General features: G+C 51.9%; 3 protein-coding genes and 2 non-coding genes across 9 annotated transcripts; 2 read left to right on the forward strand and 3 right to left on the reverse strand.

Moving 5' to 3' along the window:
* Positions 1-56,842: 56,842 nt before the first annotated feature.
* On the reverse strand, positions 56,843-56,914 carry TRNAG-UCC (transfer RNA glycine (anticodon UCC)). The gene has a single exon. It is a non-coding gene; the product is annotated as a tRNA-Gly (tRNA).
* Positions 56,915-57,229: 315 nt separating this feature from the next.
* On the forward strand, positions 57,230-94,931 carry DPP9 (dipeptidyl peptidase 9). Of its 5 annotated transcripts, XM_068981150.1 has the most exons (22): positions 57,230-57,337; positions 58,288-58,340; positions 60,944-61,031; positions 64,755-65,008; positions 70,289-70,401; positions 71,439-71,612; positions 71,755-71,923; positions 72,697-72,810; positions 75,093-75,221; positions 76,699-76,760; positions 78,540-78,640; positions 79,543-79,720; positions 79,956-80,118; positions 81,979-82,058; positions 84,590-84,742; positions 85,126-85,261; positions 87,300-87,445; positions 88,177-88,323; positions 89,057-89,209; positions 89,800-89,942; positions 91,152-91,263; positions 93,851-94,931. In XM_068981150.1, exons 3-22 carry the CDS (start codon positions 60,976-60,978, stop codon positions 93,941-93,943), a joined length of 2,676 nt encoding a protein of 891 aa, XP_068837251.1. In that variant the 5' UTR covers positions 57,230-57,337; positions 58,288-58,340; positions 60,944-60,975; the 3' UTR covers positions 93,944-94,931. The 5 variants fall into 5 exon arrangements, with proteins under 5 accessions (XP_068837251.1, XP_068837252.1, XP_068837253.1 ...); XM_068981151.1 differs by lacking the exons at positions 91,152-91,263; positions 93,851-94,931 and adding an exon at positions 89,329-89,463 and having other exon boundaries at positions 89,800-89,929; XM_068981152.1 differs by lacking the exons at positions 91,152-91,263; positions 93,851-94,931 and adding an exon at positions 89,332-89,463 and having other exon boundaries at positions 89,800-89,929.
* TRNAG-CCC (transfer RNA glycine (anticodon CCC)) lies at positions 59,121-59,193 on the reverse strand. The gene has a single exon. It is a non-coding gene; the product is annotated as a tRNA-Gly (tRNA).
* Positions 94,932-99,624: 4,693 nt separating the features above from the next.
* On the forward strand, positions 99,625-111,564 carry MYDGF (myeloid derived growth factor). The gene is made up of 6 exons (XM_068980485.1): positions 99,625-99,855; positions 101,216-101,266; positions 106,488-106,549; positions 108,068-108,149; positions 109,613-109,685; positions 110,995-111,564. Exons 1-6 carry the CDS (start codon positions 99,679-99,681, stop codon positions 111,072-111,074), a joined length of 525 nt encoding a protein of 174 aa, XP_068836586.1. The 5' UTR covers positions 99,625-99,678; the 3' UTR covers positions 111,075-111,564.
* Positions 111,565-114,333: 2,769 nt separating this feature from the next.
* Positions 114,334-115,952, reverse strand: TNFAIP8L1 (TNF alpha induced protein 8 like 1). Its single transcript, XM_068981172.1, has one exon. It carries the CDS (start codon positions 115,950-115,952, stop codon positions 115,392-115,394), a length of 561 nt encoding a protein of 186 aa, XP_068837273.1. The 3' UTR covers positions 114,334-115,391.
* Positions 115,953-141,042: the final 25,090 nt, after the last annotated feature.

Consider the following 141,042-nt stretch of genomic DNA (forward strand, 5'->3'; position numbering starts at 1 on the left):
GGGGGGCTACAAAGATGAAACTGGTGTGATTAACTGGGGTTCCCCCATAAAAGGTTGGTGTGTTTTTGTTTGTTTTTTTTTTTGTGCCATTCCACAGAATATGGAATCTTATTTCCCAGACAAGGGATTGAACCCATATCCCCTGCAGTAAAAGCGTGGGATCTTAACCACTGGACCACCAGGGAAGTCCCCAGACTAGTGGGGCTTTTCTTTTTTTAATCAAAGGAAGGATTCCCCTAAATAAGAATCAATGGGGAAGCTGCTCAAAATGCAGATTCCTTGAACTACCCCACCCCTGGCTTACTGAAACTGAGAGGATCCTGGGAAGGTGAGTTTCCTAGGGGAATCATCCTCATATTAAAATTGGAGAATTCAAGCAAGAAGTGATAGTGGGCAGGCTAGTTGTTGAGTATACCTGGTGGGAAATGATAGGTTATTACTCTCAGCAAGGAGGGGCAAGATCATGCAAGTCATGTGAGGATATTTGAATCTTATCCTGCAGGTGATGGGAGTCTTGAAAGAGTTAAAACAAGGGTGGGACATGGTCAGATATGTGATCTAGAAAGACCCCTCACTGTATGTGGGGAATAAAGTGGCTGTGTGTGTGTTTTGAGGGAAGAAGGAAGAGACTATGAGATGACCAGGTAGTGATGGAGGTAGGGGGCTGGAGAAGAGGACAGATATAATGAGAATGACTTTCCCTGGGGAATATGGGAGAGGGTGGGTCTCTGGGATGTGGAGAGCCTGCCACGTGATGGGGGCCTGGAGGGAGGGGCAAGTTTGGAGTTGGGTGGATTGGGCATTCAGCTTGACATTACTAATTTGGAGTGATGGAGAGACACTCAGGGATAGGTATTCTTAGGAATATAAAGGCAGAACCTCCTCTTTCACTTGGGTCCCTAAAGGGCAGTCTCTGTGTGCCTTTCATATCTGAAAGCTCTCCCATTCCCAGAGAAGAATTCTAAATATACCAGAAAGTCTCTCACAATTAGCCTTAACCCAGATATTGAACTCTCTCTCCCCTCCCCATTCATGAAGAGCCTCTGGCATTTAGATATCTCGTAATCCTATTTTCTCTGCTTGTTAATGGACCCACTGAGGCAGTACTCTTGGGAAAGAGAAAGATTTCATTCGTCTGGGGCTGAGGAGGGAGACGAGGTTGCCAGAGCTAATGAGGAATCAATGCCTTGTAATTGCTAATTAAACGAGCCTGGCTCTCTCCTGGGGCTATTAGTTGGCTGGCTGGCCCTTGAGTGTCCACAAATTTAATTATTCTTCCCAATAAACACCTGCTGCAACCATCACCCTCTGGTATTTCTTCAGGGGAGACCAGAGAGAAGTGGGGTCTTCATGTATGTTCCAAAACTATCAATTCATTTATTGATGGATGTATTGGTTTATTCCCAGATGCCTTTGTTGAGTTAACAGATGTGTTTATTGAGCACTTGCTGTGTACCAGGCCCTGGACTGGGTACCAGGGACACAGCACTGAACCAACAAGCACAGTCTCTGCCCTCATGGAGCTCACAGTGTCGTTGGGAGACAGTTCTGTAAATAGCTAGCACAAAAACAATTAGACCAAGTGTCAGTGGGAGCTTCCCCAGGTCTGCGAGAATGTATAATGTAGACTGGACATAGGGAATGGTCAGGCAACAAAGAAAGATTCCCTTGATGAAATGAGGCTTGGATGAAGAGGCAGAATGAGCCCTGGGGCACTCTGGGTGGCGGGGGAGGCACAGAGCAAAGGTGAAGGCTGTTCTGAGACTGAACTGAGTTCAATGTGACTTAACTGGGGGGTCAGAGAGAACTGGGGGTGAGCTTCAGTGATGCCACAACCCACCTACCAGACACAAGTTTGTACGTGTTGCTGTAATTGGTCTACGGAACTGATGGTAGGGTTGGGGAGGAAAAAATCACTCCTCAGAACCTTTATTGAGAAGTCTCTGTAAAACCCTAACCTAGGGAGGCCTTCAAATGCCATTCCCTCGTTGATCCCCCAGGAAGGTGTAATGAGAGGGTTAAGAGCCCTGAGCTCAGTCAGGTGTTTTGCATTTCCAGGCCTGTGGGTGCATCTGAGGGACATGGCCAACAGCATATATTGCCATATGTTCTTGGGGTGGATGCCCCCTATATTGTTCCCTCCCCTGCCCTTGTTCCATGGTATTAGTCAGCCCAACCCCTGAGTGGAAGTGATTCCTCCCTGAGTCGCCACCCCCAACACTTCCTTGTTCATCTTGGGAGGAGGTCGATGGGAGTCCACGCTATGAGGAAGCTGTGACTTGTTGTCATAGTACATCAGAACAACAAAATCACTAGTCTTCCACACAGCACTAGACCACAACCGCTCCAGTCTTCTTCGCCACCGTCTGCCCCATGTCTTTGATCCCCACCGAGTTATCTCCCCTCACCTGAGCTAAGCCATGACACCTGTTATCCACTGTCTCCTGGTGTCCATTTCTGGTCCTCCTGGAGAGAGGCAGGGTCTGATCCCCAAAGGCCCAACTCCCAGCCAACTATGTTGGAAACATGGAATTTGGAGTTGGGAAGCTGTGGGGTTGACTTGCAGCTTCACTCTTGGGCTTGTTACATCCTTTCCCCTCTTTGGGTCTCAGTTTCCTCAACTGTCACCTGAGTGTAACAAAAACTCATGTCCCAGGGCCAAAGAAGGCAAGATATAATGTACGTAAAATGCTTGGCACTATGCTTCTCACAGAAGTCTGGAAAGAGGACGCTAATGCCATGTTGGCAGGCGCCTGCCCCCCCCCCCCCACCGTACTACCGATTGGCCATCTCACCTGTTGTAAATTAGATTTTTGTGTGTGTGCACTTTTATCTCACCTCCTTGTCTGAAAAATAATTCGTTGAGAGATTCATTAAATGAAAAACAAGTCTCCAGAAATGTCAGACACTTCAGACCACCCTCTATACCACCCCCCGCCCCACGCCACCCGCCCCCCACCCCCACCCCGCCCCGCCTCCTTGTGAGTACAAGGGCTTCCCGGTACCAGGGAAGCTATCCAGCCTCCTGGTCCTGAAATGAAGTCGGCCCCGAAATCCCTAGGAGCTGTCCGGAGCTCTGGTGCTGAAGCAGGTTGTGGCTCGCTTCCTGGACCCCGAGCGGCGCTGTCCGGAGTCTCGGTGCTGAAATAAATAGCAATTTCCTTCCGTGGTCGTCGGAGAGCTGTTCCCCGCCTCGGTGCTGAAGAAACTTGATTTGCTTTCCTCTCCTCCCCAGGTCACTCCAATCCCCTCTGTTCTCCCTCTTGGGAACCAGTTTTTTCCCCTCCACTCCTTCCAGGCGCGCTTTCCGGCGCTAGGTAGGGGAGACACGGAGAGGTCTTAACTAGGACTTATACCTGCACCCCACCTCGTGGCATGTTTCCAGAACTTACCTCCCAGATAGCGCGGCTGGCCTCTGCTTTCCAGACCATCAAACTTCACAGTCTTCGTTGCCTATTAGGAAAATGCCCATGCCCTGACCTGCAAACCAGCCCCATTCACAGGAACCCGGGTCCCTCAGACCACCCCCTCCCCCCACGCAGCTTCGTCCAGCCCTGTGTGCCTCATCTGCTTTCAGTCCTGTAAGCAGTTGCAGGTGTCCAGTGGCTGCCTAGGCGGGGGACCTGCGCTTTTATGAGCTTCAGGGAAGGCGGGGCGCCGGGAACCTGGGGGAGGGGCTTTGCCAACCTGCCAATGGGACTCTGCCTCGAATGCAACTCCAAAGATTACCTCATAGGTTGTGGCCTCGGCTTCAGAATAAGAGTCTGGCATCTGCCCAAAACCTGGGTTAGAGGTTTTCAGGAGGGGGAAGGGGCACTCATTGTGTTCCCCAGGGTCTTCCCCCAGGGCCCAGCCCCCTCCTAGGTCTCTGAACTCTCTGTCAGCTCAGGAGCCCTGGTCTGTATCTGCTTCTCCCCATCCCCAGCTTGTGCTATTGCTGAATCAGGAGAGAGAAAACTAGTGCACAGTGCAGAACATTTAAGTCCAGTTCCAGATAAGGAAACTGCAGTCTGTGGGACTAGAGGGCTCCGAGGAGACTGGGGCTGAGCTGAGATTAAAGCCGAGATTTAAAAAAAAAAAAAAAAAAACTTGCTAGGATTCTTTAAATATATATATTTATTTATTTGGCTGCTCCTGGTCTTAGTGCAGCATGTGGAATCTTTAGTTGAGGCATGAAAACTCTTAGTTGCAAGCCTAGATCTTTTTATTCCTTGATTCAAAACCAAACTCATAACTTTAGTTTATTGTTTTGCTTTCCTGAGCAGGCTCTGAGCCAAAACACACACGAACTTGGCTTCAAACTCAGATTTTTCTCCTCCTTGCTGTGGGTATTCCGGTACAATCAAACCTCTTCATGCTTCAGTTTCCTCAGTTGTGAAATGACGATGATGGTAGTACCTTCTCAGAGCATTGAGATGAGGAATTAATGATATTCTTGTGGATTTCATGTTGGAAATAAATAATCAAGACTGGGCTAGGGTGAGGGAGCCAGTGGCCTCAGATGCAAAACTTAAGGGGCTACCAGAAAAAAAACCCTCAGTAATCCAGTGTTTTATGAAATAAAAATTAATGCAAAAAATCCACAATGAACAAAATACCTAACTCTAAGTAAAGACATAATCAGCATTACTGATTTCTCCTCTTGCCTCGGGCTCCAGTGCAGCTTGGCATGGCACTAGAAATCATGTCTGAACATGATATGTTTCTCAATAGTGTAGCTATGATCATTTTCCGAGACATTCCACTCACTTACTGACTCAACAGACTATTAGAGAATGAGGACACATACATGAATTCAGCAACCGACACTACCTTTACGGAGGAAGACATGAAGATGTAACTATGCTTAGAAGTACTACGTGTGACAACAGAGGGACTTGTGTCCTGGCTTGTGCTGTCCCTAGTGTGAACGTCCCCTGAAGGAGATTCCATTGTGTGGAATCTGAGCTCACAAGTGAGCTACCTGGAGATCCCCTGTAAGTTCAGGGGCATCAGATAAGGCACCTAGTGTTTGTCAACAAAGTGCCAAACCAAAGGTTAGCCCCATCCATGCTCTGGGGAAAAGTTCAGTCAAACCCATAGGGATGGGGCTCCCCTGGTGGCTCAGTGGTAAAGAATTCTGCCTGCCAATGCAGGAGACACAGGTTTGATCCCTGGTCTGGGAAGATCCCCCATGCTGCAGAGCAACTAAGCCCAGGCACAACAACTACTGAGCCTGTGCTCTAGACCCCGGGAGCTGCAACTACTGAGCCTGAGCAGCACAACTACTGAGCCTGAGCACCACAACTACTGAAGCCTGAATACCCTAGAGCCTATGCCCTGCAACCAGAGAAACCACTGCAGTGAGAAGCCCAAGCACCGCAAGTAGAGAGTAGCCCCTGCTCACCACAACTAGGAAAAGCCCACACAGCAACAGAAACCCAGCACAGCCAAAAATGAATCGTTAAAGCAAAAACCATAAGGATGGATGCAGAAGGGTATTCTGACACATAGTAGATTCTCAACAAGTTCACTGTCAGCTACATGACTTGTGGGAGTGCAGCTGAAACACTCTGCCTTAATTCTTCCATTCTGCCTCCCACGTGGAGGACAGCTCTGACTTCCCAGCTCCAAAGGAGGAGCGTGGAGCCTGTCGTGAAAGGAAGAGGAAGAAACAGGAATGAAGTCTGGGGGTGGCTACCTCATTTATTTGTTCTCCTCTTAAAATTTTTAATTTTTTAAAAAGAAATTCAAACCCACAGGAAAGTTGCAAGAATAGTGCAACGAACTCTCATCTGTACCTGGATTAATCCACCCATTGTTAACATTTGGCCATGTTTACTTTCTTGGCATCTGGTCCCATCACTTCATGACAAATAGATGGGGAAACAGTGGCTGACTTTATTTTTCTGGGCTCTAAAATCACTGCAGATGGTGATTTCAGCCATGAAATTAAAAGACACTTACTCCTTGGAAGGAAAGTTATGACCAACCTAGACAACATATGAAAAAGCCAACAAAAGTCCATCTAGTCAAAGCTATGGTTTTTCCAGTGGTCATGTATGGATGTGAGAGTTGGACTGTGAAGAAAGCTGAGCACCGAAGAATTGACGCTTTTGAACTGCAATGTTGGAAAAGACTCTTGAGAGTCCCTTGGACTGCAAGGAGATCCAACCAGTCCATCCTAAAGGAGATCAGTCCTGGTTGTTCATTGGGAGGACTGATGTTGAAGCTGAAACTCCAATACTTTGGCCACCTGATGCGAAGAGTTGACTCATTGGAAAAGACCCTGATGCTGGGAGAGATTGACGGCAGGAGGAGAAGGGGACGACAGAGGATGAGATGGTTGGATGGCATCACCGACTCAATGGACATGGGTTTGGGTGGACTCCGGGAGTTGGCGATGGACAGGGAGCCCTGGTGTGCTGCGATTCATGGGGTCGCAAAGAGTTGGACACGACTGAGCAACTGAACTGACTGACTGACTTTCTCGTTGTCTTTTTCTCTACAGATATCTTTGCCTCTGTTCCAGTCATGCAGGCTGCAGACACAACTGCTCCTTCATCCTAAATACTTGAGCACACATTCCCCAAGATCAAGTCTACTATGTAACTTAATGCAATGATCCCAACCAAAAAGTTAAAGCTGTTACAATACCACTGTCTAATCCAAAGTCCACATTCCAGTATCACCAGTCGTCTCAGTCCTGTGTGTTATTTTTTAAATTAATATAATTGCTTTACAATATGGTGTTAGTTTCTGCTGTACAACAATGTGAATCAGCCAGCCATGTGTATACATATATCCCTTTCCTCTTGAGCCTTCCTTCCACCTTCCCATCCCACTCCTCTAAGTCATTACAGAGCACAGAGCCGAGCTCCCTCTGCTATACAGCAGCTTCCTGCTAGCTAGCTATCGCCAGTCCTGTCTTAAATGGCATTTCTTCCCAAGCCAGGATCCAATTCAGAGTCATGCATTGCATTTCATTGTCCCATCTTCCATTTCTTTTGCAAAGGGGTGGTCTTTGTAATAAGAAGATGAGCCAGACTCCAGGCTCTTCCTTTCAGCCCTGACACTTGGCCCCACTGCTATCTTCTACAAAGGTGTGCCGTGTACACAGCGTCTGCCACACACACTCTCCCCCCCCCCCCATTTGGGTGCTTAGTCACTCACTCGTGTCCGACTCTTTGTGACCTTATGGACTGCAGCCTCTTAGGCTCCTCTGTCCATGGGAATCCTCCAGGCAAGAATACTGGAGTGGGTTTCCATGCCCTCCTCCAGGGGTTCTTTCCAAGCCAGGGATCTAACCCAGGTCTCCTGCATTGCAGGCAGATTCTTTACCAACTGAGCCACCAGGGAAGCAGGGGTTTGTTTAGAGGATTTCTTAAGTCCCCTCTCCTCCAAAATTCTGGAAAGACATGACCAGATCTACACCTCACCTCCGAAACCTACTTGATACATTCATCTACTCCAGAAAAAAATTTTTTTTTAATATCTGCTGTATACCAGCTACTTTCCTGGTGGCTTAGACAGGAAAGAATCTGCCTGCAATGCAGGAGACCCAGGTTTGATCCGAGTCGGGAAGATTCCCTGATGAAGGGAAGGGAATGGCAATCCACTCCAGTATTCTTGCCATGGACAGAGGAGCCTGGTGTGCTATAGTCCATGGGGTCACAAACAGTCAGACATGCCTGAGCAAGTAACATACACACAAGGGCTAGGCACTGGGAATGTAACAGCAAACCAAGCTAATATGATTTTTTTGCCCTCCGTTTAGTGCAGAAGATAATAAACAAGTGAAGAAATAAAGGAACAGGATAACCTCACACAGTGATGACTGCTATGAAAAAAAACAGACCAGGGGTTTGTGATAACGCAGCAGTGAGCAAACTTTTCTGTAAAGGGCCAGAAAGTAAATATTTTCAGCTTTGCAAGCCAGCCGGTCTCTCTCATGGCTACTCCCCTCTGCTCTTGTTGCTCAAAAGCAGCCTTGAAGAATATATAACTGGATGAGTGTGACTGTTTGCCAATAAAACTTTATTTGTAAAATAAAGTGGCAGCTGTGGAGAAATTTAAAGGATAAACATGGGACTGAAGGAGCAGTTGTTGTAAAAGCCCTGGGGGCAGGGGAACAGGTCCTGATGGATGTCTTGGAGGATGACCAAGGGTGGTATTAGGAGATATAATCAGAGAGAGGTGTCCAGGGATCTGGTCACTCAGGACAGGAGTAGATCACACAGAAAAGCCTCCCCGACCTTTCTTCCTCTCCCTTCTCAAGCTTTTACTTTGTGCAGGGTTCTGTGCCAAACATTCTACATGTCAAGTATTTCTAAGGCCTTGGGACAACCCCATAAGATATATACCATTGTTGTTCCCAATTTACAGGTGAAGAAACTGAGTCTTAGAGTGGTTAAGAAGCTAACGCAAGGCCACCCAGAAAACAAGTGAGCAAGTGACACACTGAAATTTGAATATAGTTCTGACTCTTGGTTCCAAAGCTCATGCTCCTCTCCACTGCCCCTCCACATTCCCTTCTTTTTTTAAGAAAAAAATTATTTGGCTGTGTTAGGTCTTAGTTACATGCGGGATCTTTAGTTGCAGCTTGTGGGATCTAGTTCCCTGACCAGGGATTAAACCTGGCCCCCCTGCTTTGGGAGCTCAGAGTCTTAGCCATTGGACAACCAGGGAAGTCCCTTCTCCTCCTATTTTTTTAAACATCTAAGGAAGCATTCTATTCAAGCCTTGCAAAATGCTCTTTTTTACTTACTAGCATGTGTGGAAGAACAAGACATAATCTTTGACAAAATGTCTAAGAGAGACAGTCCCAGGCTTTTACAGCTCCAAATGAACAAAGCTGTGATGGAGGAGACTTGGGCATTGTGGGAACTCAGAGGAGTCACCTACCCCCATTCAGGCCAAGGAAGGAGGAGTAAATCAAGGAGGGCTTCCTGGAGGTTGCCCCACTGTCTAAACCCTTAGGTTGAGGAGGAGCAAGCTAGGTGAAGTTGCAGGAAATGCATTCCTGATGGGGGAAACAGCATGTACAAAGGTCAGGGGAGAATATGGACTCTGCACGTTTGGAGTCAGGACCCCTGATTCCTCCTCTTCGCCCTCTGAGCCTGCCTTTCAGTCTGACAGGTCCATTCAAAGAGATGGGGCCACTTTTCCTTGCAAACACTGGCACCTCAGGAGGCTGCATTCCACCTTCCAGAATTCATCATAGCTGGCATTTAAAAATCACTTACTGTGCCCTTGCTCATCGGAGCGCTGCCCTTGTCAGCTCGCTGGGAATCTCAGCTTCCCGGAGCTGAGACCCCTTTGTTCCGCCTGAGCCTCCTGGGTCCCCAGGATCCTCCCCATTTGCATGTGCCCCAGGCAGGTGCAGGTGGGCAGAAATGGATGAATCTCTTTAGAAAACGTTCCCCGGGAGACTCCAGTTAGGAACAGTAGTAGCTCATTATCTCTGGGGATAATAAGCCAGCAGTGAGAATTAATTAATAGCTCATCATGGCAGAAATAAAGGTTTAGGAGTAAGGGTTAAGGGTCTGGGATGATTCTTCCTCCCTGTCCCCTGCCTTACACACACACACACTCACGCACACACACAGGCACAGAGAGGCACACGCACACACAGCCCCTTCCTCAGCCGTTACTATAGAGACCTCCTTCCTGCCACCCTCATGAGCATTTACAAACCAAGACTGCACAGATGGTGGCCTCAGCGGGCCCGCTGTTCTCTCTTCTAAGGACAGGCTCTGGAGCCCTGAGGATTAAGGAAACAGGGCTACTCTGGACAACATCTGCCTGGGGCCCCGAAACCTGACCCTGAAGCCCAGGCAGGGGGAGATTAATGGAAGCCTTTATCCAGAAGGGACAGTGTGCACAAACAGGACCACACACAGGTCGCCCTCCCCACCTGAGGCCACCAGGGAATCCCTCATGAAGGTCTCAGTCCACCCCATCCCCTTGAGGGAGAATCACCCCAAAGGTCAGGCAGTTTAAACATCAGACCCTGTGACGAAGGCGAGCAGCTTGCCATGTGTGTCCTGGAAACTACTGCAGTAATTTTACCTAGGGTTTCCTGAGCATCTATTGTGTGTCAAACACCGCACACTTTATATGTAATAAATGCATGGTGTGTGTGTGCGCGCGTGCTTAGTCACTCAATCGTGTCCAGCTCTTTGTGACCCCATGGACTGTAACCTGCCAGGCTCCTCTGTCCATGGGATTTCCTAGGAGAGAATACTGGACTGGGTTGCCATTTCCTTCTCCAGGGAATCTTAACAACCCAGCAATCTCCTGCATTGACAGGCAGATTCTTTACAACTGAGCCACCTGGGAAGTCCAATCACAATGATACTAGTGCTCATTTATCTGTCATTAACTATATGCTTAGAGCTTTATAAGGGCAAGGATCTTGCCCACTTGCTATTCTTTTTCTTTTAAAAATATTTATTTATTTGCACTGGGTTTTAGTTGCAGCACGTGGGATCTCTGTCGTGGCGTGCAGACTCTCTAGTTGTGGCACATGGGCTCCAGGGTGTGTGGGCTCTGCTGCTCCGCTGCACGTGGGATCCTAGCTCTCTGGCCAGAGGCTGAACTTGCATCCTCTGCATTGCAAGGCAGATTCTTAACCACTGGACCAGCCGATCTTGCCCATTTTTACCTCAGTGTGTATTTCCCAGTGCTCAGAATCGATAGCCATTAAGTGAATGAATGAATGATTGCATTTACTCCTCTCAGCCACCCTGCTGCATAATTACTGAATCCCCTTTTTTCACAAGTGGAAACGGAGGCTCAGAGAAGTGGAGAGATCCTTCCAAGGACACCGAGGAAGTAGGGAGCAAAGGAGGGACTTGAAGGGAGGTCTTCCTATTGCAGAGACCCCTTATGACTCATTTTGAGGAGGCTCAGAGAGGGAAAGGAACTTTCTCCAGCTCACACAGGATGTCAGGGACACCAGCCAGGACTAGAATCCAGCTTTCCCAGCCCTCTCTCAGGTGCTCTTTGCCTTGGGTCTCCCGTAGTTCCTTGTAGTCCTAGCACTAAGTACAATGGCTGGAAAACATTGGGCCACAAGAGATATTTGTGAAGGATGCTGTGGGCCTTCCAGAACTTTCCAGAACCCTTCTCAGGTGGTTATCGCCTCTGATCTCACACCCTTGCCTTCCAGGTGGCCAGAACTTGGAGTTTTGTCCCTGTCTGAAAGATGAGAGGAGAGGGAAGCACAGAACCTCCAGATGGCTAGCTCATGGTCACACTCGAGGGTGAGGCTGGGGCTGGATGTCTCCACCGTAGGTCATCCTGCCACTCCTTTGAATGGCTCCTCTCTTGGTATCCTCCTGTTTTCAAAACCAGTTTTCTACTTACTGAGCACCTACTAGTTGTGGGATCTTTCTGCTTCATCTCATCCTCATGTTAACCTTCCAAGCTCTCTGCTCTTAGCTTCTTTTCCCAAAGACAGAGGCAGGCATAGAGGTCGAGACACTTGCCCGAGCACACGGGGCAGGGAAGAAGGGAGGGCTGCCGTTTGAATCGAGTCCACAGGCACGGCCGCATTCTGGGTTTGGTGTTTGTGTCCTGAGTGGGACCAGCCCCCAGTCTCTGAAGGGGGGTTCTTGGGCTGCTGAGTCAAGCAGTATAGCCCAGTCAATAAAGACCTGGTTTCCGCTTCAGCCCTGAGTCCTGGAAGGACCCTGAATTAATGCTGTCGTCTCCCGTCTCAGCTTTTGGACATGTTTCAGAAACTGTATGGAAAAAATTTCCCATACAGCCCTCCCCACAACTGTCCTTGCTCTGACTGCCTGACCTAGTGTCCTACTGGCCGTGGAGGAGGGGACAGGAACAGAATTCCTGACTGCCGCAGTGGTGGAGGGGAGTGCACCAAAGCGAGGCAAAGAAGAGATAAGCATGTTTCAGGAGGCCCCTCCATGCAGGAAAAGACAGGGGTTCATCAGTCAGAGGGTGCAAAGGCCTGGAGCGGAAACCAGCCCTGGAGAAACTGAGAAGAGGCCAGATACAGCCCTCCCGTCCACTGAGATCCTGGGTCATTCCCTGTGGTCCATGATAGCATAGGTCTGTGGAGCCTCTGGTCTCTGTTACGAGGCTGAGGATTCAAACCCGCAGCAGAGCCCAGTACACAGCAGGGGCTCAACTAATGCTTATTGATGAAAGAATGAACAAAGCAAAGAACTGGAAGGAACTTAAGAGACTGGCTAGTCGAAGAATGGAAAACTCAAGTGCCTACAGGAGTGTTTCACGTTAAAAACCTCCAATTTGGGCTCTTTTAAAAAGAATTATTCAAAGAAATGAACTTCAGTGGCAGCCAACTCGCCATGAGGTCCCTTATCCAATCCCTTCATTTTATCTATGGAAGAAACTGAGTTCAGAGCCATTGAATGACATTTGGAAGGTCTCACAGACCATAACTGAAAGCTGGGACCATGATGAATAGCTTCCTTTTACTGAATGCTTACTATGTGCCTCCCATACATTCTCTCAATGATACTTAAAATCCCCATGAATAGATATTGGGATTTTCCAACTTGCTTTTTTACTGATGGGGAATCAGAGGCTCAGAGTGGTTAAGGGAGAGTCACACAACGCTAAATGGAAGAGATGGGATTCGAACCTGTCCGCCCAGAGCTGAGTCTGTATACACTCCCTTCAAGGGCGTATTTTCCATATTTTTCATACAGAAGGAAACCGAACTCAGCGGAGGGTGGGTGGGAGGTGGGGGTTCGTGTGTGATTCAGTACCGCCAACCGCTATCGAACAGTTCCGTGAGACCACGAATTTTAGGATTCAAACCCATTGATCTGAAACCCAGAATATACCTAAGCAAAAGGCTAGGGCTCCCCACCCCCACCGCTAGCGAGCTGACCCTCCTCCATTACAGTAGGTGTACACAGTAGGCGCTTAATGAGCGCTTTGATGACAATTATGGAGGCAAAGGCGAGGTTACTGAAGTAAGAAGGTCCTGCTTCTCTGCTCTGCATGCTCAACCTCTCGGGGCCTGCCCAGCCCCCAGCCCCAGCCCCCGCGCACTCGGGAGCTCTCCCACAGCAATTACGGTAATTAGCTCCTAGCGGCTGGCGGGGGAGGGAGGACGGAGGGAGGCGGACTTTGGCCCAAACTGACCTGCTTCCCGGCGGACGCTCAGATTGGTCTGCGCCAGGCACGTGGCACCCGCCACGGACTTGTTGCTGGGCATCCCAGCGTTGCCAAGGCAACGCCTGCCGCGTGTCCTCTCTGCCAAGAGCCGGGGAGAAGTGGCTGTGCTGAGGGTCTCGAGACTCACAGGAGGCGAGGAGGGGGGATCCGAAGAGCGAGGCGAGCTGCCTCTCTCCCCCAGCTCTCTCCAGGCCCAGTCCTACCCGCATCTCCCCGCAGCCCAGTCGCCCTTAGGCTCCTGGGAACGCGTCGTCTATAAAGAAGGACCCAGCAGATTCAAGGTCGCGCAGGTGGAACCAGGGGACTCGCAGAACACTTGCTGCGGACTCCCCCGTGCGCAGACAGGGTACATAGGCAGAATGGAGGGGCACAGATCCTGCATTAACAAGCACACAGTTGCTGAAAGCCCTCCAGCCTCATATCCTGTATTCAGAGGCGTGACACCAGACAAGGCAGAGATGAGACGTCTTTGTGCCCCCAATCATTATTCTCATCACAGGAGCCCATGCACCTGACGACCCCCACCTGGAGGGCCTCAGCTAAGCACATCACCTGCATCTCATCCTCATTACCTGCCTATATTAATCCCATTTTACAGATGAAGAAACTGAGGCTCCGAATGGGGCAAACATCTAGCCAGAAGGCAGGGACTCCACTCTTCAAGGGTGTGCCTATTAAAGCCCATATAATTCTTCCATTTATAAAGTTAAGCTAATGATAACAGTAAAAGTAGTAATAATGATAGTATATTAGCCATTGTTGTGTAACAAATTACCCCAAAACTTAGTGGCTGAGAACAACAATATGTACCATCTCACAATGTCCGTGGGTCAGAAATTTGCATGTGACTTGGCTGGGTCTCTGCCTTAGAGGCTTTCCTGCTGAATTCAAGGTGTTGGGCAGGGCTGTGGTCTCATCTGAGATTTGACTGGGGAAGGATCCACTTCTAATTCATGTGGTTCTGGGCAAGACTCAGTTCCTAGAGGACTGTTGACTGGAGGTGGCTGTCAGTTCTTTGCCATTTGGGTCTCTGCATCACAGTAGATTGCTTCATTAAAGCACATTAGCCCAGGAGACAACAAACAGTCCGTTAGCAAGATGGGAAGTTAATCTTTTATAGTATAACCTAATCACGGAGATGACATCCCATTACTTCAAGTGTGTGTATGCTTATTGTGGTAAAATATATGCAACACAAAATTTGCCTTTTTAACCAGTTTAAGTGTACACTTCAGTGGCATGTCAGTTCAGTTCAGTTGCTCAGTCGTGTCCAACTCTTTGTGACCCCATGAATGGCAGCACGCCAGGCCTCCCTGTCCATCACCAACTCCCGGAGACTCATGTCCATCGAATCAGTGATGCCATCCAGCCATCTCATCCTCTGTCATCCCCTTCTCCTCCTGCCCCCAATCCCTCCCAGCATCAAAGTCTTTTCCAATGAGTCAACTCTTTGCATGAGGTGGCCAAAGTACTGGAGTTTCAGCTTTAGCATCCTTCCTTCCAAAGAAATCCCAGGGCTGATCTCCTTCAGAATGGATTGGTTGGATCTCCTTGGAGTCCAAGGGACTCTCAAGAGTCTTCTCCAACACCACAGTTCAAAAGCATCAATTCTTCAGCACTCAGCCTTCTTCACAGTCCAACTCTCACATCCATACATGACTACTGGGAAAACCATAGCCTTGACTAGACGGACCTTAGTCAGCAAGGTAATGTCTCTGCTTTTGATACATTCAAAATGTGGTACAGCCACCACCACTATTTCCAGAACTTTCTTATCACCCCCAAACAGAAGCAAAAGCTCCCCATTCACCTTTCTCCTCAGTCCCTGTAACCTCTAATCTACTTCCTGTCGCTATGAATTTAACTACTATAGGAACCTCATGTGTAATAAATGGAATCCTGGACTATTCTTTATTGCCTGGCTTATTTTACTTAGCATAATATTTTCAAGGTTCATCCCTGTTGTAGTGTGTGTTAGAATTCCTTCCTTTGAAAAAGCTGAATAATATTCCATTTTAAGGGGTGGTTCACATTTTGTCTATCCATTCATCTCTCAATGCACACTTGGGTTGCTTCCACCTTTTGACTGTTGTAAATAATGCTGCTAGGAACATGTGAAAATATGTCTTTGAGACTCTGCTTTCAGTTCTTTTGGATATATACCCAGAAGCAGGACTGCTGAATCATCTGGTAATTCTATTTTTAGCATTTTTGAAGAACCTACATACTGTGCATACAGTTTTCCACAGAGGCTTTACCATTTTATATTTCCACCAACAGTGCACAAGGGGCCCCACTTCTCTACATCCTTGCCAACTCTTGCTATTTTCTCTCTTTTTTGGGTGGAGATTAATTTTATTTTTTATTTGTACTTTACTTTTTGGCTGTACCACGTGGCAGAGGGATCTTAATTCCCCAACCAGGTGTCAAACCCGTGTCCCCTGCAGTGGAAGTGAAGAGTCTTAACCACTGAAGAGCCAGGGAAAGCTCTGCTTGCTATTTACCTTTCTTTCTTTCTTTCTTTCTTTTAATGCTAATGAGTGTGGCAGTTGGGTGTATTTTGCATCAAGGTCTTTCCAGGTGAGTTTGAAAGGCTTGAAGGACAAAGAGTGATTAAGGACAGGGGCACTCAATCAATCAATGTGTTGGTCATAAGATAGGCATTACAGGTTCACCCCAAAGCTTTGGGGTCATGTGGAAGGATACCAAGATGATTATGGGATAAAAGGCGGAGAGGAAAGCTGTTGGAAGGGTTTGTTGGAGTGGTACAATATTGTGATTTATTTAGAAACATATTTTTTGGCTGTGCCACTGGCATGTGGGCTCTTATTTCCTTGACTAAGGATCAGATCTGCTCTCCTTGGACTGGGTTAGCACCGAGTCCTAACCCCTGGACAGCCAGAGAAGTCCTGATATTCTGACTTATCATAAGATAGATACAGATATCTACTGGTCCATATAGTCAAAGCTATGGTTTTTTGAACTGTGGTCTTGGAGAAGACTCTTGAGAGTCCCTTGGACAGCAAGGAGATCCAACTAGTCCATCCTAAAGGAAATTAACCCTGAATATTCATTGGAAGGACTGATGCTGAAGCTGAAGCTCCAATACTTTGGCTACCTGATTCGATGAGCCGATTCATTGGAAAAGACCCTGATGCTGGGAAAGATTGAGGGCAGGAGGAGAAGGGGATGACAGAGGATGAGATGGTTGGATGGCGTCACCAACTCAATGGACATGAGTTTGAGCAAGCTCCGGGAGATGGTGAAGGACCAGGATTCCTGACATGCTGCAGTCCATGGGGTCACAAAGAGTTGGAGACGACTGAGTGACTGAACAACAATAACAGGTACAGACATAGACATTTGGTACAGACATTTGGTCTTTCCCCCTGTTCCTGGCACAGAGCTGCTAAAACCCTTGGAATTTCCTAAATGGTAAGAGCAGTTAAAGGTGAAATGGGTGTTATCCCAATAGCCAACAATTTTTATCAGTTTTGCCTACATAATGAAACCTCCATAAAAATCTCTATGGGTCTGGAGAACTTGCAGGTCGATGACCCCATGGAGATGCTGGGCGGGCGGCACCCCCCAGAGAGGGTGCAGAAGACCCTCCCCTCCTCCACACCTTGACCTGTGCATCTCCTCCATCCGACTGTTTCATTTTTTCATAATACCTGTGTCATCTACTAAGTAAACTAAGCAAAACAATTCCCTGAGTTCTGTGAGCCACTCTAGCAAATTACCTAACCTGAGGAAGGCATTGAGGGAGCCTTATTTATAAGCTGGTTAGTCAGAGGCCCAGGCGATGATGGCCAGAACTTGGCGATTAGCATCTGAAGGCAGGGGGCAGTCTTTTGGGATTGGGCCCTCAACCTACGGGATCTGATGCTATCTCAGGGTTTGTGTCAGAATTAAGTTGAGTTCAGGGCACCCAACTGGTCTCTGAGAACCATTTTGTGTGTGATAAAACCTGCACATTTTGGTATCAGAATTGAAGTATTAAGAGCAGTCCTAGAGAGGAAACAGGAGTTCTTCCTTCGAGGTGGAGTTTCAATGGAGGAGCTCTGGTTTCCAGCAACAGAAGCCACACCAGTGAGCCCCACAGAAGAAACAGGTTGTTCACGGGGTTGGCTGAATATAGGACCCAGAGCAGTTTTGGGGATCTGGGGAGCAGGAGTTAGTGGATGTCCCCTTGAGGGAGCTTCGGTCACCATGGTTGACTGAATAATGCTGCAAAGGCATTATTCATCCTGACCTTCTCCCACTCAGGGGGAAAATTCTGAGAAATTTCTGCTAATTGGCTCAGATTCATGAAACTGTCCCCTGCTTGAGTGGGATGTGTGGATTGACAGCCTATCCAAGACCCAGCATCTAGGGAAGGAAGTGTTCCCCAGCAGTAAATCTGGGTGCTGTGAAAAAATGAAAGTGTTAGTTGCTCAGTCATGTCCAATTCTTTGCAACTCCATGAATTGTAGCCCTCTAGGCCCCGCTGTCCATGGAATTCTCCAGGCAAGAATACTGGAGTGGGTTGCATTCCCTTCTCTAGCGGATCTTCCCAACCCAGGGATCAAACCCAGGTCTCTCTCTTTGGAGGCAGATTCTTTACCATCTGAACCACCAGGGAAGCCCTAAAAATCCCACCAGTTCACTATAAACAGTGCCCCAGGAACCCAGGTACTGGGACAAAGAGGAACGAGCTGACACTCACGCCCAGAAGAAAAGTGTCTGTGGTCAGAATCACCGAAGTCACATAGTCTTATAAGGTTGATTATGTTCTTCCCCTGCTCTAAGCTCTTCCATTGCCCCCTATTGCCCTCAGGATAAATTCCATGCCTCAGTTTGCTCATCTGCAAAACAGAGCTATTGTTCTTTTTAATAGAATCAGCCTCCTCAAGATATAGTGAGAATAAAATGAGTTACCATAGGGAGTGGGCGTAAACAGTGTCAGGCATTTAGTCACCACTTAAGGGATGAAAGTGACCATGGTGATAATTAAAGGCTTCCCTTGTGGCTCAGTGCTAAAGAATCCGCCTGCCAGTTCAGGAGACCCGGGTTCGATCCCGGCATCAGGAAGATCCCCTGAAGAATGGAATGGCTACCCACTCCAGTATTCTTGCCTGGAGAATCCCATGGACAGAGGAGCCTGGCAGGCTACAGTCCATGGGGTCCCAAAGAGTTGGATACGACTAAGTGACTAAGCATGTACACATGTGATGTTAATTATCTTCATGATGGCTATGCTAAAGTCTCTTGTGAGCCTTCACATCCCCCTGCTCAGACACCCCCAGAGATCCTGATATGCTTTCCTTCTGCTCAAAAAACTCCCCTTATGCCTCAGAAACTATTTCTGCCTCTGTGAGATGGACACAGTGTCGCGAACCCCCCACCCCCCACCAACAAGTTTGTTGTTGTGGTTCAGCCACTGAGTTGGACAGGTTGTGGTGCATATATTTTTAAACCCACGTGTCAAATGCTTAACCAGTGCTGGGGACATGGGAAGGGCCCAGAAAATTTTATTTTTTAAGAAAACAGTTATTTATTTATCTGACTGCACAGAATCTTAGTTGCAGCCTGCAGAATCTTTTTTTTTTTTTTCCCCAGTTGCGGCATACAGGATCTTTAGTTGAGACATGTGGGATCTAGTTCCCTGACCAGGGATCAAACTTGGGCCTCCTGCATGGGGGGTTCAGAGTCTTAACTACTGGACCACCAGGTAAGTTCTAAAATTTTTAGACAGTATTACATACCTTTTGTGAAACTTTTAATTTTGTTGTAATTGTAGGTTCATATGCAGTTCTAGAAACACAGCAGGGTCTGGAGTATCCTCTACCCAATGACTACATCTTGCAAAACTATAGATGTCTATCCAGAAAATTGACACTGAACACTTCTGACACTGTGGGGGGCCCTCCTGTTCATCTTTTAAATCTACCCCCAACTTCCTTCTACTCCATCCTGTTTTTTGGCTCAGCATGTGGAATCTTAGTTCCCCAACCAGGAATCAAACCTGTGTGCCCTGCATCAGAGGTGTGGGATCTTAACCACTGCACTAGCGTGGGATCCCCCTTAGTTCACCCTCTCAGCCCCTGGCAAGCACTAATACGTCTCCTATTTCTCCAGTTTTGTCATTTCAAGAAGGCCCGTTAGAGGAACGCATACGATGTGTGAGCTTTGGGGACTGGCTTTCTTTACGCAACATGATTTTTCGAAGATTTATTCAAGTTGTTGCGTGTTATCAGTCATTTGTTTCTTGTAACTACTGAGTAGTTCCTCCTATTAGGTTTTCACTTTTTCTTTTCAAAAGAACATCAAAGGTTGTAAGACTGGTGCCATGACCTCTTGGGCACCCATTGCTCCACCTCACATTTTGGTGTTCACATTGTAATAGATGCATCTTACATTGTCACCAAGCTCCAGGGGGTTTGGCACCTCTAAGAAAAAGGCCATCCTCTTACATAATCATACAACAAATTCATGCAATTTAACAGCGAGTCAATGTTATTATCCAATATATGTAATCCATATTCAAATTTCTCCAACAGTCAGCGTTATGTTTGTTAGAGCCCTTTCCTTTTCCAATCTGGGGTGTATTGAGAATCACACATTGCATTTGGTGTTCCTGTCTCAACCAGCTGTCATTGTCTCCCATGACATTTGAAGAGAGCAGAAAATTATTTTTGTTGTTGTTGTTTTTTTTAAGGTGGTACCGTGTGGCATGTAGGAGCTTAGTTCCACAACCAGGGTTTGAACATGTGCCCTCTGCATTGGGAACACCAAGTCTTAACCACTGGACCACAAGGGAAGTCCAAAAGTTGTTTCATAGATGGAATTTGTCTGATGGAGTCTCTAATTCACTTCATTCATCCAGCACACACTTATTGAGCATCTCCCATGCCAGCTGGGCTTCCCAGGTGGCACTAGTGATGAAGGACCCACCCACCAATGCAGGGGACCTAAGAGACACAGGTGTCATCCCTGGGCCAGGAAGATCCTCTGGAGGATGGCATGGCAACCCACTCCAGTATTCTTGCCTGGAGAATTCCATAGACAGAGGAGCCTGGCAGGCTACAGTCCAGAGGGTGGCAAAAAATCAGACAGGACTGAAGCGACTGAGCACGCAGACACGCAATGATTGAAGCAATCCATGATTAAGACACCAAGCCTTACATATCTACTCAACCAAGGGTTGAACGATGCTGAGGAATATAGCCAACTGCTAAGCATGCAAGGGCCTCTGGTTCCACAACAGTGAGATTTCCCAAGCTGTGGTCAGACTCTCTGCTTTTTGCCCAGCCCATCTGGTCCCCAGATCTCTACCCCTGGCTCATCCGCACTGTGCCTCTACGGGTCTGGATGCACCTGCCTGCCCAGCCTCTATCGCCAGCCGTGGCTGAGAAGAGGAGCTCAGATTTCTGCTAAGAGCAGCTGCTAGGAGGCCCCGGGCAGGTGAGGGACTTGGCAATGAGGCCTTGCTGATGAGGAAGGAGTCAAATAATCCCTGCGTCACTCTTGTCCCTTGCAGTATCCCTGGTCACCTGTGAGAGCCAGCTCAGGGGTCCGAGAACCAGGGAGAGCATGTGTGGGTGGGTGGGCATATAGAAACAGTCAGTGGCAGTCAGCTGGACTGGGGGGTTTGCCCCCCTCCAGAGGACATTTGGCAATGTCTGGAGACATTAAAAATTTTTTATGCTTTCATTTATTGATTAATTTTGGCTATACTGGATCTTTGTTGCTGTGTGTATGCTTTCTCTAGTTGCGGCAAGCAGGGGCAGCTCTCTAATTGTGATGTGTGGAAGTATCGCTGTGGGTTCTCTTGTTGCGGAGCACAGACTCGAGGGCACTCAGGCTTCAGCAGTTGTGCCATGTGGGTCCTAGAGCACAGGGTTAGCCATTGCGACGCTTGGGCTTAGTTGCTTTGCAGCACGTGGGATCTTTCCTACCCCTGGGATCGAACCCATGTCTCCTGCACTGGCAGGTGGGTTCTTTACCACTAAGCCACCAGGGAAGCCCTAGAGATATTTTTGATGGAGGTGTTGCTGGTGTGTAATAGGTAGAGGCCTGGGATGTCCCTAAACATCCTGCAATGCACAGGACCATCCCTAAAAACAAGACTCATCTGGCCCCAAATGTCAATAGTACTGAGTGGGAAGAACCCTGATCTGTGAAGATGGAAAGGGGTTCATTTCATCTCACCTTTTCAGAAATAGTCTTCCTTGTTGTCTTCTTCTTATCACATGAGTGCAAGTTGCCTGCAGATAATTTAAAGATTAGAGAAAAACAACAAAGAACATAAAAGTCACCCACAAATACCCCATGCAGAGGGAATTGCCGCTAGCAATTTTTTAATATCCTCAGCCCTAATATATCTGTGTTCTCATTCATATATGTACAAAAATTAAATCATTCAGCACACTATTTCATGTAATAGATGGGAAAATCTTTTTGCATCTTAAAAAAAAATTTTTTTTTGACAGCTCCCCTTAGCATGCGGGCATCTTAGTTCCTTGACCAGGGATGGAACCTGCACCCTCTGTAGTGGAAGGCAGAGTCTTAACCGCTGGATTGCCAGGGTAGTCCTGATCTTTTGCTTACTGAAATTCTCTCCTACATCCTATTTTCTGATATGGCCACGTTGCCACTTAAGTAGGAGCCTCATCATTGGACATCCCATTTGGTCACAGTTTACAGATAATGCACCTTTGTGACAAAGCTCTTTGGGACTAACTCTTTATACTGTTTCATATCTATTTCCTTAAGATAAGCAGTTGGAGGCTGAATTGCCATATTAACAAACATGCTCATTTTAAAGTATTTTTTAAATGACAACTTATCTGCTACCTATAACTGCAAGTAGTTGATAATTACGTTGTTCACGACAATGCAATTTGTAAAAAAAAAAAAAAAAGGATATAAGGATATGAAGCAGGAAAGTAAATCATCTCTTAGTACCATCTCTCTAGCCAGTTTGGAACACACCTTACCAAAGCTTTTTCTACATGGACACAAACCTGTGATCACCAATTTCACGTCTATAAAATGTGAGCTTGCTCTGTTCCTAACTATAAAACTCCAGAAAAATGATAAAGATGAACCTATTTGCAGGGCAAGAATAGAGACACAGACATAGAGAATGGATACATTGACAGAGTTGGGGAAGGGGAGGATGGGACGAATTGAGAGTAGCGTCAATGCGTACACACTACCATGTGTAACATAGCTGGCTTGCGGAAAGCTGCTATGTACCACGGGGAGCTCAGCTCAGTGCTCTGTGATGAGCTGGTGGGGTGGGACGAGGGCGTGGTAGAGAGGGGATATATGTGTACTCATAGCTGATTCACTTCGTTGTCCAGCAGAAACGAACACGACACTGTAAAGGAGCTGTACCCCAGTAAAAAATCCTAAAATGAGTAAGACCATTTCCATCCCCTCTTTTGATCTCCTAATCACTTCAAAAGCATAGACCCATCTGATTCTCATTTTTCTCAAGTGCTGTGACCTGAGGGTGGAAAATGTCCCCATCCATTCATCCATTTATCCACCACATATTTACTGAGCATCTGCCGTGTGCTGGACATTATTCTAGATGAGCAGTGGACAAGACAGACAAAGATCCGTGCCTTCATAGAGGTTACAACTCAGACAGGGAGACAGACACTAAACGAGGAAGCATTCTAACACAGAGCATTGGAAAAAAGTATAGAATATTGTGGGTAAATAAGAGGGGACCAGGGCCAGCTTCTCTGATTGTGTGAGCTGACACAGAAGGGTGCATTGCCACAAATAAGAGACCTGGGACGAAAGAGTGTTCCTGGTGGTGGACACAGCATGTGCAAAGGCCCTGAGGTTCGAGGGAAAATGAACCATTTGGGGCACTGCAACCAGGCTGGTGAGGAGCAGAGAATGGGGGAGGGGATCCCATGTTGCTGGAAGGGTCCTGATTGTGATGCTGGCAGAGATTAACTGGGTGTGGGGAGGTGGAATTTTGGATGGGAGCAGTGGAAGTGTTGGGGGACTCCCAAGACCCTGTCAGGGTGGATGAAAACCAGGTTTACAGGGGATGGATCACGGGTGGACGTCTGTGAGGGTTCAAATTGCAGACCTTTATAACAGCCTCCTTTCTCTCTCCTAGAACTTTGAATATTTATCTATGTCAGTTAAATCCAAAGCCTGTAAAACTTAAGAAAAAAAATTTTTTTGGCTGTACCACATGGCATGAGGGATCTTAGTTCCCCAACCAGGGATTGAATCTGGGCCGCCTGCACTGGAAGCATGGAATCTTAGCCGCTGGACCTCCAGGGAAGTCCCCACAGCCAGTAAAACTTATAGCAAGGTAGCAAATGTCTTCTTTAGACAGAGAGAAAAAGGGGTGGAGGGAGGGAGAGAAACTGGCACGTGCAGGCTGTGTCCTCCTGAAACCATGGTGACCAGAATAATGACTTGGGGGTCTGCTGATGATATTAATAAAAAATCCTGTGAGCTTGTGCGGATTTTTCCGGCATGGGTATTGTAAGGGCAAGACAACATGTTTGCTTGTGTGTGTGTGTCTGTGCATGCGTGTGTGCAAGCATGCATGGATGGGGCTCTGCGTGTGTGAGTGACTGTTGTGCATGTGGATTGCAGGTGTGTGTGTTGTGCATGGGTGTGACTGCATGAGCATGCGCTTTCACGTAGGTGTGTAGAGTCCTATGTGTGTTCGAGTGCCCCTTCCCATGCATGTGTGTAATCAACTGTGTGCACATGTACATCTGTGAAGGCATCTGAGTCAGCTTGTACATATGTGTGTGTGCAACGCTGTGTGAGTGACTCATGCCCACGGATTCAGGTGTGTGTATGTATAGCATGTGTGTGCAACATCAGAAGTGTGTCTGCGCATGTTTAGATGTGAGTGCCAGAGGGGAGCTTAAAGTGATAATTGGAAAAAAAAGACCCACATCCTACCTAACAACTGGTCCCGATGCCAAGTTTCTGATTTTGAGTATGTACTAGAGTTATGTAAGATGTTACTACTTGGTAGAGGGAAAAGAAGGGGTGCAAGAGAATGTCTGTGCTATTTTTACAACTTCCTGTAAAGGCTATAATGATTTAGAAAACAAACTTTTTTAAAAAAAATCTGAAGATAAGAAACATGAATTTCACATATTTTCTTGTCTCCTCAAAACAAGCAGTAGAGAAATGGAAAAAACCTAAGCTGTCAAGCAAAGATTTCTTTTAAGTGAGGTTTTATCTGAGAACATGGTTGATGTCCCCAATGTCCCCAAGTCTCCTGGGTGGGGGATGGAGATACAGGCATGTATGCTGGTGAGGTTGGAGGAGGTGGGGAGGCTCAGGCTGGCCCCAGGCAGGTGCAGTCAGTGTTAGCAGGCTTGAGGCTGTCTAGTGACCAGGGAGGGGACTGGGAACATGCCGAGTGAAGAGCAGCATTGGTGAAAAGGCGGGACTTCACAGGTGAACACTAGGAAATTTAATCAAGGCGGAGAGGACAAGTCAGCAGTGTCAAATTGCTTGGGTTGGCAGGAGAGGGAGGGGCAGAGCAGCTAATCCCTGGGTTTCAGGTTGTCTGACCACCTGCCTTAGTGGAGGTCCTCCCTAGACCCCAGGGTCCCGAGTTGAGTGGCTGTTGGGGTACAGAAGGAGGCAGAGACATGGAGATAACATGGAGATACAGAGAGAGAATGTGAAAGAGAGGAAGAGAGACAGAGGCCAGGCAGGGCAGAGAAATAGAGAGAGAGAGGCAGAGACACACAGAGAGAGACGAGAAAGAGAGAAAGACAAACAGACACATAGAGATAGAGAGAAAGAGAGAGGCAGAGAGAAAGCAAGCTTTTGTTGTCTCTGTTGAGCCTTTGTTTCCTTGCCTAAAAGGACAGATCAATTAATTGGTCCATCAGTGGCATTCTCGCAACAGGCCAGTAATTTATCAGTTATCTATTGCTGTAAAACAAACCACCCCAAAACTTATAGGCTCAAACAACAACAGTTTATTATTTCTCAATTATTCTGTCGTCTGGCTGGGTGGTTCTTGCCTGGGATCATTCATGCAACTGGACTCAAAGGCAACAAGTTGGGCTGAAGTTTTGAAATGGTCTCATCCACATGTCTGGGGCATCATGAAGGTTCTGGAAGCCTGGAGTCTCTCTCCTTCTACTTCTGGGTCTGGAAGCGTAGAAACTACATTTCCCAGAATCCTATGCAGCTAAACTTTGGAGGCAATTAGATTCTGTTAAGGGAATATAGTGATGCAGAGGCTGTGTTTCTGTTTTATTTACTTATTTATTTTTGGCTGTGCTGGGTCTTCATTGCTGCGTGAACTTTTCTCTAGTTTCAGAGAGTAGAGGCTCCTCTCTGGGTGCAGTGGTCAGGCTTCTCCTTGCAGTGGCTTCTCTCTGTTGTGGAACATGGGCACTAGGGCACTCAGGCTTTAGTAGCTGCAGCACATGGGTTCAGCAGTTGTGGCTCCCAGGCTCTAGTGTACACAGGCTCGGTAGTTGCGGTGTATGGGCTTAGCTGCTCTGAGGTATGTGAGATCTTCCTGGATGAGGGATCGAACCTGTGTCTTCTGCACTGGCAGATGGATTATTTACTACTGAGCCACCAGGGAAACCTGAGGCTGTGTTTCTGCCACACCTGTGCTGTATTTCTTGGAAAGCAGGGTGGTGATATGATGTGAACAGAGGCATGAAAGTCCAGGTACCATTTTTTTTGGTGGGCACTGAAAGGCAGGACATGGGGGAATCAATTTTTGTTGCTGTTTTTCATAGACATTTATTGACCAATAACAACCTGTTTGAGATGGATTTTCTGTGACTTGAAACCCAAAGAATCCCAACTGTTGCGGTCAGGAAGGTGAAGTCTTCACGGATGGATGTTTTATACACAAGGAAGCAGAGGAGTTAGTTTAAGGAAAATGATTTCCATGAGGTCAGGTTCCCAGCTCAATCAGAGCAAAGAGCAAACATCCAGGAGCCACATGGGATAGCAGAGACAGAAAAGCCCTCAGAAAACTGGAACCACAGCAAGGAAAACAGAATCCAGCAGGGGCAGAAAGGCTTGCCCAGGATCACAGAGTGATGCCAGATGAAGCTCTTTTCCTGTTTGTGGCTGGGGGGAAGGAAAGATGTGGGAGGGAATGGGAGGAAATTTCTCTGTGTGCAAAATTGTACACAGGAATAGCAAATGTGTCATCAGCAAGATAACTGAGAAATAGAGCCTTAAAATGTCACTGGTCTGGGAAGGGCCAGCTCTGAGAAAAGATGGAGAGATGTACAGACAGACATCAGGGGAGATGGTGGCATGGATGATGACTGTTTTTTAAGCTCTCGATTTAGTCTCTGAATTCCTGGATGAAGAGCACACAGTAGCTGATATTGCCAGGATCCCTGGGTGCAAAAATGGCCTCTATTGTCCTAGGTATGGCCATACCAACAGCTATGGCATGACATATTGTATCAGGTAATGAAAAGTCTCTGCTTGTTTCTGTGATGGAAACAGTGAGATTTCAGAAAAACCAAGGATGTATCAGTTAGGGAAGGCTAAGGTTTTGCTGCTATAACAAACATCCCCCAAATCTCAGTGGCTCAAAACCTCAAGATGTACTTCTTGCTTGTGGCAGCCCCTCTATTGGGATTTGGCTGAGGGCTGTATATGGGCTTCTTCAGGACACAGGTTGATGGAGTCACCATCATCTCAATCTTTACCGACCACTAGTTGAAGGAAATAGACAATGTGATGCGTTGTGCTCTGGCTACTAAAGTTTCCACCCAAAAAGAGCAACCCCCTGTGGCAGTGCTAGTGGTAAAGAATCTGCCTACCAATGCAGGAAACATAAGAGACATGGGTTCAACCCCACAGTGATCCCCTAGAGAAAGGTGTGGTAACCCACTTCAGTATTCTTGCCTATAGAATTCCTTGGACAGAGGAGTCTACAGTCCATAGGGTCCCAAAGAGTCAGATAGGACTGAAGCAACTTAGCACACACACAAAGAAAGGGCACATGTCACTTCAGTTCAGTTCAGTCACTCAGTCATGTCTGACTCTTTGCAACCCCCTGAACTGCAGCACACCAGGCCTCCCTGTCCATCCCCAACTCCCGGAGTCCACCCAAACCCATGTCCATTGAGCCGGTGATGCCATCCAACCATCTCATCCTCTGTCATCCCCTTCTCCTCCTCCCCTCAATCTTTCCCAGCATCAGGGTCTTTTCCAGTGAGTCAGCTCTTCGCATCAGGTGGCCAAAGTATTGGAGTTTCAGCTTCAACATCAGTCCTTCCAATGAACACCCAGGACTGATCTCCTCTAGGATGGACTAGTTGGATCTCCTTGCAGTCCAAGGGACTCTCAAGAGTCTTATCCAACACCACATGTCACTTAAGCTCACATTTAACTGCCTCAAGGCAATCTTATGGCCCGCAGCTGACTTCATGGGGGAACAGGGAAGTGCAATTCTGCCTGGGAGAAGACTGGAAAGGTTAGGGAAACAGCATTTTTGTCTGACTTGGGAGATGGGAAGGGGAAATGTTTTCTAGAAATGAGACACTCATACCAGTTTTTTTTTTTTAATTTATTTGGCCAGGTCTTAATTGCAACACATCGGATCGTTAGTTATGGCACACAGACTCTTAGTTGTAGCATATGGGATCTAGTTCCCTGACCAGAGATCGAACCTGGGCCCCCTGCTGTGTGAGTGCACAGTCTTAGCCATTTGACCACCAGTAAAACCCCACTCATACCAGTTTATTTACTTTTTAAGACTAACTATTTCTAAGGCCCTTGGATATTGCCTCTATTCTAAGCATTTGATATGACTTTACTAATTTAATTCTCATGCCAACTCCTTTTGACAGATAAGGAAACTGAGCCCAGAAAGGTTGGTTAGGTATCCTAACAACCCAAGAACTATCCTAAGAACCCAGATTCTGAAGTACCAGAGGTAGGGATTTGAAACCAAGCAGTGTGACTCTAAAGCTGGTGCATTTAAGCACTACACTATAATGCCTCAAATCCAGAGAAGACTTCAGGGGTGAAAAAAAAAAAAAGAGGCCAAGAGATGTCAGTGGCTGTTGGGCCCCATGGGAGCCCCTAAGGACTCTCAAGGTGACAACCAGCCCAAGGACAAAGGTAACACACTTGAGAATGTTAGGGTAAGCTTTGGGGACACTGAAACATTTCTAAGCAGAGCAGGCACAGGAAAGCTGTGAAAAGATGTCTGCACTCACTTAAGATATGGAAGACATTTGTACAGAAGCCGTGGACAAAGAGAGCTTTGAACACGGGTCTGTGTTTCGACCCAGGGTCTTTGGACCACACAGACTCAAACTCTGGCTTGTCTGCCTCTTAGCTGTGTGACTTTAGGTCAGGAACTTATCCTTTCTGTGCCTCAGCTCTCTCATGCTTGGGCAGCCCTTTGGAGAGACCCACGTGGTGAAGAACTGAGGCATCCTATCCACAGTCATGCAAGGGCATCATTCTCCAATTCCCACCAACCATTTGTTTAGTCCTGATAACAATCTGATTGGAACCTCATAAGAGACTCTCAGCAAGCATCATCCCATGAGTCTGTCCTGGACTTCTGATCCTCAGAAACAATAAAATCATAAATATTGTTTGAAGCTTTAATGTTTGGGGGGAATTTGTTACCTTGGACAACAAGGAGATCAAACCAGTCAATCCTAAAGGAAATCAACCCTGAATACTCATTCAGCTGAAGCTGAAGCTCCAATACTTTGACCACCTGATGTGAAGAGCCAACTCATTGGAAAATGCTCTGATGCTGGGAAAGATTGAGGACAGGAGGAGAAGGGCGCGAAAGAGGATGAAATGGTTGGATGGCATCATTGACTCAATGAACATGGGTTGGAGCAAACTCTGGGAGATGATGGACAGGGAAGCCTGGCATGCTACAGTCCATAGGGCTACAAAGAGTTGGATATGACTGAGCAACTGAACAACAACCACCACCACAGAGAACTAATATACTGGGGAGAGGAATGGGTTCCATGTGAGCTGAACGGCAGGATTAGCAGACGGTTTGGGAGCCAGGTCTAGCTGGTGCAGAGGAGCTGGGAACCAGGTAGGTGGAACCAGGAAAAGCCAAGGAGAGCAGTCTCCCAATAGGGAGCCACACCTGCCTATGCCATCCACAATGTTCCACCTTGAGACTGCTCTGGTGGTCCAGTGGCTAAGACTCTGTGCTCCCAATGCAGGGGACCTGGGTTCTATCTCTGGTCAGGGAATTAGATCCCACATGCCGCAACTAAGAGTCTACATGTTGCAACTAAAGATCCTGCATGCCACAACTAACAGACCCCACGTGCTGCAATGAAGATCAAAGATCCCATGGCTTAGGCTGCAACTAAGATTCAGTGCAGCCAATTTTAAAAGAAATTTTTTATTTTTTATAGGGGTATAGCCAATTTCAAGGTAGAACTTTTTTTTTTTTTCCAATTTGGCTGCACCAGGCCATTACAAAGAATGAAATAACGCCATTTGCGGCAGCATGGCTGGACCTAGAGATTGTCATACTGAGTGAAGTAAGTCAGACAGAGAAGGAGAAATATCATATCCCTTATACGTGGCAACTCACTCCAGTATTCTTGCCTGGAGAATCCCCATAGACAGAGGAGCCTGGATGGCTACAGTCCATAGGGTCGCACAGAGTCGGACACAATTGAAGGGACTTAGCATAAGCACATAGCCGTTAACAAACAATGTTGTGGCGGTTTCAGGTAAAAAGTCAAGGGACGCAGCCATACATATACATGTATCCATTCTTCCCCAAACTCCCCTCCCACCCAGGCTGCCATGCAACATTGAGCAGAGTTTCACGTGCCATATGGTAGGTCCTTGCCGGTTATCATTTTAAACATAGCAGTGTGTACATGTCCCTTCCAAACTCCCTAGCTGCCCCTTATCCCATCTTCAGTAGTTTCAGCATGCAGGCTCAATAGTTGTGTCACCCGGGCTTGGCTGCTCCACAGCACATGCGATCTTCCCGGACCAGGGATCAAACCTGTGTCCCCTCCATTGGCAGGTGGGTTCCTCACCACTGGCCCACCAGGGAAGCCCTCTGAAGTTTTCCTGGCTCCCTGTGACACACCTGCCTCCCCCTCCCATGTCCCCAGGCAGCTCTGGGAAATGTCAGCCTGAGCTAGTCACTCCCTGCGTAAAAGCTTCCCATGAGGACAGAAAATGGTACCACCTCTCGGGAGAACCACTTGACAGCTTTTAAAAATGTTAAACATATACCTCCCTTAGGAGCCGTTGCAATCCTTGATATTTACCCCAGAGAAAGAGAAACATATGGCTGTATGAAGATATGTCCATACGTGTTTATAGCAGCTTTATCTGTCATTGCCAATCGAAAGAAAGCTGTTTAAAAGTGACAGCTTCCCATGAGGGCAATCGGATGACATCTACCAAAATTACAAATAAGCCTGCCCTCAGACGCTATAATCGCACTGCTGAGAATTTACGCTCCAGATGGGGCCACACACGTGCCAAATGACACACGTAGAAGACTGTTTCTCACAGCACAGTGTGTGTGTGTGTGTAACAAAAGAGTGTAAACCACATAAACGCCCATCAACCAGAGGCTGGTTAAGTCAGTTATGAGAAATCCATGCCATGAGATATTATACAGTGAGTGAAAGCAACAAGAAAGCTCTTCATGTACTGAGAGAGAAGCTCTTTATGTACTGAGAAATACCTTCAGGATGTTTGTCATTATTAAATGAATAAAGCACAGTGCCTAACGGTTTGTTACCAGTTGATCATGTGTGTATGCGCTTGTGGGTGGAATGTTTCCATTCGGAGTCTTTCCAGTGGCTGTTTGCTCTGCTTAAAAGGCTCTCCCCTTGGGGACTTCCCTGGCGGTCCGATGGTCAAGAATCTGCCTTCCAATGCAGTGGATGTGGGTTCAATCCCTGGTCGGGGAACCAAGCCCACACGCCACAACATCTGAGCCTTCGAGGCACATAGAAAGAAACTAGCTTACCACTGAGGATCCCGCATGCCAAAACGAAGACCTGCCCCAACCAAATACATAAATAAATATTTTTTTAAAAGATGCTCTTCGCTTGATAAACTAGAGGGATGGGAGGGAACCTCAAGAGGGAGGGGATATATGTATACTTACAGCTATTCACATCGTTGTACAGCAAAAACTAACATAACATTGTAAAGCAAGTATCCTCCAATTAAAAAAAAAAAATTCTCTTCCCAGGATTTCCCTGGTGAGCCAGTGGTTAAGTCTCTGTGCTCCCAATGCAGGGGGCATGTGTTCAATCCCTGGTTGGGGGACTAAGATCCCACATGCTGTGTGGCAAAAAAAAAAAAAAAAAGCTCTTACTATAGACTCTACATGTCTCATTCCCTCACTGCTTTAAGCCTCTGCTCAAATGTTGACCTCTCAGCCAGGCCTTCTTTGGGGACTTATCTAAGATTTTTCACACAACTCCCATCTTATATCTTATTTTTCTCCATAGCATTTAACACCATGCAGCCATGAAATTAAAAGACTCTTACTCCTTGGAAGAAAAGTTATGACCAACCTAGATAGTATATTCAAAAGCAGAGACATTACTTTGCCGACTAAGGTCCATCTAGTCAAGGCTATCGTTTTTCCTGTGGTCATGTATGGATGTGAGAGTTGGACTGTGAAGAAGGCTGAGCGCTGAAGAATTGATGCTTTTGAACTGTGGTGTTGGGGAAGACTCTTGAGAGTCCCTTGGACTCCAAGGAGATCCAACCAGTCCATTCTGAAGGAGATCAGCCCTGGGATTTCTTTGGAAGGAAGGATGCTGAACCTGAAGCTCCAGTACTTTGGCCACCTCATGCAAAGAGTTGACTCATTGGAAAAGACTTTGATGCTGGGAGGGATTGGGGGCAGGAGGAGAAGGGGATGACAGAGGATGGGATGGCTGGATGGCATCACTGACTTGATGGACATGAGTCTCTGGGAGATGGTGATGGACAGGGAGGCCTGGCGTGCTGCGATTCATGGGGTCGCAAAGAGTCGGACACGACTGAGCGACTGAACTGAACTCAACTGAATATGACATATTTATGTACTGATACTGTTTCTTAACTATCTCCCCACAACAGTGTGAACTCCACCAGGGCAGTGATTTTTTTTTTTTTTTTTACTTGCTTTGTGCATGCTGTGTCCCTGTTCCTATAATAGTGCCTGGTAAGCGACTTCACTTTCACTTTTCACTTTCATGCATTGGAGAAGGAAATGGCAACCCACTCCAGTGTTCTTGCCTGGAGAATCCCAGGGACGGGGGAGCCTGGTGGGCTGCCATCTATGGGGTTGTGCAGAGTCAGACATGACTGAAGCAACTTAGCAGCAGCAGCAGCAGCAGCAGCTGGTTAAATGACTGAGTGGATCTCTCTCTGAGGTCTGAAGCTGCCCGCAGGTATTCTAGATGGCCACCACAAAAAAATGGATATTTAAGCCTCCAAAATCTTAGTGGCTGCCTTTGAAACATTTCCTTTATAGCAGTCCATTTCCTGCTGTAATAGTCAGCTATTGCTCTGTAACAAATTCCTCTAAAGTGTAGCCATTTAAAACAATGAACATGTGTTATCTCACAGCTTCTGCAGGCCAGGAATCCAGACCTGCCTAGCTGACTGGTTCAGGCTCAGTGTCCCTCATGATATTCTAGTCCAATTCTTGGCCAGGGCTGTACGATCTGAAGGTTTGACTGGGACTAGAGGACCTGCGTCTCAGATTGCTCATACATTTGTTGGCAAAGGCTGGATGGTATTAAGATTTTGTTTCCTTTTATTTTACTTCGAAATAATTTTAGACTTACAAAATATTGTGAAAATAGTACACAGAAAACCTCTTTACCCTCGACACATCTTCTAGTCTAACACTGTTGATAACTGCAGGAAATTGCCACTTATACAACGTAGTGAACTGATTTAAGATCTTATTCAAGTTTCCCTAATTGTCCCATTGAATCCTATTTAACTGAACTATAGATCTTGAGATTCACCCAGCCCGGCATTCTGCATGATGTACTCTGCCTATAAGTTAAATAAGCAAGGTGACAATATGCAGCTTTGATGAATCACAACTGGAATCAAGATTACTGAAAGAAATATCAGCAACCTCAGATATGCAGAGGATACCACTCTAATGGCAGAAAGTGAAAAGGAACTAAAGAGCCTCTTGATGAGGATGGAAGAGAAGAGTGAAAAAGCTGGCTTAAAACTCAACATTCAAAAACTAAGATCATGGCATCCAGTCCCATCACTTCATGGCAAATAGAGGGGGGAAAAGTGGAAGCAGTGACAGATTTTGTTTTCTTGGGCTCCAAAATCACGGTGGACTATGACTGCTGCCATGAAATTAAAAGATGTTTGCTCCTTGGAAGAAAAGTTATGACAAACCTAGATAGCATATTAAAAGGAAAGACATCACTTTGCTGACAAAGGTCTGTATAGTCAAAGCAATGGTTTTTCCAGTAGTCATGTACGGATGTGAAAGCTGGACCATAAAGAAGGCAAGCACCGAATAATTGATGCTTTTAAATTGTGGTGTTGGAGAAGACTCTTGAGAGTCCCTTGGACTGCAAGGAGATCAAACCAGTCAATCCTAAGGGAAATCAGCCCTGAATATTCATTGGAAGGACTGGTGCTGAAGCTCCAATACTTTGGCCACCTGATGCAAAGACCCAACTCGTTGGAAAAGACTCTGATGCTGGGAAAGGTTGAGGGCAGAAGGAGAAGACAGCGGCAGAGGATGAGATGGTTAGATAGCATTACCGACTTAATGGACACGAGTTTGAGCAAACTCCAGGAGATAGTGACGGACAGGGAAGCTGGGCATGCGGCAGTCCATGGGGTCACAAAAGAGTCGGACATGACTGAACGATTGAACAACAACAGATTTCACTCAGATTTCACTGATTTTTCCTCTTAATGGGATTAATGTTATTGGATGATTAATCCTATTATTGTAAACATTAACTTAATCTTCTCAAATATTAATAGGATTCTGGTTCAGGCTCCCTGATGGCATTTCATCTCCTCCTGTCTTGTCTTTCACAACCTTGATACTTTTGAAGAGCATGGGTCAAATAGTTTTGTATAACGTCCCCCAGTCTGGGTTTGCCTGAATTTGCTCATAGCTAGATTGAAGTTGGGCATTTGGGGGAAAGGATGCCACAGAAGCAATGTGCTCTCAGGGCATCTTCTGGAGAGGCATGTAATGCCAAGTTGTGTCACCACTGATGATGTTCACCTTAATCACTTGATTACAGTGGTGCCAACCAGGACTCTCCACTGGAAAGTTACCATTTTTCCCTTGTAATTCATAAGTATCCTGGGGAAGATACAACAAGATGATGCACATAACCCGATGATCTGAGCATATGGATGGATGTGGAGGGTCAAACCAACAGGACGTCCCCTAGTTTCCAACTCTGGCACCGTTGATGCCCCCTCCACATGCCCTCAGCCCACCTCAAATGTCACCTGTTCTTAGTTCAGGAATGTGGTAAGCTGGGGGTGTTCTCTGGTTAGGCACTGAACTTGGTCAGCATGTCAGGGAGCTACTACCCCAGGAGGGACCCTGGACTGATCGATTAAGGAAGAGGCAGCTCCAAGGTGCACCCTATGGGAACACCTGCCATGCCCCCTGCCTGCTCTGTCTCTCTTCCCTCCCCGCTTCTGGGGCTTCCTCTGCTCCCGCATGAGCTATCAGTCTTCAGACATTTAAAAAAAAAAAATATTTTAACTTATTTATTTGGCTGCACTGGGTCTTAGTTTTGCCGCATGGGATCTTGAGTTGTAGCATGTGGGATCTATTAGTAGTTCCCAGACCTGGGATCTGAACCCAGGGTTCCTGCATTGGGAGCGTGGAGTCTTAGCCACTGGACTACCAGGGAATTCCCTGTCAGTCCCCAGATCTTGTCTCTGGAGCTGCAAAGAACTGGTGTTCAAGGCATTCTTATGCACTCCAGCTTGGATACAAAGGGTTTTTTTTTTTTTTTCTCTCTAAAACAGCTTTAGAAGAGCTTGTGTCGACTCTTTGCAGCTCTGTGGACTGCAGCTCACCAGCTCCTCTGTCCATGGAATTTTCCAGGCAAGAATGCTGAAGTGGGTTGCCATTTCCTCCTCCAGGAGATCTTCCTGACCCAGGATCAAACCCATGTCTCTTGTGTCTCCTGCACTGGCAGGTGGATTCTTTACCTCTGAACCACCTGGGAAGCCCATAAAACAGCTTTATTAAGATATAATTCACATGCCGTACAATTCACCCCTTTAAATATACAATTCATACTGGGTTTCTTTTTCTTCCATTTTTAATATATTCACAGAGTTGTGCAGCCACAATCTAATTCAGGACACTTTCCCTCCCCTGGAAGGAAACCCTGTCCTCATCAGCAGACCCTCCCCATCACCCCTCCACCAGCTCCTGGCAACCACTAATCCACTTCCGGTCCCCATGGATCTGCCTGTTCTGGATGTTTCATATAAATGGACTCAGACACTATGTGGCCTTTTGTGTCTGGCTTCTTTCATCACAGGCATCAAGTTTTCAAGGTTCATCCACGTGTCACATGAATCAGTGCTTTGTTCTGTTTTGTGCTGCGCTGTGTGCTTAGCCGCTTAGGGTGTCTGACTTTGCGACCCCATGGACTGTAGCCCGCCACACTCCTCTGTCCATGGGGATTCTCTGGGCAAGAATACTGGAGTGGGTTGGCCATACCCTCCTCCAGGGGATCGTCCCAACCCAGGGATCAACCCAGGTTTCTCGCATTGTGGGCAGATTCTTTACTGCCGGAGCCACCAGGGAAGCCATGCTTCTTTTTAAGGCTGAATAATATTCTATTGTCTGGGTGGACCACATTTTGTGTGTCCATGCATCCATCGAGGGACATGTGGATTGCTTGCACTTTCTGGCTGTTATGAATAATGCTGCTACCAACCCTGGTGGGTACATTTCTCTGTGTTGTAATTTGTCTTGGGTGGACTCCCTGGATCACATGGCACCTTGTTGAGGAGGGGCTGCTCCAAGCCGGAGGCTGAGCAAATGTAACCACTGTCTCTGATTGTTTGTTACAGACTTTTTGGTTTGTTTCTTCCACTGGAAGGTCAGCATCGCCAGGACAATGGTTTCCCTCTGGTTTTTTTTTTTTTTTTTTTTCTTCTGCCGCATTTCCCCCAGGGTCTAGCTCAGTGCCTGGCATGTAGCAGGTGCTGGGTAAATAAGTTAAAGATCAAAATGAGGTCCATCCAGGGCTCATTGCAGGGTCTGAGAGCTTGTGAACACAGGGTACCTGTAACTACTGGTTTTACTGCCAAAATACCTTAGGGGCGGGGCGGAGGGGAGCTCCTGGGCTGGTTTTACCACTTCTGTGCCCACCGGAGTCTGTGTTTAGTCTCCCCTCACCCCCCACCACTCCTGCCTCCCTTCCTGGGAGGATCTCCCACGCTTTCTCTATGGTGCAGCCCCACCCCCCCATCTCCCTCTGACAGATGTCACTTGTCGGTTCATGGGCCTGGATCACTTTCTCTTGATGTTTGGTTGTTTGCTTCTTTCTCCTCTCTTTCTGTCTGTTTTTTGTCTTTTTCTTGTATTTCTCTCCACCGCTCCCCCTACTCTGGCCCGTCCCTCTTCCTTTTTTCTCCCGGTCCCCTGGGGCTCTCCCCCTTGGAGACTCTGTGTCTTTCCATCTTTGTCTGCCTTTATCTTTCCACGCCCTCCCTCCCCGCCAGACTTGCGGTCTGTCTTCAGCTTCTTTGTCTCTTCCCCTCCGCCTCCCTCTATCTCCCCATCTCTGAACTTTTGTGTCTCTGGCTCTCCTGCTCTCTTTCTCTCTGCCTCTGTCTCTGCCTTTCTGCCCTGTGTGACCCTGAGCGCATCTTTGTCCTCCGTGACTGTCTCTCTCTGGGGCTGTCCTTACCCTCCTCTCTGTTCCCATCCCCCGTTAAGTGCACACAGGAGGGAACAGCAGCCCCGTGGGCCCGGGGACACCCCCTCCTTGGTTGCCAGGGTGCTGGGGCCCGGGAGGGGCTGTGGGCTCATTACCCTAATGGTGTCTGCGGTGGGCACCCAGCCGGCCCAGGAAATGGGCCACTTAAGCCTATTGGAGCTGATAGCAGCCTGCGGCCACTTCTCCCCTGCTGCTTTCAGGCAGAGAGCTGAGAGACGGGAGAGAGGGAGCAAGCGGGGACTGGGAGCAAGGGGGGGAGCGGTGGAGAGAGGGAGGGGGCGGGAGAGAGAGGGGAAGGAAGTGGGGGGGGAGGGAGGGAGGGAGGGAGGAAAATGCCTCTTCATCTCAGGCCTTGTAGGTCCTGGAAAACTGCTCTGGCTGGACCCTGGACCCCAGGAGCAGGGCCATCCCTTGTACACACAACTTGCACACCCCAGAGAGCGCCACCCATAGATTTCCACTCAGGGACATCGCACGCCCCCCCCCCCAGACCCCCACCCCTTATGATTGGAGATGTCATCAGCACACCCACGCACCAGGACAGGCACAGACCCTCACCGATGGTCACGGTCGTACAGCTCACACGTGCACTCACGCTCACGCAGGGCACTGAGACATGCGGGGAACTGAAAAGCAGGGGCACTCACGAGGAGACCTCTCACACGCAGCAAGACACACACTTGTGGGCTGCAGGAGCGTGGACAAGACCCGGTGACCACATCCCACATACGTGGTCCACAAATCCCCCGTCACACACCCTCACACTGTGGTCAGGCACAATCCATGCTACACAGGCCCACAGATTCACAAACCTGCGGACACCCGCAGAAGCGGCAGCTCCAGAGAAAAACGACAGGTGCAACCACAGCCAGCCACGTCTCACCCCAGCCTCTGCTCACAGCCACGTGTCACCACAGAAGAGCAAGCCTCGCTTAGCCAGGTCCAACCATTTTTTCCAGACAAGCCCAAGATCTGGATTTTTATGTGAAAGCATTTAAAAAGAGGATAGATTGTGTGCCATCCTGGGACTCCCATGGGGCTCCAGGGGTTAAGAGTCTGTGCCTCCGCTGCAGGGGCTGTGGGTCTGATCCCTGGTCAGGGAAGTTCCACTTGAGGTGTGGTCAAAGGAGACAAAAAGAGTGTGTGCTCCCAGCACACACTGATGGTCTAACCATCAGACCAGCAGAATTGACGGTCTAACTGTAGCCTCTTATTTCAAAGGCCCCCAGCCACTCCATGGGTAGCTGGGCAACCCTAGGCCTTTCTAGGCCTCCACCTTCCATCCCTGAGTCAGGAAGATCCCCTGGAGAAGGAAATGGCAACGCACTCCAGTATTCTTGCCTGGAGAATTCTGTGGACGGAGGAGCCGGAGGGTTACCGTCCACGGGGATGCGGAGTCGGACATGACTCAGTGACTAACACACACACCCTCTCCTAGAAAACTCCGTCAGAAAGAACCTCCTTGCCCAGGCCTGATGCGAGGACTGTGGCATGATGCCAACTCAGCCATGGGACAGAGGGAGGGCCTCCTGCCCTCTGCATATCCCCGTGCCTGCCTGCCTCTGCTCCTCTCCTGGGTCCTACCCCTTCTGTGTCTTTCTGTCACATGCACACACACACACACATTCACACAAGTGGCCTGGAGTCCCAGCCAGGAGGAGGCAGAGAGGCCACTGGACTGAGCTGGGTTCTCACAGGGTCTTTGATTTTGAAGAATCTGCAGAGAAGTGTGTGTGTGTGTGTGTGTGTGCGCGCGCGCGCGTGCACGCACGCACGTGCATGAAGATGACAGGTGTGCCTGCATTTGCATGTGCACCTTTGCCTGCGTGCAGGCATGAGCTCACAGGTGTGTGGTTCCACGTGTCCTAGGCAGATGTTTGAAGTGGGTGGTAGGGTGAGGCCATTCTGAGACCCGCCCCTGCCTAAACTGGACCTCATCTTCTTAAAGAGAGGGTCTTTCATCCCTCTTCCTTGGGCGGGGCCCCCATCCCAGGAGCTGCATCCCACCCCCGCTCCCATCTCTGAGTGCCACTGGTTCGCTTGGAGCCATTTTAGACAACCAAGCCACCACTGCCACCACCACCACCGATGACGCAGAAAATATGGCACTCAGATCACCCCCAAAGGACACTTGTTGACAATCTGAGTGAAATCAGAAGACAGGAATTGCCTGGTTCAGCCTCAGCAGGGAGAACGCATGGTGGGGACACATTTTTCACCGTTCTGTGCACGTCCAGGAATGACCGTGAAAGTCAAACGCATTTGCTTTGGAGTTACAAAAAAATGTTAGCAATGAGGTGATTTTGCATATACCAAACCTGAAAATGGATCTTCCATAGGGCTCAGACAGTAAAGAATCTGCCTGCAATGTAGGGGATCTGGGTTTGATCCCTAGGTCGGGAAGATCCCCTGGAGAAGGGAATGGCTATCCACTCCAGTATTCTTGCCTGGAGAATTCCATGGACAGAGGGGCCTAGAGCGCTACAGCCCATGAGGTCACAAAGAGTCAAACATGACTGAATGACTAACACTTTCATTTTCAAGCCTGGAAATAATAAGGATTGACTCTATAAAGAATGTGTATCCAGGGAATTCCCTGGCAGTGGTCCAGTGGCTGGGACTCTGTGCTTCTAATGCAGAGGGCACAGGTTCCATCCTTGTCCCTGGTCAGGGAACTGAGATCCTGCTTGCTGCTTATTGTGGCACAGAAAAAAAGCCCCCAAAGAACATGTATTTAAATTGCATTATTCCTGTCTATATTCCCCAGCTAAATTATCACCTGGGCAGGTGTCTTGATTGCTCTTGTTCACAGCTGTCACCTAGCTCTAAACAGAGAGACTGGCACACAGTAGGGGCTCAATAAATACTTCCTGGTGGACAAAGAAAGAGCCAATGGATGCATTTCTTTTTTGGCCACATAGCATGTGGGATCCTGGTTCCTCAACTGGGGATTGAACCCTCGCCTCCAGTATTTGAAGCATGAAGTCTTAACCACTGGACTGCCAGGCAAGTCCCTGATGGGTACAGTTTTAAACAGCTGTCCTGTGGTATAATTGACATAGAATGAGCTGCATTTAAAGTGTACAATTTAAGGGCTTCCCTAGTGGCTCAGTGGTAAAGAATCCACTTGGCAATGTAGGAGACATGGGTTTGAGCCCTAGTCAGGGAAGATCCCACATGTCTTGGAGCAACTAAGCTGGTGAGCCACAACTATTGAGTCTGTGCTCTAGAGTCTGGGAGCCACAAGTACTGAGCCCATGCACCCTAGAGCCCATGCTCTGAAACGAGAGAATCTACTGCATGAGAAGCCCAGGCTCTGCAATGAAAAGTAGCCCCTGCCGTCCACACCGAGAGAGAGCCCCGAAAGCCAGGAAGACCCAGCACAGCCAAAAATAAATAAATAAATAAATAAAGTTATATGTAAAAAAAGATTACTATTTAACCAAAAAACAAACAATGAGGTGATTTTTTTTAAGTGTACAGCTTGCTAGGTATTGACATCCATGAAGCCATCACCACCATCAAAATAGTGAACACATCTATCACCCCCCAAAATTTCTCCCTGCCCTTTGTCATCACTCCCTCCTACCCTCCCCTGCCAATTCCCAGGCAACCACTGACCTGTCCGTCACTAAAATGAGTTTGCACTTTCTGGAGTCGTCTGTAAACAGACTCCAACCATCTGTACCCTTTCTGTCTGGTTCATTTCACTATGGAAAACTGTATGAGATTCACCCATGTTTTGTGTGGCTGTATCGTTTGTTCTTTTTCCTTAGTGCATAGTATTCCATTGTGTGGACATACTGCAATCCATCCATTTACCTGGGATGACATCTCCGTCATTCCTAGGCTTTTTGTGATACAGTACAATACAGTTCTGACACTAACCACCTGGAGTTGAGGCAGACCCCATAAGTTAAGGGCACAGTTGCCAACAAGACTGTCCTCACTTCAGATTCATTCACCAACCAAGAAGCTCTACCAAGCTTCAGTGCTCAGTTTTAATTGGAGTTTCATTACATAGGTATGAATGATCGAATCATTGACTGTGAGACTAAGCTTAATCTTCAGCCACCCTCCTGTCCCATCCCTTAAGGCCAGTCAGTGTTTCCTGCATGACCAGTCCGCATCCTGAGTCGTCTCACTAGCGTAAACTCAGATGTGGTCAAACCCCACCGTCAGTAATCGACGCTTCTTTTGTTCATGGAAAATCCAAGGATCTAGAGGTTATCTTTCAGGAACCTGGGACAAAGACCAGATACATTTTTTTTTTTAACAATACAATAGTTGGTTATGAATAAAGCTTCTATGAACATTTGTGTACAAGTCTTTTTTGTTGCTCAGTTGCTAAATTGTGTCTGACTCTTTGCAACCCCATGGACTGCAGCACACCAGGCTTCCCTGTCCTTCACTGTCTCCCAGAGTTGTCTCAAACTCATGCTCACTGAGTCAGTTATGCTAACCATCTCATCCTCTGTTGCCCGCTTCTCTTCCTGTCTTCAATCTTTCCCAGCATCAGGGTCTTTTCCAGTGAGTTGGCTCTTCAAATTAGGTGGCTAAAGGATTGAGAACTTCATGAACACAAGTCTTTATATGAACATAAATTCCCTTTTCTCTTCGCTAAATATTATTACATAGGAGTGAAAAAACAGCCATGGCATTTTTTAAAGTTTTTGTTTTTTTAATGTGGACGATGTTTTTTTAACAATCTTTGCTGAACTTGTTACAATATTATTTCTGTTTTATAAGTTGTGGGCTCTTTGGTTTATTTTTTCTGGCTTTGAGACATGTGAGATCTTAGCTCCCTAACCAGGGATCGAACCCATAGCCTCTGCATTAAAAGGAAAGGTCTTAACTACTGGACCACCGGGGAAGTCCCTGGGTCATGGCATTTTAAAAGCATTTGATTCGGGGAACTTTCAAAACACACGCAAAAAGAAGAGTACAGAATAGTGAGTTCCCATTCCCTGTCCCTGTCTCAAATTTGTGGCTATTTGTTGTTGTTTAATTGCTAAGTTGTATCCAACTCTTTTGCAACACCATGGACTGTAGCCCACTAGGCTCCTCCGTCCAAAGGGTTTTCCATGCAAGAATACTGGAGTGGGTTGCCATTTTCTACTCTAGGGGATCTTCTACCCAAGAATCGAACCCAAATCTTCTGCACTGGCAGGTGGATTCCTTACCCCTGAGCCACCTGGGAAGCCTCTGTGGCTATTCCCAGGCATTACATCTCATTTACAAATACCCTAATGGTCTATAAAAGATAAGGACTCTTTAAAAAAAATGTAATCCCAGTATTATTACCACTCTTTTAAAAGCTGGCAATAGTCTTTAATAAACTTAAGAGTGTGGAGTAGGAGCCTGTTAGAGCTCATAACATTTTTGTACAGTTGGTTTGTTCAAATAGCCCACATATGGTGCTGGAATATGGTGAGTTGTTTTTTTTTTTTTTTCATCTAAAGGGATGCTCACCAAAAAGTTACCAGTGTGGTGGTGGGGGTGGGGGGTGAAGTTACCAGTGGGAAGTGCATTTAGGAGTCCCTGCTATTTTCTTCTGGGTATAGCTGGTAATAATGATCGTTAAAATTTATTTTTAAAATGTGCTTGCCTCAGTGTCTGTCAGCTGTAGACTTTAAGCTTTTATTAGTATTTGAGTGTTTGCTGTGTTCTCAGCACCAAGCCCTTTAGTACATGGTTTATCTTATTTTATCTGGACAACCACCCCCTGCAGCAGGCATGGTTATCCCATTTTGCAGATGAGGAAACTGAGGCTCAGAGAGGTGAAATGACTTGTCCTTGGGGACACCCAGCTAGAGACAGGGGCCAGGCTGGGAGTCCAGGTATGCCCAGCTATATTTCCAAGTCAAATCTGGGACCATCCTGATGGTCCAGTGGCTAAGATTCTCCATTCCCAATGCAAGGGGCCCAGTTCAATCCCTTGTCAGGGAACGAGATCCTACATGCTACAACTAAGAGCTTGCAGCTAAAAATCGCACACGACACAACTTAAAAAAAAAGGTCCTGTGCTGCAATTCCACAACCAAGACCTGGCAAGGCCGAATAATTAAATAGTTAAAAAGTTTAAATAAATAAACAAATAAAATCTGTATTTCCTGAAGATTTTATTAGTACAACAAATATCTATGACTTTAGGGGGAAACAGGGTGTATACGTCTCCTGTGGCTGCTGTAACAAATGATCCCAAACTCGGTGGCTTACAACAACAGAAATGTCTCCTCTCACAGCTCTGGAGACCCAAGTCCTACATCAAGGTGCCAGAAGTGTTGGCTCTTTCCCGAGGGCATGGGGGAGAAATTGTCCCATGCATTTCTCCTAACTTCTGGAGGTTTCCCCAAATCCTCAGTGTTCCTCGGTATATAGATGCTCCTGTCAAATCTCTGCCTACAACTTAGCATCAGCTTCTCCGCTGTGTCTCCCTGGGGGTCCCCTCCTTTTAGAAGGACACCAGTCACCAACTCTTTGTGACCCCATGGGCTGTAGCCTGCCTTCAGGCTCCACTGTCCTTGGAATTCTCCAGAGAAGAATACTGGAGTGGGTTGCCATTTCCTCCTCCAGGGGATCTTCCTGACCCAGAGATCAGACCCAGGGATCAAACCTGGGTCTCCTGTATTGCAGGCAGATTTTTTACCATCTGAGCCACCAGGCCCTTAGATTCAGGGCCCATCCCAAATCCAGCATGACCTCGTCTCAACTAATTACATCTAATTTCCAAAAACTTAGGAGTAATTTTTGGAAATTACACCTAATTTCCAAAAAATGCTCACACTTGGAGGTTCGAGGTGGCTACGGATTTTTTTTTTTTTTTTTGGCGGGGGGGAACACATCGAACCCACTACATAGGGTTAACTTCTAAAAATATTTATTTATTTGGCTGCACTGGGTCTTACTTGCGGTACACACGATCTTCAATCTTTGTTGCAGCATGCTTGATTTCTAATTGTGGCAGGTGGGATCTAGTTCCCTGACCAGGGATTGCATCCGGGCCCCCAGTGTTGGGAATGATGAAATCTTAGCCCTGTTAGCATTTTAGACTCAAAAAGGCAGAAAGGAGGACCTTTCACCTATTCTCCATAGCCTGATGCCCCTAGAGCCCTGGACCTGACTCCTCTGGCCAAGATGGGGCCGAGTTTCTGGGCTGGGGCCAGTGCAAGCAGGGAAATGGGGCATGTGGACAGATGGCCCCAGATCAGTGGCAACACAGTCAGGAAAGGAGCCTGGTTTCACAGCTCCAGGCTTCTAGGCTCCTCCTGCACTGTGGGTTTCTGACACTTCCAACCTCCCCAAACTCAGGACGGGGATATAGAAGTAACTGAACAAGGCAAGGACATTGAGGTTCTAGGGCCCCTACTCCCATCTTCTCCCTGGTGCCAAACAGCTCTCTTTGTGGAAAGGAATACCTTTTGTGGTATTTCTTCTACTTTGGATGGAGACATCACCTGCTCATGTGAGGCAGACAAATCTTGCGTGCTCAGTGTACTGAGACCACATCTGTGTGTAGACATTGTAACCACCATGCAGCTGGTTGTGCGGAACACTCTGGGGCTCCCCCAGAGGGCTCCTGGGAAATCTTTCAAATGGGAAGTGTGGTCCTGCCCTCTCTCACCTACAACCTTTCCACGTCACACCACCGTGAGGATCAAACTCGTTATCATCACCATGATGACCGCGCTCAGTGTTCATCAGGCACTTGATCTGCCTCAGAGAGCTTGTCTGCACGGACTGCCTTTCCCTCCTGTTACCCTTTGGACACGGGGCTTCCCTGGTAGCTCAGCTGGTAAAAAATCCACCTGCAACGCAGGAGACCCCAGTCCGATTCCTGCATTGGGAAGATCCCCTGGAGAAGGGGTAGGCTACCCACTCCAGTAATCTCAGGCTTCCCTGGTGGCTCAGATGGTAAAGAATCCGCCTGCAACACAGACAGTTTCGATCCCTGGAGGAGGGCATGGCAATCTACTCCAGTATTCTTGCCTGGAGAATCCCCATGGACAGAGGAGCCTGGTGGGCTATAGCTCACGGGTTTTCAAAGAGTTGGACACAACTTAGGGGCTAAACAGCAATGCTTATTATACCCATTTCATAGATGGGGAAGATACTGCATGGAGTGTTGGAGTCATTGGGCTAAATTTGAAGCCAGGTCGTCTGGCTCCAGCCCCACCTCCAGATAGTCATGGAGGCTGCTTCTTGTGACACAGCTGTGTGATTGAATGTCACCTCCTGTGATCCCTAGCACCCAGCAGTCTGGGTTGAGAATTCAGGACAGGGCGCCAGAGATGGGGAAAGACAGAGTCATGGTAGGAATAAAAAGGCAGTGAGAGAGACTTCCTGGTGGTCCAGTGGTTAAGACTGCTTGCTTCAACTGCAGGGGCATGGGTTCCATCCCTAGTGAGGGAACTGAGCTCTTATATGCCCCATGATGTGGTCAAAGCGGGGAGGTGGGGACAGAGACAATGAGAAAGAATCAAGGAAAGAGAGAGAAACGAAGAGGGATTTGACAGAAAGTGATGGATGGAGACAGACTTGTCCCAAGTCCCTAGTACATGCTTTGAAAACGTGAGTGGCTGGGGAATGCCCGTAAGATCATCAGGCACTGATGCTGATCAGGGAAAGGGGAGAAGCAGCAAGGCCCCAAATATAGGCACCTGGCACAGAGCAGGGGTGAGAGGGCGCTGCGGTGTGCCAGTGTGTGTGCGCACGCACCTGAGCAGTTTGGCCTTATTACCGTCGAGCATCCTCTCTCCTCTCTCCCAGTCTCTCTCCCCCATCCTGGGTCTCCCAGCTTTCCCCCTGTCTCTCTGTCTCTTGTCTTGGAGTCTCTGCGTCTCCCTGGCAGCCAGTGATGGGCGTATGTTGGCACAGAAGGCACCTCCTTGGGGTGGGGTCCCCATGGCCGCGGCTGATGCCTCACACACTCATTCGCATCAGAGTTCCTCCGCCCCCGCCACTGAATCCCCAGGAGGACTCACCCACAGCTGACAGTCACAGGGTGGTAAATGGCAGCCCCCATCCCATCTCACCCACCAAGTGTGGATTGCAGACCCACAAGTGGCCTGCTCTGACACGGAGAAGGGGAAATGGATGGGAGCCCGTCTCCCTCAAAACCCCCATAACCTGGCCGAGGAAGGATCATGGGGCCAGGCTGAGGACTCCCATCTTTAGGATCCCAGGCAGGGAGGCTGGTGGTGGTAGTGGGGTTTCAGGAGGAGGAGGAAGAGGAAGCAAGGGGCTCTGGAAACAGAGGGGACTCAGAGTGGGGGAGGCACAGAGAGAGGGGGGAAGTCAGAGAGGAGCTCAGAGAATGGGAGGGGGCTCTGAAAGAGAGGATCACAGAGAGTGGGGAGGAGACAGCACCCAGGATTGAAGACTCCCCAGAGAGGGCCTGCAGCAATCCTGCAGAGCCTCCAGGAGGCCTGGCCTGCTTCCCCTGGGAGAGTCCTTCCCACCCCACCTCCCAGCCTGAAGGACTCCAGAGCCCACCAACTAATGACCAAGGGGCTGACCGTTGTTGACTAAAGAAAGCCAGTGGCCTGTTCAGAGGTATGTGTGTGTGTGTGTGTGTGTGTGTGTGTGTGTGTGTGTGTGCCCTTCCCAAGGCTGTCCTGTGGACCTTTCCCCAAGGGGCCCTGTTGCCCTTCCAGGTCCCCAGGGCATCCCTGTCATTCTAATGTCTGAGGGAATGGGCCTGGCCAAGGACAGAACTCGGCTCCTTCTGTGCTTTTCGGGGGTCCTTCAACTGCCCCCACTGCACCGGTCCCTGTGGGCCTGGGAGTCCCAGCCCAGGTGCCTCCACCCTGGATCACGTGATCCCCTACTCCCCTTCCCTCCCCCTTCCTCCTTGGCCCACTGGGCCCCCTGCCGTCTTCAACTGGCTTTTGTGGAGCTGAATTCATTGGGACTCTGCACAGCCCTTCGAGGTGGGGCCCGGCTGCCGCTCTCCCGCCTCTCTCCCTGGCTAATTGGGGGGCTTCATTGTCAAGAGGAGCCCCCCCCTAAGCCACCGCTCGCTCCCGCTGCTGTCTGCTTACTCCCGCAGACAATGCTGGAAGCCTGTTGTCCTTAGGGGCGGGCTGCTGTAATTTGGTCTAATTCAGCCCTGGAGACAGTGATTACAGCTAATAAATAGACCCCAACCCTCCTTTGTCTCATGTGTCCCTCCATCCTGATTCCACCCTTTCCCCCAGCTGCTCTGTTCCTCTCCCTTCCCACAGCCAGGAGAGGGCAGGAAAACAGACAGGGCCTCCAAGCCTCAGTTTTGCCATCTCAGTTCAGTTCTGTTCAGTCGCTCCGTCGCGTCTGACTCTTTGCGACCCCATGGACTGCAGCACACCAGGCCTCCCTGTCCATCACCAACTCCCAGAGTTTACTCAAACTCATGTTCATTGTGTCGGTGATGCCATCCAACCATCTCATCCTCTGTTGTCTCCTCCTGCCTTCAATCTTTCCCAGCATCAGGGTCTTTTCCAACCAGTCAGTTCTTTGTATCAGGTGGCCAAAGTATCACAGTTTCAGCTTTAGCATCAGTCCTTCCAATGAATATTCAGGACTCATTTCCTTTAGGATGGACTAGCTGGATCTCCTTTCAACCATTTAGGAAATGGTTATAGCATGGGTCCCCAGGAGCTGGTGCCCATCCATCTCCCCTGCACCTTGGGTTGGGTGTGGGCAGCAGCAGCTTGCTCAGATCAGCACCCCGCCATGTCCTAGACACACCAATGGGCCCCATTCTTTAGTGGAATCTCTCTTACTCCATCCCCTACAAATCTGGGTACTCCTCCTCTCACATAAATTAACCCTGACATGAAACCACTCCTGATGATGGCTTGAAGCACAGAGAGGGTCAGACACCTATTTGATGTCACACAGCAATTAAGGGGCAAGGTTGAGGGAATTCCCTGGAGGTCCTATGTCCAGTGATCAGGACTCCGAGTTCCCATGGTAGGAGGTGTGGGTTTTATCCTTGGTCGGAAACTAAGATCCCACAGGCTGCATGGTGCTGCCAAAAAAAGAGGTGGGGGATGTGGGCAAGGTTGAGATTTGAACCAAGGATTTAGGGATTCAACGCCCATGTCCCTAATCACTGTGCTGCAGTAACTTAGAGGATGAATTTGCCTTAGGGAATGGACTTTGTTTTAGGGGGTTGTCTTTGTTTTTAAATATTTATTTACTTGACTGCACAGGTTCTTAGTTTCAGCGTGTGGGATCTTTAGTTGTGGCATGTGAGATCCAGCTCCCTAAGCAGGGATCAAACCCGGGCCCCCTGGATTGGGACCAAGGAGTCTTAGACACTGGACCACCAGGGGTCCTGGGGATGAACTTTGAATGTAGTAGACTCATGGGCAAGTTGGCTAAAGGAAAGAGATTTCTAGAAGGAACTCACGAAACATTCATTCATTCATTCACACAGTTAATGTCGTTCCTGAATACCACAGGCTGTGTACCATGGACAGAGCCATGGCTCAGATAGGTAGGCAAGGCTTGGGGAGAAGCAGAAACAAGATGTCTGAGGGACAATCTGGAGACCGAGGTGTTTCCCTGCCTGAGCGGAGACAGGTCAGGGCACAAATGGGGAGGGGACTGAGCTGAGCAACAGGAGAAAGGACTCCACTGACTCTCCAGGAGCCAGGGGTCTGCGGTAGGAAAACCCTTCCTGCACTTCTTTGCTGTGAACTCACAGCTTCCCAGGTGGCACTAGTGGTAAAGAACCTGGCTGCCAACACAAGAGATGCAAGAGACTCGGGTTTCATCCCTGAGTTGGGAAGATCCCTTAAAAAATGAAATAGCACCCCACTCCAGTATTCTTGCCTGGAGAATCCCATGGACTGAACAGTCTCACACACACACACACACACACACACACACACACACGACCCTCCATGAGGGAGCACTGTTTCTATCATCTCCACTTCATAGATGAGAAAGTTGAGGCTCATAGAGGGAAAACCACCTGCCCAGTGGCACACAGTGAGGCTGAGTTCACCAGGCTGCCCAAGAGAGAGTGAGAGAGGAGTGTAGTCCTGGGCAAACTCCAGTAGGATATTTCTCTGTGTGTGTGTGTGTGTGTGTGTGTGTGTGTGTGTGAGGGTTGGGGAGACAGATCTGGGGAATGAGAAAATCTTTCTCACATCCCTCTATACCCTGCCCCCACCACATCCCATCTCCTCCGACATTTAGCCTTCAGAGAATGACAGTTTGATTGTGCAGAGCTAAGAATAACCTCAACTGTAAAGTGCCCTGGAGATGCAGGGAGGTGAGAGGCAGAGCCTGTAGGAATGAGGCAGGGAAAAGGGCAGTTCTCATCCACACATGCCCCCTACCCCTGTGCCAAAGCTCTCCGTTCTGTAGCTTCTGCCAGCAGCCCAAGGCTTCTGGTTCTCCCATCAACCATCCCTGCTTCCCCACGGCAGAAATAACAAGCTCACTGTGCCATCGTCTCTTGATGGAGAAGGTCCTTTCTATATTTATAGGCACTAGGTTAGCCATGGAGAGGTTTAGAATCGTGCGTTCTACAGTCAGAATGCCAGGTTAGAATCAGTGCTCCCCAGCTGGCTGACAGATGAATTCATCTCTTTGGGCCTCAGTTTCCCCATCTATACGATGGGATTAATGATCACACCTCTCAGTGTCACAAGGATGAAGTAGGTTAGAAGTGCACCCAGCGCCTACGCGGTCTTCCATTAATGTTCTCTGCAGTTGTAGTAATGGTGGTGGGTGGAATGGAATTCAAGGACCTCCCTCTCTGTGTATAGCATCCAAGTCACTGCTCTGTGATGACCTAGAGGGGAGGGATGGGGGTGGGTGGGAGGAAAGCTCATGAGGGAGGGGATGTATGTATACACATAGCTGACACACTGTTGTACATCAGATACAAACACAACATTGTAAAGCAATTATACTCCAGTTAAAAAAAAATCTAAAAACAAACAAAGAATTTATGGGACCCTCCCCTGCAGTGCTAGGGATTGTGTTCAGATGGTGGGGATCGGGGGAGGAATCCACATGGGCTGCAGGCAAGAAGGCATCATTTCACAAATCGATGAAAATTATAAAGATAAGGTGGGCAGGGGAGTTCCCAGCTACTGCAGACCTCCCCAGGTAATCAGTCAAAGAATTGATTCATTCAAACATGACTGTTGTGGTTCCAACACCTAGGGAATAAATAGTTTAAAAATATTTCTCCATAGCAAAAAACAAGTGAGCGAGGCTGTTTATGAAATTAATCTCTCTGTGTGTCTGTCTCCCCAGTACACTGCTTCTTGTGTAACTTGAGTCACCAAGCCTAGTTTCCCCATCTGTAAAATGGACTAACCAGAGTTACGATAAAGAAATTATGGAAACACGTAGTTCAGGGACTTCCCTGGGGGCTTGGTGGTAAAGAATCTACCTGCCCAGGCAGGAGATGTGGGTTTGATCCCTGGTCTGGGAGGATCTCACATGCCTCGGAGCAACTAAGCAGGTGTGCTACAGCTACTGAGCTTGTGCTCTAGAGCCTGCTGACGCCTGCGCGCCCTAGAGCCCGTGATCCACAAGAGAAGCCAGCGCAATGAGAAGCCCTCAGCCCCAACTAGAGCAGAGTCCCCGCGCTCTCTGACTAGAGGAAAGCCCCTGTAGCAGTGAAGACCCAGCACAGCCAAAAATAAATAAATACATAAAATTATTTAACAACAACAACAACGAAAATCTAGTTCAGGACCTGGCACCTTAGCTATCATTATTTAACTACTAGTTAACCAATTCATTAGCTAGAAGTTCACTCTCATAATTTTTGTAAACTAATTTCTAATAAAAAATGTGATTGATCCCTGGTCTGGAAACTAAGATCTCACCTGCCAAGTGGTGCAGCCAAAAAAAAGAAAGAAAGAAAGAAAGAAAGATTTTTGCAGTAGAGCCACGATTCTTGTATCCCACAAGTTTTTCTGTATGTTTGGAATGGTTTCCAAAATAGAGATACAACTTGTACACAAGCTGAGGAGTAGAAAGTCAGTCTTGCCCAAACCCCCAGCCAGCCTCCAGGAACCTCTCACCCACAGGTCATAGGCAGTCACCCTTGCTGCCCATTTCACAGGCTCCTTCCAGGGCTATTTTGTGGGCACACCCCACAGTGTTCATATACATTTGTGTCCTTTCTGGGTTGTGATTATTTTGATAAATGCTGGCATAGGCCATATCGTTCCCCAGACTGCCCCAGTTCAGAACATAAAGGGTCTTCTCATTTATCACACAGCTGGGGGTGGACAGCTTATACTGGATCTTAACTGTCACACGTCGGATCATCAAGCTTTGTTGTGGCATATGGAATCTAGTTCCCTGACCAAGGATCGAACCCAGGGCCCCTGCATTGGGAGCACAAAGTCTTAGTCACGGAGCCGCTTGGGAATCCTGGTTTCTGTTCTTTCGCCCAGAAAGCTCTTGGTCTACTATGTCTTAATATGCTCATGAATGACCCTGGTAGGGCCCAGGCCGAATGTTCTAGTGGCTGATTCCTGTTCAGTGAGCTTCTATTTTCTCTTTAGTCGTCTCTATTACCTTGAACTTCATCTAGGTAGTATGCAGTCTAGTTTTGTGCCATGAACTTTGGAGCCAGACCACCTGTCTTTGAATCTCTAGTCTATCATCAAGTCATTGTTGTCTAGTTACTAAGTCGTGTCCGACTCTTGAGGCACCATGGACTCCAGCCCACAAGGCTCCTCTGTCCATGGAACTTCCCAGGCAAGAACACTGGAGTCGATTGCCATTTTCTCCTCCAGGGAATATTCCCCAACCCAGGGACTGAAACCATGTCTTCTGCATTGACAGGCGGATTCTTTACCACCGGGCCACCTGGGAAACAACGGAGTCTATCATCTACTACTTATAAGCTGTGTGACCTTGGGCAAGTTACTTAACCTCTCTGTGTCTCCTTGAGCATGTTACTAAACTCTCCACGCCTGGGTCTCTTCACCCATTAAAAAGGGGGCGGCTGGGGTGGGGGTTTATTTATTTACTTGGCTGCGCCAGATCTTAGTTGTGGCACGTGGGATCTAGTTCTCTGACCAGGGACGGAACCTGGGTCCCCTGCATTGGGAATTTGGAGTCTTAGCCACTGGACCACTTGGAAAATCCCCTAAAAGAGTGTAAAATGTAACATTTTCTTAGAAAGGTTCTCAGCTCACATTTGCTGGAGGTACAAAGGGATCGGTCGCAGGCAGCCTTTACAAGAGATGTTTCCCAGACTGGAAACATTGAATCCTTACCCACTTCCCTTCTTTCTTTCCTCTTTGCTCTTCTTCCCTCTAGCCTTCCTGAAGGCCCCTGGAGGGCTGAGCACTTTGGTAGAATAGACTCTGCCTGCTCAGGTTGCCTGCTTGGGTACAAGGACACTTCTGCAAGTACTGGGGGTGGATGTTAGGGGAGGGAAATCTGGGCCTCAGTGAGGAGCTGGAAGGAAGGATGGGATGTGTGGCAGGAAGGGGATAATGGTGGGGTGGTATGGATAATGCAAGGTGCCTGTGGTCTGGGCTCCTGCTGACACCTAGTGGAAAGATGAAATTATCGTCTTTTACATTCGAGGCACTTGAGTTTTTAGCCTCCTCAAGGACATCTGCTGGACACAGACTCAGAGAAGGGGAGCGACTTTCTGGGCATCACACAGCAGACTAGCTGCCTTGAGTCAGTTTGAAGGACACAAGAAATGATTTTTTAATGAATTCCTTCAGTGAGCTTTTTCAAATTAATGTTTTATTTTTATTAAAAAAATTATTTATATTTTGGCTGGGCTGGGTCTTCATTGCTGTGCTCAGGCTTTCTCTAGTTGCAGCGAGTGCGGGCTGCTCTCTAGTTGGGGTGGGTGGGCTTCTCGTTGAGTGGCTTCTCTTGTTGCAGAGCACAGACAGGTTCTAGGCATGCAGCCTTCAGTAGCCGTGCATGTGGGCTTAGTTGTCCTGTGACACGTGGAATCTTTCTGGACCAGGGATGGAACCTGTATCCCCTACATTGGCAGGCAGGTTCTTTTTCTTTTTTAATAATTTAAAAAATTTATATATTTTTGGCTGTGCTGGGTCTTTGCTGCTGTACGGGCTTTTCTCTAGTTGCAGCGAGCAGAGGCTACTCTTCATTGCACTGCGCAGGCTTCTTATTGCAGTGGCCTCCCCTCGTTGTGGAGCACAGGCTCAAGGGCACCGAATTTCAGTAGTTGCAGTTCCCGGGATCTAGAGCACAGGCTCAATAGTTGTGGCCAATGAGCTGAGTTGCTCTGCGGCACGTGGGATCCTCCTGGATCAAGGATCCAACTAGAGTCTCCTACATTGGTGGGTGGACTCTTCACTACTGAGCCACTAGGGAAGCCCCGGCAGGCGGAATCTCAACCACTAGACATTCAGGGAAGTACAATAAATAATTTTAAAGAAGGTTTTCTTTTTGTTGTTTTTTGTTTTTGTTTTGTTTGCAGATAAGTGACCTCTCAGACCTTGATGCAGGAAAGAACAGGCTTTGCAAGGTTTTGTCTTCCACCAGGAAGCCCACCTGTGGTACTCCATCCCCATAACCAGGTATTTTCACGCCATCCCTTGGTATTTTCTCTCCTCTGAGTAGCTATTCATTTGTTCATAATTTCAACACATGTTTCCTGAGCCCATAGTGACATGTAGGGGACAAAATAGATTTAAACAAATAAACAAACAAGTAACAACAACAAAACCCCTGAACTGGTAAAGCTTACAGTCCAGTGGGGAAGACAGAGGAGAAAGAATCAAACAGATCTACATATGGGGTTGTTTCAGAGACCGATAAGTCATTGAAGGAACAGTGATGTGATAGGAACTGAATTTATGGCAGGCAAAGTTAGGGGAGAAGATTAAGGTTAGCTGGGCTCAAGGAAGGCCCCTCTTTAGAAGTAGCATTAAAACCAAGACTTGGAGGAGAAGAAGGACTGAGCCCAGGAAATAAGTTGGAGAATGTGGCAGGCACAGCTTGTGCAAAGCTGTATGGTCCTTGGGGCAGGACCATACCTAGTATGGTGGAGGGACAGCGAGCAGGCCCATGTGACTGGAGCAGCGTGAGGGGGAAGGAGAGAAGGAGAGGAGGGCAGGGAGAGGATGGGGCAGGTCATGAAGGACCTTATGGGCCGTGAGAGGATGTGGACTTTTATTCCAAGGGAAATGGGAGTCCTGGAGGGCTGTGGGCAGAGGAGGGGTGGGGCCTGAGTCAGGTGCTCACAGGTGCAGTGGCTGCTGCAAGAAACCACATACTGTGGGGGTTGAGAGGATGCAGGTGACCACACTGGTCCACGTGGGACATGAGGGGGAGGATGAGAGAGATGGTCACATAATAAGTAGTCAGCAAATACTTGTTGAATAAATGAATAGATGGAATACTATGCAGCTGTCAACAAGGATGCTGCAGAAGAATTTTTAATGGCAGGGGGAGGTGTAGTTGGCAGAATAATGCCTCTCACAATGTCCACATCCTAATGCTCAGAACCTAATGCCCCGATGCTCCCTTCCATGGCACAAGGGGCTTTGCAGGTGAGATTAATTTCAGGGTCTTGAGCTGGAGCAATTATTTTGCATTATCTGAGTGGGCCTACTATAATCAAATGGATCCTTGTAAGGAGAAGAGGGGACTTCCCTGGGGGTCCAGTGGCTAAGACTCCATACTCCCAAAGCAGGGGGCCCAGGTTCAATCTCTGGTCAGGGAACTAGACCTCGCTTGTTGTGACTAAGAGTTCACATGCCACAACACAGATCAAAGATCTGGTGGGCTGCAATTAAGACCTAGTGCAGCAAAAGGAAAACTGTGTGCTTCTCAATGTGATTTAAAAAAAATTATGTATTTTGCTGTCCCGTGTCTTAGTTGCAGCATGTTGGAACTTTTATGTGTTGCAGCATGTGAGATCTAGGGCCCCAACCGGGATCAAATTGGGGCCCCCTGCACAGGGAGCTTGGAGAGTTAGCCACTGGACCACCAGTGAAGTCCCTCAGTATGTTTTAAGTAATTTTTAATAGCAAATCCCCCCCCTCGAGCCTATGTTGAAAGTGTTATCGATATGTTTGCTTCCATTAAACACAGAAACATAAAATTATAAGTTCTAAATGTTGTGAATTTTAATATACCTACTTTTAAGTTTCAGTATTTTCAATGATGTTCTGGGGGGAAATAGGACTTTAAAATATGTAAAACCAGACATAGAAGGGCACACATTTTTGTTTTTGCCTCACATTGCAATACAGCTTGGTACTACTACTACTACTAAGTTGCTTCAGACTTGTCCGACTCTGTGCGACCCCATAGACGGCAGTCCACCAGACTCCCCCGACCGTGGGATTCTCCAGGCAAGAACACTGGAGTGGGTTGCCATTTCCTTCTCCAATGCATGAAATTGTGAAAAGTGAAAGTGAAGTCGCTCAGTCGTGTCCAACTCTTAGTGACCCCATGGACTGCAGCCCACCAGGCTTCTCCATCCATGGGATTTCCCAGGCAAGAGTACTGGAGTGGGGTGCCATTGCCTTCTCCGACAGCTTGGTAAGACACTGCCAAAATCTGTCTTGATTTAATATTTTGATATTTTGTCCTCTGTGAGGTTGCTTTTTGCCATTAATTTGATATTAATATCTTAGGATAATGTATTACAATATTATTTATCTTGATTGTTGAGTTTTTTAGAGCCACCTTAATTTTTGCACCTAAGGTCTGTGCCTCACTTTCCTTCTTCTAATCCTGGCCCTGCAAGGGGCAAAAAAAAAAAGGAGATTTTACAGTAATCTGAATCTAAATCCTTATGATTACCTCCCTTCCTTCCACTATCTCTCTTAAAAAAAGAAATGCTCTAAAATGAGTTAACTCCAGTTAAGATGAAAACTCATTTAAATTATCTTCAATTAACTTCTTTCTATGTCCTGATTTTTTTTCCCCCTTCCAAATTCGATGCACCCAGCAGTGAGATCTTTTACGGAAAATTACTGTAGAAAGTGGTTTGGGCTGAAACAGCATGGTTAATATTTGTAGACAGGAAAGGGTTTTGAATAAGGAATCTATGAGACGAACTAATGAAACGTTGACTTTAGGATGGGTTTGGGAGAAATTTCTGTCTTGGATTGTTTTAATAGCGTGTTTGTGCTTGTTGAGAGGAGGTTATTTTCCTCCTTCTAGCTTCCAGGGCATCAGGCAGTGATGGACATTTAGGAAGAGTGAAATCAACGTGAGGGGACCGAACCAAACAACAGTCATTTCAGGAGCTACAATGTAACAACTTCGGTAACATTGTCTATAATAAACTCAAGAAGTGTGACTCTTGTCTGTTTCCCTAGTGTAGCGGTTATCACTGTCACCTCCCACAAGAAAGATCCCTGGTTCAAAACCCACATGGAAACACTTAGGTATCTTTACTGCTGCTGCTGCTAAGTCGCTTCGGTCGTGTCCGACTCTGTGCGACCCCATAGACCGCAGCCCACTAGGCTCCTCTGTCCCTGGGATTCTCCAGGCAAGAATACTGGAGTGGGTTGTCATTTCCTTCTCCAATGCATGAAAGTGAAAAGTGAAAGTGAAGTCGCTCAGTCGTGCCCGACTCTTAGCGACTTTAAAATTTACTACAATAAAAATTCAGATTAGGCGCTTTTAAATATTCTCCTTGTTTTTTTTAAAGCTATTCGGGAATCGCAGAAGTTATTGCAAAGTAATAGAAATACTAGCTTGATGTTTAGGAAATTTTAAATAGACAGTAAAAGAAGCTGTTAAAAAAATACAAAACTAACCACTGCGTTGGCCGGGAATCGAACCCGGGTCAACTGCTTGGAAGGCAGCTATGCTAACCACTATACCACCAACGCCTGAACGAGCGAAGGTTTCTCACAATGCCCTTAGTAAAAGTGTTAGCAGTTTGGTTGGGTGATACCAAGTTACCAGGGGTGTCTCTTCCCAGTGTCCCTTCCTCGCAGGGGAAGACGCCACCCGTGGCACGTCTCACCCCACTTACTGCGGGGGGCCCTGCTGACACGTCTCCCCCTAGCGCCCCGGGCTTCTTGGTACCGGCCGGGCCGCGACCAATCCCAGGCCGCCGCCTGGGCCGCTCGACTTCCGGGTCAAAGGGGCCTGGGCTGCCGGGTACCCCGTGTCCGCCGGCGCCGCTGTGCCCCGCGCCCGCCACTTCCGGGGCCGCAGTCCCGGGCATGGAGCCGCGAGTTTGAGGTGCCGCCGGCTCCGGGACGCCCTGCCCAGCCCGGCCGCCGCCCTCGCGCCGGCCCCCAGTCCCGGTGAGCAGCACCCCCACGCCCCGTCCAGCCTCGGCCGCAACCCTGACCCCGCCACTGACCCGCCCCGCTTCAGTCCCGACTCTGGACCCTACGTGGAACGGCCTCCCCGGGGCCCTCCGTCCCCGCCTCCGCTCTCCCCGGCCCGGCCGTTGACCGTGCGCGCGGCTCCTCCAGTCCCCGCCTCCGTTTCCCCTTCGCCCCGCTTCTCTCCTCACTCCTCGCCCGCCAGTTCCCTCCGCTTGCCCTGCCAGCTCTCAGTCTCTCCTCTGCCCGGCCTGACCCGACGTCCTCTCCCGTCCCTTTGCTGCCCGGGCCACCAGGCTCTGACCCCTTTCCCGGGGTGGCCGCACTCAATAATGCCTTCTCTTTCCCGTCGGCTCTGGAGGTCCCCACCTTGTCCTCTCTTTATGCAGACACATACTACCTATATGAGAGCAGAGGCCACCGCCCCGCCCTGCGTCCGGCCCCCACCCCTTCACCCCACATCCCCACTGGGTCCAGCCCGCTTCCCTCAGCCTCCTTCCCAGCCCTGTCCAGCCATCCACCCTCTTCCAACAGAGTCTTGACACTTCCCCATCTGTGCGGCAGGAGTGGCCCCTGTTCCCTTTGAGCGCATCCCTGCCCCGGACTGTGAGGAGGTCACTTGCCTGAGCGGCAAGCATAAACCTTTACAGGAGCTGGGACTAAAAGCCTAGGAAGGGTGCAGTGTGGTCACCAGTCCCTGTAGTCCCTTGCTGGATCCTGGTCTAATTGGCGCCTGGTGGCAGGACTTTCCTGCGGGGTGTGGTCCAGGGCGTGCACACAGCGCTGCGGGGCTGTGAGGCATCAAGATCTACTGGGTACAGTGAATCAGGCCCAACCACTGGGGACTCGCCAGGGGCAGGAGCATGAGGGGGTTAGTCAGTCCATCTGTTAAATCGCCACGTTAACGACATATTTACTCTGTCAAGGTCTGTGAACCACATCTGCAGCTGAAATGGAGGCTCTCTGGACCCTTTAGAAGGTCAGTGGGGTGGGGTGGCTGGACTGCTGGGTATGGGTGAGTGGGATTTATTTGTCTGTTCCAGGATATAAAATCTGGGAGGAAGTGGTTTTCTGCAGCCCTGGAGGACAAGTTAGGCTGGCCCCAGGCTAGTGGCTTCAGCTTTGCTCTGGTTGGAGACTTTTCTTTCTATCCAGGAGGAGAAAAAAAGTATTTGGTGGATGTGTGGCTACACACGCAGACACACACACCATGCCCACCCTCCACCCCCGACTCCCCATCTAATAGGGGGCCTGGCACTGGGTTCTGGGATGATGTGGATTCTTGCTCTGAAAGGGGCTTGAGTCCAGTTCTCCTCTTGGAGATTTTAAGTAACTTGTTACTTTGTTATTAAGTACTTGTTATTTAAGTAACTATTGATTTTAAATAACTTGTTCAGATGACAGTATTAGCTGCCCTGTGGTTTCTATGTGTGTGATTTTAACCCCTGTAATCTCATTCAATCCTCACAGTAGTATTAGGCGTTGGTCCTGTTTCACAACTGGGGAAATTGAGGCACAGGGATGTTAGGCGACTCCTTCAAGGTCACAGTAGTGGAATTAGGGTTTGACCCCAAATCTCTCTGACACCAGAGCCCGCAGTTTTTGTCCCTGATCTGTGGTGAAATCAGTACTGCTTTCTAGTGACATTTTGCTTCACTTCCAGGTGATTCTCTATCCTGGGACCAGGCGCTGCTTTCTTTTTCTCTTTCAAATATTTACTTGGTTGTGCCAGATCTTCACTGTGGCATGCAGGATCTAGTTCCCTGACCAGGGATCGAACCCAGGGTCCCTGTGTTGGGAGCACAGAGTCTTAGCCACTGGACCACCAGGGAAGTTCCACTGCTTTATTTTTCTTTAACCATCGGGGCACCTGTCTTGTCAAGAAGGTGGTGGAATGCCGCCCACACCAATGGTCCCTTTGACTTTAGACAGCATTCAAGTGAGGACAAGGACGTGTTCATTCAGCCTGAGATGTCTGTTGAGTGCATCATGTCTGTCAGGACCACAATAGGAAGAGACAAGTGAAGGTCTGCCTCCATGGAGCTGACATCCTGTTGGGAGCGGTCATCTACCCAGAGAGGGGTTCTCAGCCTCAGCTCTAGTGGCATTAGGGGCCAGGTTATTCTTTGCGTTGGGAGGGGGTTTATCCTGCTCATTGTGGGGGCTTAGCAGCATCCTTGGTCTCCACCCACCAGATGCCAGCCGCCTGCCTTCCAGTCCTGACAACCAAAACTGTCCCCTGGGGACACTGGGCCTCGTTGAGACCCGTCTGAGTACCAGGATCACCTGACCTGCAGAGGCCCTGGGAGGCTGCACACATATAAGCACACAAACAGAGAAGGGGTGACTCACAGGCCCTGGGGGCCACCCTGGTATACCACCTAAACCACAGGTGATTTACTTTGATGTCTAGTGTGAGTCTAAGAATGTTACTCAGTTTTTGCCCCCCAGACAGTAAACACAGAGTTTCTCCCCCTTGGCACTTAGGACACTGAGACCAGATCATTCTTGGAGAGAGTGGGGGTGGGCTCTCATGGACACCATAGGGTGATAAGTAGCATCCCAGACCCCACCGACTGGGTGTCAGTACCCCCCCGCACACACCATCAGAACAACCAAAAATGTCAACAGGCATCACCAAAGATGCCCTGGACAAGGGTGGAGGGCAAAAATTACTCCCACTGAGAACCACTGTCTTAGAATGAGTGTCTGCAGAAATGCCCAGGCATTGAGATGGGGCTGACAGGGTAGCACTCTGGACCGAGTGCCAGGAACGACCCCTGAAGAGCTGATACTGGGACCCGAAGGACAAGAGGGAGCAGGTCTTACAAAAAGCAGGGCAGAGGTGTTCTAGGCAGAGGGACTGGGGAGTGCAAAATCCCGGAGGTGGGCTTGCCTGAATGTTTAGGGAGGTTGAGGCCAGTGTGGCTGGAGATGGTGGTCAAGATCTGGGAGGAATGGGGTTGGAACAGCCATCGGGGAGCAACCACAGTGGGGAATGTGGGTTTCTTTGATTCCCCAAAAGTGCAGTGGGTGGTATCTCCCTAGTCATGTGAAACTCGTGTCTTCTCAGGACTCTGAGCTGGGGAGAACTGCCCGCTTCCTGGCAAATACCTGGATAGGCCTTCAGATTTCTAACATCAGTCCTGTGAGAGGGACTTCCCTGGTGGTGCAGTGATAAGGACTCCCCCTGTATATGCAGGAGATACAAAGACACAGGTTTGATCCCTGGGTCGGGAAGATCCCCTGGAGAAGGAAATGGCTGCCCACTCCAGTATTCTTACCTGAAGAATCCCATGGACAGAGGAGCCTGGTGGGCTACAGTCCATGGGGTGGCAAAGTGTCAGACATGACTGAGCATGAGAAGGCCCTTGGCGCTGAGTGTTCTTTGCAGACCGGAGGTTTTTTGTTTTTTTTTTTTGGTCACCCCACATGGCATGTGGGATCTTGGTTCCCTGACCGGGTATCAAACTCGAGCCCACTGCACAGCCAGGAAAGCCCTGAGAGGGCTGCATTTGAAGGGGAGGAGGCCTCGCCCCTCCACACTGCCAGAGCTGCAGCCCTGTGGCCTCCCCCTCGCAGGCTCACCCACCCTGAGGCCAGCCAAGTGGTTAATGCGGAAGGTTAAGAAGCTGCGGCTGGACACCGTGAACGCAGGACATTGGAGAAGGTAAGGGGCGCTTGGGGATCCCTGGTCAGTGGGGATATCGCAGAGGTTCCCGAATTTCTAATGGAATCTTAGGTCTGGAGGGTCTAAGGCAAACCTTGGCGGCCCCCAGGTTTCTGGTTTTCCCCAAGGTGTGCTTCTGGCTCTTGCGTGAGGGCGGCAGTGTGGGCTGGCAGGGTTATTCAGCCTCGGCATTTGAAAAGTATATTTTTATTTATCTGGCCATGCCGGGTCTTAGTTGTGGCCTTCAAAGTCTTAGCTGTGGCATGAGGGATATAGTTCCCTGACCAGGGATTGACCCCGGGCCCCCTGCACTGAGAATGTGGAAGTTCCAGCCTTGGTATTTTTGCCACTGGGGTAGGTCCTTCAGTGCCTGCCCTGGCATGGCAGGAGTGGAGCATCCACCCTCACCCCAAGTCATGACAACCCCAAGTGTCCCTAGACATCACCCAGTGTCCCCTGGGGAGGAGACTGAGAGCCACTGGCCAGATGGTCAGGATGTGGGCTTGGGGCTCTGCCCTTTTTTGTGGGGAAGGTTGGGTGGGCCACTTGACCTCAGAGCCTGCTTTGCAGTCACGTTTAGAGGAGAGCCCAGAACTCACTTCCCAAGGTTTCAGTGAGGATCAAATACAGTTAAGGCCTCACAAGGCCCAGTCACTCGTCCATTCCACATGTGGGGCTTGGCACGAGAGGAAGGGACCATGAAAATTCCTCAGCTGAGCCGATCTCTGTCAGTATCAGTTTTCTGATCCGCAGGCTCACCTGCTTTCAGTGAATGCAAGGATCAGGGCAGGGGTGGGCAGGAAGGGAACGGAAGACAGGGCTGGCATTAAGTGCATGATTTGTTACCCAGAGGTGGCCCTGAGTTTGTGTGGTGCCTGCGCATTCGGGCGCCAGTCCACAGTGGGGCTGGAGTCTCCTCTCCCCTCCGCACCAGGTCTGGGGCGGGCGTGGGCTGGGCTGCCCATGGACTCGCAGAAGCTGAAGGCCTGGGAGGTGCTAGGGGTGGCCCTCATAGAGTGGAGGATGGCTTGCTGTTCCAGGCAGCCCCCAACAGGAGGGGTGTTATGTGGTCCCTGAGGCCACTCCCAGGCGTTTCTGGAGTATGGTGGCCCTGGGCCCCACCTCCCTTCGTCTGACGCCTCCTGCCTTCTTGTCTTCCGCCTGCTTCCCTCATCACCTGGGACTCTGGCTGATACCCCAGGGGCAGGTGGTTTCAGCTTGAGAAGCGCCGGCTCAGTCATATCTCAGAAGTCGAGTGGGCCTTAACAGCGTCCCTGCTGGCAGGCCCCGACCTAGGTGCTGGTGGTGGTGTGGGCTGTGGGCCGTCCTATCGATTGGCAGAAAGAAGGCGTGGGTAGGTCTGGCCTAGGTGGCTTGGAATCCACTTTCATTTCCCCAGCTGTGTAAACTCTTGACTCAAGAAGCCGAGCCCCAGCTGGCGCTGAATGAGGCAGGGCCGGCACAGGCTTGCTTCCCGAGGGCTGTATTCTGTTCACCTGTTCCCCTCTCCGAGCCTCTCTTTCTGCCCCGGGGAGGAGAGAGGTGAGCCGAGGGCCAGGGCCCGGCAGCAAGTGCTGGCCTGCGTGCGAGCTTGGGCTGCCGAGCCACGTCTAGAAGGTCCTCCCGATGTTTCATTTCGTTTCTCATCTCCTGGATCGTGTTTTTGCTTCCTGGGCTCTCTGCGCTGATCGGAGGCAAGATCATTTTTATTTTCCTTTGCCGTGGATATAAGCCGTGAGATTCTATGAGGGTTTTTGCCAGGCTTGCTTTCTGCCTCTGGGGTCCCCCATGGAAGCACCCAAGGCCAGTTTGTTTTTCTGCCGTGATTGCAGCTGGAATTGTGGTGGCAGCGTGGGGCTGGGGGTGGAGGGGTTTGGCAGTTAGAGGACCTGCCCTGCCTTGGTTTTCTGAGCTTGTTGCCAGCAGTGCCGGGGCTGTGTGGGCTCTGTAGTGCCCAGCTGGTCCTGGCCCGGCCCCTTCCCAGCACCGCCCATGGCCCCTGCTGCCCTCGAGGTGAACAGCAGCTCTGTGGCAGGCCAGGACAGGCCATGGGCGCCCCTCGGCAAGGGTGCTGTCCCGCCAGGGTTTGCTTTATTTGACCTTTGGGCCCCCAAAGGCTCTGATGGCCTGTGGTCCATGTCTTCAGAGCTAGCGTGGGGGCAGCTGAAGTGTCAGTTTGTTGCCCCTCCCCCAGCTCAGCTGGGTCAGAAAGGACCAAGCAGGGGCCCAGTTGGAAAGAGGAGTCTGAAGATCAGCCTGCAGTGGGTGCTCAGCAGCCGTGGCTGCCTCCCAATGTCTCTTTCTTCTGTCGCCTCTCACAGCAAGCAGGGATCTCGTACTAGCAAGGGGCAAAGCCTTCTGGAAGTCTTAAGGCCCCCAGGTGAAGGTGGAGCCCTAGCTCTGTCCACGACTTCTTGAAAGCCAATTCCTCCTACAAGGGAATATGTACATGTGTCCACAGAGGCACTAATCCCAGAGGATGAGGTATCCCGGAGTCTAAGCAAGACCTTTGGCTATTTGGTGCCCTCACAGGAAATCCAGGCTGGCCTGCCCATGTTGGCTGGCCTCACCAGATGACCCTGGCTTTTCTAGAACCAGGTCACTGAGGCTGTGTTTAGATTTCCATAAAATAAATATTTGCCTGGCCAGTCTAGTTCAGTCAAGAAGCCGCAAGTGCAGGGGGTGGGGAGGGTATTACACAGCAGCAACCTTCCCTGGAGTGGGTCGAGAGAGTGGAGTGGCCTCTCAGGAAGGGGGTACCTGTCCATCCTCTCACCTGAGGCTCTCTGATGACCAGCAGATGTCTGCCTGGCTCTCTGAGCCCCTCTGGTGAGACAGGACAGCTTCCCCTGCTGGCTGGCGAGCTGACAGCATGAGCCACAAGATTTGCCCACCTGCACCTTAGGCTCAGTTATTGGGGAGTGAGAGAGTGTCTCCCAGTGGAGATCATCACTCTGTGGCTCTCCAAGGAACACTTCCTGTGCAGCAGGGGCCGTGTGAGTTTCCAGGAACACTGCCGTGGCCAGGACAGACAAGATCGGTGGGTGGGGTGGGCGGGGGTGGCCGAGCAGGAACAGGCAGGGGATCCGTAAACAGTCACCATGACAAAACACTCTGAGGGTGGAGCAGCCAGGGGGCAAGTGAAAGATGGATGGACAGTTTTGGTCCAGATGGCCATCCACAGCCCTGACAGACATGCTGAGATCTGATTAGAAGCTAGTCCAGTGTGGAGTAGGGCAGAGGTGTTTCAGGCAGAAGGCCAGCACAGACAAAGGCTGTGGAGTGGGAAGGAGCCTGGCTTGTTTGCAAAGCTGAGAGAAGGCCTAGATTGATGAAGGCGGGTGAGGTTTGAAGGCCTGGCAGAGGTCAGAGGACAAAAGCCAGCAAAGGCCATGTGAGTGCTCGGTTTTATCCCAGGTGAGTGCGGGAAACCAAGGAAGGGTTTTAAGTCGCAGGATCAGATTTGCAACATGTGCGAGGTTGAGCTGGGAGACAGTGGCAGTGTTTCAGCCAGGAGGTGCTGGTGGTGGGGGTCTGTGGGTTTGTGGCTGGAAAAAAGTGGAAGAATTTGAGGCGTCCTCAGGGGGCGGGGCAGGCTGCCCAGGGTGGGGCCTGGCCAGGGGAGTCGGTGGTAGGGGCAGCTTGTGAGCGGAACTTGGATGCCACCCTGCTTCTCACCATCTTCCTGCCTGTCCTTCCCTCCCTACCTCCCCCCCCTCGTAGCTTCTCGCTGAATTCCCAGGGGGCGGAGAGGATGGCCACCGGGGCGCTGACGTCTGAGCGGGGCGACGCGGCGGAGACGGAGGACCCGGCGTCCCGCTTCCAGGTGCAGAAGCACTCGTGGGAGGGGCTCCGCAGCATCATCCACGGTAGCCGCAAGAACTCGGGCCTCGTGGTCAACAAGGCGCCGCACGACTTCCAGTTCGTGCAGAAGACTGACGAGTCAGGCCCCCACTCCCACCGCCTCTACTACCTGGGTGAGGCCCCGGGCTCCCCGCCCCCACGCCTTGTTGCCAGGCCAGCTGTTGCGCCGTCCCCTCATCCCCAGAGGTCAGCCAGTCCAGTGAGTCAGAGGGTCCAGACAGAGGGCTGGGCGTGGGGCAAGCTGTCTGCAAACGGTGTGGTCCCACGTGACAGCTGTGAACAGTGATAGCCTGGGGCAGGGTCCCCCACGGCCTCAGCCTTGTGGTGGCCAGCACAGAGGGCAGTCCTGCCCCATCCGTGCAGCAGCTCCAGGTTTGGGCCTGGTAGGTGGGCCCACAGCCCTGAGATTGTTTCCAGCGCCTGTAAGCTAGGCCCGCCCCCTGAGTCACTTCCCAGCGGCCTGGGCTGGGCCAGGGTGGCTGCTGAGCAACATGACTCCCCACAGTGGGAGTGGAAGGTCACTCCTGTGGGGGCCTGCCGGCTCGTGGTGTGTTGAAAACCCGGAGGCTCACACAGAGGTGGCTCGATTGCATCACCGTGGGCGGGTGGTTGGGGGTTTGCTCTCCCAGCCCTGGATACCCGGATGACCATGTCAGTTGCTGCTCACTTCCGCCTCCTGGGGTGTGCCTTGATGCAGGGCTTCCTATGTCATCGGCAGTTACGTCTGCACTTGTGTTCCCTGCTGGCCTTCGGGGCATGGCCTTGACCTGTCGCCTTGACCGCCGCCCTGGCCTGGCTCCTAGGAGGTGGATGACAGATAACCTGTTGAGCAAATGAATATTGCCCAGGGTCTTCCAGGCCAAGAAGGAACGGCACCAGTCCTGTTCCTTTGGACATAGCCTGACCTGTGATTATTGATCTGAGGCAGGTTTTTAATCCCAGGTCTGGATCTTTGGGGCCGGGTCACCCTCCACATACCGTCAGCCTGACCCCAGTCAGCCCTCGGTCAGTATCGGAATGAGTGATGGAGCGAACGTATAATTGAAGGTCGTCCCCCGCCCCATGCTGCCCCGACGCCAAGACCCTGACCAGCGCTGCCCCCACGCCAAGGCCTGTGACGGTGACTGCGGGGGCTGCCCTGCTGGATGCTCTCCCTCCCTGCAGAGGCCCGCGTGGAGACCAGATGGCAGTTTGGCAGGCGGAGTCAGAGAGAGGAATGGTCTAGAAGGGTCGGTGAGCGGCGGCCGGCTGTTTTTAGAAATCGAGTTGTGCTGGTGTACGGCCACACCCGTGGGTGTACGGACCATCTCGGGCGGCTTTCGAGAGTATCTGGGACAGAGGTTATGTGGGCTGCACAGCCAAAAATACTTACTGTCTCTGGCCCCTATGGAAAAAAGTTTGCCAGCTCTAGCCTAAGAGAGATTAGGGCGGGCTTCAGGTTTCATTTATCCCTGGGAGAGGAAAAAGAGAGGACTGAATGTGGCCCAGACTCTGTGACCGTGGCAAGCTACAGCCTCCCTTTTTCTTCTCCCTGTGGTTCCATGGTCCCCAGTCCCTCCCCTGTCCTGCATGCAGTCTCACTTGGGTCCCTAGCTTGCTCAAGTTCAAGTTGCCCTCCCAGGTCAAGGTACTTGTATGAGTGTCCCAGGACAGCTGCTGACACTAGTGACCACTGACTTGGTGGTTTAAAATGACAGAAGCGTATTTTGTCTCAGTGCTGGATGCCAGAAGTCTGAAATCAGTTTCTCAGCCGAGAGCCGGGCGTCTGCAGGGCTGGTCATCTTCCTGAGGCTCAAGGGGTAGGGGTTCTTCGCCGCTTCCTGCTCTTGGCAGCCATCGGCATCCTCGGCTTGTGGCTGCATTGCTGCAGTTTTTGCCTCCCTGGTCACATCTCCTCGCCTGTGTGTCTGAAATCTCCTCACCTCCCTCTTATCAGGCTCATTAGGGCCCCCCTGCATAATCCAGCCTAATCTCCCCAGCTCGAGATCTTTACCATAATCCCAATGGTAAAGGCCCTCTTGCCAGGCAGGTACCATGCTCACCAGCTCCTGGAGTTAGGATCTGGGCATCTTTGGGAGCCACCATTAAGCTAACCAGAGCTGGCGAAAGGGCGGAAACGCTCTGAGTTACTCTGAGCCTCATAGGAGAGACGTGGTGTCAGGGACCTCCTCCAGCTCGCCCCGTGCCTCCCACACTGAGAAGCCTGAACCACGTGGGGTCCAGGCATCCACTGCATGTGCTTCTTTCTGCGGCTCCACCCTCACTTCCCACCTGCCTTCTGCGGCCACACTCCCAGGGGCACACGTCTGGTTCCGGCCACCAGCAGAAACGGACCACCTTTCTCTGAATATGATTGGTTCAGTGTAGGTCAGATGTCCGCTCCTCTGATCGGCCTCAGCCTGTGCACGGGTCTGGGTCTGGGGTTTGCAGAAGGTTCTGAGAGCCCATCCCAGGGGTGTGGGCCAGCTCCAGACAAGGGCGGTAGAGCCACTGAAACCCTGAAACGTGCCTAGAACAGCCCAGAGCCATCCTGCTTCTCTTGGGCTAGATCACCCTTGAGCTGACCCAGTCTGTATCACTCAGCACCCTGGGGTGCCCTTGACCTCACGTCACGTCCAGGTTCCTGGATCAGGTCTCCCCCGAGTCCCCATGTATTTATAGCTCAGTGCTGGGGGAGCGCTGGTAGTAAGACAACGTTGATGGATTGAACAGAAAGGGCCTCCCAGGTTGATGCCCAGCCTGTGCTGGTCCTCTGAGCAAGTGGCCTGTCCCCCTGCTCCTCCGGGATCCCTTCCTCCCTGATGGGCCCCATCACCACCCTTTGGGAAGTCTCTCTTGGAGCCCAGTGCATGTGGGACAGGGCAGAGAAGGGAATGTGCCCACTGCTGTCCTGGAAGACGGGCTCCGGTTCTAGGGCTCCACTGCTCCTAGTGGGTCGGCTCTTCCCTGCTGCAGATGGGTGTCACGTGTCCAGCGGAGGAGGGCACAGGGCCCCAGGTGGCACTGGGAGTCCCTTCAGGCATAAAAGATCTCTTGTGTTCTGTGTCCAGGTCCTGGGCTCCCTGACATGCTGGGGGGCTTTGGGATGGGGTGTTGAGATGGTGGAGCTGGTAAGAGAAGTGACAGCAGAAGTCAGTGGCCGTGCTCAGCCATCCCAGACCCTCACTCCCTCACTGTGCACACCGATCCCCACCAACACCAGGGCCTGGGCAGCTGCTTCAGGGGATGTGCCAGAGCGCATGTCCCTTTTCATGTCAGTGCTTATTAGACAGTGGGGAGGGGAGGCATCTCTGGTGTTCTTCGGTAGGGCTGCACCACCAACTTCCTGTCTGGAAGTCTCAGGCTCCCAGAGAGCCTATGGACCGGGGCTGTTCAGAGCCCATGGTGCTTGGTTGAGAATGGCCACCTGCCCCCTCCCAGCTATCCACACTGGCCCCTTGTTTGTTGTTTAATTGAGAAGTAATTCACGTCCCATCAAATCCCTTCTCTTAAAGGCAGACAGCACGGTAGTTTGGGGTATAGTCAGTCACAGGATTGCGCAACCATCCTCACTGTCCAGAAAATTCCATCACCCAAGGCAATCCTCATCCCCGTGAGTGGTCACTCCCCATCCCTGCCCCCAGCCCCAGCAACCACTGACTCGCTTCCTGTCTCTGGACTTGCCTGTTCTGGACATTTTACAAGAAAGGAGTCACCCACCACATGATTCCCGTCCCCACTTGTCTTGTGAACTTGGGAAGGAAGATGTCCCCATGGGTGGCCTGGGTGGGTGGTATAGAGTCTGTGTCTCTAGCTGAGAGTGAGTCTAGCTGCAGCAGCTTAGAGCAGCGGTTCCCAACCTTTTTGGCACCAGGGAGCAGTTTCACGGAAGAAAGTTTTTCCACCAACTGGAGGTGGGATGGTTTCAGAAGATTCTCATGAGGAGCTTGTGACCTGGGTTCTTCTCGTGTGCATTTCACAGTAGGATTTGCTCCTGAGAGACTAATGCTGCTCATCTGACAGGGGGCAGGGCCCAGGTGGTAACACAAGCAATGGAAGTGGCTGTAAATACAGATGAAGCTTTGCTCACGAGTGCTCCCCTCCTGATGTGAGGCCTGGTTCCAGACGGGGTTAGGGACGCCTGGCTTAAAAGTCCTCAGATGTTGAATTGTGAACACTTCTCACTTGTACGTCCAAGTTAGCTTTGCATTTTCACTTCTTTACCAACTATACTTCATGAGCAAACTGTCACGAGTCGAAAATACAAGTCGCTTGCTGTATTGAGAAGCTATCTGTAAGAGTTACTGTGGTGGGATGGGTATTACTTATGAAGCTCTGTTTAGCTCTAGAGGCACCAAACTTGGGGCCCCAGCCTCCAGTCTTAGAAGTGAGGGTGCGTATGAGGACAGGAGACCAGTTCCAAACCCAGTCTCCCTCCTGGAGGAGTTTGGGATTGAAAGGCATCAGAGAGAGGCGCCCGCTCTCTGTGATCCACTGTCAGTCATGGTCCCTTCCTGGGCCACAGCCTGCTTCCAGGGAGCCCTGCCTCAGTGCCCCAGCTTGGCACCTGGAGAGCGGGGACCCCCAGGCTCCCCGGGAGAAGCATCCTGCTCCCACAGCCATCATGCCATTGTCCATCAAGGCAGAGCCACTCCAAGTTGGAAGGTGTGTCCTTGCCCTATTTGCCGCTGTCTGTGCCGAGCACTCTGTATTCCTTCCCTCACTCACCCACACAGAGTTCTCCCCAGGCAGCCACTCTGCTCTACAGATCAGCGGCTCTCAGTCAGGCACTCCTGCCCCAGGAGACCATGCTCAGTCGTGTCTGGGGACATCCTGTGGGTGTCACACTGATGGGGCTCTTGTCATCCAGTGGTAGGGCCAGAGAGGCTGCTTCACACCCTCCATTGCCCAGGATGGCCCCGCAGAAGCGGACCAACCTGGTGTCAGCCCTGCAGAGGGGGAGGGGCTGGACTGGAATACACTTCTCCCTGTCATTCTGGAGCTTTGCCCTTCCTTTGATCCGAGACTAATTCCTGGCCTTTGCAAGAGCCTATCATAGTAGAGCAGGATACATGACCGGAGCCCAACCTGTGGGGAGTCGGGAATCACTGACCCCCCATTTTTTGTCCTCTTGGGTGCTTTTTGTTCAGTAACTGAGGCTGACATGTTTGGCTCTGACATTTCAGGTGGAAGAGCCTGCTGCTCCTGCTGGCCAGTGTAAATTCTGTCTATGGATTCTCTGGGGAGGGACATGTGGCCAAGGGGCTGGAGAAGCAGGAGAAGCCAGCCGGGCCCAGTCCCAGGAGCCGTGGGGAGTCTAGGTCCTAGGTCCGTCCCACCTGAGGCTCTCTTCTAGCCCTGAGCTAGGCTAGAGTTGGCAAGGGCGCCCTCTGCTTTTTTCTCTTCCCTACAAGGGATGCCTTATGGCAGCCGAGAGAACTCCCTCCTCTACTCCGAGATCCCCAGGAAGGTCCGCAAGGAGGCGCTGCTGCTCCTGTCGTGGAAGCAGATGCTGGATCACTTCCAGGTAAGCCCCGTGGCTGAGGCGGGCAGGAGCACTTGGCCTCGGAGGGGTCCCAGCCTTTTCCCCTGGGAGGAAGGAGTGCCCGGCCCTGGACCCCTGCCTTACGCCTGCCCTCCCCTTCCCGTGGGGCACCCGAACTGCAGCCCAGGCTCATGATGACAGCGCCTGCTGGAAGCACCTCTCCCTTTAAAAGCCTCATCTAAAGGGTGCGAGTAACTTGGGCTTGAGGCCCTTTTATAAAGACTTTTAACTAATGACCCATGTCGTCCAAGTCATCTTGCTTCCAAAGAGGATGTGGCTGGTGAGTGGGAGAGAGCCTTTTGTACTGGTTTACATTGACTGCTTTTGGATCATAAACATATGACAGTACTCCAGGGAGAGGACCCATGCAGCCCTCTCCTCTTTGCTTGTCGCCTGTCCTGGACAGAAGTTGCCAAGCCCACCAACTCATTTGCATGGTTTTCCTTGCAGCAGGGGTGGGGATGGGGGGTGCTCATTTTGCTTTGGATTCTGCTCTTTAAAAACACATTTCTGGGATCTCTCTTCTGCAGTCCAGTGGTTAGGACTCCACGCTTCCACTGCAGGGGGCAAAGGGTCAGTGTCTAGTCAGGGAACTAAAATCCTGCAGGCCTTGCGGCGCGGCCAGAGAAAAAGAAATTTAAAAAATAAAAAATGTGTTTCTTCCTTTTAATGTTTCTCTTAATTCCTACGTGATGTTCAGAATTCTCCAGGGTGCAGCTGCATGGTGTCCCCCATAATGCACCTGCTTACCTGCCCGCTGCCTCCCCACCCCAGGTCAGGCATCTGGGTGGTCCTGAATCTGCCCGTTCCCTCCCCCACACAGAGACTGGGGACGTGTGGTGGTGGGTGGAGTGAGCTCAAATGTTCTCGCAGGAAGGGGCTGTGATCGAATACAGAGGGCGGGGTTCTGTAGGGTGTTACTGGTTGGGGGCCCGGCCCCATCTGTCTGGGAGAGAGTTGGTGGGGAAAGGGGGCCAGGGCCTCAGCTGCTGACACTGATGTCCCCCTTGTATCCCCAGGCCACACCGCACCACGGGGTCTACTCCCGGGAGGAGGAGCTGCTGCGGGAGCGGAAACGCCTGGGCGTCTTCGGCATCACCTCCTATGACTTCCACAGTGAGAGCGGCCTCTTCCTTTTCCAGGCCAGCAACAGTCTCTTCCACTGTCGGGATGGCGGCAAGAATGGCTTCATGGTGAGCTGCACTCACTGGTGGGGAGGGTGTTGGGGGGGATGGCGGCAAGAATGGCTTCGTGGTGAGCCGCACTTGCTGGTGGGGAGGGTGGGGGTATGGCTGGGGCCTCCCACCCTGCTGAGCCAGGCCTCTCTGTCTGCAGATGTCCCCCATGAAGCCCCTGGAAATCAAGACCCAGTGTTCGGGGCCACGAATGGACCCTAAGATCTGTCCCGCCGACCCTGCCTTCTTCTCCTTTATCAACAACAGTGACTTGTGGGTGGCCAACATTGAGACGGGCGAGGAGCGGAGGCTGACCTTCTGCCACAAGGGTGAGGCCAGGCGGCGGGTGGGGTGGGGGTGGACGCGGGGACGATGGGAACACCACCACCACTACCTACCAATCCCCTCCCTGTGTCCCTGTGTGGAGGGTAGGGCGGATGGGAACCCGCTCCCCCTTGTGGTCAGTCCCCACAGCCACCACTCCAGCTTCTGCTGGAGACCCCTGCCCCACCATGCACCCTCACCAGACCACTAGCAGCTGCTCAGAGCCTGGTCTCCTGGCCACCACAAACCCCCAGCCCACCCCCACAGTAGCCCCACAAAGTCCAGCTACCTGGCTTTCCTCTGTGTGAATCACCCAGGCCATGGGGGCCTGGCCTGCCCGCTAGATGCTGCCCATCTCAGCCTTCCTACCCCTGCCTTCCTGTCCACCTCCACGCTTCCAGCCCAGAGCTCACCAGACCCGGGCTTGCTTCAGGTCCCTGCCTGCCCAGTGTGATGGCACCCCTGTGTAGACACCTGTGGAAATCCGAGGACTATGGCCAATCCCTGCCTACCATCCTGCCCCAGGTCCTGGTGCCCTCTTGATAAGCCTGAGGTTCTCAGCTGGGGCGACTGGGACACTGGCCATGTGCTGAGACATTGTTAGCTGTCACAACGGGGCAAGGGTGTACCTGGCATGGAGTGGGTGGGGTGGCGATACTGCTCTACACCCCATGGCGCCCAGTACAGCCCCTAGGATGGCCCCCAACGTTAGCAGTACCAGGAGAGCCCCTCCTCTGAACCAGACCCCTCGTCTCCCATCTGGCTCTGTCCTCTCCAGGCTTGTCTAGTGTCCTCGACGACCCCAGGTCTGCGGGTGTGGCCACCTTTGTCATCCAGGAGGAATTTGACCGCTTCACTGGCTACTGGTGGTGCCCCACAGCTTCTTGGGAGGGTAAGTGCCTCTCTGGTTTAAAAACACTTGTGCAGGGGACTTCCCTGGTGATGCAGGGGTTGAGACTCTGCGCTTCCACTGCAGGGGATACGGGTTTGATCCCTGGCTGGGAAACTAAGATCCCTCATGCTGCAAGGTGCTGCAAAAAAATAAACACACTTCTGCAAATGCTCTTCTGTTAACAGAAGCACAGTATACATGCTCATCTACCCTTCACACTTTTCATTTAAGATCAGCCTCAGCCAGCTTGCTGGCGACACTCAGGCTGCTGTTACAGAATACCACAGCCAGGGCAGCTTATAAACAACAGATGTTTATTTTTCACTGTTGCTGGGACTGGGAGTCCACGACCAAGGCAGATATGTTGTCTGGTGAGGAACTTTCCCTAGCTTCCGGGTACCATCTTATCTCCCTGAAGGGGCAGGGAATTTTCTGGGGTCTCCTTTTTGTAAGGGCACTAATCCCCTTCATGAGGGCTCCACCCTCACGACCGGATCGTGTCCCAAAAGCCCCACCTTCCACTACATCACACTGAGTAGTGGGAAGTTAGGATCTACCATTTGAATTCTGGGAGGGTGCACACATTCAGTCCGTTGCAATCAGAACACAGAGAATCAGTCCTCTACCTGTGGATGTCTTGGGTGCCACAGCTAGAGAGTAGCCCCACTAGCTGAAACTTGAGAAAGCCCACTTGCAGCAGTGAAGACCTATCACAGCTATAAATTAATTTAAAATAAAAAGAGGAAAGAAAAGAAAATCCTGCCTTAGAGAAATTCCCAGCTGGAAGAGAGATGAGTTGAAGCTACATGCACCTAGAAGTTTGGTGGGTTTTGCCAACAAGTTAGGAAGAAGCCAGAGCAGTGGGCCCTTTTGTATCTGTTTTTCTTAGCTGTGCCTAAGGCCAGGATGTGTCACCTTTTCCCTGTTCAGCAGAGCACACTCTGTCTTCTGAGCGAGGGAGCAGTCATTTCTGGGGCCAGTGAGTAGCATCAGACCTTCCACAGCATAAGCAGAACTGACCCAGGCCTCCGCTGCTCAGAGTCCCTCTGACCTGAGCGCCAGTGGGCATGGGGCCACAAAACCCAGGATCCTGGGGGCCAGGCATTGGTGTCCACCACCCCAGCCATGCACCACCCCATCCTGGCCATCCACTGCCACCTTTACGTCAGCTCACCTTTTCCTTAAGTTGATTTGCAAAGAAAACTTCATGGTCCAACCGTGAATACAAGCTTGGCCTGAAAATTGTGCAGTGGGGAGAAACCAGTGCCGTACACTCTAGCCAGCACCCAGGCAGAGGTTGGATTGTCAGGGTTGGGAAGGCTGCTGGCACTCCCGAGACCTGGCGGGGATCTGCATGTTTCTGGGGAGGACACTGTTCACACTCCTCCATCTGGGCAGTGTCTTTCACCGCCGCAACACCTGGTGTGCCTGAGGCCCATCAGGGAGAAGGGCTCCAGGTCAGAAGTCGGGGTCGGGTCAGGTCACTCTGCTTATGCCTCTGCCTGGCAGAAGCAGGTGACTGTCCCACCCTTCGATTTCATGGTCTATAAAATGAGATCTTCTCCCCTTGTCCCTGTGGGCATGGAGGTGGGTTTCTTCTCTGTTGGGGGCTGTGGTCTCCTGAGTTTTCATGACAACTACCGATGTCTCCAGACATGGGATAGGTCCCTTGGGGATACAGAATGACCCCTGCTGTCATCCGCTGGCCTTGATGATGTCAGGGTTCTCACTCTGCTATTCTCAGCAGCTCAGAACCCCTCAGAAAGGGTCCGCCGCATGCAGGACCCCAGGGGCATCACTCCGCTTGCTGTAACCAGTACCCTACAGAGCACATGTGGACATCTGCAGGCCAAATGGGCTTAGCCACATTTGATGGATGTTGTTGGTCCACCCTAGCAAGTTAGATGAGGGTATAAGATGCAGAGGGGACCCTTCTCAGCAACTGAGAAAGGAATGGCTATGGGCTCCATCCCTTGACCTTGGCACTGGCAGCCCCCATGCCACTTCCAGCTCCTGGCTACTCGCTTCCTTCTCGTGACAGTGTTCACGGCACCCTTTCTTGCCCCAGCCCCGAATGCTGGTCTGCTCGGGTGAATGTGACCAAGTCCCACAGATGGGGCAGCTTGGACGTCACAGCTTGAAGACTGGACGTCCTAGGTGGAAGCATTGGCAGCTTTGGGTGTTCTGGCCCCACCGTGGTGGAGCAGAGTCCTGTGTGGGCAGGAGTCGGGGACAGCGGAGGGATGCCTGGCACCCTCAGCAGGGGCCCGGCTCCCTCCCAGGGTCAGAAGGCTGCAAGACGCTGCGGATCCTGTACGAGGAAGTGGACGAGTCCGAGGTGGAGATCATCCACGTGCCCTCCCCTGCGCTGGAGGAAAGGAAGACGGACTCCTACCGGTACCCCCGGACAGGTGAGGGCCTGGGATAGGTCAGGGCCCAGGACAGGTCAGGGCAGCTTGGAGATGTCTGAAGCCTCGTGGAACCCAGTGAGGCACCAACCAGGATGGGCCCACAGGACCCAGGCAGGGATAGACCCAGAGAAGCAGGCTGGGTTCGGGAACAACAGCCGGGCCAGAGCCACCATCAGTGGTGACTGGCGTCCTGCCTTGGGGCCCAGGAGACAACAGGAGCCCTGGGGAGGTAGTAGAGGGTGTGGCCCCTCTCAGGGCGCATCGGACACTCACTGCCTTGTGAGAGTACAGTTTGCCCCGTGTCTCAAGAGAAGCCAGAAATCCAGACTCACCCACAAAATCTACCAATTTATATTTTTTAACGTGGACCATTTTTAAAGTTTTCATTGAATTTTTTTTTTTATTGCATTGCTTCTGTTTTATATTTCAGTTTTGGGCCAAGAGGCTTGTGGGATGTTAGCCCCCTGACCAGGGATCAGTCCTGCACCCCCTGCATTGGAAGCTCCGAGTCTCAACCACTGAACCACCAAGTCCCAGAAATCTACCAATTCTTAAACATGTCTCAAATTATTTAAAAATACTTTTAGCAGGACTTGCCTGGCATCCGGTGGTTAAGACTTTGCCTTCCAATGCAGGAGATGCAGGTTCGATCCCTGGTTGGAGAGCCAAGATCCTACTTGCCATGCTAGGCACAGTCACACAAGTTTAAAAAAGGAAAACAAACTTGGTGAGCCACACAGAATACTCATGCGGGCCAGGTTTAGCATCTTTGGGGCCCCCGTGGAAGCCTCCGAGAGACTTGTTCCTGCTGACTGTGGGCTGTGCTAGGCAGAGCCTTCCTGGGGAAACTCCTAGGTCCTGGTGTGAATGGGGAGGTCAGTCTTTTCCTTCCATTGCTGGAAAGGTGAGGAAGCGGAGCTCCAAAATATCACCTGCCGGAGCGCTAGAGCCATGGGCCAAAGCTGAGACGTGTCATAGGAACTGAATGCCGCCCTGGAGAGCCTGTCTCGGCTGCCCCAGCCCATAGGCTGCCTGCCTCCTGACTGCTGAGCACCAGCTGTCGCCAGATAAGGGCCCTGTTTGTGCGTCATGGGGGCTTTTATTAGGGGCATGTGCCGTACTTGCACCCAGCTTTCAAGGTCTCCCGAGGTAGGGAGACATCTTCCTCCTGTTTCATGTCCCCCCATGACCCCTGACCAGCCCAGGCCTGATCTCTGTTCTTACACACGAAAGATGTAGCCACATCACCTTTGGGACCATGGTCCAGGCTCACAGTCAGTCCTGCCTGGGGGGGCCAGAGAGGGTGACACACCCACAGAAGGACCTCTGGACAGTGGGTGTCTTCCTCCCCTCCCCCCATGTCAGCTGGGTCACAGCCTTGGAACATCCCCCCTGCACCCCCTCAGCCAGCGCCCCAGCACCTGCTGTCAGCTCTCTTGGTCCACCTGCCAGGTCCACCTTGCTTTCATTTCTGCAGGCAGCAAGAACCCCAAGATCGCCTTGAAACTGGCTGAGTTCCAGACTGACAGTCAGGGCAAGGTAAGTGTGGCACCTGGAAGAAGCCTCCAGATGAGGAGGGGAGGCCGGGGTCTGTGCTGGGAGATCAGGTGGCCCCTCAACCCCCACTCCAGGGCAGGTGCTTCTCTGGCCAACTGAACCCAAAGAGGCTCCATCCGGAGCCCTGGCTTCCAGGCCGCACCCTTCCCCCCATCACCCTGAACCGGGACTCAGACAGGGAGTGGCCCCGAGGTGCGGAGAGGGGACCCCTGTGAGTGAGCTTCGAGTGGAGGCCCTGCAGGGGTTGGGCTGCCCAGAAGGGTGGGGGTGCAGTCACCTGGGGGACCTGACCTTCGACCAAGGGTATCCCTGCCCCCACCTCTGGGCAGTTCATCTGTCACTTCAGCAGACGCATCAGTGTTCCAGATCCTTCTCTCTGTCACCTAATCAGCCTCACAGATGGGGGTCCTCATCACCCAGGGAGTCACTCCTCAGGATCCATAGCCAGGATGGCAGAGGAGGCTGTGGGGAGAAGGGTGGGGGCGATGCCCAACTCCATGTGAGGATGTCGGGGGGGATGCCCCTCATGTCAGAGATCAAAGCAGGCTGGTGAGCCTGGAAGCCCCTTCGTATTTTGCCAGAACGGCTTCTTGTGTAACATTTCAGAAAAGTGCCTGAGATAAACTACACTTATTTTCACGATCTAGGGGTTGGTTTTGGTTTGAGCACGAGTAGGCCCTTGGAGAAGGCAATGGCAACCCACTCCAGTACTCTTGCCTGGAGAATCCCGTGGACGGAGGAGCCTGGTGGGCTGCAGTCCATGGGGTCACTAAGAGTCGGACATGACTGAGTGACTTCACTTTCACTTTTCACTTTCATGCATTGGAGAAGGAAATGGCAACCCACTCCAATGTTCTTGCCTGGAGAATCCCAGGGACAGGGAAGCCTGGTGGGGTGCCGTCTATGGGGTCGCACAGAGTTGGACACGACTGAAGCGACTTAGCAGCAGCAGCAGCAGCAGCAGCAGCAGGCCCAACCAAACCCCTTCTCCACTCCTGACCAGAATGTTCTGGTGGATCCTCCAGGGACCTGCGCTAAGTGGCTTTGCTGAGCCCCACCAGCTGTTGTAAATGCTTCCAGGCCCCCTCAGATGAGCAGGGTCCTGAGATGGCTGGGGAGGTTTTTCCCACTAACCCACAGCTGGGGCATGCAGAGGTTGGGGGCAGGCCTGGGTGTGGGATGTGCTGGGCCCTGCTGGCCTCTGTCCCATCCACCCTCCCCAGGAGATGCCCCGCTAGCCCCGTGTCACCTCCAGGAAGCCGCAGGGGCGAGAGGCTTGTCTTGCCCAAGGCCACCTGGCTCTTCAGCAACAGCCATGCCAGAACCCTTGGTTTCCAGTCAGCAGGCTGTCATAGCAAAGACCACTGGGAAACCTTAGTCCCCAAAGCCTGTCATCTCCTGTTCTGGAGGCTGAAGGTCTGAAACCAAAGTGTCGACAGGGCAGTTTCCTCCCTGGTTATCCGAGGCCTGGGGATGCCACCTTCTCCCTGCGTCATGTCACAAGACAGGACGCGCGGCGCCTATGTCCACATCTCGCCCTATTATAAGAATGCTCATCCTGTGGGTTGGGGTGCCCACACCCCAGTATGACCTCATCTTAACTGATTACATCTGCAACTGTCCCGTTTCCAAGTTAGGCCCCCTCCTTGGGTCCCAGGAGTTAGGGCTCCAGTGTGTGGCTCTGGGGAGATACAGCGCCTCACAGCAGTGGCAGCACATGGCCAGGCCGGATGGTAACCCACGTCTGTCTGTCCCCTTTAGGTCGTGTCCACGCAGGAGAAGGAGCTGGTGCAGCCATTCAGCTTGCTCTTCCCGAAGGTCGAGTACCTTGCCAGGGCCGGCTGGACCCAGGATGGCAAGTAGTGAGTGTCATCCCTCAGAGTCCAAGACACCCCTCACAGTCACTTCTGCCCTGGGTTGGGGCAGACACACTACACCAGAGCCCCAGAGCATAGCCGGGGGCCAGACCTGGCTGGCTGCCCATCACCATGCAGCTCACAAGAATGACTTTTCCTTTTTCCAGTGATGCAGGGGCCGGGGATCCAAAGAGGAGTATTTCATCACATGGAAATGATAGGAAATCCATATTTCAGTGTCCAGAGATAAAGCTTTATTGGCACATGGCCACACCTCTGTGGCCACTCACCCAACATGGGCAGGGTTGAGTATTTGAGAAAGGAACAGTGGCCCATGATGAAGGCATCTGATCTGTCTTTCTGTTGAGAGTCAACTTTTCCATCTCTGACCCCAACAGATCTCTGTCCACAATACACTGAAGTTGGGACTTCCCTGGCGGTCCAGTGGTTAGGACTCACACTTTCACTGCAAGAGGGCAAGGGTTCAGTCCCTGGTCTGGGAACTAAGATCCTGCATGCTGTGCATTGTGACAAAAAAAAGAAACAGCAAAAAGATTTAAGCTAACTGTCCACTTAGAGCAAGATATGAAACAAAGGACAAATAAGGGCTGAGGATTTGGCAGAAGTCGCCCAAGATCACCAGTGACGCAAGGTGTTTGCAGAATAGCCGGATCGTGCAGTTTTGTCAGCACCTCAGCACCCACCCCAATCCCCTCCCCACCACCCTCATCTCCCTCCTGGGCATGCCTGCCAGCCAGGGAAGCTTTATGTACTGCACAGTCACTTGCTCGAGTGTCACTGAAGCTGACAGAGGAGGAGCCATTCCGACCGTGCACACGGATGGGCAGGGGGTGCCAGGCCCCGGCTGGCCTGCACCAGGCCCTGAGTTTCTCCATCTCACCCTCCAGTGCCTGGGCCATGTTCCTGGACCGGCCCCAGCAGCGCCTCCAGCTGGTCCTCCTGCCCCCAGCCCTGTTCATCCCTACCACCGACAATGAGGAGCAGCGGGTGGCCTTCGCCAGGGCTGTGCCCAGGGATGTCCAGCCGTACGTGGTGTATGAGGAGGTCACCGATGTGTGGATCAATGTAAGAGCTGGGGTGTGTGGGCCCTGTCCTCCCGCACCTGGTTTCCCATGTCCCCGCCCCCAGGTCCCCAGCTCCTCAATGTGGAGAAACCAGCTCAGGAGGGAGGGTTGGCAGGGACTGCCCTCTGGCCAGACTGTCCGAGCCTCCCCTTTCTCAAAGAGAGATAGCCCGAGTTCCCCCCACCTGCTCCTGCCACAACCCCCACTTATGACACCTCCTCTCTCTGCCCGGACAGGTTCACGACATCTTCTACCCCTTCCCCCAAGCAGAGGGAGCAGACGAGCTCTGCTTCATCCGCGCCAATGAGTGCAAGACTGGCTTCTGCCACCTGTACAAAGTCACCGCTGTCCTGCGGCCCCGCGGCTACGACTGGACCCAGCCCTTCAGCCCTGGGGAAGGTGAGCAAGTCGGACTAATACTCACCGCTCTTGCCTGTAGTTCAAGCCGGTGGTTCAGTGCATGGCTTGTTCACGAGCCCCACCCCACAGGGAGTGGGTGTTTGTGATTAAGAGACTGGCCTTTCCCAACGCCGTTCCTGGTCTGGAAGGGCTATCACAGCCATGACTGCTTTCTTTTGGCAGCAGGGTTCATCCAGCACCGACATGCCAAGGCCCTTTGTGTACCAAGGCTGTGCCATCTGACCCTTTATAGGAGAAGCTGCCCTGCCCTGCCCGCAGAGAGGGTCACTGTAGAAAGAGACAAGTGTGGACAGCTCTGCTCTAGAGGGTAGGCAGGCAGACATCCAGAGATGGTGAAAGACACCAGGAGGCCCGGAGCACATCAGTGGATAACGTGACACAGGGCAGGGACCTGTGGCAGAGGTGGCCACACAGTGCTCGAGGCAGAGGGCACAGCCGGTGCAAAGGCCTGGGGGCAGGACTGGGCCTGGTGTGGGGGAGGGACAGTGAGGAGGCCCGTGTGGCTGGAGCAGAGTAGTGGGGGGTAAGGGAGGGAAGGTGTGGTGTGGTCGGTGGGACCTTCTAGGCCGTGAGGAGCACGGGCTTGAACCTAGAAGGTTTAGGAGCTCAGAGTGAGTTGGAGCAAGGCAAGGGGACCAGCAGGCTGTGCCATCACCCAGGCCCGCTGGGGGTCTCGTGGGGGCGGCTTGGTAACGAGTGGCACAGAGGGTATAGAGCCGGAGCAGTGCATTGTTAGGGCCGCCAGCCCCAGAGGAGGCTCGTGCGACTCGGCTCCCCATGTGGGCCCAACGGTGTGGGCATCGGGGAAGGTTTGGGGGCAGGCAGTGGCGCACCCACCTTGCAGTGAGTGAGGGATGGAGGAGTGTTTGTCCCTCCCCAGTCCTCTGGTGATGGTCGCTTAGCCCAGGTCTCTGTTCTGTGCGCCCTGTGGATCTTTGTGGGGATATCTGCCCCTCCATAGGGAGACGCTGACAGTGTGCTTCAGACCCAAGAGAAGAGAAAAGATCTGTAGCCACTGCTCATAAACTGTTTTTAATATAAAATTTCAAACACATGGCAAGAAACATTACATATTGTTATTTACCTGATAAGAACTCTAAAGCGAGGACTTCCCTGGTGGTCTAGTGGTTGAGAATCCACCTGCCAGTGCAGGGGACACAGGTTCGATCCCTGGGTCAGGAGGATTCCACATGCTGGGGAGCAGCTAAGCTTGTGTGCCCTGGAGCCCAAACTTCTTAACAAAAGAGGCCACCACAATGAGAAGCCTGCTCACTGCAACTAGAGAGAGCCCACGTGTAGCAACAAACACCAAGCTCGACCAAAAATAAGTAAATAAATATATAAAAAGAGAGAGACCTACCCACCCCCCAAAACACAAAAAAACCTACTGTAACTCCACTGAGCCTTTGGTCAGTCCCAGAGTTTAGTCAAGATCTGGTTCCCAACCTGTCCTAACCAGTCACAAGTCCAAGACCTGGAAGGAGGTGGTTTGGCCAACAGGGTTCTAAAAGTGGGTGCCTTTTGTTTTTGGCTTTACCAGTCTGCATGTGGAATCTTATTAATAGTTCCCTGACAAGGAATGAGATCTACATCGCCTGCAGTGGAAGCTTGGAGGCAGGAGAAGCTCAGAGTCGTAACCACTGGGCCTCCAGGGAAGTCCCCCAAATGGGATGTTTTTGATAAAAATGCAGATCTCAGGCCTGCATCCCATGCCGGGGGCCCAGCCGGTCCACCTGCCTGTCCCCCAGCTGCCTGGGCTTTGCCGCAAGTCCATTTTGTGCCTTGAGTCTGCGTCACAGCTTCCCCGGGCCCCCTTCACCTCTTTTCCTATCCTTCCAGATGAATTTAAATGCCCCATCAAGGAGGAGATCGCACTGACCAGCGGCGAGTGGGAGGTTTTGGCGAGGCACGGCTCCAAGGTACCCGAGTCTCCACACACGCCTGTACACATACCCGTGCACAGACATGCACACATGGCCCTGACCCCTCCAGACCCTGAGAGCCTGTGGCTGCTCCTCCACCCCCACACCCCCGACCTGGCCACCCGCTCCTGCTCTGCAGCTGAGGGCCGTGGGGGCTGCACTTCCCACCAGCAGGAGATCCTGGGTCTGGAAGCAGGGTTGTCTGTGTTTCCTTTGTTGGGTCCTGGTGGGTGGGGGCTGGCCCATTTGCCCTGCCACCAGGAGCGTCCACTTGGCCTCCTTCCGCTGCATGAAGCTACCTGTGGACACTGGTGGGGCCCACCGTGGAACTGCCCTGCATCCATCACTGGGGGCCAGGTCTGCAGAATTCTCATTTTACAGAGAGACCCCTTAATCAGATTGTCCTGGAGCCTTCCCTCCCTCCCAGCTTTTATAAAGGTGTCCTGGTCCAAAGACTCAGACAGACCTAAACTGTCCCAAGTGCCCAAGAGGAGATGTAGGCCAACCTTTTTAAAGCCCAGAGCTGGGTGGCCCGTGTGCTGCCAAGAGAAGGGGCCTGGGCACCCCTGGGCAGGGGGCAGAGAGGGCATCAATTCCAGTGTCAACCTGCACCTCATCTGACCTGACAGCCCCGATTCTAGGCAAGACCACCCGGGGCACACTCAGGTTAGCACACAAACGTGCACTGTTTATATGGTAGGAAACAGCAGTGTGAAAACACTTGATCAGGAGATAAGTGACCTCCTTGGGCCCGGGTAACATAGGCACGGTACCCATGACAGTGGACCACACCTGTGCCTACTGGGTGGCCCTGCTGTGCTTGAGTCTTGCTGGAGGCACCTCTGGGCTCATGGCCTCGCTTGGCCCAGCCAGCCAGGCACTAAGCCTGGGTTTCCTTGCTGCGACATGGGGCCCTCAAACAGCTCCAACCCTCCCATCTCCACAGCAGTATCTCCCTCAGTGCTGTGGACACTCTGGCCAACTGTGGGCACTGTGGGTGTGGAGCAGCCTCCCTAGCCCCCACCCTAGCTGTGATGACCACAGATGTGTCCAGAGGCTGTCAGATGGCCGGGGGGCGCAGAGCAGCCCCAGGTGAGAACCCTGCTTGAAAGTACTTTGAAGGCCTTTAGCAGCTGGCAGACACACAGGACAGTATTAAAATCTTTCTCTGGGGACTTGCTGGTAGTCCAGTGGTTAGGACTCAGTGCTGTCTGCCAGGGCCTGGGTTCAGTCCCTGGTAGGGGAACTAAGATCTCCCATGCCGTGCTCACGGCTGGAAAAAAAAAACACCTTTCTCCATGGTCAAAGTTTAACCCTCTGCACATCTTATTTTTTTACCTAGAAATTTTCTTTAAAATAAAAAAAGCAACATTTTAAGAAAGAGAAAAGGAAAGAATGCCCTGTGCCGTCCCTGCCCACAGCCACATGCTCCACCCCTGTGCACCGGGTCTGGGTGGGTCCCTCACCTGCAGACTCTGCTTCCCGCCCACACAGCTTCTCACAGTCTTGGTAACAAAACCAGCACACAACTTAACTATGGTGGTTTGGGATTTTCCAATGACATCCTCCATTTTCAGAAAACCTGCATTTATTTTCCAGGGAGCACACAACAACCAACATATCAGCATTTGTTGTAAAAATAGAATTTCTCTATATGGTCCCCTTCCATCCTCACCCAGGCCCCCGTGACCTGCCTCCGTCCTCAGAAGTGACCACAGCGGGGAATCCCTGTAGGTCTTTCCTGTTTGCACAGGAACATGAGTATTTTAGAGGGTTTGTAGTGTTGCATGACTTCTTGTGGTCCCAGAGAGGTGTGCCGTAAGGGTTGAGCCAGCCTGTCTTTAGGACATTCCAGCTATCATCAGCTCTCTCATCTGAAGAGCACTTGGGGCATCGCTGTGCCTTCATTTGGAATTTGCTCCTCCAGTGCCCTCCTTGGGAGCAGTCCCCAGGGGCATAAAGGCCTGTTCAGAGCATCTGTGCTGCATGGTCAGCCTAGCAAGGCAGTGCCTCTTCCATCCCCAGAATGAGGTTCTTTCCCCCTCCTCCTGAGGTCACTGCCTGAGAACCACGCCCAGGTCTGACGGGCTTTTCCTCCAGGAAACAGCGGAGCAGGGAGTTACCGCTTCTTAACCCTGAGCACTTGGGTCAGAGGGTGGGCTATCCCTACTGGGGACCAGGACTGGGGGCTGCTGGGCCCAGGACAGGCCCTCCCTCAGCCTCGGTATCCCCCCACACTGTGCCTTCAGTCCCCCTCCAGCAGCTCTGGGCCCGCTTGGAAAGAGCTGTCCAGACTGGGAGCTCTGATTCCAAGTCGGACCAGAGAACATGTGGTTAGTGCAGCTCTAGTGGAGTGGGCTTCTTCCCTGCAGGATCCAGGACAGACTCCCAGACAGCTCTCCAGCCGGCGAGCTGAAGCCAGCTCTGGGAGAACAGTCCTCCCTGTTCATAGAACATTGAGCCCTCCCTGGGGGCGGGGAGGGAGGCCCCGGGGGCCACGTCACCAGGAGCCTCCATGCCGCCTGCAGATCTGGGTCAACGAGGAGACGAAGCTGGTGTACTTCCAAGGCACGAAGGACACACCCCTGGAGCACCACCTTTATGTGGTCAGCTACGAGGTGGCCGGCGAGATCGTGCGCCTCACCACGCCTGGCTTCTCCCACAGCTGCTCCATGAGCCAGGTGGGCCCCTCCCCAACGTGCCCTCCCTTGGAACATTCCAGAATATCAGGCAGCAATCTGGAACATGACCACAGGGCCATCCTCGACCCAGACAAGTAGGCAGTGTAGTCTGCCAGCTATAGGACCAGCAAGATGGGCAGGTCTGGGTCTGAACCCACCCCCAGGTCCCACAGTCAGCACCCAGGACCCCCCTGGTCAGGGGACAGGCTCCTCTAACCGTTCAGGGTAGGGGTGGTGGTAACAGCAGGGTCACACGAGCAAACACACCACACGGGGTGTAGACGGCAGGCAGCGGATACAGGTGGAGGTGATGGGGGAAGGTGCCAGCACAGCGGGGGTGATGGGAGGCACCCCGCGGTCTCAGCGCCCCATCCCTCCTGCAGAACTTCGACATGTTCGTCAGCCACTATAGCAGCGTGGGTACACCACCCTGTGTGCACGTCTACAAGCTCAGCGGCCCCGACGACGACCCTCTGCACAAGCAGCCCCGGTTCTGGGCCAGCATGATGGAGGCAGCCAGTGAGTAACCCCAGACCCCTGGGACCTTGACCGCGTGCATTGCCGCCCGAGCCCTGGTGAATAACGCGGGTGAGTGCAAGGCAGCAAGTGGCCCAGAGCCCCGAGAATCAGTCGAGTGTAACCGCAGCCCCACACTCTCCTGTGGGGCCCCTGAGACAGCCTCAAGTTTCTGTGCTGCTGTCCCAGAGAGAGCACATGCAAAGGGCCGGAGCCAGCTGTGCCAGGCGGAGGGGACCCTACACAGGGCCAAGTGCACCTGTGCAGAGCAAATGGCCCCTGCCTGGGGTCAGTTGCTAGGGGCCTCAGAGTGGGAGGCAGCTGGTTAATTAACCCAGGAGCCTCCAGGGCGGCAAGGCCTCCACCCGGGTGACCCCGGTTTCCAATTCCAGCTGCGGAAGCGAAGGCCAGTCAGTTCAGGTCATCTCTGAAATGTTTCATTACCTACTGAATGGCCCCGTGGCAGCCCACGAGTTGTAAACTGAACACTCTGCAGAGCACCCCGCCGTGGGGATCACTCACTAAAAAGGCCTCCCTCCCCTGAGCACAGGGCTGCCCCTTGTAGATTTCTAGGACACCACAGGACATAAGATCCCTGGGGGTTGTGGGTGTTGACAGACTTTCCTGTGGCTCAGACAGTAAAGAATCTGCCTGCAATGCAGGAGACCCAGTTTCAATCCTTGGGTCGGGAAGATCCCCTGGAGGAAATGGCAATACATTACAGTATTCTTGCCTGGAGAATTCCGTGGACAGAGGAGCCTGGCAGGCCATAGCCCATGGGGTCACAAAGAGTCAGATATGACCAAGCGACTAATACTTTCAACACTTTGAATGAGCTGGAAAGCAGTTTGTTACCATCACTGCCCCCAGAACAAGAGTAAATAAGCAGCCTTCTCCATCTGACAGCCCAGTCCTGGAACTTGGCCCTGGTTCACAGATGAGGAAACTGAGGGAAGAGAGGGGCCTGACAAGGTGCCACCCAGCACTGAACAGGGGCCGTGAAGGGGGCTCAGGTGTCCTGATGCCCCGCCCCGGATGTGCACGCAGGCACATGGGGGCGCCGTTTTCCCCCAAAGCCTAATCTGGCTGTGTTTGTGGGTCACTTCTGTGAGAAGTGGACAAGCTGGCCCTCTGGCCATACCTGGCCATGCTCAGTCACTTCGGCTTCATCTGTGGCCTCTCTGGGCAGCCGCAGCAGAGTCAAATGCACACAGCCCTCCACGGCCACAGGTTCCCAGCCACAGAGCATGCCAAAAGGCAAAACCTGACTTGTGCACGGCAACCGTTTACGTAGCACTTACACTGTGTTTACAGCTAGTTAACATAGCGTTTGTGTTGTATCAGGTATAATAAGTAACTCAGGTGACTGAAAGCACACGGGAGGATGTGTGCATGCCATCTTATATGAGGGACTTGAGGATCTGCGGCTTTTGGTATCTGGGGGCTGCCCTGGATCCAGTCCCCTGAGGATACAGAGGGACAAATGTGGTGACAGCCCAGCACACAGAATGTCTCTTTTGCATGTAAAACCAAAAATATTACCTGGCCTTTTACAGTAAACACTTGTGGACCCCTGGCCTATATCACTGTTGACTCATTTGCCTTTTAAATTGACACCCTGTTTACTCAAAGAAACTTAAAAGAGTTCTCTTCACCACTGGACTGAAAAGCCAGTGTTGCTTTGCAAAAGCAAAGGTAAGCATAAAAATCAGAGAGAAGACCCCTCCCCCCGATCATAAAACCGACCTTAATCAGATCCCAGAGCTGCTGTCATCTCCAGGGGAGAGGAGCTAGTGTTGGGGGCTCTGGAGAGGGTCCCAGTCCAGACCATGGCCTGGCCCAAGCAGGCACCCAGGGTGCAGGTCACTTCCAGCCTGCAGACTCTGGTTATAACTGCCAGGAAGCACAGAAGACAGGGCGCTTCTGGTCCACCCTCTGGGTTTGAGGGAGTGTGGGTTCAGCCAGACGTGGGCCCCGCTCAGATTTGAGCCTGCCTTGGCTCACCCTGACCCTCGGAGCCACAGCCACTCTGTCTCCACAGGCTGCCCCCCGGATTACGTGCCTCCAGAAATCTTCCATTTCCACACGCGGTCAGACGTGCGGCTCTACGGAATGATCTACAAGCCCCACTCCGTGCAGCCAGGGAGGAAGCACCCCACTGTCCTCTTTGTGTATGGAGGCCCACAGGTGGGCACGCCCCTCCCCCATACCCCCCACCCACCCAGGGCTCACGGGGCCCCTCCTAGCGCTGCTGCCCATCCCCACTGACCTCACTGCACAGCCTCCTCCCCCCTTCACCTGGTGATACTCCCTGTCCCTCTGGGAAGCCCCCCTAAACCCTGTCTGTGTGTCTGGGCCACCCATCCAGCAGTGACCCACTCTTACCCCTCGTCACCAGCTTGGAGCCCTGGGCCCAGCCCTCTGAGAAGGGGACAGACCAGGCAGGCAGGTTGGCAAGCAGGTGCATCTAAGACAGTGGTTCTCAGCTGGGGTGGCTGTCCCCCAGAAGACACTTGGTGACATCTGGGGACATTTGTAGTCATCACAGCTGGGGTGGGGGTGCTCCTGGCATCTAGTGGATAGAGGCCAGAGGTGCTGTCAACACCCTGCAGCCAGCAGGGCACCACTCAGAAGATGATGAGGCCCCAAACATGAATTGTGCCAAAGGACCAGCATAAGCCACATTACTTGGGGGACACACCGCCCGGCACCACCAGCCTGCCACCCTCCCCATCAGCTTCTGTGTCTGTTTCTAGATACAATAGAGGGGTAGAAAAGAAGGAAACTGTAGCTGAAGAAATAAGGGAGTAACCCCAGGGAGGACCTGGGGCAGGGGCCTTCTCCCGGGCCACCCACAGTCTTCATGATAGAGTGCAGGCCTCATCTTCAGACTCACACCTGCTTTGCCTTCCCCACAGGTGCAGCTGGTCAACAACTCCTTCAAAGGAATCAAGTACTTGCGGCTCAACACCCTGGCGTCCCTGGGCTACGCTGTGGTCGTGATTGACGGCAGGGGCTCCTGTCAGCGAGGGCTTCGATTTGAAGGGGCTCTTAAAAACCAGATGGTAATGTCTCTTCCCATTCCCTTCTTGTGTGGTGGAGGTGAGGGGACCTGGGGTTTGGGGCCGGCCCTGAAGCACCTTCCTCAAGGACAGTCCTGGCCAGGGTGTCAGTTCTGAGTGGGGTGGCCTGTGGAACTAGAGGAATGTCCACTCTGCTGAGAGAGGTATACAGATGCCCTGCCTGGTGCCTAAGACCCAGGTGCAGCCAGGCATGTCAGTATAGGCCCAATCAGCAGGCAGCCCCGAGGGCTAGGCCAGATAGGCACTGGCGGCTGTGGAAGTGGTGGTGGTGGTGGTGAGGATGGTGGGGCTGATGCTGGTGATGAGGCATTTGATGGTGATAATGGTGGTGATGAGGATGGAGGTGGTGGTGCTGGTGGTGGTGGTGATAACACCAGCTCTTTGAGTCTTGGCACACACCAGGCCTCTGAATACAGGACACCTCACATTTCATTTCATCCTCACACCCACTGTAAAACCTGTACTCTTCATGTTAACCTCCTTATTTTGGGCATGGGGAAACTGAGGCGCAGAGAGAGGATGAGACTTTATCAGAGCCAGCCAGGAGATGGCAGGGCAGGGTTGGTGCCAGGTCCAGCTGACCAGCACCGCAAGAGGTTTGCACAAGGCCTGGAGAGAGGGTGACTTCCAGAGAGGGCCCCCTGCGAGGGAAGGGAGACAGTGGGGCATGGGCCTGGGAGGAGGCCACTGAGGGGTACCCGGCCTCATCCCCCAGGGCCAGGTGGAAATCGAGGACCAGGTGGAGGGCTTGCAGTTCGTGGCCGAGAAGTATGGCTTCATTGACCTGAGCCGTGTGGCCATCCACGGCTGGTCCTACGGAGGCTTCCTCTCGCTCATGGGGCTGATCCACAAGCCCCAGGTGTTCAAGGTGGGTCCCACCCCACCTTCTCCCCCATGTCTGCCAGCGCCCCTGTGCCCCTTGGAGCCCGCCCCCCTGGGGGAGGCATCTCGGCAGGGGCCTTGCCACGTGGCTGTTTCTCCCCGCAGCAGCCCCACGGGGCCGAGCCCCCCTCCTCATTGCCCGCCACTGCTGACCCCAGGATGGCGTCCGGCTGCACAAAACCCCGCCAGCAGCTCTCTGTGGGAGGCTGAGCTCGGGACCCCGGCCCCGGACGGGCAGAGGTGGGGCATGGTGTGGAGAGCGTCGGGGGAGGGGCCCCCAGGCCGGCGGCGCTGCCAGGGCGATGAGGAGGAGGAGGCAGGAAGGCAGTGGGCCCAGGGAGGGGCCAAGTTCAGCCTGAGCACTCGCCCAGCTCACCCACCCTCCCACGACAGTGCACGGTCCACAGGGGAGACACGCGGAGGGCCCCTCCCCACCAGCCCCCGTGTGCATGCCCACTCCTCATGTCCTCCGGGGAGGCCCCGGGACCACAGGCCAAACGCAGGCTCCCAGGACGTGACCTCTGTGTGTGTGTCTCTCTCTTTCTCATGCACCCCTTCACCCACGGTGGCCCCCAGGTGGCCATCGCAGGCGCCCCAGTCACAGTATGGATGGCCTACGACACGGGCTACACAGAACGCTACATGGATGTCCCAGAGAACAACCAGCTTGGCTATGAGGCGGGTTCCGTGGCCCTGCACGTGGAGAAGCTGCCCAATGAGTAAGGCCCCCTGCTGCCCGCTTGCCGGGTCACCAAAGCCAGCCCTCGTGAAGCTGGGTTCTCCTGGGGCCGGGTGGGCGTGGCTTCCACACCTGTCTCTCTGTCTGCCGGCGCCCCCTCCCCTTCCTCCATCCTCCTCACAGAAAGCAGGCCCCCAGGTTCTCTTGGACCAAGGAGGGAGGGAAGCCCCCAGCCCTGCCCCCAGCAATATGGAGAGGAAGCTCTAGAGTGACAATACTTTGAACACCCTGGTGCCCCTCACCTCCTAAGCACGTGGCCTGCCGTGGGCCCCGTGGGTCGGTTTTGAACCCTAACCACCTGTCTCGTGGGTTCTGCCTCAGAACCCAGGTCCACAGTGGTTGTAAAACCTACGTGTGTTGGCCCAGCTCTGATATTCCATGTATGCTTTGGGTACTGGTTTCTGATTTTCCCATCGGAAAGAAAATGGCGCGGCTGTTTCTGATGTGCCTTGTGTTTGGTGAACGTCCACCCTGGCCCCACCTTTAGTGCCAAGGTTCTTGTCCCAGACTGACCCTGCCCTGGCCTCTCTCCCTGCAAGGCCATTCTCTTCGATCTAGAGGGTGACCTGGACTCCAGGGGCCACCATGGTGCAGCCAAGCTCAGAACCCACAGCTCTGCAGCCATTTCCATTCACTTTTGGATTTATCTCCGTTCACTGGAATAATAAAACACAGAAGCCTGGTGGTTGCCAGGGACTGGGAGGGACTGGGAGCGACTGCTCATGGGCATAGAGTATGCTTCAGAGTGATGGAAATGTCCTGTAACTTAGGATCCAGGTGATGGCTACATGACGTTGTGAATGCACCAAACGCCCCTGAATTGTTCCCTTTAAAATGAGTGAATTTTAGATCATGTGTCACGTCAGTAAGCTATTTTTATGTCAAAATTTCGACAGGAATCATCCTCCACCACCCATGCCACACGTCAAGTGCTTGGTAGCCACTGGTGGTGTTGGGTGGGGCAGGTCTAGCACATTTGAGAAGCTTCTGGGACCTCAGGGCATTCCAGGTACCACCAGCCACACCCTCCCCTCCTGGCCAGGCGTCTCCCAGACGTGCCAGTCACACCAGATCATTCAGTTGCTCCACCATCTGGTGCCAAGTTGCTGCTGCTGCCTCCTCACTTCCATGGGGCAGGGTGGGAGAAGGGGGTTCGGTCCCAGACCCTCACCCCAACCTTGTCTTCCAGGCCCAACCGCCTGCTCATCCTCCACGGCTTCCTGGATGAGAACGTGCACTTTTTCCATACAAATTTCCTTGTCTCCCAGCTGATCCGCGCAGGAAAGCCTTACCAGCTCCAGGTGAGTGGCTCCTCCCAGGAGCTCGCAGGGTGGGCAGCAGCGAAACCCATGTCCCTGCCCCAATCCTCACATCTGACTGCCTGGCTCCTCCCTGGGTCCCCGAGTCCATTCAATAGATGTCTCGCGGTCCACTCCGCCCTCTGCTGGCCACCTCTGGGAACTGGGGGAGCACACGCTTACTGCAGGAGCACATGCGTTATTTTAAACCAAGAAGCTTGCTTTGAAGTTCGGAACCCCACCCAGAAAGTATGAGGCGGGGGCGGGGGAGTTGGGGTTTACCTTGAACAGGGGTCGGAGAGGAATTCCCTGAGGAGGTGACTTTTAAGGATGCTGAGTGAATGGGGACTCAGCTAGGCCTAGGGGTCGGCTGTGGAGGACACTAGACACAGGAGAGAGTGAAAGGGGGAAGCTCAGGGACAAGAGACCAGCGTGGTTGCAGCCAGCAGAAGAGCTGAGGACCAGGGCCCGGTGACCAGCGTGGCCAGGTGGGCAGTGCCTCCAGTGGTGGGCGGGGCTTAAGCAGTAAGGGCGGGGTCTCAGGCGAGCACCCTCGTGAGAGGGCGGAGCTTCGGTGGTAAGGGTGGGGCTTTTGCGGTAAAGGGCCGGGCTTTGGGAGTGGGTCTCGGGAGGGCTGTATTTTTTTGTAAGGGTGAGGAAAGGTTGGTCATCTTTCAGGCAGCCATGTAGACAGAGGCCCATGGGGCCAGTGGGACATGCACCAGTCAGTTGTCCCGGCAGGAAAGGGGCCAGGAGTGGGGAGCGAGAGGCCTGGTGGACTCCAGGGGTGGGACAGGGTCGGGGGTGGGAGGGTCGGGGGGGTTGGTTGGGGGAGGCCTGATGCTGGAGGTAAGAAGGGCAGATCTGATTACCTGCTGCCGCCATGCAGTCTTTCTGCATTCTGGACACCTTCACGTGCTCAGTCCTGTCAGGGGAGGACACGTTGCCATTCAACAGATGGAAAAACTAAAGGTCACCGGGCAGGAGGGACAGGCCTCAAGATCTATGCCTGTGCATGCACTGGCCAGGCAGGGCAGGAGGGCGGCGGGGCTCCCACAGGGTGAGGAGCTGTTGGGAGCAACTCTGCCCTCCACCTCACATGCCCCCCGACACAGGCCAGCAGCAGCTGCGCATCAGAGTTGAGGAGTCAGGCAGGGCCAGGGTGGATCCTCAAGTGTCCCTTCTGAGCCTGAAGGCCTGAGTCTCCTGGTTGGGGTAGCCCCTCTCTCCCTGAGTGACCACAGGTGGCAGGTCCTTTAACCTTGGGCCTGGTCTCCTTATCTATGAAATGGGCTTGATAACCCCTGCCTCTGAGAGGTGTTGAGGGTCAAATGAGCGCTCTCAGGAAAAACATTTGGCACCTGGGGGCCTGGAGACTTGTGCCTCTGCCTCCCAGGGGAAGTTGAAAGTGAGACAGGATGCTCCCTTGGGGGTGGGAGAGGGGGGATGGAGCACACCCACTTTCTGCTTCAGACACCCTGAATCACTTGGCCTGGAGGCTGACAGGCCAAACTTGTTCACACATCACATTGTTGCTGCAGACCAGGCCCGTGACTGGGGGTTGGAAGCAGAGTGGGGAGCCAGATGAGCCTCTCCTTGCCATCACAACCCAGGAAGAGGAAGTGACCAGGCACCCAGGACCCAGGGTGGTGTAGAGGGGTGGATGTCTGTCCCAGGTCATGCCACTGCCCCGGGCCCTGAAGGCGTGGGACCTGTGATCAAGAGTCCAGGTCTTGATCTCAGCCTGGCAATTCCTCTGAGTTGGGGACAGTATGATGAGACTTGTGACTCATCCAGGATGGAATACTGAAGGCAAGGGTGGAGGAGGGAAGATCTCTGAGCAGTTAGATGCATTCCTAGGGTGTGAAGCAGGTTTCACACCTGCCCCAGGAACCCTCACTCCATGGCCAGAAGCAAGACCTGCCTCGCCATCACCATCCACCTGAGAGCCTGCTTCCACTCAGCCAGGTCTCAGGGACTGGGTGATTCCTTGGGCGTGGCCCCTGTCACCAGCACGCTGCCAGTTCTCTCAGGGGATGGTCCCCCCGCCTTGGTTATTGAGAGGGCCCAGGAAGCACTTGGCAAAGCCTGGGGGGAGGCCCTCCTAGAGCGAGGGCTTCCTGGAGCCTCAGTGTGTCCAATCCCCAGTGGGGCCTGTTGGTAAAATGCAGTGGCTCAAGTGGAGGGCAGCAAATGTCTCCATGATTTGAAGCCCCAGCCCCTCTGCGGATGTGAGTTCCTCACGCTCCCTGGGTTTAGGGGACAGAGGAGCAGCATAGCTTCTCAAGGCTTTCATACGTGCTTTCGTATCTACTTAGCTGGCCCGGCCACACAGACCCTACAAGGTCTGAATTTTTCACTCAGCTTTCATGGGGGGAGGCTGTCACTTGCCCAGAATCACTTGCCCAGCAAGTTGTCCATGGAGGAGGGATTTGAACCTGGGTCCCTCAGTTCCAGAGCAAGATCTCTTCCCAGGGTGGCAAGGTGGGACCAAGGCCCTGAGGGGAGACGCTGGGAGCCAGACTGAGAGGGCAAGGTTCAGGGTGCAGGGTCCTCCGTGCCACCAGCCTTGCCTTCTCTTTCCACCCAGATCTACCCCAACGAGAGACACAGCATCCGCTGCCCCGAGTCCGGTGAGCACTATGAAGTCACACTGCTGCACTTTCTTCAGGAACACCTCTGAGCCCGGGGCCGCCTCGGGAGGGGCCTGCACAGTCAGAGCACAAGTGGCTCCACAGCCGCCATCGCGCACGCTGGGGGCAGGAGGGACCGAGTGGCCTCACAGGCCCCGCACCGCGCCTCCTCCCACCGGCCCGCCCCGGGACTGCCCGCCCCAGGAGCCACCACCTTCGCCCCCATGCCTTTGATCGTTTTTGTTCATGCTCCTGGGTTTTCTGCCTGCTGCTTCAGGGTTGCCAGGATGGAGCGCTGAGGCCAACGTCCACAAAGCACTTCCTCAAGCCATCCCTCCACTCCCCATTGTCTGGGAGCCTCACCTCCACTGGGCGTGGAGGCCTGAGGAGATTCAGAGCAGCCTGGCCTTTGCGCCGCTCCCCCGGGCCGGGGCGGGGGCGGGGTGGGGTAGCCAGGCCTAGGCTCAGGCCCCGCCGTCGGTGCAGGAGCATGCGGTTGCCTGTCCTCGCCACCTGCGCCCACTTCTTGTGATTTCTTTTTTTGGCGGGGTGTGTGTGTGGGGGGCGTTTTTCTTTTTTAAAAGACAGAAAGCTAGGGGTGCCTAAATCTAGAATCTGGGTCTGCCACTGGCCGCAGGGTTCACCCCAGCCAGCACCCGAGACAGGAGCCGTGTGCCCAGCAGACCACAAGTGCACAGGGGAGTGGACAGCTCTCCGGCCCGGCTCTCCCCCAGCTTTCAGGCAGGCTCTGAAACGTGACCGGCTGGGGCTCTGCTTGGCCAGCGGCTGCTGCCCCCTCTCCAGCCAGGCCATCTGGTCCCACGTTTCTGCCTGGCCCGCACTGACCGGGCTTCCAGGGTTGGGAGTGGAACCCTCCCCACCTCAGGGTTATCCTTACTCTTCCTTTCCCTCCCGCCAAGAGTTCTGCCAGGGGCGGGTTTAAAAAAAAAAGAAAACCCAACAACAAAAAAATCCCACCAGAGAGACAAACCACCTCTACATATTACGGAAAGAAAATATTTTTGTCAATTCTTATTCTTTTATAATTATGCGTGTAAGAAGTAGACACATTAAACAATTCCAGATGGAAGCGTTGCCACCTGCCTGAGGTTCCTTCTAAGCTAAACTCCCTGGGGCTGGTGATGGGGTTCCGTGGGTGGGCAGGGAAGTCCCAGGAGGCAACTGAGCCAAGGGCAGGGCAGTCTTGGCAGTGGTAGGAGAGGGGCTGCTTGCTCAGCCTTGCTGCCCTGGCACAAAACGGCAGGGGGTCCCATGCCACAACTGGAAGATGGCCAAAGGACAGTCTCAGAGGTCCTGAGGGAGCTCATGGGTGCCACTGAGGGACCCAGCCCAGGCTGTCGTGGGCAGCCTGGCCCTGACTTCCTTTTGCACCTTTCCTTGTCCAGAGGCTTGATTTGGTGGTTGGAGCATCAGGACACACCGACACGTGGTGCAGACTCTTCAAGTCTGTCTCAACAGCTGAGAGACAAGACTGGAGACCCTGCCCGAGCTGAGGGCACTCCTGGTACTTGAGTTTCTAGTGGGACAATGACCTTGGCCCCAGGGCCATCACCCGCTCCATCCTTTGCGAAGGTCCACTTTTATTTTTAATGACTTAAAGAATAAAACAGGGACTTCCCTGGGTGGTCCAGTGGTTAAGAAACCATGCATCCACTGCAGGGGGCACAAGTTCGATCCTTGGATGGGGAAGTTCCACATGCCGCAGTGTAGCCAAAAATAAGCCAGTACAAAAGGGCATAGAGAGGAAAACGATGCCCTCCCCACCTCCGTGAGCGGTAACCCCTCCCCAGTCTCTCTTGTTAGAAAAAGAAAAATTAATGTTATTTTCGGCTGTGCTGGGTCTTCGTTTATGTGCTCAGGGTGTCTCTAGTTGTGGCGAGCAGTGGCTACTCTCTAGTTGCAGTGGCTTCTCTTGTGGAGCATGGGCTCTAGAACATGCAGGCTTACGTAGTTGCAGCGCCTGGGCTCAGCAGTTTTGGCTCACAGCCTTAGCTGTCCCATGTTATGTGGAATCTTCCTGGACCAGGGATTGAACCTGGGTCACCTGCATTGGCAGGCAAGTTCTTAACCACTGGACCATAGGGAAGTCCCCCAGTCTCTCTTTTTAATAGCTGCCTTCTGTTTTGCTCTGGGAATGCCATAATTTATTTTGCGAGACACTTATCAAGGGATGTTATTCTGGGCTTTCCATATAAATCAGGGGTCAACAGACTTTGTCAAGGACCAGAGAGTAAATATTTCAGGGCTTGTGGGTCAGGCAGTCTCTGTTCCAACTGCTCAGCTCTGGCCCTTGCAACTCAAAAGTAGCCAAGGGTAATGTATAAATGAGTGGATGTGGCTGTGTGCCAATAAAACTTTATTTACAAAGCCACACAGCTGGCCAGATTTGGCCCACAGGTTGTCATTGACCAACCTCTGCTATAAAAGATCGTGCAACAGACAGCCTTGTACATGTTTTGGGCATGTCTGAATTTATAGGATAATTTCCTAGAATTACCGAAAGGCATATTCATTTTTAATTTGGAAGAATATTGCAATATTGCCTTCTAAGGAGAATGCCTCCATGTACACACCTCTTGGTGAAGTGTACCCCTTGATCCATTCCTTCAGTGTTGCTCTTGTTCAGTCGCTAAGTCGTGTCTGACTCTTTGTGATCCCATGGACTGCAGTATGCCAGGCTTCCCTGTCCTTCACTATCTCCTGGACTTTGCCCAAGTTCATGTCCATTGAGTCAATGATGCCATCCAACCATCCATCCAATGATGCCATCCTCTATCATCCTTTTCTCCTTTTGCCTTCAATGTTTCCCAGCATCAGAGTCTTTTCCAGTGCGTCGGCTGGAAAAGGTGGCCAAAGTATTGGGACTTTAGCCTTAGTATCAGTCATTCCAGTGAATATCAGGGTTGATTTCCTTTAGGATAGACTGGTTTGATCTCCTTGCGGTCCAAGGGACTCTCAAGAGTCTTCAGTACCACCTGTTATTTTTGAAAAGCTTAGGGAGTGAAACAACAGCTCACTGTAATCTGAACTCATATTTCTTTTATGTGTGTATGAATATTTTCATGCTTTAAGGCACTTGTTTACTTCTAATCATTTGCCAACCTTTTAAAATTTCTTTTTGGCTTGCAGGATTTTAGTTCCCCAATCAGGGATGGAATCCAAGCCCTTGATAGTGAGAGCACAGAGCCCTAACCACTGGACCACCAGGGAATTCCTTATCCACCTTTTGATATGTTGGCCTCATTCATTTGTAGACACTCTTTATATATGAAGGAAATAAGTGCATTGTCAAACATGTTGCAGACTGAACAATGTTGCTGATTTCAAAATGTTTGATGGGTAGGAAGCTCAGCCAATGAATGTTAAGAATCATTTCAGGGATAAGAATTTATCTTGCCCATAATCCACTGTGAAAGTGGAGAGGCAACTAATCACAAGTCACAGAATGACAGAAGTTGATGAGAAAAGAGTCACAAGGGTTGCCCAGAAGGCTTGGCAGTTGACAACCCACAACCATCTCAAGCAGAAACTTTTTTTTTTGGGGGGGGGGGGCCCTGCCTTGTGACATGCTGGATCCTAGTTCCCTGACCAAGGATCAAACAAGTGCCCCCTGCAGTGTAAGCATGCGCTGTACCACCAGGGAAGTTCTGTTTGTTTGTTTTAAATTAACCATAGACACATAAGTTGCAAAAAAACAGTGCAGAGTCTCCTGTACTCTCACCCAGCTTACATCTTACCTAACCCTAACACACTGTCTGTCATGCAGGAACATGATGTGAATACAACACAATGAACTAAACTCTAGACCTTATTCAGATTTCCTCAGCTTTCACAGGCACTCGTATGTGTGTGTAGTTCTATTCCACTCTGTCACCTGTACAGATTCCTAGAACCACCACCACAGTCAAAATACAGAGCTGTTGGGAACTCCCGTGGTGGTCAGTCTGTTGGTTAAGACTGAGCTTCCACTTCAAGGGACCCAGGTTTGATCCCTGGGCCAAGGAACTAGGATCCTACATGCCTCATGGCAGGAAAAAAAAATATATATACAGAGCCGTTAAGTCACCATAGGGGAGTTCCTTCATGCACACTCTATGATGTCCACACCCACCCTGTTTATGGTGTCCTGACCATGGAGACAGAAGCCGTGGTAGTTGTTACCAAATATTTTTTGACTGCTAGATTTCATGTCATGATTAAAAAGCAGAATCTTGGGAATGATGGTTTTTTATTTAAATCCCTTCAGTTTTTTGTTTGTTTCTATTTTGGGTTTTGTTTTATAGGCAAAAAGGAAAAACAGAAACAAGAGGCTGGGGTTCAGTCTGAGAAGAAAACATACACCTACCCCTCTTGAGTAGGAAACTCAAAACCACTCACAACCAAATACCTTGTCAGCTACAGCATTTGGCCACTAATTGAATCCTTCATAGGGACCCGCTGAAGGTCAAACACGGGAGATAGGGAAATGGAGACATAAAAAGAACTGTGCTGTGTGAAACACCAAATAGTCTGCCGTCCTCTGATTTATGGAGCCAATTCCTAACAGGTCCACGGCAGCCGGCTGCAAAGAGGGAAGCATTTCTTAACAGGAGCAGGTACCCCCACTCAGAACAGGCTGTAAGAAATAAATGTGTTGTTTAAGCCAGCCAGTCTGCGAGATATTGTTATAACAACCCAGACTAAGGCAAGGATCCAATCCTGGATCCCAGTTGCCTTTCCACGTCTTAGTCTCCTCATTTTGTGATGGTTCCTCAGCCTTTGTCTTTCATGACATTTTTAAAGAGAACTGCCAGCGACCTAGGTAGAATATCCCTCAACTTGGGTTTCTCTGGTATCTGCTCTATCAGATTAAGGCCGTGCATTTTGCACAGAAATTCCACGGAGATGCCACTCAGAATGTCCTTCTCTGTATCCCATGGTGACTCCATGAAGTCACTGTCTTTTAACGACGTTGACTTTGCTCAATGGGCTAAAGATGGTGTCGCCCCTGTAAAATTACTTACTTTTCTCTTTGTAGCTGTTATGTATCTCGGGGGGAAATACTTTGAGATAATGCAAAAATCCTCTTCCCCACCAGTTTTTAGCATGGATCCACGGAGTTAACAACCAGTTGTTTGCCCAATGGTGATCTTCCATTTCCCCCATTCTGCCTACATGCATTAACCTGAATTTCAGCGGTGCTCCTTTCTATCCTTCGTTCGTTGTACACGTACTAACTAGAAGAGTTGAAGGGTCAGTCACTTGCCTGCTACTGCTAAGTCACTTCAGTCGTGTCCGACTCTGTGCGACCCCAGAGACGGCAGCCCACCAGGCTCCGCCGTCCCTGGGATTCTCCAGGCAAGAACACTGGAGTGGGTTGCCATTTCCGCCTCCAGAGCATGAAAGTGAAAAGTGAAAGTGAAGTCGCTCAGTCGTTTCCGACTATTCGCGACCCCATGGACTGCAGCCTACCAGGCCCCTCCGTCCATGGGATTTTCCAGGCAAGAGTACTGGAGTGGGGTGCCATGAGCTTCTCCCAGTCACTTGCTTAGTGAGGGACGAATGGACCCCAAACCAAGAAACCTGTTTCAATTTCTTCAACCCCAGAACGCCCCTGGCACCTCCAAGCCCCGCCCCCAAGATGGCAGCCCGGGTAGGAGGGGCGGCGCCCTCAGGATGACGTGGTCGCGCCGGCGCCGGCGCCGACGTGGCCTCCGCCAGACTCCTTACGTGTCCCTCGCCGCGCTCCGTCCGCCGTCCCTGCCCCCGCGAACCTGATCTCAAGATGGCAGCGCCCAGCGGAAGAAGGAATGGCAGCGGCGGCGCGAACTTGTGGGTCTCGCTGCTCCTGGCGGCCGTGGCGCTGAGGCCGGTGGAGACGGTGTCCGAGCCCACGACGGTGGCGTTTGACGTGCGGCCTGGCGGCGTGGTGCATTCTTTCTCCCAGAACGTGGGCCCTGGGGTACGTACCTCAGACACCCCGGGGGCTTGAGGGATGGTGCTAGCCGGGGCATGGCCTGGGGAGGGGGAGCTGACCGGCGGGGGCGGGACCAGGGTGCGGCCCCGGCGGGGGCAGGGCCTGAGGGTAGGGGGCGGGACTTGGATTAAGAGGAGGCGAGGCTCCTGGGGGCTGGCTTCTTTGAGGGGGCTGGGTCTCTAGCCTCAGTCCCTAACGCATCTCACTTGCCCATCGTGCCCAAGCAGCCCCATCCCTCAGACCCAAGTGTTGTTCTTCAGTCGCTCTGTTGTGTCCGAGTCTGCGACCCCATGGACTGCAACACGCCAGGCTTCCCTTTCCTGCACTACCTCCCCGAGTTTGCTCAAACTCTTGTCCATTGAGTCAGTGATGCTATCCAACCATCTCGTCGTCTGTCGCCCCCTTCTCCTCCTGCCTTCTATCTTTCCCAGCATCAGGATCTTTTCTAGTGAGTCGGCTCTTCACATCAGGTGGCCAAAGTAACGGAGCTTCAGCTTCAGTATCAGTCATTCGTCCTTCCAATGAGTATTCAGGGTTGATTTCCTTCAGGATTGTCTGGTTTAGACTCAAGAGAGCCCCTCCTTATTGGAGGGCAGGATGGGCCCAGAGGTAGGGAGAGAAGAGCTGGAGGCCCTGGGGCATATGCCTCCAGGCCCCACAGAAAGTAATTCTGCCTCAGCTCTGACCAGGAAGGAAGTGGACAGATGTTGCTCTTTCCTTCCATTGCACAAGGTCCCCCATCTTTCTCATTGAAATCTGAGGCAGACCCTCCTTATCTAGAGGCAGCAGGCCTAGGTCTAGTCTAGCCCATCCTCAGCTTGTTGGAGAAATTGCTTCCTCTCCCAGTCCCCCTTTCCAGTCTAACAATGATATCAATAGTCACTATCTGTTTATTACTTTCTTATAACCTGATATTGTGCCAGATTCTTTATGTGAGGCCCATTTTCCAGGTGAAGAAAAAGAAAGCTTTGCACTTGCCCAAGGCCCACAGCGGAGCAGAGATGTGGACACAGGGACCCCAGGTGTCCCTACTTCCAGATTTCATGTTCCTAAATGGGTGGGTGCTGGAAGAGATGTGATCTCCCCCTTCTAGAAGCCATATGGGTTGTTTGTCCAGAGCCAGGAGCTCCCCAAGCGGGGAGGCTGGTGGGGGAGTTCCAGGCCTCCAAGGACATCGGCCTCCAGGTACATCAGCCAGAAGGCTCTGACTCTACCTCCTCCCCTTGAGTGTAGATACTCAAAAGGAGGATCTTGATTCTGGATCTCAGAGGGACATTCAGAGACCCTGAACCTCCAGCACTAACACCTATCTACTACCGAGACTTTTTTTCTTCCCATTCTCTAGGACAAATATACCTGTGTGTTCACCTACGCATCTCAAGGAGGGACCAATGAGGTGAGTTGTTCAAAACTCCATGTAGTTTAGTACGATAGCATCCATTGTCGTACAGACTTGCTCTCTCGAGGACACTGGACTATTCTTGCCTAAGCGATAGAAGACAGTGCTCAAGTCCAATGGTGATGGCAGATTCTACTCATAATTCCACAGAGTGAACAGACATATGGACAGAAAGAGGGATGTGAGACCTGAATCTGCCATTCTCATGAGCCTCCGTTAGCAGTATCGTGTTCATCTTCTGTGCTGAGTAACACAGACTGAACAGCTTAAAACAGTGCCCAGTTATTATCGCATCATTCTTTTTTTTTTCAGTTATTTGGCCACCCTGGGTCTTCGCTGGGGCACGTGGGCTTCTCTAATTGTGGTGCATGGACTCTGGAGCACGAGGGCTCAGGAGTTGTGGCATGAGGCTTCATTACAGTATGTGAGATCTTAGTTCCCCAACCTGGGATGGGACCCAGGCTCCCTGCATTGAGAGCACAGCCTTATCCACTGGACCACAGAGAAAGTCCCTATCCCATGGTTCTGAAGGTCAGAAGTCCCTGTCAGCTCAGCTGGATGCTTCACAAAGCCAAGATCAAGGTGTCAGCCCGGCTGGGCTCTCACCTGCAGGCTCTGGGGAGAACCCTCGTCCAGACTGATTCAAGTTGTTGGCAGAACCTGGTTTCCTTTCGGTGTGTGACTGAGGTCCCCAGTTCCTTGCTGGCTGGTTTCTCTGGCTGATGGCAGAAGATGGAGTGAGAGAGACTGGAAGCATAAGACAGGCATAGTGCACCGCAGCTGACTTTGAGGAGGTAGGATGTGTGGCCTCTAGAAGCTCAGAGCAGCCCCTGACTGGTGGCAGGGAAATCAGGGCTTCAGCCCTCCAACCACAAGGAACTGAACCCCACCACAACCAGGTGCGTCGGAAGAGGACCCTAATCTCCAGATCTCTAGTTGGCAATGCAGTCTGGCTTCCACTCTTATTTCATTGACTGTGCCACGCAGCACATGCGATCTCAGTTCCCCCACCAGGGATCAAACCCATGTCCCCTGCGTTGCAAGGCAGAGTCTTAACCACTGGACCACCAGGGAAGCCCCTGGCTGACACTCTGATTTAGCTTGTGAGACTGAACAAAGGATACAGCCCTGCCACACCCAGACTTCTGACCTACAGAACTGTAAGCTAATGAATGAGTGTCGCTTTTAAGCTACTAAATTTGTGGTAATTCTTCACATAATGTAGTTGAATGAGGTCCTCCAAAAAAGATGTGTCCACATCTTACTTCCTAGAACCTGTGAATTTAGACAACGTCTAAATGTCCTCCAGTATCCGCTAGAGGACAGAATTACCCCCAGGCGAAAGGCACTGGGCAAGAATGATACGAAGTTGGGGCTTCCTTGGTGGTCCAGTGACTAAGACTCTGCACTCCGAATGCTGGAGACCCAGGTTCAATCTCTTATCAGGGAGCTAGATCCCACAAGCCCCAACTAAGACCCAGCGCAGCCAAATAAATAAATAGATAATTACAATAATAAAGTGACGTGAAATCCACGTTCCTTATTTTGGATACATTTGATTTGTAAATAAAAGTAAATGACTCCCAGCAACAGTATTGTAATGAAATTTAGTGAATGCCTGGTGACACCCTTCCCAGTGGAACCAAGGGTTGTTGCAGCCCTTCTACCTGCCGCCAGGACCATGGACATCCTGGGATTGTCCACCGCTCCCTCGGACACCTCCAGGCCTCGCTGCTTCTCCAAGCAGTCCAGTGGGGTGGTGACGTGGTAGAACATTCTACCCCGGTTCATACCTCTTGGTAGAGCCATGCCCCTTCTTGGGCTCCTGATTAGTCACAAAGCACCTTCTCCTCATCAGCACATTCCCTGCCTGTTTTGTTGTGCAAGTGAAACCGTTAGTTGCTCAGTCGTGTCCAGCTCTTTGCAACCCCATGGACTGTAACCTGCTAGGCTCCTCTATCTGTGGAATTCTCCAGGCAAGAATACTGGCATGGGTTGCTGTTTCCTTCTCCAGGGCATCTTCCCGACCCATAAAACGAAACCAGGTTTCCTGCATTGCAGGCAGATTCTTTACCGTCCGAGCTACTGGGGAAGCCCATGGTTGTGTCCATGGTCAGTTCATAGGATGATAAAATCGTGATGTCCCCAACCACCTTGCAGTTTACCAGGCGCCCCGAGCAGTGCTAAGCCAGGCACATGTCGCGTTTCATCTGCAGAACCCTGGGAGGCTGTCATTACCCCCATTTCACACATGAGGACATGGCAGCTTCTGAGGCTGAGGACCCAGGCCCCCTCAACTGGAATGTGACCGAGGTCCCCAAAGTGCAGACCTTTGACCACTACCCTGAGGCAGGACACAGCCTGCATCACCAGCAGTGCCTCCTGACAGGACCCTGCAGGTGGACAGTTCACGGGAGAGCCAGGCTCACTCTTGGGACAGCAGCTGGGTCACAGATTCTGAGCCAGCAACAGGCTCGGTTCTTCCGTCTCGGATGAGGGAATTCTTCCCAAAGGAAACACCTCAGAGCAGATGTGTCTGGCATGACCTGTTCCAGCAGCACCAGCCAGAACTCTGGTCATCAGAGACTGCGGGCCACCAGCGGAGCATGGGAACACGACAGTGCGACCCACAGGCGCTCTGGCTGCTGGCCCACTGCCCCGGTGGCAGGAAACAGCCCCCTGGATCCTCTGTATCTGCCTGTTAGAAATGAGAACCTAAGTCCACACAAAGCTCGCACATGACTGTTCAGAGCAGCATGATTTGCCATAGCCAGCAAGTGGGAGCCACCCAAGTGGCTGCTTCTCTGCACGTTTCCCATCAGTGGAATCACACCCTGTGTGCCCTTCCGTGCCTGCTTCTCTCACTGAGCATCGTGTTCTCAGGATCTGTCCACGTGGCAGCGAGTGTCTGGGCCTCACCCCTTTCCATTGCCGAGTGATGCTCCTGCGTGTGAGGGACCATGCTGTGTTCACTCATCACCTGCTGAGGGACACTTGGGTGGCTTCCACTTGCTGGCTGTGGTAAATCATAGATAGGGGTTTCTTTTGTGGCTCAAACAACAATCTACCTGCAATGCAGGAGACCTGGGTTCTATCCCTGGGCAAGGAAGATCCCCAGGAAAAGAGTGGCTATACAGGTGATGGTTGCACAGCTCTGAAAGTACTAGGAAACACTGAAGTGTCCAATTAAAAAGAGCATATTGTTATTACATAAACTGTTTCTCAATAAAGTTGTTAAAGGTAAGTGAACTGTTGATACACATGCAACCACTCAGATTAATCAGACGTGTGTTAGGCGGAGTGAGACTGACCGACTTAGGAGATCGGGGCCTGTGTGATCCCACTCAGGTGGCGTTGTGCAAAGGCACAACTGTGAGGACAGAGCAGATCAGTGATCACTGGGAATTTGCAGGAAGGGACTGACCGCACAGCGATGGTGAATAGACACCTGGGGAGACAGAACTGATCTGTGTCCCAGTTGGGTAACTCAGAACAGACACAGCGACTTCCCTGGTGGTCCTGGTTAAGACTTCACCTTCCAATACAAGAGGTGAGTGTTCAATCCCTGGTTGGGGAACTAAGATCCCACATGCCTCCTGACCGAAAAACCGAAACATAAAACAAAAGCAATATTGTAACAAATTCAATAAAGACTTTAAAAATGGTCTACATCCAAAAATCTTAAGAAAAATATACAAATGGGTCCATTTCACCATCTGTTACTTATCAATATATCTTAATGAAAAACAATAGCGGTGACCATTTACCTGTATTAATTACACCCGGTCGCTTAGATCCTGATCTCCCCAGCCTCCCAGAGAAGGTCACAGAGGCTCTTGTCTGAACGGGCTGCCTGAAAACACACCCTCATGTGAGTATCTGATGCCAAAATCTGAGCCTCACCAAGGGCACCTACCGCCCACTCTAGCCTGCAGCCTCAAGACCAGAGTCAAGTTCATTTAACAAACCACTCAGAGGGAGGTTGGCCGTATTGCTAAGAAACTCCTGATTTTAACTTAGTTTGCTTTCATAGTCTTAAAAAAAAAGATTTGCCTGTCATGGAACTTTTAAGAGCTATAGAAGACCATCCCAGATATATTTCACAGCATAAAACTGTGAGCCTTTGAAACTGTGGGCAGGAGTTTTTTTCTGTTTGTTTTGTCCAGTTTATTTTTTGGCCACACTGTGCAGCATGTGGGTTCCTAGTTCGCCGACCAGAGATCAAATCCACGCCCCCTGCAGTAGAAGTGCAGAGTCTTAACCACTGGACCCCCAGGGAAGTCCCAGTAGTTTTTAAATAGAAAATAAATATATGGGTCCACTTGCCTTGCCTGCCCCACCTAAGTAATTGGCTCTGGCCTCCATGCTGCAGGCAGAAGGCTTCTAAGTGACCATTTACTCCCATCATAATTAACATAAAAACGGCCTTGTTTTTATTAGTGGCAAAGCTCTAATGTTAAAACAGCTTATCAGCAGTTGGAATCCATCTTTACTCTTTCAGAAAGACAAGACACTCATTTTACTAGCAAAGCTTAGAAACACCTCAGGCCACCAGACCTTGCATTTGGCCAACTTTTCGGAGGCCCTGAAAATGAGAATAAACTGGTAGTGGTATGTTTTGGAACTATCTTAAAGTATTATTATTAATTTAAAAAATGTTTTGGCCACACCAAGTGGTATGTGGGATCCTAGTTTCCAGACCAGGGATCGAACCTGTGCCCCTGCAGTCCACCAGGCAAGTCCCTAACGTATTGTTTTGTTAATTTAATTTAAAAAAAAAACTAATACGTGTCATTCAGAAAGAGGAAAAAAAAAAAAAAAGGTGAAAAGCTCTCCGGCACCTTCCACCTGCCCAGCCCCCACCGAGTCTTGTGTGTTGCTGTGGTTCTCACAGTCTCGCATCTTCTCTAAGAACTGCTCTGCACTTACACAGGCAAGCATGAGCATACTGTCTTCTTTTATTTTTGTTTTTATTTTTCCCAACAGACTTTTTTACAGCAAAATTGAGCGGGAGGCACAGGGATTTCCCGTATCCCCGTTCTCCGCCACCCGTCATCCCTGATCATATGGATTTGTGAGGGTCAGTGAACCTGCACTGATACATCAGCACCCCAAGTCTAGAGTTGACCTCAGGGTTCACTCCTGGCGCGGTGCAGGCTGTGCACCATGATGGTGAGGCTGTGTGTCCTGGGCTGACCTGTCTGTCCTCTCTCCCCAGAAGTGGCAGATGAGTCTGGGGACCAGCGAAGACCACCAGCACTTCACCTGCACCATCTGGAGGTAAGCCAGGGTCCTGGGGTGGGATCACCCCCTCCTCAGATGAGGCACCTTTGTTCTGGCGGCCCACAGACTAGCAGAGTCCTGCAACCCTCTGGGGTGGGGAGAGCTACCTGGGAGGGCTCCCCAGGAGATCACCTTGACACTGAGGCTGAGAGGGGGTTGGGGGGGCAGGAGGCAGGGGCGTTCAGGCAGTGGCCGCAGTCCCCAGGAGAAGGGCCGGGCTCCCCAGATGCTGCCCCTGTCTTCGTCTCCCTCAGTTACATTCATCATTCAAGGGCTTAACCTCCCGCCCTGGGGCTGACATCGTGCCCATTCTTCTTGTAACCCCACGGCCTGGAGCCCAGCTCCAGGAGCCTGAGAAGGAGGCGCTCAGCCCCCTGATGGGGAGCAGGGTCTACAGTGTCATCAGATCCTGGCCCTTCTCCTCTGGGCCCTGTGACCTGGAATGGATCGCCCGAGCAGAACTGATTTTTCTCTTAGTTGTTATTTATTTATTTAGCTGTGTCGGGCCTCAGTCTCTGCAGGATCTTTGTCACGGCGGGGCATCTCTTCTCGCGGCACACAGGCTCAGTAGCTGCACGGCGGCTCAGTTGCTCCGTGGCATGTGGTGCTGAGCTGCATCCCCTGCGCTGGCGGGTGGACTCTTACTCACTGGGCTGCCAGAGAGGTCCCGTAGAACCGATTTCTCAAGCATCGACACGTGTCCAACACAACAGAAGGCCCAGCCACGCTCTCACCCTCAGGGACTGGGGTCAATTCAGGGGACACATCAAGAAATGGGATATGACAGAGAGCAGGGAGGGTGACATTTAATCAAAGAAAATGCGTGCTGGCCTTGGTGCAGTCCCCGTCTCCTGCGAGATGCCTTACACACAGCAGCAGTACCCCACTCCACGGTACCGAGTAGTGTGAGTGTGGGAGCCTCATGTCCTCAACATGCCACCACCAGCCCTGTTGAGACCCTGTCTGTGCCCCTTCCTGGCCTCAGAGGGAAGCATCTAGAGGAGAGGAGCCGGGGTGGGCCCCCTTCATTACAGGTTAGTCATCCAAGCTGTATCCCCCTGCCTGTAGACCATCATCTCACATGGGCTTGGGAGTGCCAGCCCTCCAGGTGGGCACAGACTTGGGCCACACAGGCCCAGAGCAGGGTCCTCATCCTGCAACACCCCCTAAGGACACATTCAGCTGTAGACACCCTTCTCTGCTACCTAGTTAACCCCTGTACTTCTCACCCTCTGGGGATGTTGCCCACCCTGCCCCTACTGCAAACCTGGGATGTTGTTCAGGGGATGAGAAGTGTTCAGCAAACGGACGCAAGTGTTCCTGTCCTCAAACAGTTCCCATGCGGAAAGGGAAGAGACATGTCCATCTTGGAGCTGGAAGAATGTTCTGGCAAAGAGCAGATCATGTTGAGGGCACCCAGTCTGTCCTTCCCCAAAATGGAATCCCCAAGTAGATTCTTAGGGAGCAGGGGACACGTAGCCCCAGGCTGATCTGTCTCCCGACCTTTCTTCACAGGCCCCAGGGCAAGTCCTACCTGTACTTCACGCAGTTTAAGGCAGAGGTGCAGGGCGCCGAGATCGAGTACGGCATGGCCTACGTGAGTGTCGCCCAGGCTGAGGGCTGCCTGGCTGGCCCACCATGGACTGTGCCTTGAAGACCCCCAGGTTGGGGGTGGGGAGACAGCAATAATGAGGAGATGGATACCAAGCCCTTAGAGGGAGGCCTGGGGGTTGCAGGTTGCAGTACCAGAGGGGATCCCAGTTGGCCCCTAGAGACCGGTCTTCCTCCAGTAAGGCTTTACCAGCCTCCCACTTATGTCCCCTGCTGGCCAAGCTGGCAGGAAGTCAGGAGGCAGGGGGGCTCAGCCCTGGGGATGGGGCAGAAGTGGGCCCAGGGGGCAGGCTCACTGGTATTGGGAGGGCCCCACGTCCTTTGGCCCCAGTGACCTGTGGTTCATGGCTTAGCCAGCACCTTGCGCCATGCTCCTGACCCACAGAACCCCCTTCAGAGCCCAGCCACTCTGCAGAGCCCATGCCTGCTTCTGCATCTGAGTTGGGAACAGTTTGAAAACCACTTTATCAACCCAAGAAGCAGAACCAACAAGAGACAGACATGAGAGATTCACTGTAGGAACTGGCTTCTGCTATGGGGGCCTGGCTGTTGGCGGGGATTCGTCAGCTCTTCCTCTAGGCATCCCCAGGTCTTCAGGGACCGTCTCTTTGACTTAAAGTCAGCTCAGGATGAACCACTGTCACAGCAGTGCCCCGCACCGCACCCCCCCCACCCGCCGGCAGCAGTGCCTACCAGGGTCTGCTACCACGCTACCACGGGTCCTCCCAGTTGACACTTCAGACTGACCATCAGTCTGTTAACTCATCACTCTCCTGGGTCTCTTCTTACTTTGCATGCATTCATGCTCAGTCACGTCCAAATCTTTTGGAACCCCACGGACTGTAGCCTGCCAGGCCCCTCTGTCCATGAGGAGTCTCCAGGCAAGAATACTGGAGCGGGTTGCCATGCCCTCCTCCAGGGGATCTTCCTGACCCAGGAAATCAAACCCACGTCTCTTACCTCTCCTGCATTGGCAGGTGAAGTCTTGACCACTGCGCCACCTGGGAAACTCCACTTCTTAAAGAACAGGAGCCTGGCAGGCTACAGTCTATGGGGTCGCAAGAGTCAGACACGACTTAGCGACTAAACAACCACAAAATTGTGTCTAATCTATTCGTACTGTAAAACTCCATTACTCTAACTGATCTGAGAAAGACACAGTTCTGATTTTTAAAAATTACATTCAAGAGACTGCCACGCTTGTATGCCATTTCCATATATCACCTAAAGGGAAAAACTGAATTAGATGCCTCCCTCCTTGGATTTGCAGCAAGGCATGAGGTTTGAAGCCAGTTGACGATCTTGTAAGTGGATTAACCTGCCACTTCCACCGGATTCTCTTTTCTGTGCTTAAAAAAGCATCTCAAATCTGTCGTCTGTGCTGCTCCAGGAAGCAAACCGAGCCGTGTTCTTTCCTGATTAGAAAAGTTTCCACTTGTTCCCTTTCAGTCAAAAGCTGCTTTTGAGAAAGAGAGCGACGTTCCCTTGAAAAATGAGGAGTTTGAGGTGACCAAAACAGCAGGTAGGTGGAGGGGTTTGTGGGGCTGGAACCCAGGTTCTCCAGCAGGGAAGGTGAGAGAGGGGACAAGACCTCTATGAAGGGTCGATCCAGGGACCACTGGTGAGAGGAGGCTGCTATCCCTCCTGTAAAAAGGGCCATCTGGTAAATATTTTCAGTTTTAGGGGCAGACACCCCCCCTTTGAAATAACTCGATCTGCCGCAACAGGGCCAAGTCAGACATGAACCACTAGTCAATGCATGTGGGTGGCTGCATGCTAATAAGACCTTGTTTTGTGAACACTGACATGTGAATGTCATACTACATTCCCATATCACAGGATGCTGTGTTCCCTTTGATTTCTGTTTATAAATGTAGAAACCACTGTTTGCTCACAGGTAGCAGGCATGCTTGGCCTGTCCCTTGCAGAAAACAGAGGGTGTAAAAGTGTGCTCAGCTCCACAGTGGGGTATAGGGGAGGGGGCGTCCTGGGCCCAGTGACAGGTTCAGGCATCGAAGTTGGGACCTCCTATGTCTGGAGAGGCCGGGGGTCACATCCTGAGGCTCCGAGACCCCTGTGACCTCTGACCCCTGTTCAGCTACAGCCATGCAGGCCAAATGCAGAACAGAAAGAGTGGGTGCTAGAGTTGCGGCTCGGAGGGGTGAGAGCAATGGGGAGTGAGTGAGTGAGACAATGGACATGGATTTGAGCTGAGTCAGGGAGCCTGAGAGTCCTGATGGACAGGGGAGAAGTGAGATGAGGAACCCATGTGGCCATGGGTGTCACCAGGCACCAAAGTGGAGAGTGGGAGGGGAGGGAAGGTGGTGGTATGATTGGGGGTTTTAGGAGGGCCTGGAAGGAGGCCCGCCCTGCCCACAGGTCCTCCAGGGCACAGGGCCTGTTTAGAGTGGAGATCAAGGACAGAGGGGCCTGGGATGCTGGCAGACCCTGAGCCCCAGGGAGCACCGATGGGGAGGATAGACAGGGAATGGGAGGCAGGCTGGGGCTGCAGAGCAGGGCATGGCCAGACAAGTTTGCCAGGGCAAACCTCCGACCCCCAGCTGTTCTCAACGTGGCAGAAGTGATCACAGCTCTTTCCACCTCAGCCTCTCCTGTGGCCTCTCGTTGCCCTCCAGTCAGGCCCTCGACTTCCCCACCTTTCCCTTGTCCATCACCTGTAAGCCTCTCAGGGCCAGGAGCCTTTCCTTATGGAGTCCACTTGGAGGCCCCTCCACTGCCCTGCCCACATCATTGCCCCCACCCCACCCCCCAGCTCAGGACCAAGAGGACTTGCAGAGGCGAGCACTGACCCAGGGTCTCTTCCTTTGCAGTGTTCCACAGGCCTGGGGCCTTCAAGGCTGAGCTGTCCAAGCTGGTGATCGTGGCCAAGGCAACACGCAGCGAACTGTGACCTGAAGCCCCTCTGAGGGCAGCTTTTCCTCCTCTCCCCGCAAGGAGCTGGACCTCAAGAAGGCCCAGTACTTGTTTTCTAGGTTGGATTGGGGGGCTCTTGGTTTTCTGTCCCAGCTGATGTTGCCCTGTTTGGAGGACAGCTAAGGCCCCAGAATGGAGTCTGGAGGGCTAGGACGCACCTGGCGCCCACCTTCCCTCACCCCGAAGATTGTGGGTCTGAGACCCACTGTTCTTCTCATCAGAAGAGGCATCAGAACACATGGCCAGGGGGCAGTGGGACATCTCCCTGGGATCATGGCTTTTCTGAAGCCAGGGCATCCCCTCCTCCCCGCTGGGATCAGGCCAGGCTCCAGGATGTTCTGCGGGGGAGCCCCCCACTGCCTGAGACCCCACACCAGCCGCCTTCTTCTCACTCCCCAGGGGACCAACTTTCACACTGGGCAGAAATGAAATGTTCTTTCATATTTAAATAAATAAGACAACTAAAAAGCACCCAGAGTCTTGGCATCTGGCACTGGTGCGCCCCCGCCAGCTGGGCTTGCAGGGCTGGGGTCCCCTACTTTCCTTTGCTGCTGAAGACGGGCGAACTGAGTCACCCCTGGGCAGAGGGAACCTCCTGGCAGGACTTTACTGCAGGCGCAGATGTGCTGGACCCGAGGCAGCCTCACCAAGGATCACATGGCCTCACCTGTGGGGCCACTCCTAGCCGAAGGGGAACGCACCGGGGAAGACTGGCTCTTCTTCTTTTTTTGGCATGGCATGTGGGATCTTACTTTCCCAACCAGGGATTGAACCAGCGTCCCCTGCTTTGGATGTGTGGAGTCTTAGCCACTGGACCACGAGGGAAGTTCCCAGACCAACTGTTCTGCGCCCTATAGTTGGCTCTGCTTATTTTTCTGGAAGCTGGATTGCAAACTCAGTGACTTAAAAAAAAAAAAAAAACACCCACAGGCAAACAAAAATAAATAAATGAAATCCCCAAATGCCTCAGCCACTCCTAGCAGCAGGGCCTGGGAGTCTGACCCCCACTGGACTGTCTGCCTGGCCTCTGACCAGGAGGAAAGAAACCTGTGGCTGTGAATCGGGTCCTTGATGATCAGAATCACCGCACTGGGCTGGCTGAGGCCTCTCTGTGTCTGTCACTCACCTGGCCTGCCCCTCGTGCTGTGGAGGAGCCAGGCGCTGCCGGGACACCGCCAGCCAGAGAAGAAGCCGGCTGACCGAGGGCATGGGGTCCAGCCCCAGGGCTCCAGCACTGCTGGTGTAGGAGCCATTCCAAGGGAGGTGCAAGCAAGAAAAGCAACTGAACTCAGAACCAGTAATGACTGACAGGGACCTTGGGCCCACAGGACCTGAGGAAAGGACCAGCAGCCTCACTGGTCCCGTGCACATGACCTGTGCCACTTCGGGAGCAGCTCTAGTTTTGTTCAGTTGCTCAGTTACGTCCAACTCTTTGTGACTCCATGTTCCACAGCATGACAGGCTTCCCCGTCCTTCAGCATCTCGCAGAGCTTGCTCAAACTCCTGTCCGTTGATTCGGTGGTGCCATCCAACCATCTCGTCCTCTATCCTGTCGCCCCCTGGACAGCACACGAGTCCAGAGCAGCTCTGGACGCACACAAGTCCTGGGGGACGCTCGCTTCCCTGAGCACGGCACCCTGCAGGTCTCAGCAGGGCCAGGGACACTTGCCTGGGGCTGCCCGCAGAAGCTAGGCAGCAGGACAGAGGCAGAGGCAACGGCGCTCCCTTGCGCCTGAGCTGCGTGAGCGCCAGACCCCAGCCAAGAGGGACATTGATTGTTGTATGGCCAGTTGGGAATCACTTACCACTTCCACATCCCGGGCGCTGGCAGAGAGGCAGAGTGGGGCAGGGCACAGCATCTGTGCACACAAAGAAGCCTCCCCTTTACGCCAAGGGCCTGGTGAGCAGAGCTGCCTGGCCGCAGGTCACGATGAGGAGCAGGCCCGAGCCCCCTCTGGGCTGCCAAAGCCAAGCTCTGCCACCGCTGCTAGGCTGTCATCAAGCTCAGCGGGAACTCAGCCTGCCAGCAGGCTGTGAACCTATGACATTTGTGTGCCATCTGGAGTTATTTTCTTTTTTTATTTTGGCTGTGCTGTGTCTTTGTTGCCATGCGCAAGCTTAAGTTGCCTGTGGCAGGTGGGATCTTAGTTCCTGGACTGCGGATGGAGGCTGTGTCCCCTGCGTTGGAAGGCAGATTCTCAACCACTGGACCACCAGGGAAGTCCCCAAACTTGATTTTTAATAGGTAGAAACCCCGGACAGGTGAGAGAAAGCTATCAGATGCTTTTATTTACATAGCTCTCTTAGGTTCTTTTTAAAATTCTTTTTATTTATGAGGCTGCACCAGGTTTTTGTTGTGGCATGTGGGGATCTAGTTCCCTGACCAGGGACTGAACCCCGGCCCCCTGCATTGGAAGTGTGGAGTCTTAGCCACTGGACCACCAGGGAAGTCCTGGGTTTTTTTTTTTTCTAAATTAAATCTCAAGTGTATGAAGAGTCAAGACGACAAGTCCAAAGCCTTGTCACGTGTATGTCCTTCAGCCAGCAGAGCAGAGGGCAAAGGGTTTCATCTGGGGCTTCTTGGTGTAATCAAAATACACGTTTGTTCTTGAATTTGAGGATCTGTCTCTTGGCACACGAAGGGGGGAAGTTTGCTTTGGAAGTCGAAGGTAGAGAGGGGAACAGCTGACTGTTGGGTGGAAGCCTTTGGCTTTTTCAGGGCAGCCGAAACCAAACAAAAATGCGGCCCTGGATCTGGGGTCCTAATCTACCAGCCAGCCCAGCAGGCCATGAAGAGGCAAAAGGGAGCGGTGAGGACTGTGGCAGAGCAAAGACGGGCCGCCTCTGCAGCTTCACCAACGGGCAGTGCAGGTGAGTTTTCAAGATCTATTGATAGATTGGGATGTGCAATTTCCTTGGTTTCAAGTGTTGGCAACTAATTCCAAATGTCTCAAACACTGAATGAGGCTAAGCAAACCCATCTTCTCACCTAATATGGCCTGCAGCCCTCCTGTTGGCAGCATTTCCCCTAAACAGACCAGGTTCTACAGAAATGGACACTTCCCCCTCCCCCAGCGTGCTCAAAACAACCCGGCACAGCCAGAGCTACAGGGGGCTTTGCAGTCTTACAACCTGTGCCCACTTCCGACCAACAAATCGCAGATACACCCCCCACACCCCCACGTGTCCATCCACACCCCAAGTTAAGCATTGTCCCACCTGCCGGGTGTTGCCAAAGCCAAGGTTTGTTGAGCTTTGTCTCTGAGGCCTGTCTTATAAAAACAAGTGTTTATGTGTATTTGTTTTCCAAATATGAAATGATCCTTTAAAAACAGGCATGTGTCTCAGATGGCTTTCCCAATGGCCTGCATCGGAGGCACACTCCAACACCTCCCTCCTGGGAGTCAGGGCCACGATGCCAAGCAGACAGAAGGGCATCCTCGCCAGTAGGCCTGAGCCCACCACAGCCCTCACCACGGCTCCCTGGCCTCATTTTCTGAGCTGCGAAGCCAAGTGCCCAGCCTGGGAGGCTGAGACAACGGAAGCTTGTTTGCTTAGCTCAGGAGGCCCGACATCAAGGTGTGGGGCGGGCCAGTGTCCCAGGCTCTCTCCCAGCTTCTGGTGCTGGCTTGCAGCTCTCAGCATTACTTGTCTTGTAGTCACATCCGCCCAGTCTCTGCCTCCACCTTCACATAGCATTCTCCCTCTTGACTGTGTGTGCACATGTCCCCTTCTCAAAAGGACCCCAGTCATGGTGGATTAGGGGCTGCCCAGCTCCAATATGAATGCACTGCAACCAATTACATCAGCAATCACCCGATTTTCAGATCAGGTCACATTCACAGGTCCCAGGGGTTAGGACTTCCATCTGGGAAATGGGAGGTGGGGTGGGGTGAGACAGTTCACTCTCTAACACCCTCTTTCTCCCGGTTCCCTGTGACCCTCTGCGGGAATGAAAATGCCCAAGTAACACTGAAGTGAGAAGCCCCCAGCTGTCAGAGACACCCAGTGATTTGAGGGGTAGAGACAGTGGCTTAAGGGGCATTGTTCAGATGGTGCCAGAGCAGGCAAGGGTCTCCAGGTGCCTGGGGGAGGCCACAGGCACAGGCAGACTGAGCCGGGCTCCGAGCCCGGTGAGATTGGGCCCGAGGACAGGGGACCCGGGTCTTTGGAGCTGCACAGTCACCTGTGTGTTGGGGGAGGGGTGATTGGCCAGAGTCAGACAGGAAGGGGTTAGCTCCGTCCCACTTAGAGCTCCGCCCCCCCGCAAGCAACCGCAGCGGGTCGGAGGTCATCATATGCTGTCCTCATCCAGCATCCGGGTGAGGCCGTCGCAGATCCGGCGCAGGTGGGAGGGGTAGGGCTCGGCGGGGCCGTAGAGCGCCGCCAGGAAGTCGCAGTTGGCCAGGTGGCCGAACACGTGGTTGATGCGGCCGTGGGACTTGGCGGTCAGGTGCGCGCCGGCCGCCTGGTGCAGCAGGTCCCGGCACTCGAGCAGGGCGGCGGCCAGCACTCGCCGGTCGAAGGTGAAGTCCACCTGGTGGAAGCTGACAGCGGTCATGGCCAGGCGGCGCGCCTGCTGCCGCAAGCGCTGCAGCCGCGCCAGCTCCTCGGCGCCCAGCTGCCCAGCGCGCAGCAGGACGCCCAGCTTCACTGCTACCTTGACCAGGTTCTTGACCAGCTTCTGGGCCTCCTTGCGGCTGCGGGTGAATTCCTTGGTGGCGCGATACAGCTCGTCCAGCACCTCGCTACTAGTGTCGTCGATGAAGGCGGAGGCCACTGTCCGGGAGGCCATCTTGCTCAGGAGCTTCTTCTGGGCCTGGAGGGCCAGGCTCTTGGTGCTGAAGGTGTCCATCTGTCCTGCGCGGGGAGACACACAGACCTGCTGTCAGCCGGCGGGGCCCAGCTGTGAGGGGCTTTCAGGGGCCGGCGGCTAATGCTGGCAACCTCTGTCTTCCCCATCCGAGAAATGGGCGCTCGCCACCAGCCTATCCCCAGGGGAGCCCATGTGCCCACGCCACAGAGGTACTGGGTGCGCAGAGCTGACTGTGAGACCCTTCCTACCCCCTTCACCAAACACAGCAAGTGCCGCCATCTGAGATGCTGCAAGAGCCCTTAGCAGGGGCTCCCCAGCAGATCAACAGGGCCCAGGAAGGCCCTGGACAAAGGGACAGGTAACAGTATGGGGAGGGAATCCCAGGCGGGAAGATTCAGGAGCTCCAAGGCCTAGGGAAGAGAAATTCAGAGTTGTTGGAGGACCGGATGCAGAAACTTGTGAACAAGTAGCAAAAGCTATTTTTAGGAAAAGCTTATAAAAACAAACAACATTCGCACTGAAGAGATAATGACCCAAGGGACCCTAAGGGACCTAAAGGAATTTGTTTCTTAAAGGAATTAATGTGTAGTGGTGAAATCTGGGCAGAGCCTTCTGTTATGGTTTATTACAGAATATAGATCCCTGTGTTATACTCTAGGACCTGTGGTTTAGCCATTTCTGTAAACAATACTTTGCACCTGCTAATCCCAAACTCCCAACTAATCCCAGACTTGCAACTTTAAGTCTGTTGTCTATATCTTTATTTTTGGCTGTTCTGGGTCTTTGTTGCTGCGTGGGCTTTCTCTAGCTGTAGAAGGTGGGGGCTGCTCTCTAGTTGCGGATCACGGACTTCTCATTGTGGTGGCTTCTCTGTTTTCTGAGCTTGGGCTCTAGGCGCATAGGCTTCAGTAGCTGTGACGGACAGGCTTAGTCGCTCCATGGCATGTGGGATCTTCCAAGATCAGGGATTGAACCTGCGTCTCCTGCATTGGCAGGCAGATTCTTAAACTGCGCCACCAGGGAAGCCCTGTTTTCTATGTCTGTGGGTCTGTTTCTGTTTCATTCAGTTCAGTTCAGTTGCTCACTCATGTCCGATCTTTGCAACCCCATGGACTGCAGCATTGCCAGGCTTCCCTGTCCATCACCAACTCCTGGAGCTTGCTCAGACTCATGTCCATCGAGTTGGTGATGCCATCCAATCATCTCATCCTCTGTCATCCCCTTCTCCTTCTGACTTCGATCTTTCCCAGCATCAGGGTCTTTCCAATGACTCAGTTCTTGCATCAGGTGGCCAAAGTATTGGGGCTTCAGCTTCAGCATCAGTCCTTCCAATGAATATTCAGGACTGATTTCCTTTAGGATGGACTGGTTGGATCTCCTTGCAGTCCAAGGGACTCTCAAGATTCTTCTCCAACACCACAGTTCAAAGGCATCAATTCTTCAGCGCTCAGCTTTCTTTAGGGTCCAATTCTCATATCCATACATGACAACTGGAAAAACCATAGCTTTAACTAGACGGACCTTTGTAGGCATAGTAATGTCTCTGCTTTTTAATATGCTGTCTAGATTGGTCATAGCTTTTCTTCCAAGGAGCAAGCATCTTTTAATTTCATGGCTGCAGTCGCCATCTGCAGTGATTTTGGAGCCCCAAAAAATAAAGTCTGACACTGTTTCCACTGTTTCCCCATCTATTTCCCATGAAGTGATGGGACCGGATGTCATGATCTTAGTTTTCTGAATGTTGAGTGTTAAGCCAGCTTTTTCACTCTCCTCTTTCACTTGAGAGGAACTCTCAAGAGGCTCTTGAGTTCTTCACTTTCTGTCATTAGGGTGGTGTCATCTGCGTATCTAAGGTTATTGATATTTCTCCCGGCAATCTTGATTCCAGCCTGTGCTTCATCCAGCCCAGCATTTTGCATGATATACTCTGCATATAAGTTAAATAAGCAGGGTGACAATATACAGCCTTAACGTACTCCTTTCCGGATTTGGAACCCATCTGTTGTTCCATGTCCAGTTCTACTTGATGCTTGACCTGCACACAGATTGCTCAGGAGGCAGGTAAGATGGTCTGGTGTTCCCATCTCCTGAAGAATTTTCCAGAGTTTGTTGTGATCCACACAGTCAAAGGCTTTGGCATAGTCAATCAAGAAGTAGTAGATGTTTTTCTGGAGCTCTCTTGCTTTTTCGATGATCCAGTGGATGTTGGCAATTTGATCTCTGGTTCCTCTGCCTTTTCTAAATCCAGCTTGAACATCTGGAAGTTCACAGTCACATACTGTTGAAGCCTGGCTTGGAGAATTTTGAGCATTACTTTGCTAGCGTGTGAGATGAATGTAATTGCGTGGTAGTTTGAACATTCTTTGGCATTGCCTTTCTTTGGGATTGGAATGAAAACTGATATTTTCCAGTCCTGTGGCCACTGTTGAGTTTTCCAAATTTGCTGGCGTACTGAGTGCAGTACTTTCATAGCATCATCTTTTAGGATTTGAAATAGCTCAACTGGAATTCCATCACCTCTACTAGCTTTGTTTGTAGTGATGCTTCCTAAGGCCCATTTGACTTTGCATTCCAGGATGTCTGGCTCTAGGTGAGTGATCACACCATCGTGGTTATCTGGATCATAAAGATCTTTTTTGTATAGCTCTCCTGTGTATTCTTGCCATCTCTTCTTAATATCTTTTGCTTCTGCTAGGTCCATACCATTTCTGTTCTTTTTTGTGCCCATCTTTGCATGAAATGTTCCCTTGGCATCTCTGTTTTGTAGATAAGTTCATTTGTGCCATACTTTAGGTTCCACATGTAAGTGATATTGTATATGGTGTTTGTCTTTCTCTGACTTAGTCCTCTTAGTATGAGAATCTCTGGGTGTCCATGTTGCTGCATATGGCATTATTTCATTCTTTTCTGAGTGACAGTCCATTGTACATGTACACCACATCTTTACCCACTCATCTGTTGATGGACCCTTAGGTTGCTCATGTCCTGTCTGTTGTAAATAGTGCTGCTATGAACATAGAGGTGCATGTATCTTTTCGAGTTATAGTTTTGTCCAGATATGTGCCCAGGAGTGGGATTGCTAGATCATCTGCCGGCACTATTTTTAGATTTTTGAGGAACCTGCATACTGTTCTCCATAGTGACTGCACCAGTTTCCATTTTCACTAATAGCATGGAAGGGTTCCCTTTTCTCTGCACCCTGTCCAGCATTTGTTATTGACCTTTAACAATGGCCATTCTAAGAGGACGACAGAGGCTGAGATGGCTGGATGGCACCACTGACTCGATGGACATGAGTTTGAGTAGGCTCTGGGAGATGGTGATGGACAGGGAGGCCTGGCATGCTGCAGTCCATGGGGTGACGAAGAATTGGACAGGACGGAGCAGCTGAACTGATTCTAAGAGGTGTGGGGTGATACCTCATTGTAGTTTTGATTTGCATTTCTCTTCTATCAGGGATGTTGAGCATCTTTTCCTGTGCCTATTGGCCATCTGTATGTCTTTGAAGAAAGGTCTATTTAGGTCTGTCCGTTTTCTGATTGGGATGTTTGTTTTTTCTGTTACTGAGTTGTATGAACTGATTATATATTTTGGATATTAATGAGTAGGGCCTTCTGAATCCCACTACATGTGGGCCCTGGCTCCAGCCTCGCAAACCCACTGTAGCCTTGCTGTGAGCTGAGAAGGGCTCAGGATGAGTGAGTACAGGGGGTCCTTCATTGCACAGCTCCATGAGATAGGGTCCCAGCCCCCGCCTCAGGCTGTTCAGGGTGGAGGAAGAGTGCAGTTAGCAACCCCCCATCTCCCCAACCCCGTGAGTTTACAGCAGACATCCCTGAGGCCTTAGTCAGGCCCTGGATGAGTCAGGGGGCAGCAGCTGGCTGGGGGTTCCCCAGGGCCATTTGTGGGGTTTTTGGAAGCACAGCGTTCTGATGACTCCTTTGATACAGAAACACTGACATGCATCAGCTTCCGCCCAGGAAAGGACCAGGAAGGTGCCTGAGGTGAGTGGCAGCTGGTGCACTTGGAACAGCAGCCACGCCTCCGACTGCAGAAGCCTGGACCTCTGCCTGTCCCTTGTGTCCTGCCTGCCATGGCCGTCCTCCAGATCTCCCAGGCTCTGAAGCCTCCCCCTCAGCACCAGAATTCTTCCTAAACTGAACATCTGGGCATAGTCCTTTCCTTCTAAGAACCAGCTGGAAGCTCCTCATGGCTCTTGAGACCAAGCCCCACACTCCATTTGGGTCCCTGCCTCTTCGCTGGTGAACTATACATCCCTCAATACCTTAGCCCTCAAACCCCTGCCTCTTCCTTGGTGGACTCATATATATGCCCCAAAGCCCTGGCCTCCAAGCCCCTGCCTCTTCCCCTGGCAGCTTCATCCCTCAGCTCAGCCTGGACACCACCTCTAGGAAGCCATCCCTGAACAGCCAGACTGACAGTGAGGCCCCTCCTATGGGTCACCCAGCACCCCAGGCATCCCCCATCCCTGCTGCACACCCTAGCTTTGCTGCCTTAGTGGTCTGCCTCACCACAGGTCCCAGGGGAGGTAATGGCGTGATTCCCTATCCACTCTGTTTCTGGAGACTCCAGAAACATCTGCCCAATGAATGAGGTAGCCTGAGACCCGCCCCCAGCCCTCCCCCGCTGCTGCCCCAGGCTCTGGTCAGAATCCACCCCCACCCCAGCTGCAGGCCAGCCAGACCAGGAATGCCATGTGGGTGCCCACTCAGCTACAGGAGCCCCCACAAAGCCCCTCTTTGTGTGAGCTCAGACGGCGGGAGGAGTCCCAACCCTCGGCCGCCCTCTTGCTGCCCACAGAGGTCAGGACAGGCCTGGTGATGAATGACCTGGGCCTCCCTCCCCCTACACCAGTCCCAGACCCTGTCACAGGCTGGGGCCAGAGTGGGGTGCGGGTGACTCGGCATCACATGGCTGGCCCTCAGCAGTGGCCAGTGCCTGTTTCACACCTTCTGCCTGGTATTGCACTGAGCTGGTTGCCCTTGCAGAGGAAACCGGGCTCAGAGAGGCTTAGCCATTTCCCCAAGGCCACACAGCAACACAGGGACCGCCTGCCCCACCCTCTCTGCACCACAGCTACCTCTGCCTTCCCTAGTCAATGACTGGGAGTCACCCTCAGTCTTGGGGGGCTGGGAGATATCCCCCGTGACAAAACCAGCCCTGATATCTGGGGCCTGCTCCTGGCTCTGACCACGTGGCCAAGCAACGTAACTGCCCTTTGCCTCAGTTTCCTCTGTAAAACGGAAGACGGTGACTGTCAGGATGGAGAACTGACTCCACCCCAGGGCAGAAACTTGTGGCCAACCTGAGAGCCCCCCCAGGCTGTGAGCTTTCCCCGGGCAAGAGGCTGGACCACTGTCCCAACTTCTGGCCTTCAAGCTCTGCACCCTCTAGCTCTCTGAACAGACCTATTTCTCCGCTGTGTTCTCAGCAAGGATGCCTTCTCACCGATTTCTCTAGAACATTCTATTCTTTTTCTTTTTGATCACACTAGGTGGCATATGGGATCTTAGTTCCCCATCCTGGGATCAAATCCACACCCCCTGCATTGCAAGCACAGTCTTAACCACTGGACCACCAGGGAAATCCCTAGGGCATTCTATTCTGTTCCCTCTATGGGGACCCTTCCTGCTCTCATCACCTGTAAACTCCTGCTCCCCATTCAAGTCTCAGAGTTATGATCACCTCCTCCCAGAAGACTTGCGGATGTCCCAGGCTGTGCCAGGTGCCCGGTTGGCTCCCATGGTTCCCTGGGCATCCGTCCTCCATCGCAGCCCTGAGCGTTTGGTTTCAGCGTCCGTCACACCAGGCCCTGATGGCGTAGGCAGGGGCTGTATGTTTCTTGCTCTGGTGGCCAGCCTGGGGCCTGGTACCCAGCAGGCACCCAGTAAGTGTTTGTTGAATGAATAAGGGGAGGGATGTCTGCAGCCATTGGAACCCAGAGGGAACTCCCAGCACCCTGGGTCCCCTAGTTTACAAATGGACAAACTGAGTCTCAGAGAGAGGAGGCCTTTCCCTGGATCCCAAGAACCCTGGTGCTCAGGTCTTTCTGCCCTATTCTGTTACTGTGTGACCCCAGCCAGGGCTCTGCCCCTCTCTGGGCCTTGACCTTCCTGTCTGCAAGTCCTGAGCTTGTGCGTGTTGGTTCAGAGGGGAGGCTGGTCCTATTTACTGGCTTCGCCCCACCCCCACTCTGCCAAGCATAGGAGGAAGAGGGGTGGGGGGTCGAGTGGGAGACTCCACACTCTTAGCCCCTCCGGCACCTGGACCAGCCCAGCTGCATGGCAGCCCCCTCCCCCCGACTTCTCCTCCATCCATTGTTCTATCAGAAATACCACCCCCTCTAAGCAGCCAGACAGGGAGATGACTGCTGTCCCGGGGGAGCACTCTGGGGACCAAAATAGACCCCAGCCTTCCTTCCTGCCAGCTGTGCTCATCCAGGTCCAAGGGCAGGCCAGCCAGGAGGGGCCTGGTGGGGGCAGGGCCTTCCCAAGGACTGCCCAGCGGACCCAAAGCCAGATCACCCCACTATCATCACAAGCCAGAAATGCCCCATGAAGCTTCCAGGGCTCGACTGGAATGTTCATTCAGGTCCTCAGTGAGTGTTTATAGAGCACCAGCTGTGTCCCAGGGCTGGGGATATGTGTACTAAGTCGCTTCAGTCATGTCTGACTCTTTGTGACCCCGTGGACTATAACCCTCCAGGCTTCTCTGTCCGTGGGATTTCACAGGCAAGAATACTGGAATGGGTTGCCATTTCCTCCTTTAGGGGATCTTCCTGACCCAGGGATCGAACCTGGTTCTCCTGCTTGTCAGGCAGATTCTATAGCTGGACCAGAAGAGATTGGGTCCCTGCCTCCCCAGGGGTCCTGGCCTGCTAGATCCCATGCCACCTCCTTGTTCCAAAATAATTTGGATGCCCTCGCTTCCCTGAAACAGAGTCCACAAGCAGCACTGTCCACCTACCAGTATAAAAATAAAACTAATAGGTGTTGAGAACAGTGAGCAGGATTGTACAGGCGAACTCTGGAATATTTCTTTAAAAAAAAAATTTTTTTTTTTTGGCCATGCCACACAGGATGCAGGATCTTAGTTCCCCAAACAGGGATAGAACCTGTGCCCCCAGCATTTGGAGTTGGGAATCTTAGCCACTGAAGCACCAGGGAAGTCCCTGGAATGTTTCAGGTTCTGTGCCTTGTTCTGGGTCTACACGAATGTAAAAAGTCATTAAGCTGGGTGGTTGCAAAGCAATGTGAATACACTAAAACCCAGCGAATTGTAAACTTTCAAGGAGTGAATTGTATGGTGTATGAATGATCTCGATTAAAAAAAAAATCTAACATTTCTCCAAAGAAGGTATATAAATGGCCAATAAGCAGGTGAAAAGATGCTTAACATCACTGGCTAGGAGGAAAATGGAAGTCGAGTTCATAATAATATAATACCTCACCCCAAAGGACGGCTACTGCCAGAAATACAGACAATGAACAGGGCTGGCGAGGTTGGGAGAAACAGAAGATGGTGCAGCTACCATAGAAACAGTTTTCTGGCAGGTCCTCGAACAAACACATTTACCACACGACCCAGCAATTCCGCTCCTAAGCATCAACGGCCCCCCAAGAAATGAAAATACATATTCACATAAAAACGTACACACACGTGGGCATAGAGAGCAGCACATCTGTACTAGCCAAAACACGGAAACAACACAAACACCCACCCACATATAGATGCACAAACAAATGTGGTCCCTCCACACACGGGAGCATCACTCAGCCCTGAAAAGGGGCGAAGCCATGACACGCGCTACCACGGGGATGGACCCTGAGGACACGGTGCTCAGTGAGAGACGCAGACGCAGAAGGACGCACAGGGTGTGATTCCACTGACGGGAAACGTGCAGAGCAGGCCGATCCACTGACAGACAGAGTGGGTTCCTGGTGGTCAGGGGCGGGGGAGCACAGAGTGGGGAGTGATTGCTAATGGAGACAGGATGTCTTTTGGGGGTGGAAGAATGCTTTGGAATGTGGACACTTCAATGAATTTTACAATATGTGAACTATACATCATCAAGCAGAACACGCACTGCACCTATATCCAGGGGACGTATTTTATACCTTTGTGCCCCTTACTATATATTTGTTGTTGTTTAGTCACTAAGTCATGTCTGACTCCTTGTGACACCCTGGACTGTAACCCGCCAGGTGTCTCTGTCCATGGGATTTCCCAAGCAAGAATACTGGAGTGGATTGCCATTTCCTTCTCCAGGGGATCTTCCCAACCCAGGAATCAAACCGGCATCTCCTGCATTGACAGGCGGATTCTTTACCGCTGAGCCATCAGGGAAGCCTATAATGCCTCACTTTAAAAATGTTCAGTAGGATTTTCCTGATGTCTCAGTGGTAAAGAATCTGCTTGCCAACGCAGGAGAAATGGGTTCGATCCCTGATCTGGGAGCAGCTAAGCCCGTGTGCCACAACTACTGAGCCTGTGCTCTAGGGCCTGGGAGCTGCACGAGCCCCAGCTTCTGAAGCCCATGTGCCCTAGGGCCCGTGCTCTGCAACAAGAGAAGCCGCCACAATGAGAAGCCTGCGTGCCTCAATCAGAGAGTAGCCCCTGCTTGCCCCAACTAGAGAAAGCCCACACAGCAACAAAGGCCCGACACAACCAAAAATAATAAATAATTTTTTTTAATGTTAAATAAATTGGGACTTCCCTGGTGGTCCAGTGGTTAAGACTCTGTGCTTCTAATCCTGGAGGTGTGGCTTCAGTCTCTAGCTGGAGAACTACAAGATCCCACATGTCTCATGGCCAAAAAATACCCCGAAACATAAAATAGAACCAATACTGTAACAAAATTCCAACAAAGATTTTAAGGGCTTCCCCTGGTGGCTCAGTAATAATAAATCTGCCTGCCAATGCAGGAGACACGGGTTTGATCCCTGATGTGGGAATACCCCACATGCCGTGAAGCAACTAAGCCCGTGAGCCACGACCATCAAGCCTGTGCTCTGGAGCCCAGGAACCGCAACTACTGAAGCCCGAGCGCCCTAGGGCCCAACCTTCACAACAGGGGAAGTCACTGCAATGAGAAGCCCGAGCACTAGAGCAACTAGGGAAAAGCCAGGCAGCAACAAAGACCCAGCACAGCCAAAAATAAATAAAATTATAAAATGGTCCACATAAGAAAACAAAAATCTTCAAAACAGAAAACCTCAGGCCCACGGCACTCAATGACGGAGTGAATCTGTCAGAGGTTTGCCCCTTAATGAAGCATCGCAGTCAACATATAGATGCAAATTTCTATCAAAAAAAGAACTCCAAAGGTACCATCTGTTTGTAGGATATATTGCAGGTTAACCTTAAAAATGCATTCCAGTATACATCAGGTGCAGACCAGTACTGTTTGACTCCACTTATACCCAGAATAGTCAAATTCATAGAAAGTACATTAGCAGATGCCAGGACGTGAGCAAGTTGTGAGCTGAGGGGCTGCCCTGAGCATGGCTGGATGCCTAGTGTCCCTGGTCCCTGCCCCTGAAATGCAAGCAGCACATCCTGTTATTATCACAAGTGGGGGGAAAAGCCCGCCGAATTTCCAAAACAGCCACCTAAGAGGGGTCACCCCTGCTGGAAGGAGGAGACAGCAGGAACCAATGAACGTGGAATAAACAGGGTAATTTCAGAGACAGATAAGGCCTGGGTAGGGGGCAGTGACAGCCAGGGATGGCAGGTGACCTAGGCCAGCGGTCAGGAAGTTTTCCTGGAGGAGGAGCTCTTGCAGCTGGGACTGGAAGGGCGGGGTCTGAGGAAAGGTGAGCCAGGCAGAGGGAGCAGCAGGTGCAAAGGCCCTGGGGCAGGGCAGTGCAGAGAGGAGACGGAAGGCTCGTTCCCAGCCTCCTAGGAGCCCACTGTCCAAGTCCTCCCACAGCTCTGAGGTCTCCCCACCAAGACCCCAGCCCAGCCCCAGCCCCCGAGGGCAGGTTTCCCATCTGTGAAATGAGTGTCCAGTCGCTGAGTCCCTGACTCTGTCAACTCCTGTACTCCATGTTCTTCTCAGAACCCTGGCCTTCCATCCCTACCTCAGACTTTTGCCCTCTGCCAACCCTACGTGGTCTCCTTGGCTCTGATCTTTGTCCTTGCCCCCATTGTGGACACTCCAGCTCCGAAACTGACCAGACATTGACCTGGAGCCTCGGCTGCTCTAGACACGAGAGCGCCCTTTCCTCGCCCAGGCAGAGGCGGGGAGGCAGGACTCTGCGAGCCCTCCCAGAGGGGAAGGGCACCCGGCCCCTTTCAGCCCCCAAACCCTGGAAGAGGGCCGACCCCCGCCCTGCCCCACCAGTGACCTTCCCAGTTCACCTCCTCTCTCACTGTCCCTGCAACATGCTGGGCACGGTCCAGCCTCGGGGTCTCCACCAGGTGGGGAGACTCTCCCCATGGCCCTCCACCCAACCAGACTGAGCACGCTGGGGATGGCCACTCCACGCACACATTCCCGGTGCTGGACGGTGGGCATGGGGGTGATGGGGATTCTACCCCGACTCCCAGGGGCCCACTCTGCTCCCTGGGTGCACTGGGAATGCTACATCTCATCCCATTCACCACCTGCTGCAAAGTTCTTAGCCACCAGCTCTCCGGGGTGGGGGGCAGAGGCGGGGTTGGGGGGGGGATGTAGTCGTGTAGGTACATATGTATGTTTTCCATAAACTTTCCTGACATAAAGGATGTGCACCATGCAACTTAAGAAAATAGCAAACCTCACTGTAAATTTCACACAGCCAGTCGATGCTTGATAAATGTTCTCAGTGAGTTTTGCCTACCTGGTGGTGGTGGTGGTGTTAAGTCGCTAAGTCGTGTTTATTTTGTGGCTCCATGGACTAAAGCCCACCAGGCCCCTCTGTCCATGGGATTTCCCAGGAAAGAATACTGGAGTGGGTTGCCTTTCCCTCCTCCAGGGGCTCTTGCTGACCCAGGGATTGAACCCATGTCTTCTGCATTGGCAGACGGGTTCTTTACCACTGAGCCACCAGGGAAGCCCAGTTGTAAAACGGGTACCAGTAGCCAATCTATGGTTGCTATTGATAAATGAAAGCAGTTCTGACATGGATGTCGCTGCATCTTCTCTTTCATACGAACAGAGAAAACTTGGACTTCACTTACTCACTCATCGGCCAAGTAAGCAACTTTTTTACAGAATCCAACAGTGGTTTTCCAATAGTAAGGGAATACCCCCTCAAGGTTTTTGTGCTATTCGAAAGCAAGCAACTAGAGACACACCACCCTTTAAAATTTAATTTTCATTATTGACATTACCTGGAATTATACCAGGGGTGGCAAACTCTGGCCAGCTGCCTGTTTTTGTAAAGTTTTATTGGCACTCAGCCATGCCCATTTGTGTACATATTAAAGCACAGCCTTGAATAGAGGCAACAGAGGCTGTACGGCTTGCAAAGAATATTTACTATCTGGCCCTTTATAGAAAAAGGCTGGCCAACCTCTGGATTAGATGAAGACTGAACAATACATCAAAGCCTGACTTGTAGCATCTGCCAATATCCATGGTGTAAATCCTTTTGCCATGGCCAGTTTCAAGCTTCCAACTTGACCACGGAGCTGGAACAAACTGCCCACCATTTCCACAGAACAGAAATAACCTTGAGAGCACAGAGGTCATTGCACAATGCAGTAAAATAATTAGAAAGGATATATTTTGTCTTTTGTTTGGCTGCACTGCCTGGCATGCGGGATCTTAGTTTCCAGACCAGTGATGGAACCTGTGCCCCCTTCATTGGAAGGCCAGAGTCTTAAGCGCTGGACCACCAAGGAAGTCCTGAAAGTTAGGATTTTTGACCATTTATGACCTTTGCTTTTGTATAAGTTATTTTGAAGTATTTAAGTCACATACCATAAAATCCATGCTTTTAAACTGTATAATTCAGTGGGTTTTATATGTTCAGTGACCTGGGTAACCATCACCACTATTTAATTCTGAAACATTCTCATCCCTCCAGAAAGAAACCCCAGCCCTTGAACTTCCCTGGTTGTCCAGTGGCTAAGACTCCAAGAATGGGACCCAGGTTCGATCTGTGCTCAGGGAACTGGATCCTGCATGCATGGCATATGAGAGTTTGTAAGCCATACCAAAGTTCAAAGATCCCAGTGCCACCCAGTAAATAAAACACATCTATATCTATATATTTCACTATTCTTTTCGGGGGAACGAATGATGGGTCTGCATTGTTGCACCTGGGCTTTCTTAGCTGCGCCAAGTGGGGCCTACTCTGTGGCAGGGTGTGGGTTTCTCATTGAAGTGGCTTCTCTTGTTGGTGCACATCGGCTCTAGGGGCTTGGGCTTCAGTAGTTGCAGCACGTGGGCTCAGTATTCGCAGTTCACAGGCTCTAGAGAGCAGGCTCAGTAGCTGTGGTGCATGGCTTTAGCTGTCCTGAGGCATATGGATCGTCCTGGACCAGAGATCAAACCAGTGTCCTCTGCATTGCAAGGCAGATTCTTAGCCACTGGACCACCAGGGAAGTCCCTTTTTTTTTTTTAAATAAAGAAATCCCATCCCCATCAGCAGTCACTCGCCATCCCTTCCCCCAGGCCCTGGCAACCACTAATTTACTTTCCATCTCCATGGATTTGCCTATTTTTTCATATAAATGGAATCACGCATTCTGTGTCTGGCTTCTCTCACTGGGCATCCCATTTTCAAGGTTTATCTGCATTGTAACGAGTGTCAGGCCTTCAATCCATTTTATGGCTGGATAGTATTCTGTAGCCCTTGTGGGTGTTTTTCTTCTTTTTGGCAGTGCCATGCAGCTTGTGCGATTAATTTATCCACCTGGGTCTCCTGCAGTGAAAGCTGGGAGTCCTAATCACTGGACTGCCAGGGAATTCCCATCCATACCTTTGTTTTAAACATAATGTATTTGACTGTAAGTTCACAGCCTGTCTTTTTTTTTTTAATTTATTTTTTCTTCCAGTTTTATTGACAGTCTGTCATTTTTAATAACGGGGATAGTAACAACTGGGTGGCAAAATTCCCAACAATACAGCAAGTGACTCTGATGATTGGGGTGAGGCCGGCTCCGGCATGCCACTGGTCCACGGAGCAACCTGCCCTCCACATGAATTCTTCATGTCCCAACAAAGGGCATCAATAATTGATGGACCCGCTCAGCGGGGCCAGGGCTGCTGCCCCACCTCTCTCCCTCATCCCCAGCTGAAGGGGCCCAGGGCAGCCTGGGGTGGGAGTGGGGGCTCCCGGTCTCCGCCCTCCATGGTAAATGCCCCCGCGGTCCTTGTTCCCATTCCATACCCTCCACCAACACCAGAGCACCTGCTGTTTCCAGCCAACACCAGGGTACCCGATGCTTCCAGCCCTTTATCAACCATTATTCAGACCTCACATTTGGGGCCCATTTGGATATGTAGAAAGCGGGGCTAGAGGCTACCTGTTTGTCGAGGTGGGGGTTAGGGAGGGGATACCAGTGGTTCTCAAACCGGGTTTCCCAGAGCCTTCGGGGGCTACCCCAAGGATGGGCAGGGTCTGCCTGCCTGCCAGGCTGCGGCAAAAACTGAGACACTTTCCACAGTGGTCAGATCTCCACTGAAGAAAGAGCAGGGATTGGGCGAGGGACGGGGGTTGGGGGCAAAGAACGGATGGGCAAAAATGAATGTTGGGAGGCCGAAGCCCACCCCACTGCAGAGGACAGGAGAGGCTGGGACTCAAGCTGATCTTTAACAGCAAGTGACCAGAGGTTCGAGGGTCACCTGGCAGGACTGTGGACACAGCCCTTTAGAGTCCGGCTCCACCCACTTCTCACCTCTCCGCAGCCTCCATCCTGTCTCTGGTCCCCGACCCGGGTCCCGGGGTCCTCTCCGGAGAAGCCGCCAGAGGGCGCCGGTGAACACCCGACTCCCCTCTGCCCACAGCCCTTCAGGGCTCCCACCTCCCTAAAGTCCTCCCGTGGCCCACAAGGCCATACACGACCTACTGCGTCCCCTCCCTGCCCTCCCCTCCTTCCTCTTTCCCCCTTACTCACTTTGCTCCTGACACACAGGCCTCCTGGTTGTTCCACTAGCGCATGGAGCCTGGTGCTGCCCCAGGGCCTTTGCATGGGTTGTGCCCTCTGCCTGGATTGCCCCTCGTCTCTGCATGGCTATTTCTTTCTTGCCATTGAGCTTCAATTCAAATGTCACTTTCTCAGGAGTCCCTCCCAAGTTCCCCATCTCAACAAACTTCCCCATCCATCTGTCTCTCCAGTCCTTCACGCAATTACAGCTAAGCCTAATGACTTTCTCTGGATGAATGTCTGTGAGCTGAATCCAGGTGGGAGGGAGGGGCGCACCACATGGACTTGGGTCATTGCTGGGCCCTAGGCACCCTGCACCAGGCTTGGCTCACAGTAGGCACCCAGAACCAGTTTGTTGAATGAATAGATGGGCTTTCAGTGCCAGAAAGGAATTCAGAGATGTTGTCCAAGGGCCCCAGTATCCAGCCAGGGAAACTGAGGCAAAGAGAAAGACAGATATCCTAAGGTCACATAGAAGCAAAACACAAACCCTTCTGGAAGGGTCTCTTCCAGGTGGACACTCCCCAACCTCCACCGCCCATTTGGACAGAAGGGAAAAGTGAGGCCGGGAGGATGGAGCCTTGGAAGATCCCAAGGACTTGGCCAGAGGTGCCTCCTGAATGCCTCACGTGGTGAGATTCTGGAGGAAGTCGTCTGAAGGAGGGGTATACATGGGGGATTCTGGGGTGAAAGCCTGAGTTCTCTGTAAGGCCAAGTCCTGCCTGTCTCTAGGTCATCTCAGTCTGTAACACCTGGGGCTGAACCTGCACAAGCATGAGTCATTTCTTCAGCACCTGCCTCTGGGGCTATTTCCATGACAATAGCAGGAGTTATGTCCTAGGCACCCTATTGTGGCCCCATTTGAAAGACAGGGACATTGAGGCCTTCTGAATCCATCACATGAGATCACCAAGCAACCAAAAGGCCCCTCCTCTCCCCAGGCCTCAGGTGAGGAAACTGAGGGTCAGGCAACCCCTGACCTGCCCAAGGCCACACAGCAGAAGGGGATACCACAGGGCCTCCAATCTGTACCTGCCTGGTTGGTCTTTTAACTTAGGGACCCCCACCCTCCATCAGAGTGGGGTTCGAGTCCCCAATTTGCCTCCCCTCAAGAGATCTGGGCACTCACCCGCCACTGGCGTTCCAGGCCACCGGGCCTGCCAAGTGGGAGAAGCTCAGACCAGGTGTTCCTGTGGCTGGGAAGACAATTCTTTGTTCTGGTTTCCATAGGTACAGCGTCCCTGGGTCGGCTCCTCCTCCGCCCCTCCCAGCCACCCAGCTGCCCAGCCCTGGCCCCGCCGGCCCTTGGCCCAGCCCATCTAGGCAACTTGTTATGTTTTAAAGTTGGCTCCTGGGCACCTGGCATTCAGGTAGAGGGAACAGCTCCTGCAAAGGCCCTGAGGCAGGAGGGTGCCTGGTGCGTTGGTGGAGTGTGGCGGCTGTGTGGCTGGAGCAGAGTGAGTGAGGGGGGTGAGAAGGAGGAGGTGGGGACCAGGGGAGAGAGACGCAGGGCCCATGTTCCTGCATTTAATCCTGCAAGCTGCCCTCACTCCTGGGGGAGTTATTATGTCCCTCAGACAGGAAACTGAAGCTGGGAGAATGGAATCAACTTGTTCAAGGTACTGGTGGTGAGTGGCAGAGCAGGAACTCCGGTTTGTCTGATTCCAAAATCTGAGCTCCCCAACCACTGGGCTGAACTGCCCTCACCCTGCTATGCTACTGACCCAACCCCAAACCCAGGATGTTCACCTCCCCCAGCTGGGCTGAGACCTGCTCAGGAAGTAACCTCAGAAGCCTGTTTACAGATGGGGCTGCCCCTCCTCCAGCTGAGCCCCCCCAGGATAGAGCACACAGATCTGGGTCAGGTCAACTGCCAGTTACCTCAGTGACGAAGCCCCAGTTCACAGCTGACAAAACTGAGACCAAGGCTTCAGGCTATTGGGGAACTCCCAGGTGGCCAGTCTGGGTGGGCCTGGCTCTGGACTCCCTCAGCTGCCTGGATCAGCCAGAAGTCACACACATCCTCACCTCCACGTCTTTGGCCTGGCTGCCCACACCTGGAATGCCCTCCTGGCTCTGGAGTCTGGCCCTGGGACCTGGCGCCCTGTACTGTGAAACGGGCAGAGTCCATCAGAGTCGTTGTTGGGTGTGCTCTGGTCTCAGAGCACTACCCATGTGCCGGGGGTGGGGAGAAGGCAGATCAGATCCAGTCTGCCTCCCCTGACCCACACAGCAAGAGAGACAGGGAAAGGGAGAAACAGAGAGGGAGATGGAAACTGAGGCAGGAATACTGATCGAAGGGGGGTTGTCAGGGCAGAGGGAGCGAGAGAAACAGAGAGATCAAGTGGCCCCCGAGATATGCTGAGATGCGGGGCGGCCCAGCACCGCTCGCTTACCTGTTCTCTGGGATTCAGTCGTTGGTTCGACCGTCGAGGTTCTGTCCGGCCGCCTCCGAGAGGCCGTTGCTGTGGCGGCGAGACTCGTGCCTGAGGACTGGGGCCCGGCGGGGCGGGGCAGGAAGCTCGGTCCCGCCCTCCAATTGCCCCGCCCTCCTGTGCGGCCCCGCCCCGCCCCCGCCCGCTCGAAAAGGACCGCAGTGGGGCTGGTGGAGGTGGGGGCGAGGGAGGACATAGGCTCAGCCAATGGCAGCACGGGCGGGGTACGAAGAGTCCAATGAGAGAAGATCGCCGCGCGGGAGGGGTGGGGCCTGGGGCGGGGCTAGGCGGCTCGGGGGATTCCTCCGGAATCAAGAAAGGGGCCGGATGCCAGCGGAGAGGCCAACCCCGGGCCAGTCCAAGAAAGGAGAGGAAGGAGACTTAAGAGTCAAAAACAGAGATATGAGGGCCATGGAGACAAAGCGAGCCAAAAAGAAAAACAGAACAACTCTGTGGCTCTGGGACTGCCCCTTTCTCCCACTGGGACTCCGTTTAAAGAACGGCCCTGGGGAACCCTTTACAGGGAGCCCATTAAAAATGTAGTTTGTTGTACCCTCCAGACGGGCTGAATCTAACCCAAGGTTGAAGATACATCTTTCTGGGTTGCAGATAAATTCTCTAGGTTAGGTTAAATGCAGTCGCTACGCGGATGGACCCTGGAGATCACACCAGGGGACTTCCCAGACCCAGGCACGATGTCCGTGGGAATGAGCCAGCGAGATCTGCAGGAGCCTCCAGGCCGCTGGCGGGGTGGGGCGGTGGGGCCAGCTGGGGGCCCCCAGAGGATGCAGCTGTGAGTCCTGGGAACTGGACCCAGGAGCAGCTCCCAGAGCCCCTGCCGCTCCATTTCCTCCCGGAATCTCCAACCCTGGGTCCCATTTGCAGCTAGGACCAGGGGAAGCCAGAGCAGGCTGTACAACCAGTGCAGGTTGAGTCCTATCTTCTACGTGGGGCACACACAACCCTGGCACAGACTTCAGGAGGCAAAAAAAGATGAAATGTCTCTTTATCCCATCCTGTTTTTGTTGTTTGTTTTTTTAAATCAGGGGACTGAGACCCAGAGAGTGGAAGTAACTTGCCTGAGGACCTGCAAGCGAAAGTGGCAGGTCCAGGATTTTAACCCAGTAATTTTTGTCCCATCTCCTCCCATTCACGAGTTTCTCATCCGGGACACTATGTATTGGCATTCCTATGCACTGACATGGAAATAATAATAGAATTTGCATCCTACTGTTGTGTGGAAATTGTATAAGTCTTAATTATGTTGAATTGGTTCATAGTGATATTCAGGTCTATATCCTTCTAACAGGGGCTTCCCTGGTGGCTCAGACAGTCAAGCGTCTGCCTGCAATGCGGGCAACCCAGGTTCAATCCCTGGCTTGGGAAGATCCCCTGGAGAAGGAAATGGTGACCCATTCCAGTACTCTTGCCTGGAAAATTCCATGGACAGAGGAGCCTTGTAGGCTACAGTCCATGGGGTCCCAAAGAGTTGGACACGACTTCTTCACTTCATATCCTTCTACTCTTCTGTATATTCATTCTATTAATTTTTGAGAGTTGGATATTGAAACTCCAACTAAAAATCTTTATCTACTTAAAAAAAACAATTGTAATATATAGGGGAGCTATATGTAACCTTGTTCTGCATTTTCCAAGTCTCCTATAAATGTGTTATACTTTTGTAATTTAAAACAATAAAATTTTTAAAATAAAGCCTTCAAGCCCACAAATAAGAATGAATGAAAGGAATTTCTTGGTGGTCCAGTGACTAAGACTCCATGCTTTCACCAGGGAGGACACAGGTTAAATCCCTGGTCGGGAAACTAGGATCCCACAAGCCACGAGGCCAAAAAATAAAAGAATGAATAAGAAATGCCCACGAGGGACTTCCCTGGTGGTACAGTGGGTAAGACTCCATACTTTAACTGCAGGGGGCATGGGTTCGATCTTGGGAAACTAAGATTCCACATGCTGGGCAGTTCAGTCAGAAAAGAAAAGTGTCCAGGAGGATATGAAGAAATTAGAACCTTCATACTTTGTGGTAAGGATACAAAATGGTGAAACGTCTGTGGAAAATAGCTTGGTCATTTCTCGGAAAACTAAACATAGAATTACCGTATTATCCAGCAATTCCATCCCTAGGTATATACCCCAAGGAGTTGAAAGGAAGGACTTTTAACAAGTATATTTTTTCATAACAATTTTAATAGCAGTATGATTTACACTAGCCTAAAGACAAAATTGCTAAGTCACTTCAGCCGTGTCCGACTCTGCGACCCTAGAGACGGCAGCCCACCAGGCTCCCCCATCCCTGGGATTCTCCAGGCAAGAACACTGGAGTGGGTTGCCATTTCCTTCTCCAATGCATGAAAGCGAAAGGAGAAAGTGAAGTCACTCAGTCATGTCTGACTTAGCGACCCCAGGGACTGCAGTCTACCAGGCTCCTCCATCCATGGGATTTTCCAGGCAAAGACAAAATAACCCAAATGTCCATCGACAGAGGAATAGGTAAACAAAATGTGATCCATCCATATGTTATTGTTCAGTCGCTAAGCCTTTGCGACCCCATGGACTATAGCTTACCAAGCTCCTCTGTCCATGGACTTTCCCAGAGAAGAATGCTGGAGTGGGTTGCCATTTCCTTCCCCAGGGGATCTTCTTGCCCAGGGATCAAACCCACATCTCTTGCATTGGCAAGCAGGTTCTTTACCACTGAGCCACCTGGGAAACCCAGTCCACCGATACAGTGAAATGTGGTGGTGGTGGTTTAGTCACTAAGTCGTGTCCGACTCTAGCGACCCCGTGGACTGTAGCCTGCCAGGCTCCTCTGCCTATGGGATTCTCCAGGCAAGAATACTGGAGTGGGTTGTCATTTCCTTCTCCAAACAGTAAAATATAATTCAGTCATAAAAAGGGAGGAAGTTATTCATGCTAACATGAATGAACCTTAAAAATAGGTTTAAGATGCCAATCATAAGATGATCAACATTCGGTACTTCCTTGGTGGTCTAGTGGTTAAGACTCCTCGCTTTCACTACATGGGGCACAGGTTTGATCCCTGGTCAGGGAAGATCTGCATGCCGTGAGGTGCAGTCAAAATTTAAGAAAACAAATAGATGATAAATATTGTATAATCCACTTATATGAGGGACCTAGAATGAGAGAAGCCACAGACAGCAGAATAGATGTGACCAGAGGCTGGGGGGACAGGAATGGGGAGTTAGTGTTTCATGAGGACAGAGTTTGTGTTGGGGTTGATGGAAAAGTTCTGGAGATGATGGTGGGGATTCACGACATTGTGAAGGTACTTCATGCCACTGAACTGTGCATTTAAAAAGGCTTACAATGGTAATTTTTATTATATATTTGCCATAATTTTAGAAAATGAATACTGTAACATACCAAACCACTGAATTGTATGCTGTAAGTGGGTGAATTGTGTGGTATATAAATTATGTCTTGACAAAATTATTTTTCTTTTAAAGTGCCTAGCAGTATATCTGGCAAGAATAACAATGCTATAGTTGGTGACTTCCATGGCTCAGACCATAGAGAATCTGCCTGCTGTGCAGGATACCTGAGTTTGATCCCTGGATCAGGAAGATCTGCTGGAGAAGGGAATGGCTACCCACTCCAGTATTCTTGCCTGGAGAATTCCATGAACAGAGGAGTCTAGTGGGCTACAGTCCATGGGGTCGCAAAGAGTTGGACACGACTGAGCGACTGCCACTACTACTACTATAGTTAATGTTTACTGAGTACCTACTACGTTCCAGTCCCTGTGAGCACTTTACATACATTAACTCACCAAATTTTCACAGCAACCCTACAATGCTGTGACACCCTACAGGTGTCTCATTTCACAGATGATGAAATTGAGGCTCAGAGGAAACAAATAACCTGTCCCAGGCCACTCAGCCAGGTCATGGCAGAGGTGGGATTAGTGAGTCGGGAGCAATGGATACAGCTCCTCTAGGTGGTCGGACATCCTTAGGGGTCTCGCTAGGGAGTGAGGGTCTGAACAGACCGGGGGCTCTATCCGGGGTTACTCGGGGTCTAGAGCTTAGCTCAGAGTTGGGGCTCAGCGCAGCGTCGGGAGCTCTGTAACAGGGGTCAGTTTCAGCCGGGGAGCGGGGAGCTGAATAAGAGCTCAGTTTTGAGTGGAGGGTTCCATCCAGGGTACCAATGTTCTTAGCTGCGCGGATTCCGGCCGTGCCCAGCAGGGGGCGTGCTCTGCCCACAGCCAGGGCCGGCTGAGCCCTGGCTTTCCCCGGAATGGGTCGCCCTGGTGGGCGGGATATGCAATGCACGACACAGGGTCCCCAAGTCTAAGTCACCCCAGATCCTAGACCCACCCAGCGTCATCTGCACCTCGAGATCAGACCTCGCACCCGGTGGTGCTGTGTGTCTCGCGACGGCCGACCCCCTTCTCTGGGCCTCTTCCTCGCACCTGCGCAATGGGACCACAGTAGTGGCGGCCGCGGGGGCGATGAAAGGATGGGATGAAAGCCTGTTCTCCAGGAACCTCCGGGAGCCCCTTCTCCTCCGCCTGGCGGCTTCCTCGCAGCCGGAGCGCTCCAGGGGCCGATGGTGGCGGTGACCAGCGAGCCACCCTCCCCCGCTCCAAGCCCAGGCGTAACTCCCACGTGCCGCGATCCGTCTGTCCCCAGCCCATCAATCTGTCCCGCAAGACCCCTCCCAAGGCCACTTAGGAAAGGGAGTGGGTGGTTGGACACAGATGGGGGACGGGAGGAGGGGCGGACCTTACTTGAGTCTCCTGGCCAGGCCAGGAAGTCCTGCGGAACTTTTCCAAGGGCACTGAGCGTGGAGAGCTGTCTTCATCCCAGGGTCACGGGCTCAGCAGGGAGTGGGGGCTCAGGGCCCGTCGACCCCATCCCCCCAACTCCACCCAACTATCAGGGAAGCATTAGGAAAGTGGGACCTCAAGGCCCTAACAACCATATTTCAGCCCTCTGCCTGCGTCGCCTCCCCCCCTCCCCCGCCCTCCGCATTCCTCGCATCTCCCTCCCCGCGGCAGTGAAGGAGCGCAGGAGCGAGTCGCTCCCGGCGCTAGGATGTGTTTACACGCGTCCGCCTCTCAGACGCCAGTCGGCCGCCTGCGTGTGGGAGGCGGGCGTCTGCGGAGACAAACGGTCAGGTGTGGGTCTGTGGGTACGCGTGTAGTGGGGGAGTGGAGGGCCGGATCTGCTGCTGCTTCTGAGGATAGTAAGCCCCACCCTCCCTCCGTTATTCCCGGCTGGAGGAAGCTTCACTTCTTAGAGTCCCTGTTGCTCCATCTGGAAGATGGGTGCTCAGAGTCACAGCACCGGGCCATCATGTCAGAGCTGTGATGGAGAAAACACAGGCAGCTTTGGGGGCCCAAAGGAGGTACCTGACCCCATCTGGCAACCAGGGTGGGTTCCAGGGGGAGGTGACAGCTGAGCTGAAACTTAAAGAGCAGAAGTCAGTCACAGGGAAGAAACTGGAAGGAGGGTCTCTTTTATTCTTGGCTTGCTGATTTGGGGCATGTCATAGGTCCACCCTGAGACTCTGTTTCTTTTACTTTCTTCCCACCGCCCCCGTTTTTGTTTTTGTTTTTTACTATTCATTCATTTATTTGGCTGCTTGGGTTCTTAGTCCCAGCCTGAGGGATCTTTGTTGCCTCTTGCAGGATCTTTTGTTGCGAACAGGACTCTAGTTGTGGCCTGAGGGCTTAGTAATTGTGGTGTGCAGGCTTAGTTCCTCTGCATGTAGGATTTTAGTTCCCCAACATCCCCTGCGTTGCAAGGCAGATTCTTAACCACTGGACCACCGTGGAAGTCCCTGAGCCACTGTGTCTTCATCTGTGAATCAGACTCATGATACCCACCTTGCAGGACAGTTGCAAAGACTGTCCTGAGAGGATGTAAGGAAGTGCTCAACTCAGTGTGAGGATGTGTTATGATCATCTGCCCCCAGGAACTACTCCCAGGCTCTGGAGGAAAAAGGACAGTAGAAAGGGCTGAAGTGCTGATGATGGAAAGGCTCCCCTGGTGAGAACAAGGGCGAGGGGGTTAGGAAGTTCTAGGGGCTGACAGGGAAAAGTGTGTGCTGATGGGACCACAGAGACCTTCAGGACATCAAACGTTGGCTATAAAAATCCAGAATTCAGGACTTCCCTAGCAGTCCAGTAGTTAAGACTCCTCGCTGCCAAGGCAGAGAGCACATGTTCGACCCCTGGTCTGGAAACTAAGATCCCACATGCCACACGGGTGGCCAAAAGATAAAAAATAAGAAGAAGAATCCAGAATTCATCCTGAGGGCAATGGGGTGCCTCAGAAGATGTCAGAGCTTGGATGAGATGAGGCTATTGAAATATCTCTCCACTGGCCAGTGTGGGTAGACAGCAGTATGCAAGGCTGGAGTTGGGAGGCCAGGGAGGAGGGGGCTGTTGGGGGGGGAGGAGGGGGCTGCCTGGGATGCCCTGCCCCCATTGCACCCCAGAGGGGAGGAGGAGAAGCTGTTGGAGATCTTGAGGAGGGTAGCCGGCAGGCAGCACCAGGATGCGGAGGACCTGTCTGAGCTGTCTCTCCTCGGAGAGAGAGTTGGGGTGAGGGACAATTGGGAGGTCATTGGCAAGACAGGACATGACTGGAGGTGAGGATATGGTAAACGCAGCGAGGAGGGGTTAAGAGTGGAATTTAGGGCTCAGCCTGTTTCCTCTGTGATTTCTGCCCCCCTCCCAACTCCTGGTCCCAGACTCTAGGGATCCCAGATTCCACAGTCTCCCCAGGATTTACCTCTTCTGGATGTCACAGGCCACCTACTTCCCTCCTGGGGCTGTGTCAACCCCACATCCAAAGAATCTGCCTCCCTGCCCTCCCCTTACCCGCTCCTCCCAGAGATCTCGACTGGCCCTAATCAGCGAGAAGATAAGAAACTCCCAAGATGCTCCGCCCTGGTTCAGGTCACCACCTGCAGCGGCTCTTATTCCCGAGTGCCTGGCGCATCGCCTCCCCTCCCCCCACCCGCCACCCCGTCACCCTGCCGCCCGTGTTCTCCTGGGTTGTCGAGGACACACTGCTACACCTCTGCATGTAGGATCTTAGTTCCCCAACATCCCCTGCGTTGCAAGGCAGATTCTTCACCACGGGACCACCGTGGAAGTCCCTGAGCCACTGTGTCTCCACCACTCATGCGGTTCTCTCCACCCTCAGAACCCTCCTCGCACCCTTCTCAGCGGGTGAGACAGCTCCGCAAGGGAGCAGGTGTAGCTCCTGAATCATCACACAGACCCAGCTGTTTCTGGCTCAGACTGGAGTGACTTCCTATCCGTCAGCCAGCTTCAGTTTCTTTCTTTTCCTTTTTTTCCAGTGGCGGGGGGAGGGGGAGGGTGGCCATGGAGAACTTCTCTGACTAGGAATGGAACCCGTGTTTCCTACATTGGAAGTGTGCAGTCTTAGCCACTGGACCGCTGGGGAAGTCCCATCAGCCTCAGTTTCTTTTATCCACCGCCTTCCCAAAGCTGACTTCCCAGAGGGGCTTGAAACAGCAATAATGCAAATCATTTCAAAACTGCAATTGTGGGCTTCACTGGTGGTCTAGTGCTTAAGAATCCACCTGCCCGTGTAGGTGACGCGGTTCAGTCCCTGGTCCGGGAAGATCCCGCTTGCCGGGGCAGCTAATCCCGTGCCACAGTAAGAGAAACCACCACAATGAGAAGCCTGCACATTGCCCGGAAAATAGTCCCCAGTCTCTGCAACTAGAGAAAGCCCGTGGGCAATAAGGAAGCCCTAGCACAGCCAAAAATAAAAATAAACAAATATATATTAAACAAAAAAACTGCATCGTGCAAGTCTAAAAGGGAGTGAACACTCAGTGCAATGTGGGATCCTGGATTGGAACCTGGGACAGAAAAAAGGGCACTCATGGAATAAAGGGAGACATCCAAAGGACATCAGGAGCATCTGTGCATCTTAGCGTGCCCAGGCTGCTTTGTTCATTGGGATAGATGTTAAGGTTTTAACATTAGGGAAAGCTGAGTGAAGAGTAGAAACTGTCTGTACTATCCCTACAACTTTCCTGTAAATCTAAATTATGCCAAAAGAGAAAAAGAAAGGCAAAGAGCAGGGGGCCGTGAGTGCTTTTAGCAGAGCACTGGTGTGGTTGGGGTGGGGAGGTAGGTGTGACTCTGAAATTCATCAGATGATCTCTCTCCTGTCCTGGCACACCCTCAGCTTTCAATGTCAGCTGCTCCTCTGGGACCTCCGGGCCTCCCCACACCCCTTGATCTGACCAGTCCATGTCCTGACATGTCTCTAGAATGGGGTGGATATGAGGCTGGAAGTGGCCTGTGTGCACACTGGGATGTGTCACATAGCTGGTGCGTATGTCCCCGTGTCTGTGCTGTGCCTCCAAGCTGACTTCCGCACTTGGCTGCTGGCAGGAGGGCCTCAGTTCTTTGCCACTTGCGCGTCACCATGCGCTGCTTGAGTGTCCTTTCAACATGGCAGCTGGCTTTCCCCAGAATGGATGATCAGAAAGGGAGCAAGAGAGAGCCAAGAGAAAGCCCTGGCTTTCTGTGTGTATGACCTCATCTCAGAAGTCACACTGTC

The sequence above is a fragment of the Capricornis sumatraensis genome, chromosome 9, assembly GCF_032405125.1.
Source record: "Capricornis sumatraensis isolate serow.1 chromosome 9, serow.2, whole genome shotgun sequence".
In the NCBI taxonomy this organism is placed as follows: domain Eukaryota; kingdom Metazoa; phylum Chordata; class Mammalia; order Artiodactyla; family Bovidae; genus Capricornis; species Capricornis sumatraensis.

What these genes read in the sequence shown, in the direction of transcription:
- MYDGF (XM_068980485.1), top strand. Translation starts at nt 99,679, where the DNA reads ATGGCAGCGCCCAGCGGAAGAAGGAATGGCAGCGGCGGCGCGAACTTG. An exon ending in CTCAAGGAGGGACCAATGAG is followed by an intron (nt 101,267 to 106,487) that starts GTGAGTTGTTCA and finishes CTCTCTCCCCAG; the next exon opens with AAGTGGCAGATGAGTCTGGG. An exon ending in TTCACCTGCACCATCTGGAG is followed by an intron (nt 106,550 to 108,067) that starts GTAAGCCAGGGT and finishes CTTTCTTCACAG; the next exon opens with GCCCCAGGGCAAGTCCTACC.
- DPP9 (XM_068981150.1), top strand. Translation starts at nt 60,976, where the DNA reads ATGCGGAAGGTTAAGAAGCTGCGGCTGGACACCGTGAACGCAGGACAT. An exon ending in CCACCGCCTCTACTACCTGG is followed by an intron (nt 65,009 to 70,288) that starts GTGAGGCCCCGG and finishes CTTCCCTACAAG; the next exon opens with GGATGCCTTATGGCAGCCGA. An exon ending in ACAGCTGCTCCATGAGCCAG is followed by an intron (nt 84,743 to 85,125) that starts GTGGGCCCCTCC and finishes TCCCTCCTGCAG; the next exon opens with AACTTCGACATGTTCGTCAG.
- TNFAIP8L1 (XM_068981172.1), bottom strand. Translation starts at nt 115,952, where the DNA reads ATGGACACCTTCAGCACCAAGAGCCTGGCCCTCCAGGCCCAGAAGAAG.